Consider the following 138,211-nt stretch of genomic DNA (forward strand, 5'->3'; position numbering starts at 1 on the left):
ACTTAAAATTTATAAATTATTTTTTTAATTTAATTAATTCGATTAATTCAGTTTATTCGGTTTAACCGAATAAGAAATTTTAAAATCAAAACCGAACCGAATTAATCGATTTTTTTTTAAAAAAAAATAACCAAACTTCCGAAATAACCGAACCGAATTTTTAATTCGGTTTGATCGGTTTATTCGGTTTAAACAAACTTTTGCTCACCCCTACTATCATGAACTGGGTCAGACATGATCACTCTCTAAGTTCTTTTTGTACCTTATTAGATATAGCAACACTCTTGAACTATGTATTCCAATGGTGTCCGCGATATGTATCGTAGATTGAGATACATACAAAATCAATTTCTATGGAAATGTTAGTCGATCGTGTGAAGTCGTTGGGACGATGGATTTTATTTTATTTTTTGCTGAAGTTAGTCATTTTTTTTTTATCTTCTCCTCTCAATTTGATGTAGAGAATTTTGAGTGTTAGAATTAATGAGTATTTTTTACACTTTCAAGGGTTAAGCGTGTAAGAAATACGAAGTAGCTCTTGAGATTAATAGAACTTCAAGGAGTATTTTGAAAAGGACGATAAATCTTGGGCGTATTAATTAAAATCGCATCGAGTCCTTTAGTACAGTTCGTCCAACATTTGCTTGACGAGTTTTCGTTCAAAATGCGCCTCCATTTCCGGGGCGCGATGACCGTGCGATCGACGGCGGCGGTCGGCTTCTCCTCCAAATCCAGATCTTGCAAACAGCTTCCCTTGCTCAACCTTAACCCTACCGGCGGCCTCCACACCGCACCTTCCCCTATCGACGCTCCCCTCTCCTCCGATCACCTCGTCCACCACCTACTCGACCTATTCTCCAAGCAGCCCGGCCTCGGCGATGCCGAGAAACTCCACTCCCTCGGCCGCCACCTCTTCCCATCCGCCGCCGAGGCCGTCATCAAGGGCCTCGCGTGCTGGCGCTCGGCGCATGAGTTCTTTCGGTGGGCTTCGACGCAGCATGGGTTCCGCCACACCTGCTACACCTACAACGCTATGGCCTCTGTCCTCTGCCGCGCCCGCAGGTTCGGCCAGCTTAAGGAGCTGGTCGCCCAGGTATTCGATGAGCGGTGTCCCATGACGCCGGGTGCGTTAGGGTTCTTGATTCGCTGCCTTGGTAGCCAAGGTTTGGTTGATGAGGCCTTACTTGTGTTTGATCGCGCCAGTGTGCTTCATTGCGTCCCCAATTCTTACACCTACAACTGCTTGCTCGAGGTGTTGGTCAATTCACGCTCAGTGGACGAAGTGGAATCGAAATTTGAGGAGATGGTGGTTGCTCGGAAACTGGAGCCGGACAAGTACACATTTACGGCCATTTTGCAGTCTTACTGCCGTGCTGGTAAGTTGGAAGAAGTGTGGGACATCTTCAATAAGATGAAGGCTAGAGGCTGGGTAGACAGGTACGTTCTCACGGTCCTCATTACCACTTTTTGCAAGTGGGGAATGGTCGATCAAGTCTCTGAAATGGCCGAACACATGGAACGCATGCAGATGGCACTGAATGAGAAAACCTTTTGTGTATTGATACATGGACTTTCAAAGCAAGGGAGTGCAAATAAGGCACTTGAGATGTTTGACAAGATGAAACGTTCGGGTTATAATGGGGATCTTGCGCTCTATAGTTCTTTGATTGAGGGGCTTCTCAAGGAGAGGAATCTCGCAATGGCTCGAAATGTGTATGTGGAGATGAAGGAGAATGGAATCTCGCCAGACATTCAATTACTCAAATTGATGGTCTCGGGTTTGCTTAGAGAAAAAGAGTTTTCCTCTGCATGCCAGTTATTGGAAGAAGGTGAAGATTTAAACTTGTGTAATCTGGTCGTTCTCTATAACACTGTTCTTGATGAGCTCATTAAACATGGTGAGATAAACAGAGCATGTAAGCTACTCTGTATGATGCTGAGATCTAAAGGACTGCCTGTCCCAGAGTTGGACGCCAATGGCGAAGTCAACTGCTCTACTGAAACTGTTAGTGATCAATTGTTTAGAATAAACCAACCTGTTTGCCCAAATGCTGATTCCTACAGCATCGTGGTTTGTGGTTTATGCGAAGCCAAAAATTTCGATACGGCCTTGATTCTTTTAAACAATATGATAGGAATCGGGTGCAAAGGAACACTTTTAATGTATAATAATCTTATACATGAGCTATGTAATGTGGACAGATTGGAGGAGAGCTATGAACTTTTGGAAAGAATGGAGGAGAGTGACTTTTTGCCCACAGAATTCACGTATAACTCAATATTGTATTGCATTTGTAAGAGGGGGGATTTGCCTCCTGCACTTGACTTACTAAGGGTGATGCGGCAGTATCATCATGTACCATGGATAAAACATTCTACATTAATGGTGCAGCAACTTTGTGAAAATGGAAAAGTATCAGAAGCAGCTGGGTTTTTGGATGAGATGACTGCTCTAGGTTATATTCCTGATTTGGTGTCTTATTCTGCAGTTATTGATGGATTGTGTAAATCTGGAGAGGTCGACAAAGCTTTGCAGCTCTTCCGTGATATATCATCAAAGTGGTATCTTCCAGATGTGGTTGCACATAATATTCTAATCAGTGGTTTTTTCAAAGCAGGTAGATGGCGCGAGGCATTAGAGATATATGAAGAGATGTTCAAGAAGGAACTTGTTCCTTCTCATGTCACATTCAACCTTCTAATCGATGGTTGGTGCAAGGCCAAGGATATCGACAAGGCTCTTGCTTGCTTCAGAAAAATGATAGCTCAAGATAGGCCGCCTACTGTAGTTACTTACACAAGCTTAGTTGATGGGTTGTGCAGTGAGGGAAGATACGAAGATGCTCTTATGTTGTGGAATGAAATGCGAGAAAAGGGATGTGCTCCAAATCAGATCATTTACACTGCTCTTATACATGGTCTTTGCAAGTGTGGTAGGCCAGATGTTGCTATTGTCTATTTTAATGACATGAAGGAGGAGTTTGAGCTAGACCACTTTGTTTATTTGTTGCTGATAAATTCTTTAATTGCCAAAGGCAATTCAGTCAAGGCTTTTGAGCTTTTAAAGGAAGTTCTTGAAAAGGATAACTTTCCTAGTAATAGTCCTAAGGCCTTGGGTCTAATGAAGAAAGCTGTAAGCAAGCTGCTCGAGGATGAATCTACTTCTTTGGATGTAAAGTTACTTTTTGAGGGCAAGCCTATGCCATCATGAGTCGCTTACTATCTCCATTGCTTGGGGTGATATAATTCACATTTCTAGTTGACTTAACAGACAGAATTTTGCATTTGCTGGTAGGTTTCATTGTTTGTTCTTGGTCATAGGTCAGCTGCACCCTATCAGCAGGAATTTATTTAATCCAGATGTACTATGGATTTTCGGTATACTATATAGGAGGAACATATTTTTTGCTGAAGTTCGAAATGCCTTTTTCCTCTAATTGTCAATATTATGAGACATCAGTTCATCCTGATAAATTTCATGAAGTTTGATGATCACATTCCCTTCTTTATATAATGTTCAATCGGCATGTTTCTCTTCACTTGAAAATGAACCATCCAGTTAAGGTACCACAGGTAATGTTGCCTTACTGCTGCAAAACCTTTTTTATATTGATCATTTATTCTTTAGGCATGTAGCAGCTTTCATTGTTTTCATTTGAATTAAGTCATTGATTTGCAAGTATTTGCTCTGCCTTCTACCTTTATTCTTTCTCAAGAAGTTCAAATGAAATGTCAATGTATCATTCACCCTGTACCTATGTGCTTACCAGAACGGGCATACAAATTTTACAGTCGGTAGTTCAATGAGGTCCTTGGTCTTTATTTCTTACTAAAGATATTGTTGATCTGATCCCTTTCAATTACAGATTTTACAGTTTAAAATACTCTCACATACAAATCATGTAGGATTTGGCTCGAGATGTATAACCTAAATAGAAGATGAATTCAGTGAGTTTCTCTGTATACTCTGATTTAGTGTGCTAGAATTACTAGTGCTTACTATACATTGACTGAGGCTGATGGACTCCTCGTTATGTGCTTCTTGAGTCAGATTCTTCCTAGCTATTTTTGAATCTTTTCACTTTTTTGCAACTTCTATCGTTATATATCATATAGACTTGGATGCTCGATTCATGTTGGGTTTTTTTGCGCAACTTCTTTTATGGTTATTTATGTTTGTGTATTCACTATAATCCAATATTTTTTTAGGTCTACATGAGTACACTCCATAACAAAACTAAGTGCCCACAATTTGATCTAATTATCTAATTTCTCGTAATATTGTGAAAATTATTTGAATCTTCCATGAAACAACATTGGGTTGAGGGGAAAAACATAACTGAGAACTAGGATGAGATTCAACAAGGCATCTAAAATGTATACCTTCAGTAGGTGGCCTGAAAATTGATACTCCAATGTAATCACTGTTACTATCATTGCATTTCACAAGTTAAACTATGCCAAAAGGGATGTCAACAGTCAAGTTCTAGACAAAGGCGAGCATTGCCCAAACAAGACGGCCGAACTCAAGAAATGGTCGAACCAAAGTCGATAAATTACTGACTACAAAGGTTTTACAGGATGGTCAGCAAAGTTCATGAAATACAGGAGATTAGCACTGCAAGATAGTTTGCCAACACAGCATTAGATTACACCTAGCTAGCATCAAACATTCTCCAAGACACTAATTCTATCTAGAACTTGGATGCATACTGAACGCAGTCGGCTCAGTAGAGATATTATTAGTAGAGGTGATAAAATATTCCTGAACCCTATCAGTATCCTCAAAAACTGGAATGTCACTTGTAAGCATCTTGAATGCAAACTCGAGACACGGGTCTGACCAAGGGCTGGAAAATGTTGATCCATAAGGTTTTTCATTACCACTTCTTCTGAACTGAATCTGTTGCACAGTAGATGTGTCGCCTATATGTGCGTTTCTTTCAAGCTCATTTGCTGCCGCAAGGTCTTCAAATCGCATCTTCTTTTGTTGGTAGAGGCTCGAATTGGATTGAGGTGGTCGATCCAAAATAGTAGCTGTTTTTTCCTGTGGCTGAGAGAAAGTATCTGCTTTAGCCTTGTGAGACTTTCCAGCTGCACTAGAATTTGTAATTTGATTGCCCCTAAGCGCAGCCAATCGTTTAGATGCTCGGAGTGGTTTTTTGATAGGTTTATTGGATGCTTGGAGTGGTTTCTTGATTGGTTTGACGGACTTTGAGATCGCGACCTGCGGCTCGTTAGCTCTTCTATGCTTTTTAGGGTGAGATTGCCTTCGTTTCTTCAGATCCGATCTTACTGAAACAGGCAAGTTTTCATTCCATTGTTCGAGAGAAGGTGAATGCTCTAACTTTGAATCATCTTCATCCGATTGTTTGAGATATGCTAAACATGTGTTGTTAGTAGAGTCTACTACTGCACCTGCAACAAGAAGATCAAAAGAGAAGAAAACTCAATAGTTAACAAAGTTGCCATATAGAGTTCAACCTGCTGTAACAATTTAGAAAATCATCAACCAATTGACATCAGTATATAGAGCTCTCTCCATCAAATCAAACTAAATAAGTGCAAAGCTTTACAGTGAGTCAATACGACGATAACTGTTGAGCTTGGTCATCTCTAATTTTGTCTTGTACATTTCTATTAAACTATTCCCTATAAGCAGCATGTTTTACCATCACCAAGTAGGAGAAGAGGAAGTGCTATTCTGGAGCTGGTGTCAGTGTTTTTTTTTTTTTTTTTTGAGTTCTACATTCCACCCAACTGATATATTTTGGCCATGCTGATCAGTACCACATGGTGCTTTGAAGCATAAATATCACACAAATTTATCAAAATATTCACTATTAATTTTAAGGAAGAATTCCTCTCCTACAAATGCTAGGGCAACCAACTTTAATTTATAGGTGCAAACACAATCCCTAAGATGAAGAGGGGATACCTGATATATGGAGCGATTCACCTATATTTGCATTTATCTTCACACCTGAGTCAGGACCTTTATCTGAAAAGAGACTTCTTTTTGTACCATTGCTTTGCCATTCTAATCTCTTGGATGTAGGAAACTGCAAAGAATAAAGATTGAACCATGATACACAACAAAACTAACTCCAAATGGATGGATCTAGTAATACCTTAATCATCAGGTTAAAGATTGCAGTCTTAAAAGAATGTCAGGTAGATGGTTAACCATTTTTGTAGGCTGTTTAACGCTAGTTGAAAATTAAAAGGTGTAGCATCCTTCATGGACTTACATTTACATCCCTTTCTACAGTGTGTGGTTCGTTTGAATTTCTTTTTTGTGGTTTAAGGAAACATTTTCTAATATCTCCAGTTAGTATATATCGATGAGCATCCTTCATGGACCGAAACTCATATCCACTGTCTGGATCAATGTGAACCTGTAAAGGTACAACATAGAAACAAAGATATAAATGAGATGGTAGTAATACGACAACCATACCAACTGATTTAATATAATAAAAACATAACAAAACTATACTGCCTAAACTATCTATAAATATAAAGAGACAAATAATGTCCAAACATTAACAAGGTAGGAACAAAAATGGAACTACATCACCTCAGGAAGTCCTTTGACTTCTAATTAGAAAATATGAGACAGGGAAAAGCAATTGGAGAAGCAAATATCACAGTACAAAAACTAGCTCAATAATGGTACAGTGAAAAGAAGTCTTCAGCATTTTCAACTAAATATTATTGACTGTTAATCCAAGTAGGAAATATATTTGATTGAACACATCAGACATTCACTTCAATTTAGTACCTTGTATTCCAAATTACCAAGTCTTGGCTTTCTGATCTCAGTAATCCATCCTTTAGGCAAGCTTTTTGCGTCACATTTAGTTAGAACCTACAACATAATGCAAGTTAAATTTTTGCTATGTAACTATGAAAATTCAGCTTCCGTGCAAACATATTGGCTATTATAGAAGTTTAAAAAGGAGCAAACATTGTCAAAGGTGCCATCTTTAATGATACTCTCCTGATTGGTTGGAGAGCTAGCTTTCTTGTTGTAGCTTGAAGTGGTACTCCTTGTCTCTCTGGTAGGAATTAAAATCTTTGAAGCGCCAATGTGCTGCAATAACTTTTTTTTTGAATAAAATCTCGACCCAGTGGATGGATTGTAATAGCTCTACAAGAGGAATGAGAAATGTGATTAAGTTACTGTAAAAAAGCATTTTCTAACCACAAAACAATTCAACCTATTTTCTGTACAATATAAATTTATCCTACCTGCTATTCCTACTATCACATTAAAGTACTGGAAGCACAACAGAGATAGGTGAAATCTTTCTTGTGCAAATTACTCCTATTCTTCAGCAAGTAGAGTTAGAGTTATATAGTGAACTGCCCACATCTTCAATAGATATTCTATATCACACTAGCATATTCGCAAATTGGGCATTCATAGACACCTAGATTCTGTTAAAAGAAAATTTTAAAAACATCAAAGTTTAGCTTTTAGTTTTTAAGTATGTTTCATTTTTCAATATGTTATAGTTGAGAAAACAACAGTTTAATTAACAAATAAAAATATTAGCATACCATCTAAATTTCTATAGATAAATGCACAATATTAATGGAATAATTGAGCTTGAAAGTATCAGTTAACAATAAATCACATTGAATTAGTCAGAAAGCAAAAGGATGTTTACTGTTTATACGAACCTAAAGACCTGCTCCTGTACAAGGCAAATCTATGGCATTGACAAAAGTATCTTACATCAGAAAATAAGACATTGCACTACTCCCATAATGTGAGAAATAAAAACATATTTCATTCTCTGATTAACAGAATATAGTTTTTTTTTCTCTTTGTTAATAACATGAACTCTAGTATAAAAATAGAATGAACGAATGCTACACAAATTCTCTTCATTTCTATTCATTTGATAAACTTCCTCACAAAAATATTGGATCAGTACAAGTTTACTTAGCTTTAGAGAATCGTCAATCAACACAACCTTTCATGTCCCAATTACCTTCCATTCTTCTAATCCTATTGTCTTCGGCTAAGAGGGACAACCATGTGAAAAGAACAAATAAAATATTTCCATGTGTTAACTTGTTACATTATATAAGACCTCAATAGGTGCTTTTGCCAAAGTGAACTGTACTCAAGAACTAATTGTGATACATGCAACAAGCAATATCTTTCAATAGTGATTAGAAATCAAATACCTTTATCTGCTTTCCATTGTATTTTCCACCATTTTGAATTTTGATCTCCAGAACCCATCCCGAAGGCAGCAATTCAGGATTATCTTTTCCCTCATTTTCATTTGGACTCTGTATATGGGTAAAGCATGTTAGAATATATCTTATAATTGAAATTATAAATCTCATCTAAAGCTTTGCATTTCTGTCTGAAAAAAAAAAGAAAAATAAACTGTAGATTCACTGATAATAATGGGAAATTGCTTGGCATCTAAAGTTCACAATCACACTTCATTTTGGAACCTTATGTGATATAGTTGTAACAAGTGGGAAATTGTATAACTGGATAAGTACAAAAATTAAGGAAAAAATGGATGCCTGAACAAAAATTACCTCAGATGTATATTAGGCTATGTGAGATCAGATTGCTTATTTTGCAGAAGCACTAACCTAAGAGAACTCAAATTTAATGGGATAGACATTTTTATGCTCAGAGTTGGGCTCTTTCATTTTTTTAGAGCTTGGTTGAACCAAGGCTAACACTAGAATCATTTCGGGATAGAAATCTACTACATTGGAGAGTCCTCGTACCACAAGCATAAAAATAAGGCAGGGACAGGGACAACTTGGAGAAATCTACAAGAACCTTTCAACTAGCAAATCTCCATAAAACCCTAAATCTCCCTTCCTTACTCTTCCCTGAATGCTAGCAAAATCTATTCTTTTTCGTGCCTTTGACAAGAAAGAAGAGTCCTCGTACCAAATAAAGAAACAAAATCCGAAACTAAAATGCAAAAAATAATACTAGGGCAAGCAAAGAGATCCACAAGCTTTGCAATCCACATTGGCGGCCAGGAGAACCGAGCAAGCAACAATCGTTCTCGGGAATCAATTAACTCCAGGAAGAATCGGAAAGAAAAGAGATCGAAATGGGGAGGGAGAGAAAGACGAACTTGATCTGCCGAGTCCTTTTCTCCTTCTTCCTCCGCCGTCTCCGCCTGCGACATCCCTCCATTTCCCGGCGCGAGCTCCGGGGGCTCTTCTGTCTCCATTCCCTAAACAAATACCTCTTTCAGGAAGCTGCACACCGCCGTCCTATCCTCCTCCCTCTCGATCGCTTCTCTTCCTCTCTCTCCTCCTGGCGGTGCGAGGTGGGACACTGAAGTGTGAGGGAAAAGCAGAAGCACCTCAAGATAGTCATGGTCGCCTAGTCTCCACCTGCCAGCTTAGCGATTTCCTTTAGATTCGTTCCAGCGGGAGATCGAACGGGCGAAAAACCGTCGCTTTTCCTTCTCGAGGAAGAGGATCTGATCTCCCGATCTCCTCCTCGTCTTCAATGCGGCGCCGCACTATTTGGACGTTGGTTAGGGCGTGAAATGACGGTTTTGCCCCTACTAAAACAAACTTTGTCGGAAACACGTGGCGATTTATATTAATATTAATAATATTATTATTATTATATATTTAAATATTTTCCTAAAATACTTCCAAATTATAATTTTATTAAAAAATATATATTTTATTATGAATATATATCGATTTAAAAGAGAGATTAAATGCAAACGTTTTACTTTACATTGAAGAAATGGAAGACTTACATCAACCACTGTTTAACTACACACACCACCACGTTATTTAGTTTCTTTCCTTCTACCGACACCGATCGAAGACGATCTCCGTTCAGACAAATCACATGCACGTACGGCGAGCTCCGGTCACGGCTTCGGGTGGCGCCCGCCCTTCCGGTCGCACAATGTCGCTCCGAGGGTGTTGTAGTTGGTATACCGGCTGGGGGCCGACGGCGGCAGCAGGAATCCCCGCGGCTTGCAGCCCTTCAGGTCCCTGCTACTACTGAAAGAGGGCCGCCGAGCAGTCGCCGGGAAGTCGACGAGCCGGGGGTGAAGGTCGGGGCGGTGCCGCCCCGACGCCGCCGGCTGGGAAAGCAGGAGGAAGAATAGCATCAGCAGCAGCAGAAGCACGGCGGTGAGGGAAGGAGCCATGGTCGTCGATCGATGCTGGCTGAGGGAGAGCTGAGACCAGAGGTGCTGCGGCCGGTGATCGGAAATGGAACACGAGAAGGTGCGAGCTTTATAGAGAGGAGCAGAAGAAGAAGAGGGAGGAGGAGGAGGATCGTAAATGAGCTCGTGAAGGCAGGTGACGGGGCAGATCGCACAGCTCGACGAGGGACAGCGAGGAGTGAGACTTTGGCGTGAACGCCTGGTCGCCTCTGCCTTCCGGAAGGATGCTCGTGCACTGCATTTAATTTTAATATTTTTTATAACTTTTTTTAAAAAAGAAATCTGTAGAAATTCATAAATAATAATAATTTTTTTAATGCCACGTCAGCACTCGTCGGATCGACATGGATAATCTTTGTAAAGTCAACTCGCCGGGTGATCTAGCGAGATACGCTGTTGGATTAATGCCAACTAACAGTTTGACTTTGCAACAGTTTGACTGTGGGAAGGCAACCGTTTCATTATTAGCCAGGTGGAAAGTTGGCTGCCGATGGTTATAGACGTTGAGATGAACGTGAGGAAAATGAGCGAAAGTCAAAATGAATTTATAGAAAAGTTATTTTTTTTCGTGGAATTTATTGATTTAATAAAAATTTAAATTCCTATTATTAATGGCGAAGTTAGAACGATCGATCTACCCAGGCTGATTCCGACCTCAAAGTCTCTCGTCAACTCTCTCAAACTGTCTTTCTTTTTCTCGTTGTCGATTCACTCGACATTTATTTTAACATGGTTATCCATCAATATTTCTTGAATTAAAACTCTGATTAATTAAAGAGGGGTTCCATCCTTACAATAAATACATTTAAGAACAAGAACGGATCACCCTTGAGGCATAATCAAATTGGTTATGACGAAACAGACTTATTAAAATAGACAAAGATCGAAAATCGATAAAATCAAAATAATATTCTCTTTCGTCGTAATCAACTACAATTTCTCAATTTAACTTCTTAAGATAGTCGTGAGATGAATCATGTGGAATCACTGGAATGTTAGATTCCATCTTTTGCTGATGAGAATAAAAATGGATTAGATTTGAAAATAATTAATCTTTTTTTTATTTTCAGAACTAAATAGAATATTTGTTAAATATATTGAAACTTAAATAATTTCACAGGGATGTTTTTTGGGCGAATTAATTCAAAATGTTTTTTTGCTCATCATTAAATATTTTTGACAAGTTTTAAATTTATTAAATGACTATTATTGTGATCCTTTTGTTTCGTCAAATTTGTTCATCATCAAATATTTTAGATAAAAATGTTATAATTATCAATTAGCTACTAATAATAATGGTTAAAATAATCATATCTTTTTTAATTTTGGTACTACATCGATTCAAAATTAGAAAAATAAATTTTAGAAATATTTAATTATTTTCTAATCCACTTAATAAGTCTTTATTTATTATCTAAAAAATAGAAATAAAAAATAAATAGTTCGTGCAATTTCTATATATATATATATTTATTTATTTATTATACATAATATTTAATTTATTTATTTATTTATTACACAAAAAGATCCGGAGCACCAAATTCGCATCCGAGGGGAGTGAGCTCGCTCCCTCCCTCCGCTTCGCTCTCCACCATGAGCTTGGAGCCCTTCAGCAGGTCACTTCTTCCTCCCATGGCTGATTAGGGCTTCTCTCTGCTCTTCATACCGCTTCTTGATCTCTCCTCTCATAGTTGAGTTCGTCGTCGTCGGGACGTTTTTCCTTTTTTGACGTGGTGTCGTTGTGGGTTAAGGTTGGTGAAGCTCGCGGCGAGGGCGTTCTATGACGACGTCTCGCTCAAGGGAGACAACCAGCCCAAGAACGGTAGGGGAGACAACCGAGGCATGGCCGTTATAGTCCTCGACGCTCTTACCAGGTATGAGCACATCGTTGACCTGACCTCCAAAATTGTATCTTTTTCGTTTATTGGCTTTGGACATGTGAGTTGGAACATGAATTTGAAGAATTAATTCGCCGGCTAAGCGTATTAGAATGTGTTTGCCAACTTCCAATTAGTTTCTTGTACTGGCTATTAACACCGGTTAGGACGGTTTCCATCTCACTTGTCCACGAACCCTTTGATAGTTACATTGATTTCCTTTATGGATTAATAGTTCCTTAATCCTTAATGTGTTTACCAGACGTCAGTGGGTGAGGGAGGAAGATTTGGCAAAAACCTTGAAGCTTCATGCGAAGCAGCTTCGACGTATTTTACGATATTTTGAAGAGGAGAAGCTGGTCATGAGAGATCACCGGAGAGAGGTTTGAATTTGTTATATAATTTGATTGACTAGGTTTATTGTCATGATGTTCTGCTTGATCTATGTTATTTTGTTGTCGTTTTGGTTCTGTTTACCAGTCCTTTTGAGATAGCTCACCATCTTGTACACTGTTCTGCTATGTATAAACTGAGTTAATTTCCACTACGAATGGCCATAGATTCAAGGAGCACTTATAAATGAATGGTTCACGCTACCATCTAATTTTCTGTTGCTACGAAATCCTGATTAATGCTCTCATTAATTTTTTGGTTATATGTTGCTGAGCCACACTGGTACTAGTTGTACTTGCTCATTCTTAGTAAGCACCATTTGCACTTGCTTTTTTTTATTATGGAAAATCTGTCTTAATATCTAGTTGTGGGTTGTTATAAATATTTCCATATTGATGTGGTAGAGATAACGGTAACATGTGGCACAAACCCTGACCTGGTCAACGTAGCTCTCAAACTGTCCACTTAGGGTAGAGCTTGGGTTAGGACGACCAACACAAGGGAGAATCCGAGTTAGACCGGGCCGATTGGGGTGAAAACTCAGGTCAAACTAGTCAACTTATGCCTGAACTCAGGTCAGGTCTACTGACTCCCGTTCAACTCCACTCGAGTCACGCTCTACCTGCCAAAGTCTGGGTGTAGTGGGGTCACCAGCAACCCCAAAGGATGCGGCCATTATGCGGGCCGCCAACAACCCCAAGGTGCGCGATCATTATTCAGGTCGCCAATGGCTCTAAGGGATGCAACAATTATGCAAGTGTCGGTTACAAAAGATCGTGCCTTTTGAGGGAGAGGAAAGAGGTTCATCCTTTAAGAATCGAAGTCACCTCTTTACCCCTATATAAGGTAATGGTGAGGGCAACAAAGGAAGGATGTAAATGGGATATCAGATTTTACCTTTTTTCACTTTGTCGCTGTCTTTTCTCTCCAACTCTCTCTTTTTGAGTTTGACTTGAGTGTTGGAGGGGTCAAGCCAAGGTGCGTCTTAGCCCACCTTCTAACCTCGCTTTCAGTGTTCAGCATCGGAGATCTTCACCCAAGTCCTTATGATTACTTGACATAGCACTAGTCAACCCAACAACTGCCAACCTGACAGGAGCCGAGTGAGGAACCAACTTGACACATATCTGACCTACTGAAAGAGCTTGGCTGCGGACACATTGAGGAGTTAACCCGTCCCCTGATCTCAGACCGGATCACATACTTTCTACCTCCATTCAAAAGGGGGTACATTCTATTGGTATGTACCTTATGAATGTCAAGTAGTTTACACCTGGCCTTTTCTGCTAAATCCTCCTTGATTTCTCTCAATTCTAATTTTTTATCTTCATAGGTTGCCATATTAGCATTGTAGTTTCCTACTTTATAGGGTGAGTCCTTACTATTAATGCTACTAAGCAACCTGCATAAAAGCGGGCCTTTATCTGAATGCTTGTGGAAACTTGGAGTTGTATTTTGTTTCCTATACTGAACTTTTAAGTGTGCTGGAGCCACTGTTCTCCTGCCATTTAACAATTTTTTTCATTTTCTCAATATGATTCCCAATAATACTATTGTCTTTGTCTAGACATCTTCTTTGTGGGTTTGACATCTTCAACCACTGAAACTACTGGTTGGATTAGTTTCTGTGCCTTCAATACAACATTCTTAAGCACCAAGCCTCAAACCAAGCTTGTGGTGCTCTGCTCCCATGCAATCAAACAAATGGTAAGATGGGCTGTTGCCTGTTGCAGTCCCCCAGAGAACAACAGTAACTGCACCGAAATGAGAGGCTGCTACTTTTTCTCTGTTTGTCTCAGGCAGTCCTCACCAACAATGGCTCTTCCTCTTTCTTTACATTCTCTCCACTTATTGTTTCATGCACAATGACCATAAGATACTTTCCCTAGATGTCACTTTTGATCCTGATCTTGACAGTGTAGGGTACCAACCAGAGTCTCACACACTTGTGTAGATCTGGTGCTTGCCTCAACTTGTTGTTGATGCATCAAGTGATAAGGATGCCACCAATAGCAACGCCTACATCCTCACCACTCCAAAATAAGGGTTTGAATCCAACATGATTTGGGAATCTCTATCTCATGCAATAGTGGACCCCACGACTTTTTTCTGCTAGCATAGAAAAAAAAATCCTTCCGGACAGCCTTTGGTGGAGACAATTTTGTCATCAAAGGTTGTTTTTGCACTAGGGGTTAGAGCTTCATTGATTTCTCATCCACCCGTGTAGTATAACTCTCTCTATTCTTTCCATGAATTTCTTACCAGTGCTTCATCCATTAGTGATCAAAGTGCTTTTCATGATCTCTATTCTTTGGTTGATGTGCTGCTTGCATCACTTGCTATCATTAGATGCCTGTGTGCATTTTTGTTTAGATCAAACCGTGTTCACCATCTGGGAAAATCCAACAAGTTGCAATCTTGTAAGAGCTTGTAAATCATTGTTAGGTCTAGGTCTTGTTTGATCCTGTTTATAGGCAATAATTCTAAACCTTTTTTATTAATTGACAATCTGAAAATCTGTGTAATCTGGGTCACGTATCTTTTATAACTCCTCGATAGTATGAAGGTGTTGATGAAGGAGATTATACCCCTAGCATGTTTTTTCCCTCAATTTTAGCTTACTTTACCTTTATGGTGTACTTGATTATCATTGCTTTATCTAGTGATTCCCTCACCATTTTTTCTATATATTGTTGTGTCAGCATGATGAAACTATGTTAGCCGATATGTATAAAATAGGCTCATTAGTTGAATGTTTAAGGAATCATTAATTGTATCCAGTATCAATTGTTATTCTCCTCCATAAATGTTTACTATGGAAACCTTTAAAATAAATGTTTCAATATAAGATCAAGGTTTTATGGATAAGATTTGACATCGCTACTCACTTGCTAGTTTCTTTTTGAGTATCAGCAATGATAATTTTGACATATGGGATTAATGCATTGCAAAAGGTTCGGAGCACCTATGTACTTTGATATATGTGGCATATGTAAGCCAATCCAAATTATTAATGATAACTATGTTTCAGTGATAGGATCTGAAATGGTTAGTCTGTGAAATGATTTTTTAACTAATTCCACCCCGCTATGATTGAATGTAGAGTTATTTTAGCAGCTTTAACAACAATAAGTATCATTTTGGCATAAGATTCTTTGCTTTGTAGAAAAAATATAAAATTTACAATATTAGTGATACTTTTTGACTCTGTATTTTATTTAACTTGGCTTACATCATTCAAATTCTGCAGTCAGTTAAAGGGGCAAAAATATTTAGTACAGCTGTAGCTGCCACAGGCGATGGCCAACAGATAGTTAAAGATGCTGAAGAGAAGACAAAGTTGCACACTCATTCGTACTGTTGTTTGGACTATGCACAGGTTGTTTGTGATATCTATGGTGCTTCTTGTATCAATTATTGTTTCGTTTTGTCTAGCAATTTCTTTACTAGTCAAAGATTGTAGGTTTGTGAGATCCTAGTCCAAGTCATATTGTTTACTTTAGTTTGGACTGTAAGAATTAAGATTCTAAGATCCAGATTGCAATCTTAACTACCTTGATTGTGATACCAAAGTTTAATTTCACTTGAGTTAATATACTAAGTTGGACGGTATCATTAATTTGGATGGATTAATGATATTTCAACATTAATCTCGGCTTGTTTTTTTTTTCTTTTCTCTCAATTGAAATTCCATAGTTTATACTCCATAGAGTAATTGGATTTAGCCCTTGTATCCCAAATCCTAAAAGATGTCCATTATTTTTTTTTCCAAATATGCACACATGAATTCCCTATGCACCTATTGGTGCCCAAACCAGTGTTGTTATGGTCTGTCAAATGCAAAATCTTCCCTTTTTCAACATATTTTCGTCTAGTTGCAACACAGCAAGATAGTCTTGGAAAATGATCTGAATTAAAAAACCACGATATACTTGTTTTTGGTGCTGGTTGTGCACACAAGGTCCAAACATACATATTTGATGGATTGAAGGGTTGGGTCCATTTGGGTTTTAGGGTTGTAAGGACAAAATTGGATGACTTTTTTTATTAACTATGAGGTCAGTTTGAATTTTTTTTTTTTGTATGTCAAATTGAGATAAAGTAAAACCTTTAGGGACCAAGATGAAATTAATCCTTATTTTTGCAGCTGGTATGAGATTAACTACATGTGTCTCCAAGTCAAATTGAGGGTTCCGGTAAAGAAGATTGCATTGAATATAATATTAGATTTTGTTAGATAAATTATTTCCTATAAATGATCAATGACACAGTACACAAATGCATATGAAGATCTTGTATAAAGAATCTATAATTCAGTGATATAAACATTAAACACAGTGATGAGTCATGACCATTAAAAAGACATATCATTATATCTGTTTTTTATATGTTATCTGTTAGGCATAAAATTTTCTCCCGTATTATTTGGTTGATAAATCTCCTAAGTTATGTGATAGATGTAAAATTTTTATTCAGATATATTGGATAAGAATCAATGATTCAATATGTTAACTGGCAGATTTAAAGCTTTTTCTATGCGTTACTTTGTATATATAATAGATGCCAACCTAAATATTCTGTTGTACTTGTTTTGGAGTATTTTTTTTTGTCAATAGCATTATTTTAATTTCTAACTCCACCCATGATGAATAAACTCCACCATGATTGATACCAAACACGGATAAAGGAGGAGGATTGCATTAGGATGTCAACCAACGTAAAACATAGGAAAATGTTATGTATGGATCCATCAAACTATTACGTTACATATGAAACATTATTTAATTTCTTTTTAATATGGATAGGAGACTATTTGACTAAGTGTCTGTGCTGCACATGCACTTTGCAGTAGCTTGACCTCGATCTCCTATAGCTGTATATAATTTTTAAAATTTTCATGATTTGTTGATGTTACTTTTAATTGTAACTTCTGTTTCTGTATGTGAAGGTGAATTTTACGTGTTTTAAATCTGTATCTTGTACTTCTGTGAAATGTAGATCTATGACGTTGTAAGATATCGAATGCATCGGATGAAGAAAAAGATAAAGGATGAATTAGACAGCAGGAATACCATTCAAGAATACATATGCCCCAATTGCGGGAGAAGGTAACTAGATAATAATTATCTCTGTAAAGAACATTCGAAATCAATCTGTTTTTCAGTGCTCAACTGTGGGGATTGCCGATTTTCTACTCAGATATTCAGCTTTTGATGCACTACAACTTGTAAGCCTCCGTGATGAGTATTTTCACTGTGAAAACTGCAATGGTGAACTTGTTGCTGAGAGCGATAAGCTTGCTGCAGAGGAAATGGGAGATGGTGATGACAATGCTAGAAAACGGAGACGCGAAAAATTGAAAGACATGCTTCAAAAGATGGAGGTTTGATTAAACACCACTTAGTTCCCTCTTCTATGTATTTGCTGGGATCAAACTTATATTCTACGTGAAACAAATCTGGGTATGTGACAGACTATTTGCTAAGATGTTGTGTAAGATATCATATACTGTCTCATATTTATTAAGCTTGATGTATATAGAACTACTCGGAGACCAGAATCTGTCCGACGTTCCAGGGATACCTGCTTAACATACTGCAATGTTGTGTGCATGTGGTTTCATCAAATTGACTTTGGGGACTTAAGTTCTATACAGGTCATAATATTGATAGTGGTTAGAAGTGCTGGAGTGAATCAATGGAAATTATGGTCTCAGCAGAAATAAAACATACTAATGGAACTAGGGAAGATTCTAGAATTAATAAACATACTAAAATGATAACTACATAGATTTTAGTTCATCTCCTGAAGTTGTTTGATAGAACTCATTTGAGATTTTGTAAATTTAGGAGAATGAAACAATGGTTGTTATTTAAAGCATAATACTCATGAGACATGTCTAGCAGTTTAATGCTATTTGTAGCATTAACTTTATTTGCTACATTTTATCTTTATATGATATAATTATATTTGTCCACTATGTCAACTTATTCTAGCTGTTCTAAAAGTGACGTATCGCTCCTTTAACATGTTTTATCGCTTATACCTTTGTCACACAAGTTTTCTGTCTCCTGATTTCTCATTCAATCATTCCTGTAGCGCAAAAGTTAGGCTTTTGACAACTATATAGAAAGGAGTTCATGAGCTAGCATCTTACTACATATACTTTATTCATATTACAAATGAAAAAAATTGTTCCTACTTAAAAGGCAATGGCTATAGAAGAATATCTTCGTCACATGATCTGTACCTGTTTTCTAAAGCCGTTGCATCAACATTGTTTCACTGACTTAGATCTCGCATGAGCTGTTGCTCCGAGTCTGAGATCGTGGAGAATTCTTCTAATCAACTCAATTTTTATGAGAACTGGCAATTTGCCTCACTTTGACTAGAAAAAGTGTGAGCCAAAATTTTATATTAGATCAGCTTGCAGATATTTCAACTTTGCAACTCCATTGTCTAGTCAAAACTAAATTTATTGTGCCGTAAATTTTGAAGCCTAGTGTCAGATGGCTATATTAAAATCTGGTTTGTATTCTCATATTTCTTGAAACTGATTCAAATGCAGGAGCAGCTTAAACCATTGGCTGTTCAGATTGCAAGAGTGAAGGACTTACCTGTTCCAGAGTTTGGAAGTCTGAATGCATGGGAAGCTAGGGCAAATGCAGCTGCTCGCGCAAATGGTGATGTGAATGCACTGGATCCAACCAAATCCTCTCAAGGACAAGGATATAGCGGAACACCAATGCCATTTCTTGGGGAGACAAAAGTAATAAAACTTCCTATTCTTTTTCTCCATAATTTATCGGTTACTTTAAATTTTTTACTTCATGTATGCCATGTTAAGGTTTCAACAGATTTATTATCCTAATTTTGCTTACAATTATTCTTGTAAGCTTCTGATTAAAGTTTGAAATAGAAAACTATTTCTAAAATTTTTCTTGCTATCAGTATGTATGTAGATTTTCTAAGGACTATATTTCTTCCATAGAGATGTCGAAAATCAAATTGCATATTATCTGTATGCTCATTTAGTATAAGAAATTTGGAGATGAGAAGTTTGTCTGCCCTTTTTGATGTCAACATGGTGAAACTGCTATGAGCTTATTTGCAAGTATAGTTATTCATGCATAGACAGTGATGAAGTCATCTTAAAAGCTATGATGGGAAGAGAAAGATGATGCAAAGAACATGAGTGTACCAATTTACAAAGGAGTAAACAAGAAGCACCTTAATGTTGATGGTTTCATCTAGTGTGCTGTGAAATAGCTGTTATTATTTCAATTATTTTTATTATTTTTAAACTGATGTGCATTTAATCAAATCAGTAGATTTAAAAATTTAGTACTGCTATAAGGAACTGCTACAAAGAGTCTACTTGATATTTCTTGAGATGCAGCACTAGCCAACCCAAGATAATTTAGCACATTTTAGCTGATTATGGTTGTCCTTGCCATTATGCATTCACAGTAAATAGTTGTTTGTACAACATTTAATAAAACCTTTATTGGGTGTTGCTAATTTGTCGAACTTCTAACAATATTCTGTTAAATTAAATTTACAGGTTGAAGTTGCTTTATCTGGTGTAGAAGTAAAGGGTGAAGACGGCGAGTCTGACAAAAAGACTGCCTCTATGAAGGTTATACCTCCATGGATGATTAAAGAAGGAATGAGTCTGACAAAGGAACAAAGAGGAGATACGGTAAATGTGGATAAAAGTTCAGAACTTGGCGATGACAAACAATCAAAAGATGCAAAAGAAGATGAGAAGAGTATACAGGCTAGTATTGAAATCACAATCATTTGGTCTCAATGTCTGATCTGCTTTTATACAATATGTATGTTTCTTTTAGGATGAGTATCTCAAGGCATATTACGAAGCTATATTAAAGAGGCAGAAAGAACAGGAAGAAGCTTTAAGAATGCAAGATGATGGTGTTTCTGAAACAGATCGCCAAGTGGGGAAGAAAGCTAAACGACAAGTTTATGAAGAAGATCTTGTGGAGTGGGAAGATGCTCCAACTGCCGGTTTGTCCATTCTCATTCAGTTCTTTCAAACTCATTACATATTTGACACACGAGCGCGCGCGCACACACACACATACGAATGATTGTGTCTAACATTGAAACTCGACGCTATTGTCTCACCATGTTTCGTTGAAAGGTTCAGGTGAAAAGTATGTGCTTGCGGCGGACTTGAACATGGAGGCGACTGAATCCGGTGACGAGGAGGATGACATCGACTGGGAGGAAGGCTGAGGTACAGAGCTCAAAATGAAGGAAACTAAATCTTGTTTGTTCTAACATCTCTTATCCCAACACTGTGTCTTGTGTGGCATTTCTTCAAGTTTGTGTTAGATTGTGTGCCTTTTGACTAGTTGTCTAATTGTAAATGTAATGTTAGCAAGTCTATTGTCAAACTACGTTGACTTTGAACTCTAGTTGAAAAGAGATTTGAGGGTTGACAAATTTGTTCTTCAACAGTGACTTTTTTGTATAGATTTTGACAATCTTGGCTTAATATATATTTTTATTAATCAACATAGTATTTGTTAACTTAAACTATCAAAATTAATTTAGTAGATGGATATGTAATCAGTGCAAATCATTAACTAGGGATTTAAGTCATTTTTTATATTGTTTTCGTAATCATCAAATTTTTGTTATTTTTTATTTTTTAAAAATATAGTTTTTTTCATGAAATATAATTTAACTGAAATAAAACATTTACACGAACCAAATAAAACTATTTAATCCGACCAAAAAATAAAAATAAAAGAATTGATTACGATTCCCATCGAACCGGATGCACGCAGAGGTAAACCGGGTCTAGAAACTGGACCGGCTTAACTCGTTAATATCTCGCATGCCTCTCCCTTCCGATCGAATTCCCTCCCTCTTCCGGCCTGCGGCGGCGTGCGATACAAGACGGCGACCACCGAGATCGAGCGAGACGCTCCGGCGCATCCTCTTCCCTGATCGGTAACATCTCTATGCCATTGCGTCTTATTCCGTTGCTTCTCCTGTTCGATGGCCGCGCTTGTCTCATTGCCTGACATGGGGTGGACCAATTGGGAAGTCCTAGGTTTTGGATTTTGGTGGCCCTTTTCCGCTTCCCTCCTTTTCTGGGTTTCTTGTTTCACGTTCGATTGAGTTTGATTGCTCCTAGGGTTTTCCAATGGTACTGAATTTGAAATCGATCTGTGATTACCCTTTTTATGTTAGATAGATTTGTCTTCTATTCTGAAATGTGGAGAATTTTGGCTTCTTATACTCTTTTGAGATATGATATATTATTGCCGCTTAGACTTGAATACAATCAAAATTTTGAAAATTCTGGGTGAAATTTGTTGTGGTGCCATGGTTTTTTTTTTAAAAAAAAAAACCCCCTTCTAGGCGGATTTTGACGGGAAGGATATAACGTATGGCTGCATATATGTCATTTGCGGTCAACATGTGTAATTTAAAATTCTTATTTGGTTAATTTATACCAATTTAAACTTAACCATATTCACTTTAAAGTCTGTCCTATTTACTTAAATACTTTCTGTGCAACTGATAAATACTTTATATGCCAAAAATATGTTTGATTTTTTTATATTGACTATATGTGCTCTCGTATATGCTCCTGTATACCACATGCGCTAGACAATGGATTGCTGACATAGTGTTTTGCATACTCTTTCAAACCTTCCATGGTAGTACATTAGCTGATAAAGGAGGTCCTGAAAACTAAACAGAAGTGTGTGGAGATCTTGGATTCGGTAAAAAAAAAATGAAAAAAGGTTACTGAATTTTTGGAATTTTCTCTATCTTATATGTATTGAAGTGGGAACAATCCTGGCAAACAATTTGTTCTTACTAGAAAATTACTGGAAAGGTTGATAGCATCATCTAAAACTCAATTAATATTGAATCATTGATCCAGATCTGCCTTTTCCAGAAAGACAAGACTATATACTCACCTATAGTATATTGACAAAATCATGTTATTTCTAGTTATATTCCTAGTTGTGGTAGCAACTTTGATATGGACTCTAACAGAATTCACAAAGTTATGCAAACAAGTTAAGTTTAGCAGCTAGTAAAGGTTATCTCATTAGCATTTAAATTGCCATGCTACAGTGTAGTCATTAGTTATGTTAAACAAAATTAAACATATGATATCATGTAATTTGAAAGATAATCATCACTATACTGACTTACAAATTTAGTAATTTATAATTAGTACATTTGTCACCTCTCTTTATTAGTACTATTTTGAAATGCAAGTGGTCAGGAAAATCTACTTCGTTGAAATAGTTAATTAACACTTGAAACTTTTACAACTAAATCTCAAATCAAGCTCAGTTCAAATATTAACTTCTTTTGTAATAAAATGCCAAATAATTAATCCTTTAAACTTATTGCATATTTTTCAAACAAGGGATCATTTTCATGCTGTCAGTTGTTTATCAAAATAGAAAAGGATTAATTCAACCGTGGTTGCTGACCTCCTGTTAGAATTTCTAAATTCTAATAAACATGTCTTGAATGATGTTCACATACAAGATGTAGGATCTTAAAGGATATACACATGTTTTACTAGTTATATATTGCATTGACAAATGAGCCTGGTTTCCTATATGCTATTAAGTACCTATGACAATGCAGACTACATTCCACCATAATCTCAGCTTGTTTCTTGGTGGCTGCTGTGAAAGATAATTGGAAATAACATGATTTTGCCAAACATATTATTGGCTGAGTATATTCAATCTGTTTTATACTCTATCTTTATTCAAAAGTGCTGACTTGCATCAATGTTACTTGAATTTTAGTGATATTGTATACCTTTCTGGCAATTTTCTGGTAAGGAAACATTGTTTGTTATGATTATACTTATATAAGAGATAACAAACGATTGCTTTTTTTTTTTTTTTGAAAACGAGTATTAATATGTATAGTAGAGCTATGATGTCCCATTCCTTTGGTGGTCTCACAAAGATGAAATACTTGGTTGAGATGTTGGTTCATTCTTGTTACACTTCTTAATCATATGAATGTATAGACTTATCCAAGGTTATTATTCACCCACTTTGGTTTTGAAATCTATGGAAATATAGGAAAGAAAACTATTGTATTGTGTTATGAAACAATTGGTCCTTGGGTTTATATAGGTTCATGATAAAATCCTGAATCCAGAAATACTAATATGAGAATAGTACCTAATAAACCCAATACCTCTTTAGCACTCTACCTCAAGCAGAGTAGACACACTACCTTTATCTAGCTTGTGCTAGAAAATGTAGGACAAACATAATATTCACACGTAGATGAAACAAAAGTTAAGGAGTTAAATGGGGCATGCAGTCAACAATCCCTTCAAGTTTAGATGACCACAGTGCCAACTATATTTTGGCCTCAAATCAATACATCGACAAAGAGAGAAAGGATACATAGAGATTAAAAGAATTGATCTCTTGGTTGGATTTCTCCTTGAAGTGAGTGCATACAACCACACATGCAATGACACGTAATAGACTAAGGGAACAAACCATTCGGGATCTTGGAGGAAAGATGCATAGCTCTAGCCTTTACTGGATGTAATGAAATGAGAACAAGAAATTTTCTTTGTTCTAATCTTCAGATGAGATGGATAGTATAGCTTGATATTTTTCTAGATGTAGCAAAATGAGAACAAAAGACATTTTATCTATCTAGGTCTTCACTAGAGATGACAAAAATAAGAAAGAAAAGGGAGCAAATACATTGTCTAAAAGTGTTGGTAGCAGCCTGAGGAGGTATAGGAAGAAGAGGTCAGACCACTGAAGCATGAGGAGCAACTAAAGGAAGATGCTGCTAAGGACTCCCCTGCAAGGTAGTTGGAAGAGGGCGAATGCAGAGAAGACTCTGTTGAGAACAAATAGGAGATCAAGTTTTCTAACATCAAGAGTCTTCCACATGTAGGAGTCATCAGCAAATAGAGGGAGAAGCAACACATTGACGAAGAAAATAAAAGAGAGAGCAATTGACAAAAGGGAAGAGAAGGTAGAGAGGAGGAACGATTAAGATGAGCCGGAGTCTTGGGATCTCTGCGAAGCTTCTCCATAGGTATTTGGAGGTAGTGCATGCTCCACTAAGAGGGAGAAGGATGCTCTTGAGGTAAATTTGGAAGTGGCAAAAGTGGCTGCAAGCGTCCAGCAAAGGTTGAAGTAGGACCTCAATGGAGGCAAATGTGGAGAAATGCCAACTCGAACAACAACAAATGATCTAATGTGAAAGAGTTCGGTAGATGGGCTTTAGCTTCAAAGATATATTGTGTGAAGAAGTCGCACAGAAGAAGAGGTGATGAGCTTGTGAATACTGTGAGCCAGATCTGTTGATCATTTGATCTGCTCTTGTACTAGTTGGATGAGCTGTGTCATATTGAGATCATTCACAAGACCGAGAGCAGAGACATTGTTCCTGGCCTCTGTGCGCAATAGGAATTAGTGATTGTGCATATTAGAGAGAGAGAGAGAGAGAGAGGAAGACTGGAGAGATCAGCAGTGCTGATTTGGAGGATTTGTATTTTCAAATAGGAGTTGTATGAGAGCCCTCCTGAACAATCTGAACAACCCCTATGGGGATTGATTGACAAAATTTGACTGCAAAGAGCACCTAATTGTATGCAGCACTGGAGAGGAGATGGATTGCACATGCTTGGTGTCAATAAAGAGGGCAGAGAGGATTCAGCATAGCATAATGAGAAAGATAGAAGAGGTGGATCAGGGGAGGAGAGAACAGGTCAAGAGATGATGGGAGGTCATTGCCAGTGGTAGTGGCCTCCCCTAATGGAAATATCTCTTTGGAAACTCTACCATAAAAGGGTGATACCATGTAGAAATTGGAGAAAAAATATAGTATCCGTTAATGAGAATCATTACATGAGAATATATAGACTATACTGATGTTCAATCCTAAATCTAGAAGTTCTAATGTGAGGCTAAACCCACTGCATGTAATTCGTAATAAACCAAATACCTTTAACAAGATTGTTAGATCTTTTCTTGCATGGGCATTTCCAAAAATACTCATACTAAACTTTCATGCATAAGGAGTATCCTTTGATTATTGGGGTGGAGCAGCAACCCGGGTTGACTGACTAGAGTCCTTGTGTTTTGATGTACATCTTGCCTTATGATAAGTAGTAACAGAGTGAGCACATTTAATCTAAAGGTCACCAAAACCAAGCACATAAGGTAGCAGAATGCTGACTATCGTCCCATTTTGAGATAAGAAAAGGTATGATTTCATAACTTAGGGAACTGGAGAAGCTATATTCAATTGGCTATTCATTGTTGAGACTGTGATCAAGTGTTCATGACATGGCCTTGATAGCAGTAGAAGAACTGGAGTTTTTAAGAATTATCCATAGGTGCAGCATTTCAAACATGTGTAGGTGTGAGGATTTGATTTCTGTGTTGTTTTGTTGTGTCGACCTTAATACTTTAAATTTTCCTCAAGATTCTAAATATTTTTTTGAAGGATATTGCATTAATTTGGGGAAAATTGAGCCCATCATGTGCCTGTAATTATATGGACTGCTGAAATGGTTGTTGGTACATTGGTTGCTCAATATCATGCAGGTACAGTAAGTGGGGTTCTGCAACAAGTCATGGAGCTAGATATGATACAGGATGCTTTCGATCGAGTTTCTAAGAAACAGAAGCTTTCGTCTTCCAAGACGCAGGAACTACTCAACCAAATTGAGCAAGAGATTGAACAGGCAATAAGGAAGATGCAGTCAATTGAGAACGCTACTAGTTACTCTGACCCAAAACAAATACTGGCGGATCTGAAGAATAAACTCAATGAGATTGCCCCAGCGAACCAACTGGAAGCTCTCCAAAAGGATCTGAACATTGCACTTGGTAAATATGTCAAAGTGATTGAGAAGAGTTTCAATCCAGACATATCAAAAGCATATCGAAATGTTAACTTTGATCTGCATATAATGAATCAGATTATTGCAAGCCACTTCTATAGGCAGGGATTATTTGATCTGGGAGACTGCTTTATAAGCGAGGCAAACGAGCCAGAAGCTGCAGACCTGAAAACTCCTTTCCTTGAAATGTATGGAATACTGGAGGCTATGAAGTGCAGAAACCTTGAACCTGCACTTAATTGGGCTTCCAGCCACAGCGAATGGCTAATGCAGAATGGCTCAAATCTTGAACTGAAGCTCCACCAGCTGCAATTTGTGGAAATACTGCAGAATGACTGTGTACAGAATGCACTACGTTATGTCCGGAAATATTTGGCTCCTAATGCGTCGGCGCACAAAGTTGAGATTCCAAAGCTGATGGGTTGCCTATTATGGTCTGGGAAACTCCACAAATCCCCTTATGCAGATCTTTTGTCCCCAAACCACTGGGAGAAACTGGCCGACGAATTCATGCAGCAATTCTGTAGTCATGTGGGTCAGTCATACCAAAGCCCGCTCAGTGTGGCGATCGCCGCAGGTGTCCAAGGACTTCCAACGCTTCTGAAGCTCGAAAGTGTGATGGCAGTCAAGAAACAGGAGTGGCAGGCAATGAAGCAGCTCCCAGTTCCTATCGACCTTGGCAAAGAATTTCAGTTCCACTCCATCTTCGTCTGTCCAGTGCTAAGGGAGCAAGGGAGCGACGAAAACCCTCCAATGCTGATGCCTTGCGGCCATGTTCTCTCCAAGCAATCGATAGTGAAGCTCTCCAAGAGCAGCACACGGGCATTCAAATGCCCTTACTGCCCACTGGAAGCGAGTGTAGCTCAATGTAAGCAACTCCACTTCTAGTGCTGCAGCTGCATGATCGCATCGCCAGCATAGCCTGTTGTACCATCATCCTCGGTCGTTCGTTTCAGTCATCGGTGTTTTGTTAATCTTTTCTACTTTCTCATGCTCAGATGTGCTACCAAGTATTTCCGAGATTGAAACATGGAACTTTATCTTTGGCTGAATCTTAATGTGTATTCGATTGTTTCGGAACCCAGGATGCCATCACTGTCCTGTGCTTCTGGTTCTTGGTATGTACACGCACATCATGTTCATCTTGTATAGTTTGATTCACTTCAGTTGCCTTCGCGTTCCAATTCCTCGGTTTTAAGTTTTTATAAAAAAATTATAATTATTTTTGTAAAAAATTTAAATTCTGAGGAGTTTTTTTGAAAAAAAAAGGACTTGTCAATTTCGATTGGCCTGGAATCCTACCGGTTCGATTGAAATTCACGAAATTAACCGGGTCTACAAATTCCAGTAACTGAAACCCGCACCGACTCTACTGTGTATCTCCTTGCCCTTCCGGTCGAATCCCCTCCCTCTCCTGCGTGTATCTCCTTGCCCTTCCGGTCGAATCCCCTCCCTTTCCGGCGGTTATTTCAGAAATTCGGTTATTTTTTTTTATAAAAATCGATTACTTCGGTTAATTTAGTTCGATTTCGATTTTAAAATTTCTTATTCGTTTAAACCAAATAAATCGAATAAACCGAATTATTAAAATAAAAAAAATAATTTATAAATTTTAAGTAAATAAATTTATAAATCCCTAATTAATTAATAAAATTTTCATGATATTTAAAAATTTTGATTAATTCAGTTAATTCGGTTAAAAATCGAATTAACCGATAAAATATTGTTTCAGTTTATTCGATTTTTATTAGAAAATTTGGTCGGTTTGATTGGTTCAAAAAAAATCGATTTATTCGATTTTTAATTTATTCGATTTGATTCAATTTTAACAAATGCTCAGTCCTAGTCGTGTGAATGTGAAAAGAAATCACGAATGAAGTAATTAGTTGAAATCGAAATCTAATGCACTTTTGAGAAAAACAAAACTTTTATGCACCTTTTAGCGATTCTCAAAATTAAAATGCACTATGTGAGAAATTCGGTCCTCTTTGGAAAAACTGAAAATGGGAAAAGTGCAACTGGAAATAGTATTCTTGGTAGAGAGGCATTCGAGTCAAAGGCCTTTATGTTTTCTGTAACGAGTACATGTAAATTGGAAAGCATTACATTGAGGGATGGTCGTCGTGTGTATAGGGGTGAGCAGCAATTCGGTTAAACTGAATAAATTGATCGAACCGACCGAACAAAAAAAATTCGATTCGGTTATTTCGAAAATTCAGTTATTTTTTCTATAAAAATTGGTTACTTCGGTTAATTCGGTTCGGTTTCAGTTTTAAAATTTTTTATTCGGTTAAACCGAATAAATCGAATTATTAAAATTAAAAAAAATAATTTATAAATTTTAAGTAAATAAATTTATAAATTCCTAATTAATTAATAAAATTTTCATGATATTTAAAAAATTCAGTTAATTCGGTTAAAAACCGAATTAACCAATAAAATATCGGTTCGATTTATTCGATTTTTATTAGAAAATTTGATCGATTTGGTTGATTTAAAAAAAATCAATTTATTCAGTTTTTGATTTATTTAGTTCGGTTCAATTCGATTTTAACCCAATGCGCAGTCCTAGACGTCGCCTATCAAGATCCGGCGTGATGCTCCGACACTTCCACTGCCCTGATCGGTAACATCTCCGCATCTTCTCGTCTTTACCCCTTTTTTTGTTTATCTCCATTCGATGTTCGCACTTGTCTGATCGCCCAAGACAGGGCGGACCAATCGAAAAAAAATCCTAGGTTTTCGACTTCGGTCCTTCTTTATCCCTTTCTTTCTCATGGTGACTTTACATTCAGTTTGATTAGTCCTAGGGTTTCCAATCGAACTGACTTTGTAAAAAATTTAAATTCTGAAGAGTTTTTTTTTTTTAAAAAAAGAGAGACTTGTCAATTTCGATACGCCTGGAATCCTACCGGTTCGATTGAAATTGACGAACCGGAGGAAATTAACCGGGTCTACAAATTCCAGTAACTGAAACCCCGCACCGACTCTACTGTATATCTCCTTGCCCTTCCGGTCGAATCCCCTCCCTCTCCGGCCTGTGGCAGCGTGCGAGGGAAGACGCCGCCTATCGAGATCCGGCGTGATGCTCCGACACTTCCGCTGCCCTGATCGGTAACATCTCCGCATCTTCTCGTCTTTCCCCTTTTTTGTTTATCTCCATTCGATGTTCGCACTTGTCTGATCGCCCAAGACGGGGCGGACCAATCGAAAAAAAAATCCTAGGTTTTCGACTTCGGTCGTTCTTTAGCCCTTTTCTCTCTCCCTTGCTTTCTCAAGGATACTTTACATTTAGTTTGATTAGTCCTAGGGTTTCCAATCGAACTGACTTTGCCCTTTTCTGATGGATCGCTTTCTCAATTGTGGTTTTCTGTAGGTTTGTTGGAAGAACTCGATAGGCTTTCATATTGGATTTGAGAAAGGCCTTTGGGGACATCGTCCTTGGTTCGTGGTTGTTTTTTCCAAGTTATCTTTTCTTGCATGAATGGCTAGAGTATAGGTCTTGTTGTTACACAATAAAAGGCATTTCTTTCAGCTTTTTTTGTCACCTCCAATACTTGTTTGCAGCAGGTCTCTATCTGTGAGTCATTTGCCATTGTACCGGGTTATATAAAAGTAAGGTGGCAAATGGAAGGGTCTGAATCCAACAGGATTCGAAGCAAAAGAGATGTTGAAGAAAATGTAGAGGCTAGGAGCAAGGAAGATTATGATGACCGGGAAGGTGCGGATAAGAAGAAGCACAAATCTAGCAAGTCAAGGAAACATGCGGATGTAGAGGAAGTTGATGAACAAGACAGTGGCCGGAGGAAGGCTTCTGATGACAGGAATGAATCCAAGAAGAGGTCTGGTGCCTCGAGTGGATTCGGAAGTGGTGATGAGGATGATTATTCAGTTAGAAAGGAGCCCCGCTCAAAGATCCCACGGAAAGATGTGGATGAGAGAATTGATAGGCGACCTAGTGACAGTTACAGAGACAGGGAACCGGACAGCAGCAGAAAGAGGAGAGATGATGGATATGAGTGGGATTCCTCGAGGAAACCTAGTTCCAAAGCTTCTGCACATGATAACTCTGATAATAAAAGCAGAAACAAAGCAGAAAGTTTATATGATGATGAAAATGAGAAGTTGCATGAAAGAGACTCCAGATATCCTGAGAGGAAGGACAGCGATAAGGAAAAAAAAGATCAAGTTCAGAATGAACATGAAAAAAGCACCTATCGTAGGAGATGGGATGAAGTAGAGGTGGTCACAAAGAGAGCAGATGAAGGCAGTCATACTGACAGATCTGATTCAAGACTCAGGAAAGCTTCAGATTCTAATAAGCATGATCTTCAAGTGGACATAGAGACAGACTTCAGAAATGATTCAGGTGAGGGTAAAAGCAAGGTTCTGGATTCAAGTGGTGACCAGGGTCTTAGGTCAAGCAACAGAGATGACAGGAAGGATGGTAGTGAAAGGGGCAGGAGTTGGAACAGATTGGAAGGGCAAGATGAGGAAAATAGGGTGACTGGTGGCCCTCATGAAAGTAGATCAAATGCAGTCAGAGATGATAGGCAAATAAAGGTAAGTGACAGAGCTACTGGTCCAACAGAAGATGTTGAACAAGGTTCCCATAGATACAGTTCAAAGCAGCATAGTGAGAAAGGCGACAAGCAAAGGCAAGAAAGAGATTTTGATCATGGTAATCGTGATGAAGTTGTAACCTGGGAGAAATCGACCAACATGGATGAAGATAATCGTTCTCAGATGCGGGGTACAAGTACAAGGAATACTGACCGTTATAAACAGTCTCGCAGTCCTGAGAGAACAGGAAGACACTATAGAGAGTATGAAGAGCATGACCGAGGATTTTCAGATTCAGACAATGAAAAGAGCATTAGCATTAAAGGATCCTTGACTGATAGGAATAGGGAGAGGGAAGTTTTCAAGGATCACTGGAAGAGAGTTCAGGGCAGGCAAGATTCAGTAGATGGTGATGATTTTGGTCAGGTGAAGGAATGGGAAATCCATAGCCATGAACAGGAAAGGTTTGGTAGTGAAAGCATTCAAATTAGATCTGGTTACAGAAAAGATAATCGGACTAGGTCTGAAGGTGCAAGAGGTTCATTGACATTTAGCAATAGAAATGAAAACTCTGATTCAATTGAAATCAGGCCAAATAGGAATTTAGATTTTGGAAAGGATGATTCACTTTCAACCTTTCCTGGAAGGAAAGCTGAAGTGGGCTCACAGCAGGATTTTGCTTCAGGAGGTAGTGATGAGGAATGGGGTTATCTAGCTGAGGATAAAGGAAAAACTGCATCAGCTTATGGGGATGATTCACAGGAAAGATTCCTGGATGATGGCTCACCTGTAGAACAAAGTTCTGGAAGAAATTCTTTTGATTCACAGACTGGAAAAGGATGGAACCATAAAGCATCTATGAACACCAGTCGAGCAGGTGCAGGTAGTTCTAGTGATAATATTCAATCTTATGGGAACAGCCAGGTAACAGGCCCTTTTAATAGAGGTCTTCAACAAGGACCTAAAGGTGGTAAATCAGCAAGAGGAGGAAGAGGAAGATTAAATGGGAGGGATTCTCAACGTGTTGGACCTCCATCTTCTATGATGGGTCCTCCCTTTGCTCCCCTTGGCATGCCACCTGGTCCAATGCAGCCAATTGGACCGAACATGACTGCGCCTCCACCCATCGGACCTGGTGTTATCATCCCTCCATTTCCTTCACCATTTGTTTGGCCAGGAGCTAGAGGTGTTGATATGAATATGTTGGCTCCTCCACCCAACCTTCCTCCTATACCTCCCCTTGGCCCAGCACGGCCTAGGTTTCCTCCCAACATGGGAATTGGTCCTGGTCACTCAATGTACTTCAACCAACCTGGCACTGTAAGGGGTGTTCCACCTAATATATCGGCTCCAGGATTCAATACAGCTGGACCAGCTAGTCATGATATGCAACATGATAAAGCTCCAGGAGGTTGGGCACCTCCTAGAACTAGTGGACCATCTGGTAAAGCTCCCTCAAGAGGGGAACAAAATGACTACTCTCAGAATTTTGTTGACACTGGTATGAGACCCCAGAATTTCATCAGGGAGCTCGAGCTTACTAGTGTTGTTGAGGACTATCCAAAGTTGAGAGAACTTATTCAGCGAAAAGATGAGATTGTCACTAAGTCAGCTTCGCCACCCATGTATTATAAGTGTGATTTACGTGAACATGTACTTTCTCCTGAATTCTTTGGGACCAAATTTGATGTTATTCTTGTGGATCCTCCTTGGGAGGAGTATGTTCATCGAGCTCCTGGTATTACTGATCACCTGGAGTACTGGACTTTTGAGCAGATACGTGATCTCAAGATCGAGGTATGTCTAGGTCTTCTACTTTCAATTGTTTTTGAGATGCTATGCTGCAAGTTGGCCATTCTTTGAGTGAACGATGGGTCTGCCATTTAAGCACATTTTACTGTCTTATGCAGGCAATAGCTGACACACCATCATTTATCTTCTTGTGGGTTGGTGATGGTGTGGGGCTGGAACAGGGTCGTCAATGTCTAAAAAAGGTATGTTATGCCTCTTATGTTTCAGTTTATTTATCTTCTCTTAATTTAGTTTGTCTTTCCCACATGCTTTGCATGTAATATTCTCTGAGCATCATAGGTAGCTCCTCCTCACCTTCTGTTTCTATTTTTTATGTTTTTTTGCTATTGTATCAGTTATCCCTGTTCTTAGACTTGTATACCTTTACTATACCTGTTTTATAGTGGGGTTTTAGAAGGTGTGAGGACATTTGTTGGGTGAAGACAAACAAAAAGAATGCAACTCCAGGTCTGAGGCATGATTCTCACACACTGTTCCAGCATTCAAAGGTTGGTTCCTTTCCTTCCCCATTATATTCCTATTCTTCTTCATGCTTGCTTGTCTATCTTTTTGTTTTACTTTTCTGTTTATTTAACATTTACAGGAACACTGCTTGATGGGCATAAAAGGAACTGTTCGACGTAGCACTGATGGACATATCATCCATGCCAATATTGACACAGATGTTATAATCGCTGAGGAACCAAGTGATGGTTAGTTTAGTGTGCTGTACAATATTTTTATCTCCATTAACTGAATGTGCCACTTTTTTTACATGACGTCCTTATAAAGAGGATCGTTATCTACTCTATAGTATTAAAATGCCTCTTAGCTCTTAGTGCCTTTTTGCACCGACCACCAGGACCTTATGTAGCTTTTATATTATATTCATTGTCACTAAACTTGTAAAATAAATTTTTTTTCCCAGTGGCTAAATGTGTTTCATTTGGGTGTTTCTTATTTATTTTTAGATAAACCTCCAGCACCATAATCAACCTGCCATTCTTTAGTTCCCTTAGTTATTTGCAGAAGGCGTGATGGCTTTTGCACTTTTCCCCATCAATTTAATACAATTAAAAAAATTATTTGGTGTGTTTGATTTACAGTTAGCTTGTCCACTTGCACTAAATCTTCTTCTTCTTCTCCTTCTTTTGTCACCTTCAGCTGGATCTACCAAAAAGCCAGAAGATATGTATAGAATTATTGAGCATTTTGCACTTGGACGAAGGAGGCTTGAACTCTTTGGTGAGGACCACAATATTCGTTCTGGCTGGCTAACCGTAGGGAAAGGATTATCTTCCTCTAATTTCAATGCTGAGGTACACGTTCCTTGCGATATGTTGGAATGTTTTTCAAAGATTCTCTATATTAATAACATTGGATTCTTACTCTTTGTGACTGTCCTAATTGCTTGTTGATTGGCAGACCTATGTTCGGAATTTCAATGACAAGGATGGGAAGGTTTGGCAGGGTGGTGGAGGGCGAAACCCACCACCTGATGCTCCTCATCTTGTGTTGACTACGCCTGAGATTGAAAGTTTGAGGCCAAAATCCCCACCTCAGAAGAATCAACAACAATCAGCACCGATAGTAAGTTCTGGCAACAGGAGGCCTTCAGGAAACTCTCCACAGAACCCCATGAATCCATCTTTTCATGGGATGATGAATGCCGATCTGCCTGGCTCTGAACCTGCAACTCCAGCTCCTTGGTCTTCCTCCCCAATGGTTGGATTCAGAGGACCTGATGGTGAACTTATGGGCATGGATGGTTATGATGGATATGGGTTCAATGCCTCTTTTCCTCAACCATTTGGAGATCATATGGACATTGATCCTCGTCGATCGATTAATTTTTTGTAACAAGGAACATAAGCTGTGGAGAACTCCCTTATTTTCGTTTATTTCATATGCATGAGCGGAATTGTTAAGTGGCCTTTTGTCTGCTATCATCATTCTTTATTGCAATTGTTTCCTTGCTGATGCAGTCTTGCAAGGGCATCTTTGTTGCATCTATTTAATTTAATTTTGTTGACTGTATTTGTATTTCGTCCAGGTGATTTTTTCCCAAGTGCCTTGAAAAAAGATCATGCGCCATTGAAGAAAAGATTGATCAATTTGACAAGTTGGGATGTTTTACATATGACAATTGTAGTTGTGCCTCTATTTAAGTGCAGGACTATGACTTGTTTGCAATTGTGGAGCAGTAATTAATTAATCATGGATATTATTTCATGCTTTCTTCTAAATCTTTGTACTTATTTGCAGTTTCTACCATAGTAGTAGAATCCTCTTGCTACTAGTGACTAAACTTTTCACCTTGGTGGATTTAAAAGATAGGTTGGCAGGCGAATTATGCAGGGAGGTGCTTGAGTATGGCTGGTATCATCAGTAAGCAAAGCTCGTCTGGTACTCAAGTGGAAGCTTCCTTTCCTGGTGAGCATTAATTATTCTTTGGTATGAAAAAGAGACCTCATTTATATATATGCTCTTTAAGTAGGCGTTTTCGTCCAATATAGTGGTTCAATTGTCAGGCGGCTAATTTGAAACGTTTTTATAATTTCTTTGACAATTCAGCTATGCAACTCATCAAGATAGGCAAGACATTTTGCTTTTTGTAAGTGAATCGAAGTTCTTCTCTATTTCCTTGTAAGCAACTGAAGCTTCATTTTCCCCTCTCTTTTATCTGTATGCTCTTTTTAGCTTTGAAAGTATGTATGGCCTATTTGCGCGCAGGAAGGAAATGGTAGGGCTAGAGCTTAATTTGTTCAAGGTACGTGATGTTTCTGCCAATCTTTAAATATATAAATTTCATTTCTGTGCACAAATCATTGCATTTTCAGTTTATTTTGAATTTGGATATCTACAGTTTGTCTTTCTTAATTAATTAATGTTGTTCTCTGGCTTGTTGATAGTAAGTAGTATCTTAGATGGCAATGATTTACTCAAGTGGGTCGTTAATCTGTGATTTGTAATTAGTTATATAGGGGATGGAGAGATGTTCCTCCATCATCAAGTAACGGTGTTGGCAAGATTAGCTAGGTTTTCACTCATAAGTTGATTGAGTTGCATGTGTTGCTCCTGGACATAGTTGAGTTAGTTACGATGGAATAGATTTGTTGAAGTGAGTAAGAGTTGAATCTCGGTGAAGTCGAGATAATATCCTCTTCTGTTATAATCAATTGTAACTTCCCAATTTACTTTCTCATAGATGGTCATAGGACTGATTGTGTAAGCTGCTGGGATAATGGATTTCATCTTTTGTTAAAGAAGAATTGTATGTGTAGCTAGCTGAGTGTCGAGCTGAAGCAAGATCATGGTAGATAGGTCGATCATCTTCTCGATCGAGTTTTAAGCAGCGATGATGAGGCAGATATTTATTGGATTGAACTAGACGTACTGTGGGAGGTGTGATGCAAATCTTAGTGTGTATATTGAGTCCAAGTAGCTTGAAGAGAGGTTAATTATCTAACTCCCATCAAAGTAAGTTGAGAGGTAGGTTAATTAGTCCAAGACGAATTCTTTGATTTTAATTTGCATTGTATTGTAGCCATCTATCGCCATCACTTTTGATCGACAAACAATTCAATGTTAGAGCGATCTCCATCTTGAATTCCATTTCAAATTTCATCTCGACTTTTATAAGCTCATTATTCATTTTGCGCATCTATTTCTTTATAATAAAATGCTTCCAGATGGCAAATGGTGTACTAGAATAGACTCATGAATAAAATAAATAAAAAAGAGGAGCAAAAGGAGCTAATTTATTTAGGGTAAAAGTCAAAAAAAAATCTTTTTTATCGAATCTTCGAAGAAGGATATCCTATTTTGATTTTTTTATCAAAAAGTATCACATCTCTTTGTAAAATAATATAAATATCCTTTATTATTATTTATCTCCTTTTTAAAATCTTGAATTGATCCGGTACATTATAGCAGCTAAAATATAATTTTTTTTAAACTAAAATTATTCAGAGCATTTGAAAATTTTTAAATGATATTTTTTTGAATTTAAAATTTAGCCATTACGAGATTCATCTCGTAACTAGTTATAAATCTCCAAATTTTCAATTTAATATATTATACGTTTTGTGATTCAATTTGCATTAAAAATTATTACCTTTTAAAATTTATAATTTAATATTCATGTTGTAGCATTTATAAAATTGTAGCTATTACATAGTTATAGCAGTTAAGATTTTATAGCTACACAACATGAATATTAAATCTTAAATTTTAAAAGGTCATAATTTTTTATTCGGATTAAATCACGAGACGTATAATATATCAAATTGAAACTTGTTTAGAAATCTGTAATTGATTATGGAGTGAAACTTGTAATGGCTGGGTTTCAAACTTAAAAAAATCATTTAAATTTTTTTTCAAAGCTTCAAATAATTTTACTCAAAAGATGCCCCTTTTGATTTTTGTTTAAATTTTTTTCTATGTTGTAGCAATTATAAAACTATAGCTGCTACAACTGTGTAACAGCTATGAAATCATAGTTGTTACAATTGTGTAACAGTTCAGTTGTAGTTGTTATGAAATTGTAACTGCTACATATATTATAGTAGTTATGATTTTGTAGCTGCTATATCTGTGTAGCAACTATGGTTTTGTAGGTATTATAACTCATTGATCAATTAAAAATTTAGATAGAAGAGTATTAAAGAATATTTGTATCATTTTTATAAAGGGATGGGATGCCCTTTTATTAAAAAAAATCAACATGCATTATTGCCGATTCGCTAAAAAATTGACACCTTTTATACTTTTGTCCATTTATTTATGAGTTAGCAACAAGTAGTTAAAACTAAAAATCAAAGGAAGCCCACAATCTTCCATTTCTCATGAAAATTGTGCCTTTAGTATAAAACAATTAATGCACACCGTATAAAAAGAATAAGATGTATATTGTTGCTGTTGAGATTGTCTTCGGGATGAGTCGTTAGCCATCGGGTTTAGAAGTGGACAGTCAAGGCAGGATCATGACCAGAGAAGGAAGATGCTGGAGATATTCTGAAGTGCTACTAAGGCCTACACAGTAAGAGAGGAGTGGATGAGAATGGAGATCAGGATGTTTTGGCTCAACCATTTTGACGTTCAAATCAATTCTTTCATCGGAGAGGAGAGGGAGATGCGAGAGAAGGAAACTAGGTCTATTAGTGGTCATGTGTGAGCATGCATACCTATCTTCACGAGATGGAAGGGAGATATATAGAGGTTAGTGAGAGAATAATGAGAATATGTCCTATCTCAAATTAAGGAGAATATTTTTGAATGGAAATTCTGTCAGAGAAGATATCTCATTTGGATAAGGAGAACATCCTGTCACCACTGTAGTAACGAAAAGTCATCTCATTCATCTTAATATGACATCATCATTCTGCATTAATAGGGGACTGAGTTAACCACCATGCCACGTGAATGCTTGTGTCCTTCTGACGACGGCCTGCTCGAGCTGAGGTCAACTAGGGTCGAATGGAATATAGTTGAGAGAAGTAGCTTGGCATCGAAACTCAGAGTCAGTATAGGACCGGAGTTAAATCCTGAGAGAGGTCAGGTGTGAGATTCTGAGCTGGGCCTAACACCGAGTCTGGTCTTTGATCCCGACTTTAGCTGCCTCCCAAGTTGAGCTCAGGCACTTGAGTTGAGTGGAATATTGGGCTAGGATAGCCGAGTCAAGCCATAGGATGAAGCCAATCAACCCGAGATGGCCAAGTCTAAGTGTAAGACTAAACTAGTCAGCCCTGAAATTATGTTTTTTGTGTCTGATATATCATTTTATTAGATCAGATCTTGACTTTTTGGGTCAGATCATACCAACCCATAACATACACACATGATATGAAAGGATTTTTCAATGTTCTAGTTTTGTTCTACTAACAAATATTAATTTGTTTCATAAAATATATATATAGAATGAAATTAAAATGCACACAGAATATAAAAATTTAGTATAGTTGACATGTGTCATTTGAGAATTTTTCTAGGAGGGCCCTACACCTTAGATTTATTACATGTGGCTCCCATAATACCTATTTATAGCAATCCCCCACCATCTTATCCTTCCTTACAAGATCACACTCCTCCAACGTCACCACCCCCATAACTTAATTCCTCTGCCCTAATTCCTTTTCCTTCTCCTTCTCCTTCTCCTTCTTCAAATTCCTTTTACATATATAAATAAATAATCTCTCCATATTTTGTAATTAGCTAGCTATACGATCATGGAAGAACAGTACTGCGACGGCCAATTCCTGTCGTCGCCGTCATGCACGTGGGTTAACGGACCGATCATCGTCGGCGCGGGCCCCTCAGGGCTCGCCGTGGCTGCAGGACTCCGGCAGCAGGGCGTCCCCTTCGTCGTCCTCGAGCGCTCCGACTGCATTGCCTCCCTCTGGAGGCGGTGCACCTACGACCGCTTGAAGCTCCACCTCCCCAAGCGCTTCTGCCAGCTGCCCTACCTAGCCTTCCCCGGCGACTTCCCGGAGTACCTCTCCAAGTCCCAGTTCATCGACTACTTGGACTCCTATGCTGCTCGCTTCGCCATCCGACCCCGCTTCCGCCACTCCGTCCGCTCCGCCAGGTACGACGCCGCCACCGGGCTCTGGCGGGTCGTCTCCGCCGAGGCGGAGCACATCGCGCGGTGGCTGGTGGTGGCCAGCGGCGAGAACGCGGAGAAGGTCGTGCCGGAGCTGGAGGGCCTCCTCGATCAGTTCGGCGGCGAGGTGATCCACGTCTGCGACTACAAGTCCGGCGAGCGGTACCGCGGCACGCGCGTGCTCGTCGTCGGTTGCGGCAACTCTGGCATGGAGATCTCCCTCGACCTCTGCGACCACGGCGCCTCCCCGACCATGGTGGTGCGCGATTCGGTTCATGTTCTTCCGAGGGAAGTGCTGGGGAAGTCGACGTTCGAGCTGGCGGTTCTGCTGCTCAAGTGGCTTCCGGTGAGGATGGCGGACAAGATCCTGCTGGCGGTGGCGTGGGCGGCGCTGGGGAACGTCTCCAAGTTGGGGCTGAAGCGGCCTTCCGCCGGCCCTCTGGAGCTCAAGAACACTCAGGGAAGGACGCCGGTGCTGGACAACGGCACGCTGGCTAAAATAAAGTCCGGCGATATCAAAGTAGTCCCCGGAATCAAGAGATTTCTCCCCGGAAAGGTGGAGATCGTCGACGGCCAAATCCTCGACGTCGATTCCGTGATCCTGGCCACGGGATACCGCAGCAACGTTCCTCAATGGCTTCAGGTACGTACGTACTTCGTTCATTACAGACAGCTGGTCTTCTTCAACTAACATTAAAGTGAATGAATCGATCGATCGATCGATCATACATGCATGTGGTGTTGCAGGGATACGATGAGGGTTTGTTCTTGAAGCATGAAGGGAGCATGTTTGGATTATACGGTGTTGGTTTTGGAGGGAGAGGGCTCTCTGGTGCTGCCTCCGATGCAGTGAGAGTAGCCAGTGAGATTGGCAAGGCATGGCGAGCTCAGACAAAGCTACCAAAGAAGAGATCCTGCATGTAATTAACCTAATTTTCCTGTAAGATTAATATTAAACACCACTCTTCACTCTACTCTTCACTCATCTCTCCTCTCTTCTCAGAGATTTGTTCTGAGAACCATGGATATTATTATTCCATTAATTCCATATATAACTGAAAAGAATTAATTTATGTAAGATATAGGATGGGAATTGAGTTGAGTGTACATGTGGGAAGAAGGGATATTAATTAAGGTCCCATGATGGATCATTTGCGTTGCGTTGCGTTGCCCAACAAGAAGCATGCACTTAGCTGCATACCTTAAGCCCCACCAAATCGTTGCCTCATAGGCCTGTAGTATATATCTTATGAATATAATTAATTAATTCTCAAGATAATTAAGCTCATATTAATTATCTCATTTCTGTAAAAATTGGAATCTGCCACCTCAGCGGCCTCACACGGTCAACCCCACAATCATCTGTGAAGAGGTAAATCGAGAAGCTACATGCAGTTGACTACGACAGAAGAAGACATTGTCTTGACTTTATCGAGATTCGACCTTTGCCTACTTCAGCAAGTCTGATCCATCTCAACCAACTCAACTATGCCCTGGAGCTAGGCGTATTAATTATCTCATGATTAATATGATGATGTTGTATATCTCTAATGATTAGAGTGGAAAGATAGATAGCAATCAATTGCTCCTTTAAATTACAATTATAAATACTCATCAATATTTAATTAGTGAAGGTTGGTTGGTTGCTCTATGTGCACTAATGATCCAATCATTTGCTTGAAGAAAAATTAAAGGAATATACATATACCTCCTCCTTGGACTCTGATGTTGAAGTTTGCTAAGTTGGAAGGGGATTATTATTATTATTCACACTGGGACCAGGCTCAAGTCTATTTGAAGCCCTAGGCAAAAAAAAAAAAAAAAAAAACTTAGACATTATTTTAAAATAATTCTTTCACTCTTTTTCATTTGGACTTGATCGATTGATAATGATGGATTTAAATTCTTATCATTTACACATATACAAAATGATAAAACTCAATATAATCTATAGAAAAATGGAAATTACAGGGAAATCAAACCAACTTATTATCATTTATCAAAAACTAAATGATCTTTAAGGCATAAGGAAATATAAATAAATTATATTTTTCATTACCTAAATTAGAACAGTTGTAGATGATAGAATGGAGATAAAGGAGGAATAGAAAAAATTTATGATTGTAACATATAAATAAAGGTTAAACTTAATGTCTATTAAGGAAGTGAAATGATAAAGGTATATATATATATATATAACTCGCTATTGCTAAAAAATAATAAAATTCTCCGTTTTTATCGGACACAATAATATGGATGAATATATCAACATTTAAATTTAATTACGCAATCTCAATGAGAAATTAATTAAACACAGAGGGGGAGTTGTAAAAGGATAAAAGGAGGAACTTGAAAAAAAAATATTTTTATTTTACATTAGATGGATAAAAAAATTCTAATTCATGTTCTTACATAAAAAATATCACCAACAAAGGAGAAACACAATGAGAAAAGATTAGGGTTGAGAGATATTGAAGAGTAATAATTAGAAACAACATACATAATTAAAAATAGATTTAAAATGTTAAAAAACTCCTTTATAGTTCTTTTGTTGGAATAAATAACAAGATCTTTATGAAATCTAAAACTTTGACTAGAGAAATCATGCAAATTTCTCATCACGTGCATCTTATTCTTTTTTCATTCTCTTGAAAAAAAAAATATACATAATAATATATTTAATAGATTAAAAATAATAGATCCTAATAAAAATTAAAGACCTAGGCATGGGCCTTAGCCTGGCTAAAGCCGGGCCCGGCTGACATGTATCTTAGCGGGATGAGAGGGACGTAGGGGCCCACGTGAGCATGGGCCATAACACACTGTATATGGCTCTTCCAAGTGGGGCCCAAATAACGACTTCCGCCATCAACAAAAAGTTCCAATCATGCATGCGATCCATATGTCGGGGCCCACTGCCACATGGCAGGATGGGGGTGCTTCTTCAATGGACCATATTTTAATAAATGACATACGATAACAGTCAGAGACCTTATTTTAATAATAACAAAAATAAATAAAGGTATTTTTTTTCATGATTTTAATAATAAAATAACGTCTTCTAATTTTCTTCCAATTTTTTTGATTTTTATTTTGAATGAAAATCCAATAATATTCTAAAGATCTCAGTTCAGCAACAGTGTCAGTCAGCATCCACCCACGTGATGGTCTTGTGGGTTTGCATGATTTTTTATTATGTTTTTTTTAAAATAAAATTAAATTAAATTAAAATAGCACCCCAACATATTAATCATATATTTTGTCCCATTATATCAGCTAATTGGAAACATTAGCACACATAATCCAGAAAATTAAACATTAAACAACTCGAAAGAACCATACATACATTCAGAATTTAGATACAGATAGTGAACTTAATGTTGCATTAATTGCTCTCAAAAGGGAACCATAATTAAAGAGCTTGCTCATCTTGCAATTTACAAAGATTCTGAAGAAAAGTAAAAGGATAGCAAGCTCACAGATTGAAACATAAACTAAGTTGTCTTTGAACGATTCCGATAAGTTATCATTCGTGACCTCGAGATGTTTCGGTGTAACGAAAAGTAGCCGATGCAGTTGGAACAATAGCATTTTCCCTTGGGATGCTCTTGGAGATCAACACACTCAAAATGGAACCATTCTATCTTGCACTTCAGTAAAAGAATTTGCAGGGGAGAATTTTAGTTAACCACCTCGCCGAATTTCTTCAATCTTTCGCAAATATTGATCGAATTGTTGGATGTGAGCATCCACCTAGAGTGGGAATGAGATCAGAACAGACAATGATATTAATTGCCTGGTCAATGTTAGGGAAAGAATCAAGAATATTCAGTTAAACTGCAAAAATAGGGCAAAAACATAAACAATGTAGAACTTACTGTAGCTAATGTATCAGCACTGCCTTAGCTAGCCAACAAAAAAGATGAATTAATGAGAATCCTTGATGGATTCTTCAACCAAAAATGTTATACTGCATTAGACTTATTAGGATGCAGAGACCAATCATTAACTTGACAAAATTAATTAAAGAGCAACATAAGAAAATGGTCTGACAATCAGTAATATCTATGTACTAAAATATATGGATTTATTTTAACATATAAAAGAAAAGGCATGCTTAGCTGAGAACATGCTCATGTCTTGTTCAAGAGTACTGGTGAACGGTGATACTTATGAACAAGACAAAAATCTTGCAATTATTAATGATATTCAGAAAAGACCACAAATTATGGCTTATATGGTTTGTGTGAAACAGAGCGCCTGAATCCCATCCAATGAATCATTGATCATACAGTGCCTCCAGCCCCTTGTAACAAAAGCCTTGGTGCTTCTCTAAAATTTAGAGCATAATTGCGTTGAAGCCTAGAAGGTACAGACTCAACACTTGCAGAGAAAAAAGAAACACTAAACAAAAGGTACGCAAACTATAAAAAAAAACAAAAAACAAGGAAATCGCAAAGGTTAGCAAAGCACTAAAAATATCCAAATGAGGATTCTGATTTTTGAATGCATCCAATCTTCCAATCAACACTGAGTAAAGGTAATAAATAATTGAGTAAGAAAGACCATTGCCATTAAAAGTAAGCTATAGGGAACAGGAGAAAAAATTAGCTTCTGGTTTTACTGAAACCAGATAGTAGAATTCAAAGGTAATCTACAATGACTTTGTCTTGATACAGGCTTTGCCCATCTAATTCTGGAGGTAGATGGCTTTCCTCTGGTTTGTCTACCGAGTAAATCTGAAATACAACTTATGTGCACTTGGAAACCACCCTCCAAAATATTATTTCCATTTGGGATTGGAATTCTGATCCTCTTATTGCTCCTCAAGTGCTTTTACCACTCCACCACATACAATGATTTTGTAGAAGTATGAAAAGGAGAGAGAGAGAGAGAGAGAGTATTTAGTACATAAATATAGACATCTTTTTAATGTTATATAGAGATTAATACATTTTTATCAAAGATAGTTTAGTGGTGTAATTTCAGTTAGAAATATGTGATAACTTATATAGTCAATTATGTACTATAAAGGGAAAAGGAGAATACAGAATTAGTAAAGACAAGAAAAAGAAGTGCATAAACTTGGGTTACAAAATGAAGAAAAAACATCTTGTAGATAATAAGAGATTAAGCCAAAATAAAGCAATAAGATCAACAACAATAAAGGTAAGCTAAAAAGAGAACCAAGGTAGGCAAGAATGGGAAAAATTAAAATAACCATAGAAATCCAGCCCTATTAAGACTGATGTGGTGCAACAGAAGACTTTAGAAATTAGTTTCAAACAGTGGCCAATCAACTCATTGAAGAGTGTCAAGTCACCCCATTAGACAGCAGTTAGGGTCCAAGCTATTGGTAATAAAATAATATCAAAACTAATATATATGTAACAAAGTGTATAAATCAATGGAAACAAGTTTACAATCACAAGTAAACAAATGATAATTGATAAGGAAACACATAGGAACAACAAAACACATCGTATTTCACAGTAATGACAAAACACAAACAAACATATGAATACATAACACATATTGGCACATTGCAAGAAAGATCACGTAGTAATAACACTCTCATCCTGAAATTTCCAAATTTCAGCTTTGCTCCAAGTATCCACTGAGTTGGACAGTCCAGTCCAGTCTAGGCTGGTACATAAATAGGAGTTTAATCCATCTTCATACCATTTTGTTCTTTTATGTACTCTTCGTGAACAAAAATTGTACATTATAAAGAAACAGAAACTTATTAGCTAATTTTTCATCCAGCAAACATATGAAGCTACTCTTCGATAACAATGTGCGTCTTAATTGTGAAGAAAATAGATAATAACGGTGAGAGTGCACAAAAGAATGCATGAAACGGCGGCAAATCGAGGAGGAACAGAAAGATAAAGGAAAGAATTCAATCGAGCAGAAATTTAAAGAGACAAGGGAAGAACGAGGGGATCAGTTGCAAGGTCAGGGGTTCAGCTTACTTACTGCCTTGGAAATCTTCGAGGAAACCCATCCCGGAGGACGATCGGAAAGCTGGAGCTCTCATCTCGCCGGAATCGCCCCTCTTCCGACTGTCGAACGGAACAGTAATCGGTCGGACGCCGATCGGATTGCGTACGTTCGGAGGGACGAAACCGCCCGCTAAGCCGCTAGCGGATCGGACTTTTTATAGATTAGATTATATGAAAATCCATTTGCGCTCGTTTAATAATAATAATAATAATAATATATGTATATAATAAATAAGTTTAATACTAGTGAATTCAAATTTTAAAAAATAAATAATAAAAAAGTTATATATTAGATTTGCTTGATATTTCCAAATTATAAAACAAAAACAAACTATTTATATAAATCTATAAAATAAATTAAAACACTTAGATTGTTTACACAAACTCTCAAAGACTAAGCTCCCCTTGCACAAATAACTTAACGAGAACAAAGAGCAACAACACAAACAATACGATCTCTAACCCGTAGCCTTCTTCTTCGTCTTCGTGTCTATCTCTTCGCACCGAAAATGACCACGACTCATTGAAATAGTAAATTCCAATGAGGACAAGGAGTAGGATGATGAGCAACAAGCTAAAGCTTACACCTTCCTTCCCGTCTTCCTCGTTTTCTTCTTTTTCTTTGTTTGTTGCGATTGAGGAGACGAACTCCGTGATGAGGGACACTATCTTGAGCAAGATCGCGAGGGGGCTCCTGACCAAGCTTATAGCTAGGATCATTATAAGCGGTATCAATGGCGATGGACCATCACCTCCTCCATCGTTAGAGCTCGCCATGGATGAAACAAATTGATCACTTGCGATGGTGGAATAGACTTATATAAGTTTAGAAGAGAGGGAATTATTTAGTGAAGATTAGATATGGATGATATTAGTTAGGTTAACTAATCGATGACCATTAAGTGGGTTAATTATGCTTATGGAAGCACTTAGGTAATATATATAATAGTTATAATTGCATTTTTAATTAAATTATAATCATACATAGTTTTTTTTTTTTTTCGTTTGGGAAGAATTCTTTTAAATATTTAAGCGCACGTGAGCGCTGCAGCAGCCTCCTGGACGAGCGGCACGGTGGCGTGGACCGAGCGCTCCGCCTCCCTCTCCACCATCTCACGGCAGTGCTCCGGCGACCCTCCGCCGCTCTCCTCCATTCTCTTCACGAACGCCACGAACCTCCGCCAGTTGTCCGGTTCGAACAGATCCGGCCCCATTCGAAGGTACGTGAAAGCCGCCATCTTCGCCTGCGCGCCGGCCGCGGCCCTCACTATCTGCTCGTGCGCCGTCTCGTCGTACCGCGGCAGCGCGTTCTCCCCCGCAAGCTCCACGCCGGCTTCCCGCGCCGCCGCGGCCACCTGCCCGACGAGCTCCTCCGGCTTGCACCCCGCGTCGCCGGGCTGCTCGCCGTCGCGCATCTCCACGCACGTGAAGTTGAACACGGCGCCGTGCCGGCCCAGCATGCGGGCGATGGGGAGGTAGCCGTCGCGGTACCGGGTGTTGTAGTAGCCTGCGGTGAGCTCGGGGGCGTGGGATCGGGAGCCGTAGTGCCAGTGGATGCCGGCCACCTTGACGGAGATCTTGACGCCGGCGAGGTTGTCGAAGATGGAAGTAGCAGAGGAGACGATGCGCTCGCCGTGATCGAGGAGCATTTGGGAGTACCACGAGAGGAAGAACTCGCCGTAAGGTCCATTCCACCCGCCTTCCCGGCGGAAGAAGGCGGTGTCTTCCGGCCAATTGTTGTAGCCACCAGCGTCCGAGGGACCGCCGTTGCCCCACTCCGACTTCCCTACCTTCTCTGCCGCCGCCTTCAGATCGCTCAACATGTACTGCAATAATTTTGAGAAGAAAAGAAAAAAATCCTCAAAATCTGAACTTTTTAAGATCAATCAAATCGAAATGAAGAAAAAAATATCAGTTTTGGTTCAAATTGCTACCTTATCGTAGCATTGGAATGCTCCGATGCCGGGGAACTTCCAGGTGCCGTCGCCCTCAGGGTACGACGGGTACCTCAGCTCGCCGGCAGGACCCATTCCCACTTGAATCTCCTGCATAATAAATTCGAATCGAATCAAAAAAGAGGAAAAGATTAAATTGATCGATCGATCGATCGATTGAGTCTTTGGTGCATGGGCTTACGACGATGGTGGAGCCGAGGAGGTCGGAGAAGCGGTGGCGGAAGGCGCGCATGAAGTCGGCGTAGCACTGGACGGGGGTGCGCCCCTTGAGGACGGGGAGGGCGTCGCAGCCGAGGGAGAGGTACTCGGGATTCCGGCGACCCCACTGGTCGGTGTAAGCCAGGTCTGGATCCTTCGCCATTTCCTCCAGAACCCATCGCGGCAGCGGTATCCTGCATTTTTCCCCCCAATTTTTTCTTAGAAATCCAAAGAAAATTTCAGTTGCATTTCGATTCTGCTTACGATTTGCGTCAGAGAAATGAAAGATCAGAACAAAAGGGAAGAATTGTAAGGAAGAAGATGGATCGGAGAAAGGGGGGAGAAGACGTACGTGACGGAGTCGCCGACGTTGCCGCCGCACTGGTGGAAGGACATGACGGCCTGGACCTTGAGCCCGATCCGGGCGGCCATCTCCATGAATTCGTCGTAGCCTCGCCAGTCGTACTCCCCGGGCCGCTCATTCTCCACCATCCCCCACCACACGTCCACCATCACCCCCTCCACCCCGGCGTTCTTCAGCGCCATCAGGCTCGCGTTCATCGCCTTCTTCCGGTTCAGCCCCCCGCCGGGCCGCACCGTGTCCAGCGGCATCATCACGAACACCGGCACCCCCTTCACCGCGCCTCCTCGTCCCCCGCCGAGGTGCTCCCTCACTTCCGCCTCCGGCCTCGGCCCCTGATGCGCTGCCGGCGCATCGCACGCGGCCGACAGATCCGGCAGAGCTTGGGATCGACCCTGGCACATCTGCGGCGCCGTCTCCATCTCCACCTGCCCGGCACCGATCTGGAACCGGATGCGTCGGTCCACCCCCTGGGGCTTCCAGACCGCCGCCGGCGCCGCTTGGGGATCCCCCCGGACCGCCGATCCAGGCTCCACCATCCCCATCGGCGCTCCGCACAGAGTCCCAACCTGATGAGCCAAATTTAACGCCATTTTTTATTCAATCCCGTCTATCGAATTCGATCCACAACGATGAAGAACGCTGACGAACGCCGGTGGAATTTATAGCCGCAGACGACCGCTCCGTCTCGCCACGTGTCGATCTGGGACCGTTGACAAAATCTACAACCACAATCGCCCGCACGTGAGGATTTATACAGAGTCAACCGAACTGTCGCAGTCAATATCTTTTCTTTTTTAAAATAATTGTTAATATCTCAATTTAGATTTTTGTTAAATATAGAATTATTTGTTTTAAAAGGCACTTGAATGCTACTTTAAGACGAGCGATTACTTTATATTAGTTGATAATTAAAAATCTAATTTAAGCCATTATTCTTTCAAGTTCGATTGTTACTAATTACTAACTAAATATAGAAAACAATTGAAGGCCAACATCTTTTTTCCTATTTTTGGAGGCACCTTAAAATCTGTTAATTGTGATAAGAGGATCCTATTTTTTAAGGTGTCTAATGTGGAGTAATTAAGTGATGACGTGGTTTTTTTAATCAAAATTAACTTATTATTTAGGACATCAATTTAAATGTTAAATATATATCACCTCTTCAAATATAAGACCTATACATATTATATTAACATATCTATATTTATTTTAATATAGTCTATTTTATATTAAATAAATAAATATATTTTCAATTTTATTATTATAATTCCATATTATTATTTTAAAATATATTTATTACTTAAAATTATTTTGTAGAATTATTTATTTACAAATAAAATTTATTAAAAAATTCAAATGAAGGAGTATAATATATACCCTTGTGTAAAATTAAAAACAACATATAAATTAAACGTTTTGAAATATATAAAATACTAATTCAGTTGAGTAGAAAATGGAATCTGTCCCTAGCGGCTTCACACGATCGGTTTTACGATCATATAGAAGGTAAATCAAGAAATTGTAGTTGGTTACGACGGGGGAGGACATTGCCTCGGCTTCATCGAGATTCAACACTTCCCCACTTCAGCAAGTATGTTCCGTCGTAATCAACTCAACTATATTTCGGGGCTATTAAATACTAATTCACTTCAGCAAAAGGTGAAATCCACCACCTCAACGATCTCACACGGTCGGTCTCACAACCATATGTGAGAAGGTAAATCGAGAAGTTGCAGTTGACTACAATGGAGTAGGACACTTCAGCAAGTCTACTCCAACTAATTTAACTATGCCCCAGGACTATAAAATACTAATTCACGGATTATCATTTTGGGGGTATTACCTGACTTCACTAGGATTTGAACTCTTGCCCTCTTCTGCTGTAATTCTGCTGCGTCATAACTAACTCATCTATACCCGAGATATGTCCAAATATGTTCAACTATATATATATATATATATATATATATATTTAAAATTTTCGTTATTAAAATAAAAGTAGAGATAATTTATCTCTCATACAATTCCAATAACAAAGCAGGTAAATGTTTGGGTGAACTCAATGAAGTATAAATTTATAAGTAATTTATTTTGGCGCTTAGCGGTCAATTAGAAGACCAGACCGGTCAACTAGAAGACCCAGTCAATTGCTATGACGACAGCGTTTGGCCGCCCAATGATCATCTCTTCGTAACGAAGCAAAGGCCGAGCTACTATTCACCGTCAGATCCTCATCCAACGGATTTCGTTGATTCTCCGTACGAAACGCGTTCTTCCCGCGCTTTCTGGAAGTTTCTCTCCGACCAATTAAATTACCGAAAACACCCTTCATTTGCACGTTGAAATCAACGAAGGACATGGGTATAATGGTCATATCGATACGAGTGTCTACACCTGTGTAGTACAAGTGAGCTGCTATAAGACGCGGGGGCAAAAGGCGGGAAGGTTGCGTGTGTTCTTCGCCGGGGACTTTTGTTAGGGTTTCAGATTGCGCTGCATTGTGCGTATCGCGATCGCCTCCGCAGTCAGTCTGCAGCGCGATCGATCTGGTGTAGGAGGAGATAGAACGGCTGGATGATGAGGAGGGAGATGGCGGTTTTCTCCGTCGATTCGTTGCCGCTGGGATTCCGATTCCGTCCGACGGATGTGGAGCTGGTGAATCATTACCTCAAGGGAAAGATCAGAGGACGGATCATGTCCGAGGTCGAGGTCATCCCGGTGATAGATGTCTGCAAGTGCGATCCGTGGGATCTTCCCGGTGATCATTCCGCGTCTTCATTTCTTGCTTATTGCTTCTCCTCCTTTGTTTATGTTCAGGTTCTTCTTCTCTCGAAAGATTGTTTTTTGTTTGTGATTTTTTCCCCACTGTTTGATTTCCCCAATTTTACTGTGGCGATAATCGAGCTTCGACGGCCGTTTTTTAATGAGATTTTGTAATTTGTAATGCGGCATTTTGATGGAATTTATACATCTGTTGTCTGTCAAAATTCGTTAATGCAAACCTAACATTGCTTACTGTTGTGGTTCCTTTGTTGAATATCCAGCTAAAGCGTTGATAAAATCAAGCGACGAGTGGTTCTTCTTCTCTCCGAAGGACCGTAAATATCCCAATAGCGGTCGTTCTAACCGAACTACACTAACTGGATACTGGAAAGCTACTGGAAAGGATCGAATGATCAAGGCAAGGGCGCGGGATACTGCAATTATAGGCACGAAGAAAACTCTTGTTTTCTACCAAGGCCGTGCCCCTAAAGGCGTTCGAACGAATTGGATTGTGCACGAGTATCGAACCACTGAGCCCGAACTTGATTCAGGGGAGCAGGTGAATTATTATTTTGACGTGCGCTAAAAATAGTCATTTCCTTCTGTTATAGCTTTCTAATGACAGGCATCCTTGAGCTAGTAAAAGCTATGCTGTTCATTTGCGAACTAGTTGGATTGATTCCTTCAATTGATGCCAATAGGACGCGCCTCAATTGTAGTGGCTTCCTCTTGTTCTATCTTTCACTGTGGCTGCTGCTCGTTTAACCCTTACTTCTATAGATAAGGCACTACTTAGATGATATTAGATGGACATGGCTAATGTAATTATGTAAAGAAGAATTTATTTAAAAAGGGAACTGCATGGAGTATCATTTCAAATAGCTTGATGGCTCGTGAAGGATGTATCATGCTTTAAGTTCATGTTGTTGGATCCTTAATATCTTTATGCTTTTGGTCCGTTTTCTAATTTTTATTCAATCTTTTTAGGGTGGCTTTGTTCTTTATCGTTTGTTCAAGAAGATGGAAGAGAAGGTTGGAGAGAAGACCCCAGTTTCTGAAGTTGATGATTGCTTGGAGAGAAATATTGATGATACACACAGTAGTGCTTTGTCTTCTTCTTCAACCATGCTTTCACCAGATGGAATGCGTAATGGAGAAGATGCTACTGGGGAACCTGTGATGCCATTGGATCAGAAGCCTCTGCTGTGTGGTTGGCAAGAGAACATAGAACTTTTACCTCTACACTCAGATGAGCAATTATCAGCTGCTGGCGAATTGTTTGCGGATAAAAACAATTTCACAAGAAATAATCTTCCAATTCAAGAGGAGAGCCTTTTTACTGGTGCTGTGGAATCACCAATAGCTGGGGTAAGAAGTTATTGCGTACATATGAATTTGTTTTACCTAAGCCTTGAAATTTTGTTTTCTTAGTAATTTTTGTCCATAAATGGGATCCAATAAATTTTGTACACAAAACTGCAGGTTGATTTTTCATTGGATAATTTAGCACAATTTGATGTCCGAGAGTTCGAAGATGGTTTTCGTTTTGATTCCTTCATGCTCTCTCAAATGGAACACGAGTTTTATGATGGTGATGAGAAGTTTGCGGCAGAGTCTAAACCATGTCAAAATCTTGAAGATTATTATGTCACTGAATTCTTGGATGGAATTCTTCGTGATCCTGAGGAATGTTCCCCTGATGTATCAAATGCCTGTGGCACTCTTTTCCCATGTTATTCTTATAATCCCTCAGAAGCATTTTTTATCAGGGACAACACGACAGGTATTGGGTGGTGATAATACAGACGTAAGATCTTCATTGTTAAATCCATTCAATTCGTTGGCGCATGTTTATAGTGCTTGTTTTTTTTAAAATAAAAAATAAAGACAAGAAACTTATACATGCTCTTCAGATTTGCTGATTTGTATGCAATTGTTATAAAGACAGCAAATTTTGTAAAGAGTCCTGATATCTTTCCTGATTTCTGCCTCACCAGGTAATTGAAGTTTTTCGTCAACAGTGCAGTCCACCCATTTGTTCAAGCAGCATTAGGCTGAGAGTTGTTACACAGCTCCATTGAGACAAGGCACAAGTCAGTTCCTTTGTTTCCAAATCATAATTTTGGCTATAATGTTTCCTTCATGGAGACTGCTGCAAGTATGCATCAAGAATCAATTAACGTTGAGAACTTAGATAACGCCAGAATCCATATTAGAACACAGAGGAATTTGTTGGAGTCTCATTCCCTGAGTGAAGAAAAAGTCTTACCAATAAGCCGGATACGCTTGCAAAAGTCCATTCATAATGCATCTGTCCCCAAAACTGATCATATAAGCAATATAAAAGATGATATAGTCCAGTCGGTTGTCAATGAGGTCTGAAAATTTACTAATTGTTATGATTAGTTCATCATGATTGTTGTTTTCCTAAAAAAAAAAAAAGTTATCCCTGACATTGAGAGAATACCTACAGGTACCAGAAATTCTGGAGCATAATGAAGAAAACACAGAATCCAGTCTTGACAGCAGTATCAATGCAAAAAAGGACCCTTCTCATGGTACTAAAATATGCCGAAACTAGAATATTTTGATCTCCACGAATTTATTCCACTGCAAAGCTCAACCAAGTTGGATTTACATGGATGTCTCAATTTTAACCTAACTTGATTTCTTGACTTTAAATTTTATCATCGGAGGAGGCACATATGATGTTTTGTAACTTTTCTTGTTTTTTTTAGGGCGGGTATGAATTGGCAGACCAAACCCGACATGTCCTATAGCTTATTACTATTCGTATGTTGTTTAAAATTTCTCCCTGCAAAACTTGAAGATTGCATAATGGATGTTAAAATAATTTAGGTCCCTTGGAAATCAAAAAACCTTCCATCATGTTCTCATGTGTCTAACTGTTATTGGAACCCTAAGAAGATTCAAATTGAAATTTGCGGAACTATGGAGGGTGCAAAATTCATGTGAACATTTCAAGGGTTGATATCAGAGCTATATATCTCTATATGAGACTTTTTTATGTATTATTCTCCGTAGATTTTACACCTTGCTCAAATCTGATCCAACCCCAAATGAGGCCTTGCGTTACCCTTGATGATAATAGTTTCAGGATTTATTATTTGTGTTGGCAAACATGACTGATTATTTAGATTGATTGTGGCACACATTAACTTTGTTGAACTCCATGGTTTTGTCAGGTAATGCAATTTCCACAGTGGAAACATCCTCTCCCCTTGAGTTTGGTGACGCTGAGAAATCTGCTGGATTGAGATCCAGACGGGCACATAAGGATGAAATTGAGAAGAAGACTAGTGATCAATCTTTGGATGCTGTAGCAATTTCATCTGGTTCATACTCTGTTATTAGAACCATTTTGATTCTTTCAGCCCTACTCTTCCTCTGATGTTTTGGATTAAGTTGGTGCCTTAGCTGTTGATGTACATTTATGATCATAGAATTTGACAATCAATTTGAGTGTGTAAATTTTGTAGCTTTATTACAGTTAATCTTCCACTTTTGCTTTTTTACATGTACAGTCTACTGATGAGACAAGGTGTTCTGAATAATACATAGCAATTCTGCGAACTATCTTACTGTGCTTGTTTGTTCCTTTTCTTTTTCTTCTGCACATTCTTTTTTACTTGAATCTTAGCATTTATGATCATAGAATTTGACAAAATCAATTTGAGTTTGTAAATTTTGTAATTTTGTTATAGTTAATCTTCCACTTTTACTTTTTTACATGTACAGTCTACTGATGAGACAAGGTGTTCTGAATAATACATTAGCAATTCTGTGAACTTACTGTGCTTGTTTGTTCCTTTTCTTTTTCTTCTGCACATTCTTTTTTACTTGAATCTTAGCATGCTTGTGTTTTTCTATATCACTTGTGGGATCTGTCCAAACTATTTAGTCACTTATTGAACGCACACCTTGTTTCTCTCTATGATGACAGAAACAGTACTATGTTTTTGTTGAGATAAAAACATATGAAGAACAGATTAGCAATGCGTTTGCCAGTCATTTCTCCTATTGGATGAGTAGCCTAAACTCATTGAAAAGAAGCCTTACTTTGTACCTTTTCCAACGACTATTGCTCACAACCATGATTTGGCTGATTTTATCATTGTAACTAAATTTTGTATCAAGTTAGATGAGCATGAATAGTTTCACATTCAATCTTTCAGCACTATCCCATATTTGTGATACCTTACTCTAGTGGCTTTCTTCTTTGCATGTAGGAAAACTGTATTCCACATCTGCTTCATTACTTGTGCTATTTCTGTAAAAACCTGCATATTTGTTCTTCCATGATAACTATGATGCAGGAAGATTTGAGCCCTTCTTGCCTGTGCAGAATCTTTTCTAATGGAGTTGGAGTTCTTACATTGCAACCAAGCAGATATCTGTTCCTTACAGAGGCATAGTGTACCCTGATCTCATGGGAAGTTGGAGTTGGAAGGCCAATGTGACACAATGAATGATCAATCCAGGTATGGACACCCACTCACTGTAATTGCTCACATCTGCACCTATTTTTCCACATGCAATGCATTAAGCTTTTCTGTATTGTTCTCATAATTTATTCATCATATTTTGTTCGTCAAATTGTCAGTTATAATCTTTACGTTACGCCCAAAAGCTGAATCTTATGATCTTAGTATCAAAGTTTTAGTTGGTTTTGTTGCTGACATTGCCTAGTATGCTACAACTCAAACGTTCATTTTGATTCTGAAATAGTTATATTAATCAAGCCTTTGTGTCGTGATCTTATTATAGATGAATTACAATTCATAGATAACGATAACCATCAAGAAAGAACCAATCCACAAGGATTAGGTTTGCCATGATGTGGCATCCCATATAATGGAGATTGCTACAGTTTACTAGCTCCCGCATTACTTTCAGATCTTGTTTTGAGTTTCATGTGATGCAACAAGCATTGGGGTTTTCGTCGCTGAAGAGCTGAGGTGGTGGTGGTGGTGGTGGTGGTGGATACTGGCATCCAATGCATCATTGTCCTCTGCGCCATCTCTTCTTCCCTGATGAAGTTGCCATGCCAATACATCATTTGCCTCATCATGTCTTCTTGGGCAACAATTGTGGTGGTGTCGATCTCTTCGCTTTCTTTTGTCTTCTCTTTCTCAGCATCACTGTTCATATCATCGCCCGTGCCTTGTGTTTCAGGTGCCTTCTCTTTGCCCTTTTTCTCGTCTTTATTTTCTTCCTCAGGTTTCTTGTCCTGTTTCTTCTCCTCTTCCCTGGGGGGCTGTGGTGGTGGAGGGACAGCAGTAGCTAGTTTCCCAGTTCGCCGGTGTATGTACTCGACTAGCTTTTCAATGGTTATTGTTCCAATTACAGTCACCTTACCAGCACTCGTATCAGTCTCAGCTGTTTGCACTCCTAGTTTCAATAATCATAGAAAAACTTTCAAATTATCGCTCGTTCCACATGATGCATTCATGCAGTTTCACTCACTCACCTTTCATCTTTAGTATCTTCCTCTTCAGTAGCTCTGCACATGCCTCACAGTGCATGTAGACAAGGAGCTCAACTGTTGCCATGCTACTCTCCTGTCACAAACACAAGTTACATTCTCCAACCAATTCGAAACTTATTGTTTCATCTCAACCTTGAATCTTATCTACCTGAGGTGGAACAACTTCCAGCTTGGAGTCCCCTTCGGTCTCTGTGGTCGGCTGAGAGACTACTTGCACCTTCCTCTGTGTTCTGTTGTGGATTCTGGAGCACAAAGATTGAGAATCCACAACCCCCTTCACTGTGACCTGGTTCTTCACCATGTCCACCTCAACACTCTCAACCCCTGATGCGAAGAAACCATTAACTCAACACCGCATGTCACATAAAACTCAGAATTAGGTGGAACCTTTACCTCTGCACTTGAGCATGCACTTCTCAATCTTCTTTGCACATCCAACACAGTGCAAGTCCAGAGACAACACGACTGAAGGAGCAGCCCCTGGCTTTGTTTCCTCTGCCTTTCTTTCTTTCTTTTCTTCTTGTTTCGCCTCCGCTTCCTGCCAAAAAGAAGGAAGACAGATTTTAACTGCATTTTAGAAGCAAACAATCACATAGAACTCGTTACCTGCTTTGCTTCTTCCCCCATCACAAACAACCTCACTGCCTCAGAGTATGTTTTATGCAAGCAGTAAGAAAGGTAGCTAAAGGGTAGAAGGAGATTAGGATTTGTTGAGATTGTTGTAGTAGTAACTTTTGAACTAGTTCTTGCTATCTAGCAAAAGGTGAATGGAAGAGGAGAGGGGATTGAGGATAGGAAGATGTAGAGAGTTTATGGTGAGACTAGGTGGGTGGCAAAAGTAGGAGCAAAACTAGGACATTTGGTAATGCATCACTTTAGTACTGCCTTTTCTTGAATTCAAAGGAGGATGAGGATTTTGGTAGGCAGGGAAGAAGACATATATCTAAAGAGGAGAGAAAGAAGAGAGAATATTTTCAAGTGTTTGGTCCATTGTGATTTTTGCCATTTTGATATATATTTTTCTCTTTAAATGAAAGATTTAAAATTTTATATTGTTTTCTCTGTTCTACTATAATTATAGGTGGAGAGATGGACATCGTTTGGATTCAAGCCTATTTTAGGACGTAATTGTGCCATGAAGATTTGTACAATAAAGTAAAAAACAAGCAGTTTGTCATGTGCATATGGTTTGACTCCACCAATTGATTAGATGATTATAGAGTATAATCACTTCTTCCCCTTCTTTCTTCAGCAAAAGGTGGAATCTGCCACTCTAGCGGTCCCATATGGTCGGCCTCACGATCATCTGTGAGGAAATAAATCGGAAAACTACAGTTGACTACTACGGGAGGGTATTGTACTTCTTTTCCTTCTCATTTCAAGACAAAGTGGGCATTTGAATGATGATACACAAACAAAGTATATGATTTCAATTTCTTGATCCAAATGAACTTTTGGCAAAGGAGGATGTCTATCAGAGCCGAACCAACATAAATCTCTCGAGCAAAGAGGGTTGGAAAGCAACTTGCGGTTTCTTCCACACCTTTGCCAAAGATTTAATGGAGGAACAACAAGGAGAAAGCAGCCCACATGGTTTCCAAGCCAAGAACCACTTTCCACATCCTCTTCCACTGCCCTTATCTGTCAGCAAAGCACCTAACAATTCTCTTCGCCATCAGCAACCCCAAAAAGCAGCACACGAGCCTCCATTTGCACTTACTTTCTTCTTCAAAGCATGGAATATATCCATTGATTAATCATTCTGATTAGTTTGATCAATAAGTAACTGGTCCTTGAAGCTAACTGCTTGTTAATCCCCTATATATAGATCAGAGACGTGCCTGTTGTTTCTGTCTTAGCAGGGCTTGGACATTAAGCAATTCAAGGTTAATCTCAGGGTTTGCATTGCATGCAGACACTGAATCCATGGCTCACTTGCAGATTGTGCCAGCAGGGAGCAAGCCTGTGGAGGCTCAGTTTGTGGAGATGAAGGTGCCCCTCTACTCTTACGGCTGCGAGAAGAAGGTCAAGAAGGCACTGTCTCATCTTAGAGGTTGTAATACCCGAGTTATTTTCTCTATTTTTAGGATTTTTATTAGATTTAAAATTATAATAAAGACCCTTTAGTTAAATGATAGAAGGGAGGTTGATCAAATACAATAGAAAGAAAAGATTCGTCTCGCAAAGACGAATCCAACGAGACCAAGTTTGACCAAATCGGAGGTCGTTTGATGGCCGAACCAAGTGAACCAAAAGTGAATCTGGTTCGCTACAGTAACCGGTTCACAGATTGGATTTCTGAACCGGTTTAATCAAACCCTATTCATCGGTTAATAATCCCGACTGTTTCCCTGTTCGCCGCGTGCGCCGCGCCGCGCGCTCCGGTTTCCTCGCAACCGACCCCGTCCGACAGCAAGAAAGGTTCCGCGGCCGCAGCTATAAGAAGGAGGGAAGTATCGGAGGCAGGGAAAACCCTACTCTTCTCCTCTCCGCCGCCGCCTCCGCCTACTCCTCTGCTCCGCCTTTCGCCGCCGCCGCGTGAGGAGACGCCCGACGCCACTGCCACCGCTGTTCCTCGCCGGAGAAGAAGGAAGCCACAGACCAGCGCCGCTACCCGCGCCGCCTCCGTTCGCGACGCCCTCTGCCCTACCGCCGCTGCGCCGCCGCCCTCTGCAGTGCCGCCCCTGTTCTGGACGGTCCGCGCGGAAACGAGGCCAAAGCAGCCGCCGTCTTCACCTGCACGCGCCGCCTGCGTCCTCGTCCAGTCGACGCTGGAGCTGACGCCGCCGCTCGCCGGTGCCCAGCCGCGCCACCGCCCGTAGCTGCCCTGTTTCACGCCGTGGAGAAGACGAAGCGGCTTCGGATTAATTAACCAGATTAATTAATTAAGGTAGTTGATTAATTAAAGATTTAAATTAATTAATAGTTAATCAGTTATGTCATGAAAGATTAATTAATTAGTTAATTAACCTAATATAAGGTGGATTAATCTAGTAGTTGCTTAATTAAGCTTGTTTAATTAATTAAGCTAATCTAATCAAGTTAATTGCATTTATCATCAGAATTGGTATTTGATTAACTAGTTTGATAATTAGTTAAATAGCTAATAGTTAGTAACTAATTGTCTTAATAAGTTTAGCAAGCAATTAGTAATTAGATAATTAATTAGTTTAATTAATTGATTAATTGATGTTAATCAGGTGACTAATTGAGTTAATGGGATGAGTTGATTAATTAAGATTATTAGATGATCAATTGATTAGCTTATCAATTTCGGTTAATTAGATAAATTGAAAAGGGTTAGTTGGATTGAGATAGGATGAACCCCTTACCCGGTTGAGTAATGAAGCTAGGATAATTTTATCAGCATGGTTAAGTTATAGTTATGATTGTTGCTAGGTCACGAGGAGAAAACACTAAGAACATCTCGGAGGAAGAGCTCCGATTTCACAAACCTTAACGTTAAGACCCTAGCAAGCGGACAAGGTAAGTACATTCTCTCACCTGCAGTATGAGTAGTTCCGTTGTTTTCGTATTGTTCTTAAACATGATTTTGTTAAGCTTTCCATGACATGATTTGTGTTAAACATGAATGTATTTATATGTATGCTCTTTCTATGACGTGATTTATGTTAGACGTGAATGTATTTATGTGTTCTTCCTCTAGTATGATTCATGTTAAAATAAGAATATATATATGTTCTTTCCATAGTATGATTTAGGATTTAACCATGAATATGTAAATTATTCTTCCTATTTAGGATGTAAGTAAAGCATGATAAATGATTGATGAAAGGACAAAGATATAGAAAGTAAAAGAGTAACGACACGGTCGACGAGCCGACGGTCGACGGTCGACGACCACAAGGGTCGCCAAATGGGCCGCCGAATGGACCGCCAAATGGGCTGGGCCGGGTCGTTACAATTCAAACGTATGACTTTCAATTATAAAGAAACTAAGAAATTTCCTATGCCGACGGTCGACGGTCGACGACCACAAGGGTCGCCAAATGGGCCGCCGAATGGACCGCCAAATGGGCTAGGCCGGATGAGTAACGACACGGTCGACGAGCCGACGGTCGACGGTCGACGACCACAAGGGTCGCCAAATGGGCCGCCGAATGGACCGCCAAATGGGCTGGGCCGGGTCGTTACCATTCAAACGTATGACTTTCAATTATAAAGAAGCTAAGAAATTTTCTATGCAATACAAATATTTCCATGTTCAGGTAGTTTCTGCTTAAGTACATGACTTCATAACTATAAGTTATTTCCTGTTTAATTACTAAGAAAGCATGCAATGATTTCCGTTGTTTTGTGAGATTAGGTATGTACTTACTAAGCTTTGCTTATAGTTGCATTCCTTATACTGCAGATAGAGGTAAAGAAAAGTTTTAAGCAACAGGAGGCAGCAGGAGCAGTGTTCGATGTGTGTGGCGGCGGAACCGCGGATTAGAATAAATAAATGAATAAACACCTTATATCAATTATGTATTTTATATCAATGGCTTCCGCATCTTAAATTGAACAGTTGTTTTATTCCGTTATAAGAATATTCCTTTTGATAGAATTTATCTATTGGATTTTCTACCAATAATTTAATAATGATAAGATATACGTAACATCCCCCTATTAGAAAGGAGGAGGGTCGTTACAGAGGTATCGACTCGACTCAAATGCTTCTTTTGAAGTTGTTAGAACTATTTTGATTGAAAATACTCGTCGATCCAGGAATACATTCGGTGCACGTGGATTACGAGTTGCAGAAGGTGACGGTTTGGGGAATTTGCAACAAGGATGATGTTCTTGCCACCATCAAGAAGAAGAGGAGGGAGGCACGATTCTGGGAAAAATTGTCGGAGTGCGATCAGGCAGTACCATCGGAGGAGAAGGTGGAGGAAGAAGATGAAGAGATTCATGTTTCATCGCATCTTCCCGCCATAAAAAGCTTCAAATTCAAAAGATCATGGAAGAAGTTTTTCCCTCTACTCGTATGACTATCTAAAGCTTCATGCTTCATGTGTGTTCATTCAATAAAAGTGGCCTACTTGCCATCTTGTACATATAACTAATCAAAATTTACACGAGTACTTATCTTCATTATCTTCTATGGACGAATAATAATTTTGATGCAACGATAAAATTTTTATTATATGATTTAGAGGTCATTGAGTTTTTGTCTGTTTTTTTTATAATGTTAAATTATTTTTTAAAATTTTATATTGATGAGAGTTTTGTATATTAGATCATCTTAATTTACATGTTTATTAAGCACATTTTATGTCTCTTTTTTTTTTTTATTTTTGAGATATGGTTGAGTTAATTAGTATGGAATAGATTTGTTGAAATAGACGAAGTTGAGGTAATGTTTTCCTTCAATTATAATTTTTTAACATCACATATATGATCGTGGATTAATCGTGTGGAATTGTTGGAATGATATATTTCATTTTTAGTGAAGTATATCTATCCTTTCTGCACATTGACTTTCCTCCCCCTCCTCCCTCCCCCTCCAAGTAAACGAACCTTAGTACCTTACTTTTTCACCCTTTCGTTTGCCACCAAATTTTAACCGAACCAAAAATTGGGAGATTCCCCTCTGTTTCTATCCTGACCGTTCATTCCGGTTCGATCGTGTGGCGGAGAATGGAATAAGCATAGACCAGGGGAAATGCAATCCCTAGTTAAAAGCTCGCCTCCGCCGCCCGCGCGTCTCCGATGGCTTCCTCTCTCCTCCGTTCACGCCTCCTCCTTCGCCGACGCCTTCGCCTCCCTCTCCGCCTCGCTTCCTTCTCTCCCTCCTCCGCTTCCGATTCTCGCCCAGAATCACCGGCGGGGCTTCCACCACCGTCCTTCCCTTTTCCCTTCCCCTCCTCCTCCTCCTCCTTACCGCACCATCACTTTTTCTGCTCCTCCACTGCCTCGATTCCTGCGGTTGCCCTCTCCGTCGACGCCGAGTCCCCGCCCGATGCTGCCGCCGTCTACCGGGAGCTCCGCGCCGCGGAGGACGGCTCCTCCAATCTCGGCAAAAGCGACTGGGAGGCCCTTTCCGGGGTTCTCCGCTCCTTCGCCAAGTCTCCATGGGTTTCTGATCAAGCCCTCGCCCTCTACATCCCTTCCTCTTTCTTCCTCACCGCCGTTCGCCGGTTTCGCCTCTTCTTCCTCCAGCGCTGCCCCCCTGCTGCCTTCCGCCACCTCACCGCTCTCGGTCCTTCACCTGCTGCCGATCGCTTTCTGTTCCCCATCTTTGCCGATTTTTGCCTTGAAGAGTTCCCCGACAAGCTCCGGGGCTTTCGCACCCTCATGGAGTCCGCTGATCTCACCCGGCCGCATACCTGGTTCCCGTTTGCCCGTGCCATGCGCCGCCGCATCATCTACCACTGCGGCCCTACCAACAGTGGCAAAACGTACAATGCCCTTGTCCGCTTTATGGAGGCTCGTAGCGGCATCTATTGCAGCCCCCTACGGCTCCTTGCCATGGAGGTGTTTGATCGGGTGAATGCGGCTGGTATCTACTGCAGCCTTCACACTGGTCAAGAGAAAAAGACGCTGCCTTTCTCTAACCACGTCGCCTGCACCATCGAGATGGTGTCCACCGAAGAGTGCTATGATGTTGCCGTAATCGACGAGGTGCAGATGATGGCCGATTCCACTCGGGGCTATGCTTGGACGCGTGCATTGCTCGGCCTCAAGGTCGATGAGATTCATCTATGTGGAGATCCCAGCGTGCTAAAAATTGTCAAGAATATTTGCAAGGAAACGGGTGATGACCTGCAGGTGAACCAATATGAGCGATTCAAGCCCCTGGTTGTAGAGGCGAAGACATTGCTAGGCAGCATGAATAATGTGCGCTCTGGTGACTGCATTGTTGCCTTCTCGAGAAGGGAGATCTTCGAGGTGAAGTTGGCAATTGAGAAGTTCACCAAGCACAAGTGCTGTGTTATATACGGTGCATTGCCACCGGAGACCAGGCGACAGCAGGCAAGCTTGTTCAATCAACAGGACAATGAATATGATGTCTTGGTGGCTAGTGATGCTGTGGGAATGGGCCTGAATCTGAACATAAGGCGGGTGGTATTTTATTCTCTATCCAAGTATAACGGTGATAAAATGATGCCAGTTCCCGCATCCCAGGTGAAGCAAATAGCCGGGAGAGCTGGCCGGAGAGGAAGTGTATACCCTGATGGGCTTGCCACCACCTTTGTTAAGGATGATTTGGACTATCTGATTGAGTGCTTGCAGCAACCATTTGAGCAGGTGCAGAAAGTTGGTCTTTTTCCGTTCTATGAGCAGGTGGAGTTGTTTGCGGCACAGTTTGCAAAATCCACCTTGTGTGAACTGTTGGAGAAGTTCCGTGATAACTGTCGCCTTGATGGAAATTATTTTCTGTGTCAACATGATGGCATTAGAAAAGTTGCAAACATGTTGGAGAAGGTACAAAACCTGTCTCTTGAAGATCGCTTCAACTTCTGTTTTGCACCTGTCAACATTAGAGACCCCAAGGCAATGTATCATCTCTTGAGATTTGCCTCGCATTATAGTGAAGATCGCCCAGTTACCATAGCAATGGGGATGCCAAAATCTTCTGCCCAAAACGATGCTGAGCTGTTGGACCTTGAAACTAAACATCAGGTTGTCTCAATGTACTTATGGTTGTCAAACCATTTCAAGCAGGATACTTTTCCTTATGTGCAGAAAGCCGAGACAATGGCCACAGAAATAGCTGATTTGCTTAGCAAGTCTCTAGCCAAAGCTTGCTGGAAACCAGAATCAAGGCAAAAGGGAAAACCAGTAGCTCCAGAGAAGGATGGCCATGATAAGGCAATATCTTGTGCCAAAACTGGTTCTGAAAGTCCAAAATCACTTGCGCAAGCATTCATGATGTAAGCCCTTCCTTTACCTCCAATTTTTTTGTGGCTGAGTACATGATTTAGCTTATTCAGTTTCTCCAATCTCTCTTGTGATCATCATTACCTATAATTAACGTATCACTTGATGATTTAATTTAAACCATGTGAGCTGTTAACTTTATGTTAGTGAATTATAAGATTTTTGATTGGTGACTAGTGAAACATCCCATTCCAACAGTTTGCTTGTAGCTATTGTTTCCCCTCACTGTTGTTTTCTTTTGTTCCAACCTTATGAATTTTGATTCAGTGCAAGCTTTATACTCTCCATGTACTTATTCAATTTATGGATTTTTCTCTGAATTAAAGTCTTGACCAGAGACAATTCCTTATGTACTTGATTGGTGTTCAAGGTGCTTTATTTTTTTTCCAGAAAAAATATCATATGTTTTGTTGGATCAACATCTTATTTTAACTGAACATATCATAGCATTACTCCTCTTTGGTCTTGGCCAGACAAAGCAGAAGAGATTACTTTCTTCATATCCTTCATATGTTTTTTTGTTTCAAGATATTGGATGTTTTCAATTTAGAATGGCAAATCTAGGAGGAATGCTTCATGCTAAAATGTTCAATTTATTTTTATTACAAGGAGCATTTTAAATTTTATTCATCATATATTGCAATTGGTGATTGAAAAATAAATTGTCTTTGATATTTTAGGTAGAAGACATCAAACACTTGAATACTTTGGTGACAGACTCCGGATGTATACTCAAATTTTGCAGATACTCTGCCAGGAAGGCATCCATCATCAAATTTTAACTTAGGTTATTGTTATTAAAACAAAATTCTATGATGCAACTCTCTGATTCTTCAGTTGTTATATGTACTGTCTTTTTTTGTGGTGTTGTTGAAGTTGTACATATTATCTGCCTGTTAGGTAGAAATTGAGTGCAATTTAAAGCCAGGGTTTCCATGATTCAATAGAGAATAACTGGAAGATGCTTTTGGAAGGTGATGAACATCTCAGCAGTGTGTTGTCAAGAAGTAAGTCGATGGGCCGACTGTATTGGGCCGATGGGGTAGCGGATTCCACCGTTTGCTGAAATGAAGAAGGGAAGTCGACAACTATACTTGGAAAAATGAGGTTATTCTTAGGTCTTTATTTCATGGTTTTGTGGTATAAGAGAGATGCTGCTCGTGATTGATTACTTCAGGATGGTGTAACAATGTTTTAACATTATCTGATCAGAAGTACTTAATGTTTCATTATCTTATCTCTTCCTTTTAGTTCGGTTTGATTGGCTAACTTTTAAAGTACCCCCATTGATGTGTCGAAACGCCTATCAGCATTGTTAGTTTGTTATTAGAATGCTCTCTTTTCACTGAAAAAATGAGTGATTTGGATGATAATTTACAAGTGAGATGTTTCAGTTTTAGCGAGGGGGCATTTGGGCAGTGAAATAGAAATGTCGAGGAGAGGTGGAGTTTGGCAATAATAAAACTTGGAAGAGCATTTTAAACAATTGTTAAACTTCAAGGGGAAATCTAAAAATTATTTTTAATTAAAATTAGAGATGTAAATAAATAAATAAAATTAAATAATATAAAAATATTGATATTTAAATTTAAATTAAAAATATATATAATATTTTAATTTGATTTGAAATTCTAAAATATAAATAATTTTGAAATTGTTTGAATAAAATTCAAACTCTAATTTGATTCAAATTGTTTGAGTTTGATGCAACAAAATAAAATTATAATTTAAAATAATTTAAATTTAAAATTATATAAAAATAATGAAAATTTGATTAAGTTTCAATTCATAAGTAATTTATAAATATAAATTTAATTAAATAAAATATTATGAATATGAATTTAATTCAAAAAAATTATTGAACAGGTTTCAATTCAACTAGAATTTGATAATTTTAAATATGAATCAAATATTTTTTAAATAACTTTAAAAAAAATTTTGAACAAACAAGATTCTTTTATATCCTAAATTTAAAATAGACACTCTACAATAAAAGTTAAAATCCATTATTCTAACAATCTCACACACAGTCATCTCAAACATATATAAAAAAGTAAATCGAAAAATTATAATTGACTATTATGAAAAAAGATATTATCTCAATTTCATTAATTCAAATCTACTATGCAAATGTATTGTACATTAACTAATTCAATTATGTCCGAAACTAAAATAAAATAGACACTCAGAATTGGAGGAGGCAGAAGCTTTATTTCTCTAGGAAAAGTATACACATACCCGTATATTTATTCTTGCATCACACTGCTTAATTATATCCATACAGCATCTCTATATAATTATATATTTAAGTCTTTCAACTATAAATATTAATTGCGATATTATAATACTGGATGCGATTCCATCTATCTCAGCTAGCTAGTAATGGAAACTGGCATACCTGGTCACCGTGCTGCGACTTCACTGTCGCCGACGACGGCGAGGCCATCGCCGGAATAGTCGGAGAAGTGCTCGTCGGCCTTGGACAGCAAGTAGGTGGCCTCCACCATGGTCGGCCTCTTCGCCGGGTCCCTGTGCAGGCACGCCCTCGCCACCTGTATCACGCTCATCACGCTCTCCACAGGGCACGACTGCTGCACCAGCGCCGTGTCCATCCACTCCAGCAGCAGCGCCTCCGCCTCCGCCTTGTCAATGGTCACTCGCCGGAACAGGAGGCGCTCGGCCTCCGACCAGAGGGCCTCGCCGGTGCGCTCGTCAAAGGCGGGGCGGCCGGAGACCAGCTCGAGGAGGACGACGCCGAAGGCGAAGACGTCCATCTTGATGGAGACGATGCCGTCGGCGAGGTACTCGGGGGCGACGTACCCCTGCGTGCCGACGATGTGGGTGGTGACGGCGTTGAGGCCGGTGCGGGCGAGGCCGAAGTTGGCGATCTTGGCGTGGAAGGAGGCGTCGAGGAGGACGTTGCTGGACTTGATGTCCTTGTGCACGACGCGAGGCCACGTGTGCTCGTGGATGTACTGCAGGCCGTTGGCCACGTCCAGGGCGATGCGCAGGCGGGAGCGCCAGTCCAGTCGCCGGCCGCCGTCGCTGACTCCGGCGTCGGCGGGGGAGTGGAGCCAGGTGTCGAGGGAGCCGTTCACGACGTACTCGTACACCAGGTAGGTCGTGCCCTCCTTGCCATCGATGCAGAAGCCTTCCAGCTTCACCAGGTTGCTGTGATTCACCTGCGCCATCACAATCTCAATTCTTTCACTCTTCAATTCATTGAGAAAAAGAATTTTAAAACTGAAAAGAAAAGAATTTTAACTTTTCTACAGAATTCTAATTTATTGTTCCTGCAGATTGATCGTAGACACTTGGTAGTCAACCGAAAAACATTATTCAAAGATCTTGCTTCCATTTCCGAATCTAACGCAACTTATAACCGATGTTATAGAAACTAATGTATAGAAAAAAGTTAGTCAATCTTTGTATTAGTAACTCTATCAGCAATACTCAGGGTAACATTGCAATAATTTTAATCAGACCAATCATGTAAACCCTAAAAGAAGTATAATTTCAGAGAAACCAAGGGTCAAGGAAGAAAGGTCAACCAGCGATCATGAAGTTGGTGGCAGGTAAAGTTTTCCACGGTTGCATCTTTATCATCAACCAAAATGGAGACTTTTAGAGAAGTTGCCTTATCAATCAACCCATAAAACTCCTTTTTCTTCCACTTTCCATTGGTCTTCCCTTTGTCTAAAACCAAAGGAGAAGCTCTTTGACTGATTCCATTCACTTGTTATCATCTAAAACCAATCTCTATGACTAATTCGTCTGTCCAGCAAACTGCTCACGTGAAGTGGTAGGAAGGATAACAAAAAGGGTTCTTTAAAATGGTGGAATCCCGTGGGCTACCTTGCTGTAGGTTCTTTCAGGCTCTGTTTGCTCGAGATTAGGATAAGTTAAGGAAAAGGGAAGCAAAGAAAGAAGAGGGAAAGATCGAATTGAGAAGTTGCTACCCTATTCCTTGCATTCTCCCCTTCCATTTACATTTGGAGGGTGCATTGAAAAGGCTAGTCAAACTTGAGGTGCAAAATGAAACAAGCAAATGAGGAAGAAGAAACGGACGAAGAGAGGTGTTGAGTGAGACTTGTCTGACCTTTTGGAGAATCTTGAGCTCATCGTAGGCGTTCCACTTCATCTTCTTCACCGCGAACAGCTCGCCGTCGATCGTCCCCTTGTACACTGATCCCTGGATCAGCTGGCTCCGGTCGAACCCTCCCGTCGCCTCTCTCAGCGTCGCGACGTCGAACACCTTGTACTTGTCCAGCCACTCCGATATGTCCGCGATCAGCTTATCATCCGCGGAGGATATGCTGCCGAACCGCCCTTCTCCACCGCCCTTGCCGCTCCTCTCCAAGCTGCTTTGCCGGCCGTTCTTCCCCACTGCTTCCCCCTTTCGATTCCATCTCCTCCGGCACCAGGCCAGAAGCAGCAATAACAGCGCGCAGAGCACCACCACGACGGCCAACGCGGCGGCCAGCCCGGCTATGACTCCCCTGTTCTCGTTTCTCTCCACCACGGGAGTGGGAGCCGTCGGAGGCGAAGCCGGCGCCTCCGATACGACGCTGTCACGGATCACCGGAGGCGGGATCTGTAACAGGGGAACGAAGACGACGGAGTAGGTGCCATTGAAAGGGCCATTTATCGTGGTCAGGGTTTCGGCCTCGACGCCGAAGCTGGACGCGACGGAGGCGTAGGTGTCGGAGGGCTGGAGAACGTAGGAAACCAGGCCGAGGACGCGGCGGCCACCGATAGTGTTGTTGGGGAGGCACTGGCAGAAAATCGGGAAGGTGGCGATGACCCCGATCGCGAGATCTTCAGGGACGAGGGTAGGGTTGACTAGCTCGACGGCGGGGTAGGCGGTGAGGTTGGCGTATTCGACGGTGGAGACGAGGTAGAAGGTGTTTCCGGCGATGATCTCGTAGGCGGCAGGGTAGTAGGAGCGGTTGCGGTCGCAGCCGCAAGTGATGGGGACAAGGAGGGGCTGGTCCTGGCGGAGAGGGAGGACGGATCGAGCGACGGTGAGGTTGGTGGTGCGGGCGATGAGCGCGCGGCTGGTGCCGAAGAGGTCGCCGACGGAGGCTAGGTCGGCGGAGAGGGGAACGGCGAGGTTGGCTCGGTAGAAGGCGTAGGCCTGGCAAGGGTAGACGGAGCGGTTGGCGAGGCAGCGGACGCCGTCGGAGAGATCCGGCTGGGCGGCCGACGGCGGAAAAAGGAAGAGAGGGAGGAGGAAGAGGAGGAGGAGGAGGAGGGGAGGAGCAGATCCGGTCTCGCTCCTCATCGTGGAATCGATCGAGTTGGTTGAGGAGAGATCGATGAGGAAGACGGGAGTGAGGGCTCGCTATAATGCGCGGTGGGGAAGACGAGCAAGTTGACCCCCTCATTGACCGCGACCTGAGTGTGTCCTAAGTCGTGACTAGGCAATTTTTTCCGAACCGATCGTCAATTCGAAATCCGACCCATATAAGTGGGCCCTACTGGGCTCCGGCCCAACTCGACCCAAGAAGCACTGAGCCGTGCCCAGATGTGAAGTCAATGGTGACTATTGGTATCATACCATCATTTAGATTATAATTTTAATATGATATTGTGTGAATCAAATTTCACACAGTTTCAGAAGCTAAAATAATCTATTAAAAATATTTTTAATCTATTAAAATGAATCTGTTTCAGAAGCTAAAAAATTAATTTTTAAATTAAAAGTTGATGTATTAGAAATTAAGGAAAGAACTGGATGAACTCACAGTGATGGGCAGACCTCTTGCACTCAGTACTTGAATGATTCTTCTCTACAAACTTGAAAGCCAGAACCTGCAAAACCAATGGAAGGAAGGTCTTAGCGCATGCTCGCGCAAAGATGAGTGATTTGATGATAGTCGTCGAGATAGTCGTTGCGAAAATATTCGCAGTAAAACTACATTAGTTGGGAAGGCAGCCTTACAAACTTAGCCTACAAATTGCATGTATAAACACATTCAGAATTGCTTCCAAGTTCAAATAAACAACGCGAACCGAATAGAAGGATCGACAGCTTCGTGTTGAACATATCCCGGTCACTGATGGTTTAATCCAGCCACCTAGTGCCAATTGTGTATTGATAAGGAATTATCAGATCGAGCATCTTGTTGTTCATGACACTAAGTATCTTTAGAGAATGCCCAATTATATATATCTTATCCATCTTCTAAAACATACACAAGTATCTCAACAGAATTAACTCGACAAAAATTATTATAAATATTTAAACTTTAAAGCTTCTAGTCGAGTGTGAATTAACTCTCATTTTTTGAAGAAGAGAAGCACATACCAAAGGGTTCCTACAATTGACAAGCTTGCATTTCGAGAAGAACCTTCCAACATCCAACTCTCCTACTCATCAAAACTATGACTTGCAAATATAAATTCCATCTGTTGATCTAATAACACAAGCAACGTAAATAGGAATTAATGCTAGAAAGGAGTGTAATAGAAATCAAAATACATTTGATATGATGCCAATAAAAAAGAAAAACATGGTTCCGCATTTCACAAAATTCTGCTACATGAGATCATATCAAACTCTATGAATGTCTATATCAGTAGTGATACTGAAATTTTTTAGAAAATTCTAAAATTATTCTTAAGTAGAGTTTCTGACATTGCTAGCAGACATAATTTATTCAATTTTTTTTATCTGTGTAAATCTGGGCATCCATCTCAACCATAGCATACAAAATTGCTACTATTACTGAGACAGGCAAGGAATAGGGAACACAAAATTCAAGAAATTATAGATCAAGATTTCTCTAAACAAAGAAAACTTCTGTGTAGTAAAAAAATGAACACTGTGTGTATATATATGGCTATTGAAACAGACTACTGAACATAGTCACCATCAAAGCAGTTGTTTGTAGCTAAAGACCTGAACCTTGATTGGTTCTTACATAAGATATCAGTTATAGATGTTGAGTTAGAGTTGAGATAGGCCTTCATGTACCAGAGGTAGTGAATTCCAAAATGGCAATGTCTTAGCTGTTAATTCTAGGTCATGACAAGCCACTGCTAAGTAAGAGAACTAATACATCATAATTTAGGCTCAAAATGATGGTAAGGGCATTAGCAGAAGTTCCTGGACCTGGAGTCCCTAAAATATAAAAACAACAATATATATTTGAGTTTAAATGGTGTAACAGCTAAAAGTTTTACTCAATGGCAGGTTAAGAGAGCCAGCAAAGAGAAAATTACATTCTCAATACTTAACCACTAAAGAAACAGCAATCATCAAAGCAAAAAAAAAAAAAAAGAATCTTTTTTGTGTGTGTGTGTGGGAGATAAGAAAAAAGGCAGCTTTGCGAGAAAAAAATAAGTGTCCATGCCCAGCAGAAACAGTGGATACCTCATGATGTAAATCAAAGTAGAGAACGCTCATCTTGAATGCGAGGCTTCGGGTGGCCAAACACCTGGCGGAGGCTGACCTCCCAACGATCCCCAGAACGAGGCCACGGCAACGGCGCATCCCACGGCAGAGTGGCTGCACGGATCCGAGCCACCCGGAAGCAGCCGAAGACGAGGAGTGACGGGAGAGAAGGTGGGTCCTGCGCAGAAGGCCGAGGTCGGCTGCGAGCGCGGAGTCGATGGCGCCGGTCTTGAGCGCGGATCCGATGGCGCAGAGGATGAGCTGCTCGGGATGGAGGTGGCGCTGGGCAGCTCGGGGGAGGAGCGCGAGGGAGTCGAGGAGGACGGTCGACGCGGACTCGATCCGGCCGCGGGAGAGGTCATGCAGGCCGACGTGCTCGACGGCCGCCGCGCCGGCGAGGGCCTCTCGCTCCAGGGACGGGTCCTCGAGGCAGTCGAGGGACACCACCAGAGGGAGTCGCCGTTCGATACGATTTGGATCCGACGGCGATCGCCCGATCATTCCACGACGCTGTAAAACCCTCTCCCTCTCCTCTCGAAATCGACCTCCAAATCGATCTTTCTCCGCTCTTCGCTTCCCTCCAATAAAAGTTGAAACAAAGATCTCGTTAGATCCGGTCCGCTGATTCTTCATCTTGTTTGTGAGAAAATTTCACTTTGCCTCCAAAAGTTCGTTAATTTGTTAACACACCAACTATTTATCATGTGTGTTATTATGTGTAATCTTACAATATTAGAAAATGAAAGGGGCTTTTCAGTGAATAGTGCCTAATAAAAGAAAGAATCCTGTTACCTTCCTTCGAGGACATGGCGAGTCCTGGCGACAACGAGCAGCAGTCGAAGAAGCGGAAAAAGAAGGCGGCGATCGGGAAGGAAATCGGCGGGAGGTGGCCGCTTATCAAGCCGAAGAAGGATCTCCAGATCAACCGCCTCAAGGGCACCAATTTGTTCACGGTTTTATTTCTCAGACCGCCCCCTTTTACCATCTCCTGTTCTTCGCTTTTGCTTTTCTTCTTGAAATTTTCAGTTTTTAAATCCCAGCTGATTTTTCTTGCAAAATTCTGAATTGAAGATGCATGTTCGAGTGTTATTTAGCCAAAAAAAAGGAAGAAGAACAAAAGAATACTGTGTTTTTCCCAAACCTAATCGCGAGAAACAACGAGTTGCTTGGAGTTTGTATTAATAATGAGATGCGCAGGTTACGGGTCATGAAAGTCATGCAATAAATTGGAAAGATACCCCATAATCGTGTATTATTATGAACTTCTCAGGATCCAGTGCCAAATTTTTTGTTATCCACCTTCGTGCGGCTAATTGGCTATTTTTGTACTTTGATTTTACATTCCACCCTGTTTTCCGAAGAAATGTAATTAGGATACTAGGTAGAAGAATATAGCCTGATCTAGAGAAGGAAAACAACAAGCATTTATTGACGGGTTGTTAGGGCATTGAAATTAATTATTTTACCTGAACTTTGTGGGTGGATAAGAATCCTTGCATGTCAAATTGGATATGCATTTGGTTCTTCCATTGTTATTTAGAGTGCCAAACATTTTGTTTTGTGGCATGGGTGAGGTTTGAGCATACAACTACTTTAGCAAGATTCCCTGTATTACTGTACAGTTATTTGTTGCTCTTTCTTTTGGAATGCAACTGTTACACTGTTGGCTGTTCTAAGTTCATTGCATATCTTAATTTCACATATCAATTTTCAAGAATATTATGATTCTAAGTAAATGGGTAGGAGACATCATGCAAAGAGTACTCATTCTTCTCACAGCCTTTTCATGTTAGCACAAATAGCATGTTAGCACAAATAGATCTGTGAAAACAAAAAGTGATTGGATAGGAGATGACACTAATTAGACTCATGTTCCAATTTTTTAAACACCTACTGCATAACCTGGTCATGTGGACGGACTGAGCTTCTAAAATAGTTTGTGTTGGTGGAATTCTCACAATCAACAGTGTCACATTTTGTGCAATTCATGAATGTATAATAGACTTGGGAGTTTGTGTAGTATATTCTAACTTGCATCCTGTCTCGGATTTAATGTACATGTGATACTTTTTTTATTGCAAAACGTCAGTCATGTTGCATTGATATCTCAAATATAGTAGAACAGCTGAAACTTTGTTTAGATTAAATCTACCGACATTATGACTTTCATGTCAACCTTGTATCCAAACCTCTTCTGCTGATGCTAACTTGTTATGATCTTTAGTTCAATGTGTTATGCTATAGCCTTCAATTTAGCTTCCACCAATTCTAGTATTGTATTTCTCAAGCTACTATAGTCTTTTATTTCATTGCATTACTGATTCTATGTCTTGTTGATGTTTGGAAATGGGACTTCATTGTTCATTCCTACTATCTTTTTTCATTCGTTTTTCTAGTTACCTACAATGTGTCAATGATCTATGAATGTGACTATCAAACTACTGGGAGCACAATCATCAGATTTATCCATTAGGATGAAAATTAGTATTGTTATCCCATGAATTTTCATTATACATTATATGTGAAAATTTTACTAGCTGAGAACTATCACTGAAAGCTTAGGCTAGTAGGAATGGAGCTGCATGAAATAGCTCAGTTTGACTAGAGATAAGTTATGGACAATAGATAAATGACAAACAAGTTAACTATATGAAAACTATGTAATTAACTTTACCTAGTTTATATATTTACATTTTACTCAAATAGTCGATCAATTTTTCTTCTTAATGAACTAATACTCTTAATTGAAGGGAGTTTTGGCGCAACGGTAAAGTTGTTGCGATGTGACCTTAAGGTCACGGGTTCGAGTCGCAGAAACAACTTCTTACAAAATGCAAGAATCAAGATAAGACTGTGTATAATAGATTCAATATGATCCAATCCTTTCCCAGGACCCTACACTAGTAGGGTTGCCCTTAACTAATACTCTTAATTATTTATAAAATTATTGTTTTAATTAATTTAAATTTCATTCTAAATCAAGTTATCTTTGATTTAACTGTAAATGAAGTAAAGTTTGCTTATAGTTTATAATTAGCAATAACAATATTGTTTAAAGTTTATATTACTATATGAATTTTTTTGATATTTAAATTAAATTAATATTTATTGTATATACTAATAACTTATTAGGGTTATAACTGTTTAGAAAGGAACCAAGTTAGACATTCATATCCTTATAAGTAAATTGGGTGTTGCAAGCTTCTTCAATCATGCTCTTATTTATTGTTTATAAAGGGAACAAGATGATAATATGTATGGTTGAATAAAAACGAAACAGGGATTAAGAAATCTTTTAATCTTGTTACACTTTATATTTATGGTTATATTCTGCATGTTAATCTGTAGTTGTATGCTCAAAGGTGCTCAAAAGCTGTGGAAGGTAGTATAGTTGATGAAATTGGGTTACAAAATTAAGGACAAGCAAAGAATATATCATGTTTGGTTAAGAAGCAAGGAAACAAGAAAGATGCTATATGTCTAGGCCAGGATGTGTACATGGGTGCTTAAGACACTAGCTAGCATGTGATTTATTTAAAAGTCAAACTCTTATACTATATATAGTATGACTTGTATACCTTTATATTTTCCTATAACATGGGCTCAAGTGTTGATTGGTATCACTTAGCACAACCAGAATACTTATATTGTGCCAATACAGATAATGTTGAGATAGTTACTGCCTATTTCAGCCGGTATTGTTGAGAACCAAGACAAGACAATTCTCTCCTACAATGAGAGGAGTGTAAGAGGGGATAATCCAACCACAGCAATACTAACAGAAAAGGAGTGATATTAGAGTCGGAAAAAAACAGCGTATATGGTGCTTGTGCTTGTTTGTGTTTTGGCTCCTACTATGTCAATTTAATTCAAAGTCTATGGTTAACTGAGATATATTTTAAATATGTGATGGAACTATCCAACTGTAGATGTTGTAGGGGCATTTTTAATCTGAGATATATTTTAAATATGTGATGGAACTATGCAACTGTAGATGTTGTAGGGGCATTTTTAATCTTGTTCTTGAAAATTTATGAGGTGGATGTTACAAGAACCAATGTTCTCATCCAATCCGATGCATGACAATCGTTTCTGCATCAGTAAGTATCATCATCAATTGTTGTTTGGGATTTTTTGTAACTTGTTGCGCTAAAGATTAAAGGACTGAAACTCATTTGAGTTGATTGTGTGTGTCCTAAACTATGTTAGGTGTTAGCATGACACAGTACTGAATGACATACTGAAAACTCTTGCATGAAATGACACTTTAAAGCTTTTTATCTCGATAGAAATTTTTGCTGCTAAAAAGAAGTCTGAAATGAACCTCAAGCATAATTACGACTGATTCATGTTGCAAGTACTTTTGCAGATAGCAAACTTCTTCAGTAGCATTGAGTCAAAGGCCTACGTGGAAGCTGCAGAATCTATTGGCTTTATTCACCAAGGAAGCCAGGGTCCAGCCAAAGGCGAAGCCTTTAGGGATAATGATCGCATATCAGTTACTGATCCCTTACTTGCTGAAATCATATGGCAATCAGGCTTGAAAAGAGTGTTTGATGATATCAAGCTCCAGGGGAAGGTTGCTATTGGTCTGAATCCAAATATACGTTTTTACAGGTGATAACATATTTACTGTTTCTTTTATTTTTTTAGTTTATTACTTTTCATGCTTTTGGTAGATATATTAGTCTTACTCTTTGTTATATAAGATACTTATAGTAGTTGAATAGCAAAATTTTGCCTTAATTGAAATCATTTTTAAAACACTTTAGAATGCATTTTTTTTAGTGGCTTTGCCAAATACAACCTGACTTAAGCACTAGGTTAATAATGATGATTCCATGGTTTGAAATTTCAATCCCACCTTGGCTAAAATGTAGATATGTGCAATGGAACATAGCCTGAGAAAGCCTTGACCTATGCAATGTGAGTTTCACATGTTGTTTAATAGGCAGAACAATAAAGTTCACTCATACTGATTGGACTAAAATTTTGATTTACTACAATATTAGATGATGCATCATAGACCTGATTATCATTGTAAAAATCTGTAACTTGTTTTATATCTATCAGATATACCGTGGGCCAAAGGTTTGGTCGGCATATCGACGAGAGTGTTGATCTTGGAGGAGGGCAAACAACCCAATATACCCTACTAATATATCTTACCGGAAAGAGCAGCAATAAGGATAAATCCCTGCAATCTTTGGTTGGAGGTGAAACTGTCTTCTATGATCAAGGAAGAGGGATTGTTGCAGAGGTAAATTTCACTAATAGCAACTAGATTTCATCGAAATGTTTTGGTTCACTCGTTATAACGACGGTCTTTACGCAGGTTGCTCCAGTAGAAGGAACGGCACTTCTCCACATCCACGGGCACAAGTGTATGCTCCACGAAGCCCGCACCGTAACGAAGAACACAAAATATGTATTGCGCTCGGATGTGGTCTTCGCTTGACGAGTTTGAGTTGCCTTTCTTCCTCCACCGCAACAAATCCATGTCATGTTTTCATTGTAGAATCAGATTAGGTAACCCAGTGGTCTTCTACCGAGTGCTCGACTTCCCGATCAACTGAGCCGATGAAACTTGCCGAGCTGTTGGGTTGCTGAGTTGGAAGGAGGGATTCCCCTTGTCCAGTCGAGTTTTATTAATTGGATTCAATATGACACAAGAAGACATGGGGCATAATATCCACTTTCATGTTCACTTTCTCATGATTTCTTCTCCACTTCTCCATTCATTCGGGTATCTCACCCTTATAAAAGGGAAAGTACATGCTCCACATAAAAGGAGTTCTCTATCTAATTCAACCTCTTAGATTACTTTTTATCCTTTTCAATCTGCTATTTTAATGATTTTCATAATTGATTTCATGATCATCTGTGAGAAAGTAAATTGAAAAATTACAATGGATCACGAAGGATATGTCATCCAATGTTTCCCCTTTCTGTTTCATGTCGAACTTAAAAGCTTGGAACTCAATTAATCTCAATCAAATATCATAAGGAAAACCTTTAAATGTTGTGTTTCAAATTTATTTAATAAGTAAATCAGAAAAAAAGACTATTAATCGAATGAAATTTAAATATTTAAATTATTAAAAAAAAATAAAGAAGGAAGGAATCATGAGAACAAGAAAGATAGGTATATCAATAACGAAACCTTAGCCTTCACAGAAACCTCCGTCACTCGTGAAAGCGACTTTATTATCTAATAATATTTCTTATATATATATATATAAAAGAGAAAAATATAAAATGTTTTTATTAATTAAGCATTATTATTGCTATATAGTCGAACTGCTCGCCTTTTGACCACAGTGAACCCTCTCTCTTCCTCACCGCTACAAACCCTACCGATAGAAGAAGCCAAGACGACCGATAAGGGAACCCTACCCGATTCGATCTCCGTGAAGCAGCGGCCATGGCGGATGGATTCGCGGACAAATTGGGCTACTTCCAGGCCATCACCGGCATCGAGGACGCCGATCTCTGCACCGAGATCCTCTCCGCCCATAATTGGGATCTGGAGCTCGCCATCGCCTCTATCACATCCAATGCCCCCTCCTCCTCCGCCGCCGCCGATCTTTCTCCCGCCGCCTCCGATCCTTCCCGCCGCCGCCGCCGCTTCCTCCTCCGCCCCTACCCCAGCCGTGGTCGCCGCCCCGGCTCCCGGCCTTGCCTGGCGGATCGTCACCCTCCCCTTCTACGTCGTCACCGGCGCCGTCGGCCTCGGCTTCTGGATCGCGGGAGGTGTCCTCTCCCGCACCATCGGCATCCTCGGCTACCTTGCCGCGCCACGCGGCGCCGAGGGCGACCGCCTGATACCCGTCTCGGCCTCCACGGCCGAGGCGGGGGACTTCGTCGCCGCCTTTGAGAGGGATTACCATGCCGACACCAGGCCTCGCTTCGCTGCCGAGGGGTTCATGGACGCTCTACTGCGCGCACAGAGGGAATTCAAGCTGATGTTCGTGTACCTGCACTCTCCTGAGCACCCGGATGTGCCGGCCTTCTGCGAGGGAACCCTGTGCTCGCCCCCAGTGGTAGATTTTCTAACTGAAAATTTTGTGGTTTGGGGCGGGAGCATTAGGAGAGAGGAAGGATTTAAGATGAGTAATAGCCTCAAGGCTTCCCGCTTTCCATTCTGTGCCATAGTCGTGGCCACGGACAACCAAAGGATTGCCCTCCTTCATCAGGTACATCACTCTTTGTGGTCTTCAATATATATACTCTAATTAATTCTCTTGGCCTTTATATATTGACGGCAAAGAAATCTTCTAAAAATACATTCTCGTTGTCATCAGAGGAGAAGCTTTTAGCAATAGCTACTAGACTGTTGTCCTTCTCCTTTTGGAATTATGTAAAGCAATACGCACATATGATAGTTTGGGCCATTTATTATCTTGGTTTATGCCCATGATTTTATATATTCGCAAATATTATATATATATTTTTTTAAAAAAGATTCTAGTTAATGTAACTAAAAAGAATTTTGTATTATCTGAATGTCACTGGTGATAGATATCATGTTGCTTAGTTCAACAAAGGGATTAGATCTATGTAACCGACACAAAAAAACAATTTGCACTAACACTGCTTGGATGATGAAGATGAAATATATGTTCAGCTTCTGATAGTTGACATAAGTATTTATACTTTTTGAAATTGTTTTTAGTCTTCAAACTCAAAGAAAACCTGACTGGTCCTTACTTCTTACACGTGGTTCTCTCCAGGTTGATGTGTTAAAAGTTGTCTACTTATCTGTGTTTATAGCATGCACTCCCTTTCATCTTCTTCTGTTAGATGTTTAGGTGGCACAATGTAACACTATTTCTTGTCCATAATTATATACTATTTTCTTTTTTCATGATTCATATGTTATTTTCTTGTCCATATGCTTTTGAGTGGTGTCACATTCTCTTAATGGCTTTCTAGTGGTTATATCTTATATATTATGCAGATTGAGGGCCCCAAGCCACCTGAAGAAATGCTTACATTGCTTCAACGTGTATTTGAAGAATGTGCCCCATCATTAATTACTGCAAGAATAGAATCTGAAGAGCGACGAAACAATCAGCGTTTACGAGAAGAACAAGATGCTGCATATAGAGCAGCACTTGAAGCTGATCAAGTATGTCATCGTTTTTTATTAAGTTGGGTTTTGGTTTATTGATGGTGCATAGACATGTGATAATGTACCATATTACTGCAAGTTCTATGCATACCATGTCAGCATCTAAAACCTATGCAACTTGTAACAAATCAGGCAAGAGAGCGTCAACGGAAAGAAGAGGAAGAGAGGTTGAAGAGAGAAGCTGAAGAGGCTGAAAGGAAGCGTAAGGAAGAAGAAGAGGCTTTGGCAAGAGCAGCTCATGAAGCTGCTGAAAAAGAAGCTGCTCTTACTAGAAGACGGCAAGAGAAAGCAATGGCATTGGGTGCTGAACCTGACAAGGGGCCTGACGTTACACGAGTAAGTGTCACAAAGCTCTTTATTTCTGAATAGAGTATTCCAGAGTTTATACTCCCTGAAGCCATCTATTGAAGATAATACTGTTATGAAGAGACCATGATAAGAGGTTCTTTCAAGCTAACAATACTTTGACTTTTTATAGTAACTATTATATGGAACATGTATTTTTCTAGATAACGATATTATTGGATTACCAGTATATTTTTCTGTATGTTTATAAAAAATTAAAATACCTTTTTTGTTTCAAAAAAGCTATCTATTTATACCTAAAATTTTATTCTTGTGGCATTAATACATTGTCCATGGACACTAACGTCATCAATTCAAGTTGAACCAGAATGAATTTCTGGTGGTTCTCATGCATTGAGTTTGGTTCAATGATTGGAAACTAGAGAAGCTAAGCTAGTAGGATAAGAAAAAAATCATGATCTTTGCTTACGTACAGTGAATGTATCAATTTTGTGCAGAAATTGCAATATCTTTCTGCTTATTGCTTTTGCTAGTAATATAAATTGTGTATAGATTGTGGCATCATTGAGTATTTTCTGCTGCTTATTACTATAAAGTGTTCAATGATGCCATATCTACTTTTTATGTACAGTAGATTCCTTAAATAAGTATTATCGTCCTCTGTTTCGATCACAATCCTTGGTCTGTAGCTACGTTGCATATCTTGAAACTAATCATGATTTGAACTAGTTTTTATCTCCTAATGTTCAGTTGGAAAAGTTGACTTGAGATGTTGGATTGACATCTTAAATCTGTTGACAATATAGCAGATTTTTCATATTTGTGCCATCAATTGTTTGGTCACGCTTTACATTATTTTTAGTTTGCATTTCTTGTTTGCTTAGTTTTATGAAGATTATTCATTTTGGTACAAATTTTTGTCTAGTGTTTCTGGTCTCATAGACAACAAGATCTCAACTGCAATTTAATGAGTGTATATTTGTATCCAATTAAGAGCATGTGTATTATCAATTGAAATCAGCTGCTAGAAGCATTTTTATACGTGTAATTTGTGGCCTCAGATTGATAGCATTGGGTTAGAGAATTAAGAGAAAATATAACGAAAGAGTAAGGGAAAGTTATGACTGAAATCCTTATGTTGTTTATGATATGTTATATATATGAATGTATGTATGGAAGATGATTAAAAATAATTTAAGCATTATCTTGAGTAACAGAACTGATGCAAACATTATGATCACTTTCAGGTGCTTGTTCGATTCCCAACTGGAGAGCGCAAGGAAAGGAGGTTTCATAGTACCACAACAATCAGCTCTCTATATGACTATGTTGATTCCTTGGGAGGCTTGGAAGCAGAAAACTACACCCTAGTTTCAAACTTTCCCCGTGTGACCTATGGCTCTGAAAAGCATTCGTTGACGCTAAAGGAAGCCGGCTTGCACCCACAGGCGAGCCTCTTCGTCGAGATTGACTCATGAGAAATGTTGGCGAATCTTGTTTCTATCAACTCAATCCTTGAAACTTTCACACTGCTTGTAGATTCACTTTTTTTTTTTTTTGCTTGAAGCGGGAAAAAAAACTAGGATAAAGGATTTCATGAACTTAGCTGAATGGAAGGTCAAATGCTCATGGTATGATCCGACTTTGCTGTTAGAAAAATAAGCTTTAGTGCAAGTTTAACTGTCCTGGCAAAGATATTTGACCACATCTGATTCTTTGTAGCGATTGTAACTTGCTTTTATAGGTGTCCTGCTATCTGTTTCTGTTTGTGAACATTTCATTCCCAACTGATGCTACAGTCTATTGCTTACAAATTGCAACTTTTATTTCTATGGCAAATGTAAAAATTCATGCACTCAACTCAGCTACCTCTATCAATCAAACAATCTATTAGCTCTATGTGGAGCTTGTAAACAAGTGTTCATGCTTGTTTATTAGGGATAATAGGGAAAATACATGATGAGCTCAAAACTCTCAGTGTTTACTCTGTTGCTCACAACTGCTTCTACATGTTTCAGTATTCCTCTTGACTCATTTACATTTATTTTATTTTTTCCAATATTCAACCTTTGTGCACACATCCAACAACCTTATCATAGCACAAGAGGCTCGCTGGCACAAGTTTTAATTATTTTTTATAAAAATTTTACATTGTCCTTTTAATCCATTGTAAAGATAATAAAATTTTTAAAACTTACTAATTTATCAACACAGTTTTTAAAATAAATATACAAAATTTTATTTTTAATTATTTTTCATATTATAAATTAGTTTTTTAAAATGATTTTTTGCATTAAATTTATAGCTCGATTGGCCAACCCAAACGGGCCCAAGCTCAAAGACTATGAAATCTTTATTTGTTTATATTAAGTAAAAAAAAATCATTTTCATTAAAAAAAACCAATTATTTAACTCCTCGCCGACTTGTGTTATTGCTTTTGGGCCGTCCAATTAACCTCAAGCCCGGCCCAGATTTACATCCCTATTTAAAGCGACCTCCAAAGAACTTTTCGCTACTTTTGGATCGGGACCTGGGCCAACACTCCGCCTCGAAGCAACGTGCTTCTCGCTAGGGTTTCCACTTTCCAGTGCTGCTTCGGGCTAATCTTTCTCCTTCGGTTAGGGTTCCTTCCTTTAGCTTGTTCGATCTGCAGCCTCGCTCTCTGTTAACTCTTTCTGAGTTTTGCCTCCTGCTCGCCTGCAGATTTGCTTTGGATTTGGCTGGGGAGGATGAGGCCTGTGTTCTGTGGAAATCTCGACAACGATACTCGCCATACGGATCTTGACCGACTCTTCTCTAAGTATGGAAAGGTAGATCGCATCGACATGAAGTCTGGTATGTTGCTCTCCATTCCTTGCTATTTACATTTGTTTTCGGCTTACGTAACACCTTTGGAGGAATGGTAGTGAGTTATCGATGTTACCGTCTCCATGAAGACTGTTTTTAGGCAATGGTATACCCATGTTTTTATTTTTATATTCTCGTTCCTGATGTTCTCCTTTAGATCTTGTAACAATTGTTGACTTACTAGTTTTTCTCCATATAGGGCTAATCAAGGAGATGTGTGTGTTTGTCTGGGTGAAATAACATTGAGTTGGATTTATAGGTTTTGGTAAATGATTGAGCCCAAGTTAGCGAGTTAGGTCCCCAATCTAGATGATTTAATCTCAAGGCATATTTTGTTTGTGCAATGACACAGTGCTATCTGAGTAAGAGAGATTTTAACTTAGAAGTTGGACTGTGAGCCTTGATGAGGTCGTGAAGTTTTAAACTGGCATTCTAGTTTGTTCGTAGAGGATTGTGGTTTCATGGAGATATATTGGTGAAGAATTCTATTAGCTTGAGTATAAGCAGCAGAGAACAGGGATTAATCTTAACAAAATTAAATAATATTTTAATAATATAATTAAATTATATACATCAATATTAATATTAGTATTTGAAGTGTATTTTTAAATGAGTAACTATTTTGATTAATTTCTATTCTGAAATAAATATGTATATCACATTTCTTATATTATATCTTAATACTCTACTTAATAACCAAGTCGCCATTGGTATCTTATGTGAAAGCACAATGTATTTGCAATCTATGCTTTTGTTCATGATATGTTCTCATGATGTCTCATTCTGAAGTAGCATAATGCACCTTCTTTTGTAAATAAGAGTGTAGAACTTAGCATTTCTCATGGTTAGGTTATATTTTCTCTACGGAAACTAGGGTTGGGCCATGGGAAATCCCCCCCCTGTTTTTTCATTGGTAATGCTTTGTATGATGAGCTTCCCAAAATGTTGCTTTGGAGGAAGTACTGTGTGCTGGTCACTTCGTTAATCTTACATATGTAAGAGCATTCAAATATTGCTTTAATTGGAAATCTTGTTTTACAATAAGTAATATTATGGGACATATGATGAACAATTAATACGTACAACTTTTAAGTCACACAATTATATCAGTTTGGTTTTAAAACTATTGGTGACTTAATCATGTCAGCATGTCACTATAAATTAACTGGATCTCTTTAAGTTTGTAGTTTTTTTTTTCCATAGCAAGCTATCTCAAAAATATTCAGGCTTAAGATGTTTCATAAATTAACAAACAATTCTTAAGCATTATTGACTGGGAACATGATTTGTTCAATATTCATGTGTTCAATCACGATGAGAGTGAATTCTCTTGCAAGGATCAAGAATTGTAATAACTTGGTGAAGAATGCCTATTTTAAAAGTTTGCTTTTACGCAGGAACTACTAAGGAAGCAGAGCTTTTTCTAGGCTCTCCAGGTTCTATTTGAAAACCATCCATGTCAAAGGAAATCTTTCTCTCAGAACTCAGAACATCAACTCCATCAATAGGCAACTGACTTTCATCATATACATCAAACAAACACATGATAAGATTTGCATTGCCCAAAGTTGTTGCCCAAGCTTGATAGTTGAGGATCTGTACCATCATGCCATGCCATCAGATAATACCATCATTACCTGTCTACAGAATGTATCATCATGCCATGTCCTCAGATGTCATCATTTCATGCCAGCTGAACACTTGCTCTACTCACAGGGAAGCATGTTCAGTGATGACTTCTATCTGGGTTTGAATTGTATGACTTTATGTCTTATTTCGCATTATAGAACTTTTTGTTTAGATTTATTATGTTCTTAAGGCCTACATATAATTTGCAGGTATAATTTTATGTTTCTATTTTGCACAAAGTACTATCAAGAAGAAAAATTGGAAATATCAAACTATTCTTGTATCTTTCCTCATTGGATTTTATAATTTATTGTGGCAGGATATGCGTTTGTTTATTTTGATGATGAACGTGATGCAGAAGATGCCATACACAGACTTGATGGTATACCTTTTGGTTATAGTCGACGCAGGCTGTCAGTTGAGTGGTCAAGGGTAATGTAACTTTTCTTCTTATTTTACTATGGTAGAATTTGTTTTATGTACAGGTGGAAAATATTATCTAACAAATTTGATCATCATAATTTTTTTGAGTGTTCAATGAGATCCTAGGTTTATGTCTATATAAATATTTGTTGGATAATGAAAACATGGAAGAAAAATTCAACTGTGTTTTTTTTTTAAATTCTGAGATTCCATTAGACAAATAAATGAAAAGTAATTTTAACTTATGCAATATTTCATTGGGTCTTTTATCACATACCTCTTCACCAAACCTCTGCTATTGTTTAAAAATATCGCCAAGATTCAGCTGAGTTTCCATTTCTGCTTTGAGTAAGACATACTTGAATAAATGCCATTATGAATCAATTTGTAGGGAGATGTTTCTGCTAAAATGTTTCTGATCCATAGGTGTAATATTAACCTAAAAATGATCTTAACATAGTAGAAATTATTATATTAATTTCTAAGGTTGTCTAGGATACAGATTGTAGAACCTTTTTTCAGAAAAATAAAATAAAAGCAACTCCAGTCTCCAGCCAGTGTAAATCTGACTTCTCCAGCAAACGAAGATCTAAAATAATATTGCATCAATGACCTTGACTTTCTGCAATGACTTTAAAAATTGACAGCCCTCATCTGTCTATTTGTTTGTCCTGCCTTGATAACGAAGGCAAGAATCTTACAGGTACCTCCTATTATCAGAAGATCATAGGATCCATCTGTCCAAAGTTTTGGATTAATCACCTCAACTCAACCCTATGACCCAAATTGGAACCGTAGATATTGATTCAGAATGTGCAATTGATATAGTGATACTAACCACATTAATTTGTAGATATTCAAATTCAATTAACATTTTTGCATATTTTCTGCTATTCATGTTTCACTGGCATAATTTTTCAGCAAGGAGAACGTGGGCGAGATCGTGACAGTTCTAGACCAGCAGCAAATACAAAACCTACTAGAACCTTGTTTGTTATCAATTTTGACCCAATTCGTACAAGAGTTAGAGATCTTGAAAGGCATTTTGAACCCTATGGGACGATTACTAATGTTCGGATCAGAAGGAACTTTGCATTTATTCAGTTTAAGACCCAGGAGGAAGCAACCAAAGCCCTTGATAACACCAACATGAGGTCAGTTGTTTCATCGTTACTTGAAAATTTCTATTTGCTAAGTTTGACATAATGTTTGTGCTTGCATTTGCTTAAATAAGTTATCTTTATATTGAATGAGTTTCATGGGTCGCTGCAGTTTATATGTTTGATCTTTGTAGTTCTAATTCCTTCTTTATAGTTCATAGTTTTATTTGTTTATTCTTAATGTTTCATAATTCATCTACAGCTGTTGTTGCTTGGTTGTGTATTAGACCATCTTATTAGTTTACTTATAATCTACAACACAATATTTACAACATCAAATATTGAGTCTTCTAACAACAACACAGGAACCTGGGACAAAAATTAATGAAGGGGTAACTATCTCAACATGTGTACGATGGATTATCAAAGAAAAGATTCATTAATCAATATTACACCAATTGAGAGACGCAATAATTCTAATAATATTTTACCAAATGAAAGAACCTATATCATCTAAAAGATGCTAAACTCTAGCTAAATTAAAATTATTTCTATTAAAGTAAAGAGTATTGAACCTTGACATCTTACTAGGACAATTAAAGAAAAATAACTAGGACATTTGTTAAAATTAATTAAAATTACTTTGCAAATTGCATCTCTTACCCATTGCTTATTTCCTTTGAAAAATTCATTTTCCAATTCCTTACAAATCTCAAAACAAGTATTTTTGCACTATGTTTATTTTACTATGTTTCGGTTTCTAATTTCTGTTTGATGTAATTCACTTAATACCCGTTTGCCTGAATTTTTCTATCGCAATAAATTGTTTTAAGCTAAAACCTACCTTTCCGTTGATTAGTGCTTACTCTCTGTATATTTTCCTATTGGTTATGCAGCAAGATTTTAGACAGGATGGTGACAGTCGAGTATGCCTTCAGAGATGATGACGATGGTGGCGACCGTGACCGCGAACCACGTGATAGCCCGAGAAGAGGAAGAGGTGGTGGGCACGATAGGCACGATGGTGGCTATGGACGTTCAGACAGCCCTGCCTACCGAAGGGGTCGCCCGAGCCCAGACTACGGTCGAGCTAGGAGTCCTCTATATGACCGGTATGATGCTCCCTCATATGGTAGGAGCAGGAGTCCCGAGTACGGTCGTAGTCGGAGGTGAGGACAGCAAAACTTTTTGTAATCAGGTGCTTGTGCGTCACATGCCCCATCCAGCAGTTTATGATTTGTTTTTAAAAATATTTTTGCTTCTGTTACTTTCTACTGATGTCCTTTGGAACTGATCTGCTGCTGCTTCTCGTTTGCAGCCGTTCTCCTCGACGTCGGTAAAATAGACTTGAAGAAGCATTTTGCAACGCGGCCATCAAATGAATGTCAGGACGATCTTTATTGATGGTATTTCAATTTCCTAGAACATCCTCAATAGTAGTTGTAGTAGTAGTAGTAGTAGTAGTTAGTAGTTTTTGCAAGACATGGACATGATCTTGTGGCTGGTTGATGTTATCTTCATTCCTTTGTCGACGGTCGTTTGCTTATCTTGTTTGAAGTGTACTTCGTCTGTTAAAATATTTCGTTGACCCAAATGAAATATATTAATTACTTCGGTAGATGAAATACCTCTTACAATTTTAAATTACAGACAGGCTTATTTCTCAACCCGCTTTAAAATGGTTGCCAGAGACATCATTGATTGCAGACAGATGAAATGAGCTTGTCCTGCCATGGAATCTAGCACTGTAATTATTTTTCTCCAATATTACTTCGATACTTCTGTGATATGCTTGTTTTCTGTTCACGCCTGTTTCAAAATGTTTTTAAATTTGTCTTTACGAAGACAAGAATTCATTGCGATCGGGGGATAGGCCTCAAGATTCCTTCCGGGGATTTTCTGAAAAAAAAATCCGACAACTTGGAAAATTTCTGCCAAAGCAGAGGTTATTGGTGACATGGTATTTAATTAAATTAAAATTTTCTATTACTAATTTCAACATTTGGCATAACCTTTGAGTGATTCCAAATATTAACAATACCAAACATTGGTAATAGATACTTATCCTAGTTTTTTTTTCTGTATTTATTTTTATTTTGAAAAATATCCTCAGCTACTTTAGTTTCCCAATGTTCTGGATGCATAAACTAAAAAAGAATACTCATGATATATATAAACTATAAAAGTAAACTTATTTACCTAAACGGAGTACTTGTTTAGGCAAATGAAAAAAAAAAAAGAAAAGAATTCGAGCTCCTAACTTTTTATTGGGATTCTCAGTGACGAATAAGAAACAAACATCATAAAACCTCACAATTCAAAGCCATCGGATCATAATAAAATGCGACCTTCAATTAAATAGACAAACAAGAAAAGAAATCAAGCTTCCACCGTGATCCCATACCTGAAAAAGAACATGCTAAAACTTTCCGTTCAATGCAAACACGAACAACATCATATGAGATCTTATCTAAATGATTATATCAGGTATAAAGCACGAAATGCCTTGTTTGAAGCGTGAAGCAACAATTCAATTCGAGCCTCTGAAAGCCGATAGACGACGTGGAGATAATAATCGATAGAAATAGAACCAGAACCGACTAAAACTAAATAGACACTACAAGTCAGCATGGAGGAGGAACGATGACCTAGCTAGCACTCATTCAATCTTATCGTGAAGGCTCACCACCAAGTCATGTGCATCACCCAAAAGCTTCCAGATATCGAGCTGCCCCGCCATGCTGTTGCACTCTCTGAGAATCTCATCCATGCTACTGTACTTCTCGATGATCAGCTTCCTCCTCTGCAAGACTGATGCCGCAATCGCATAGAGCAACAAATCATCAGTGGGCGGAGCTCGTAGTCTGATTCTTCCCCACATGGATTTCCCAATCCCTGCTCGAATTGCCGCCTGATCTGCCCACATAACCTCCCACAAGCAGAGAGTCTGCTCGAAGGTTAGCTCTCTGCGGAAGATGATAACCACCATTCGATACACGAAGAAGCAATCCTCAGCTTGGAGCTTCTCCAGGTGCCTATAGAGGTGAGCATCCTTTGACTTGATGATCTTAGAGACGATGCTTAGTTGTCTCCTGATGCCTACCTCATCGAGTCGGAAGTTATGCCTAGCTTTCCGCATGAATCCAACAAAACACCAAAAAGCCTCATGATCTTCCTCTATGACAGCGAGTACGGGAGATAGAAGGTCACTCATTCCCTGGCAATAGCCAATTTCAGGGTCGTAGAGCGCGTAGGCTTCCAGTATCGCAACTAGACGTGCAGCATGGTAAATTCGGCATGGCTCCAAGTGCTCATAGTCTTTCAAGCTGATGCAGGTAGCAAACTTAATAGCCTTGTCTCTGGAAACATTGACTTGGGACGGATTATAAATTTTCCACTCATCATTGGCTCGAACAGCATCCAGTCGCATGATGCGTTGCCATGTTGTGAAATTCTCAGCTCTTTGGCTACCTTTGGGGATTTCTCCGATTGAAGAAGCAATCTTGGCAAGTTTAGGATCAGCTTCACTGAGTCGTATAGCGGGGGACATTAGAGTGCTGCTAGGTTCTTCATCACTAGAGGATTCACTGTAAGAAGATTCTGTATCATCAGCATCGGCATCTGCATCTACATCTGCACAAGTGATCCCACTATTTTCATCTTCTTCCACGATAACATGGCCAGGTGTACCTGTTTCCTCATGGGCCACATGATCCAAAGTGCCACTGAATGAGCTTACTTGTCCAATTGAAAGGGATTCCCTGACACTCGAGCAAACAGATTCACACACTCTAGGACTGTCTCTGTATTTGGTTTCACTCATTTCATTTAGCTCATTGCCACTATCATCGCCTGGATTTAACAATTGCCAACATCGTCTTCTAAGTTTTTCATATACCTTCCTGTAATAAGAACATAGCAATTAAATCTGGTAGGAAGCATAATAAAGGAACTTTTTCCATCGAAAAAACCATATTCATAAACTGTAACGAGAAGAAAATGCAAGTCATGACAGATATTTGCTTAGCAGAGTGGAACATGTACCTCCTATGTGCTCGAACAACATTTCTTTCAGCCTTTGAACTCCTCAGGTCATAGCTACACGTCAAAGAAACATAGATCAGTACTTGTCCATGTAATTCTTTAAATCTTCAAATAAATTCACATAATGGATTACTGAAAAGAGCATATATGACATTTTTTTTTCTACTTTCTGAAACAGAATGTCATCTAGACACAATGTGGGCAATCAGCCCACAGACCAAGGTTGTATTAATAGCAGACTCATAGTGACAATAACTTTGGGTGAGGGATTCTATAGATGAATTATTTCACAATGCGATTCCCACAAACAATGTAAAGTGTATATATATATATATACCTTTGCATATTTAATTAAATCTGTTTCATCAAGAACAAAACTGTTTTTTTATTTGTTTGTTTCTGGAAGCAAATTAGACCTTATAGAATTGGACAAAGGAATTTGAGGATGCCCCAGGTTGGGAAGCACAAGCATATTGGTGGCAATTTGTAATGTAAGGTCAACACAAAATAGTCGAAATCTTATCAAGTATTGGAACAGCATTCAAAATGCCATAACCTATTTTGTGCAAATCCTGAATTATCTTTCTTATCATTCAAGATATTGTTTACCAAGAAGGTCTATAAAATTTACAGGACGAATTCATCAAAAGATAAACTGTTCAATATCTATCTTAATGTTGCTGATGATGTACGTTTCTTATATGAATGTTATTCTACCATTGAGCTCTAATCAATATCATGTGGTTAGTAATGTCTGAACCGTGTAAATCTTGTAATCATTTTCCCTTTGTCTCCCTCTGGCCTCTTTGCACACCTTAAGCTTTATATTGTTCCAACTCTAATCATAGGCCTTAAAATTAGTATGTCCATTATGAAGCTGCACAGTTGTATTACGATCAACTTTGGCAGATCATAAATCCGTTTGGGAAATCAGACATCTCCTTGAATCAAGAGTAAGAATGAGAAATCAGCATATAGGTGAAGAATAACAGATTTCTTTTCTAAGTTCTTTTTTCTAAAAACATAAAAAAAATCCCATCGTTTTCCTCCACTGTTGAAATTTCTGAGGCTTTTGTTTAAGCAATTCTGAAAGGAAAAGCTGCATGAGAAAATGTAAAATTAGGTTCACAAAACACCGGAAGCAACAGCATCAGATCAGTGATAGATAGATCATGTCCCACAGATAAACTTTATATAATCCTATGTTGCAACTTGAAATACCATTCACAACTTTTAAATTATCTTTAATTGTGTTAACTATATTCATTTTTGTCTACCTCTACCGCTCACATCTTTAACTTTATTGATTGAACCTATCAATGGTATTTTTCAATACAAACACACAAGATTTGTCAATATAACGTTAAGTAAAACATTAATAACAATTAAAAAATTGGTAGTGTATGTTACAAGGACGAGAACAAACATGTAGCATATGTCAGCAGGTAATAGAATAGGCAGCAACCATGAAAATGAAGGCCTTTCTGGCAAAAAAGAGTACTGACTCCTTGGATAAAGAAAAGGAATTTTGGAGGAAGAAGACAGATGTATAACATATAATTAATATGTAGAGGTAAAGTAATTAACAAGATATTAAGATATAGTATGTACTCAATAATATCTACCATACTAGTGTATTATTGATCATAAATTTACAACTACTTGAATAAGTTTCTTTGGCAGGTTAAAAGCACGAAATCTAAATTTAGAGACAATACATAGCACATTAACATTTCTATTAAATAATACATCAATATATACATAAAGGAGAAACTAAATTTATAGACAAAAAAAATTATGATCAAATCCCTAGACAATTATAATGACATATTTAAGAAAAAAATATTTATATTGATATTACAAAGGATATATATGATAATGCAGTTACTATTGTTTGGACTTCAGATCACATACAGTCCACCAAATGATATAACTGTAGATTAACATTTAAGGGAGGAAAGGTCAGCTTTTTACCTATCTTTTCACATTATTGCTAGATCAACTTATGAATTATCTTAAAGAAAAATTTATTTACCGCATACAATTTAAAAATGATATTAGCTAATTGATGAGTGTGTAAAGAAAATAAGCATGAAGCTTGTATTGCAGAAAAGAGTCTTTAGAAACTGAGGACTATAAATGACTATTTAAATCTGGTTTCAACAATAAGAAAGTGAGATAATAATTAACATATATGAACAAATGTTCAAGTTAATAGAAGCTTTACATATGTTAGAACTACTTATAAAACAGCAATAATTATTTTTCTAGTTTTTGTTACATTCCATTTTGTTCCCTATAAGCAACTTTGTTCCTAAGGACCAACAATTTGTATAGCTCTTGGATATCCACTATGTGCTAATATATTGGTTAGCTCTTAGAAACTTATTTGCATTTCGTTATTTGTCATTGACGTAAGCTATGTTTTACAGATGGATTTGATTAAATCCTCAAGACATACTTAAACTATTGTTTTACTGATATTAAAAGCCAACTATTAATGGTGGGGGCATACTTTGTATTTGCACCTATCAGCATAATGTATATGTCCTAAATGATGCAAATGCTTTGTGAAACAGGATACAAGCTTAAAATAAGAACTAAATGCAAAAGAAAAATGAATTAGATAATTAACATGAAATAAAACCCTAACAAAGCTAGTAGTCAAAAGAAAAAAAAAATTGTTCCGAATTAAGAAAAAAAGACAATGCAAATTAAACTTTGCAACCTACTTTAAGGCAAAACAAGGTATAAAACTGATCAGAAAATATGGCTTAGATTCTTACACTCCAAGAAGGAAAGGCCAGACTTCAGGCCTGATGCTTGGGTCAATTCCCTGAATCACAAGTAATTGCTTCAATTTTTTTTGTCAAAATATATCATACAACTAATATGAGTATTGAAAAGTGACATTATAGTAGAGGCAATTCTTACTACAATACGAGCTTTCTTTAAGAACTTAATCCCACCATCACGAAGCTTTCCATCAGAGGTGAAGAAATTGTTCCACTGGTGCCTAGCAAGGGGATTCTTCCTTTTTCTTCGAGACCATGGTGACCGAAGGCTGCCTCTGAAAAACTATGGCAATGTTATGAAAGGACTAAATGGTGAAGAGGGTAAACAAGTTAATATTTAAAAAAGGATGATACATTCATTCCCAAACAATAAAAGTTGAATAAATGAACTTGCAAAAACATCCAACATTTTTTTCTTACATGCAACTTTGGCCAACTAATTCTCAGATTGGCTACTACCTATCGGCCTTCTTTTGTTAACATATCTGGCATGGGCAGGAAATGCATTCCAGGTTTATCTCCCACTGATAACTAATATTTATTCTGTATATTCAAATGTCATTTCAATTTCAGCTAGTAACTATAGTCTGGTGAAAGGAGCACCCATATCATCATACATGAAAAATGCTATCAGCTAGATGGGTGATTACTAGATAAAGCATGTACTTGAATGAAAGTTCTTAGATTTGAGTAGTGGGTATGAGGAACGTCAACAATGACACAAGTGAAAACCTTGGTAAACATACTGGTCCTATAAATTTAGGAGAGTAGGACCTGATACAAATGCCCATGGGTTCTTAAATTAACACAATAGTTACAAAGACATTCAGTCACACCAATCCTATTTGTTATTATAATCATTACCACTTAGTGCAGGATTTTAGACTATAGATATACCGCATGGAACCATACAGCATCAATCAAATCTGTAACCAAGAATATCTCAATAAGATTGCACAGGCTAAAGATGGCATACAAAAGCTGTAGCTGTTTCAATGTTTTGATAGGAAATTTCACTCTTATATTCAATCTGATGTTCACTTGCTGAAAATTTTGCATCCTACTACACAAGAAGATAATAAAACTTTTTCCACATCCAAAGATACAGTAAAATAAGGTGCAATCACTAACTAGAAGAAATTGATTTTGAGTACTCGCATCTACCATGTATCTCATACACAGGCAGCACATAGGATACAAGGGAAGCACAAAAAGTGGCTCTTTAGCTGAAAGTTATAATATTCATTTCATGCATGGTATACCCCTTTCCTCCTATCTAACTTGTTCAGTGCTTTCATTGTGCGATCCAAACTTACAAATGGAAAAGAGAAGCTTTGTCTCAAACTCTTGGCAAATATAATAACATCAAAGCCTTGCTAAGCTATGAAATTGGGACTGCTGATAGTTTGTTGGTTAAATTTTAGAGATTTAAGTTTAGTAATATGAACATGAGTAGAAAGATCAAAGAAATAAGGGACAAGGAATAGTTGAAACCAAAAGGATTGCTACTATTTGATAATGGTTGATGACATCATCACAAAGTTATGGGCAAACAAGTTATTCAAGCTGTTTTCCATACACTATACTACTTGAATTCAATAGTACTTAGCGCAATGATTCTATTCAGAAAAAAAAAAAAGAGAGAAAGCGTCAATATCTGAAGGGACAATATAGACAAGTATACAAGAGCTCAAAGAGAACAGAAAGAAAAAGTGCTGGTAGCTGAGGGGACCAAATAGACAAGTGAACAAGAGTTTAATATCAACCAAAAGTGACCAGAAGGCAATTCAACACTCAAAATTATGGTATTGTGTAGGTGATCTAACGCTAAACAGGTAAAAATTCCAAACACAAAATTGACATAGGCATAATATAACAAGATCCATTATAGAGGTAGAGCTGACATAGTAGAATGTTAATTGACATCTGGGCCCTTTCTGATAAAATTGAGGAAGCACTAGTTGTAATGAACTCCTTGAAGAAGTTAACAGTTATTACTCCGATAGATGAAGATAATTTTTGTTCATCTCAATCTCTCATATAATAAATAGTATGCCCTAAATATCTCGTTCAACGAGGCTAGCGTCACTTTTCCTACTATTTTTAAGAACAATAACAGCCATCAATCATAATCAATTTCTAGCAAACCCTAGAGGAAGAACATGACAGTGAGAAGATAATGAAGGAACGAAAGACATTTAACTATTATCTTCTGGTGTTCTCTAGGTGTATGCGGAGAATGAAGATTTATATTGGAATCCAACCGATGCTTCAGAGAAAAATAAGAAGGAACTGAAAAGGCATTGAAGAGAAGGGGAGAAGGGGACTCACCGATCAGGAACAGGTGAGGAGGCAACAATGAGGAGCGATCTCAAATAGATCCAGGACGACTTAGGCGACGACGAAGATGGTGAATACGAAGAAGTATGGGCTCGTCGGAGGGCGCTCATCTACGGCATCCCTCTCTCTATCCCCCTCAAATAATCGATTTCTTTCTAACCTGCTACTCGTCGGGACGATAAGGAACGAAAAAGTAAGCGCCTTCTGGCTTTGCTTCTTTTCTTTTACCTCCGCGTCGAGATGACGAGTGTGGCGGCCAGGGCGAGTCCGGCCATGGCCGTCACGCCGACGACGACTACGCCCTCATGCCACCGCCCGGCTACCCCCTCTGCGCTGATCCAGATCCACCCCCCTTCGCCGCCCGCCGCACTGCCGATGAAGCTCCCGATCCCACGTCCCACCCAATTCCAAACCCACATCGATCGATCGATCGCCCGTCCCCCCGCCCACCCGCCCCGCAGTCTCTTCCCGAGGACCCCCACTCCCACCTCCTCCGCCTCCCGATTTCACTCCGAAATCAAGAACAAGGCAGGTCGTGTGATGATGGCAGCGCCATGGCATCGGGAGTGGAGTCTTTAGAGATTCTAGACCAGGGCAACACCTTTCCATATTTGCATTTCAACCCCCGTAAATCATCTTATTATCAAAACTTTTCCTGAATAATTAAATTCGTTGCTTTATAAATAGAATAATACGTTGTTCGTCAATTTATAAAATAAAAATAATTTTTATAGGTTTTTTAAAATTAATAAAATATTAAAAAGATATTTTTAAAATTATTTATTCCAAAAAAGTTGGACATTTTGCATTCTGCCACTTCGGACGAGTCAGAGAGTTGAAAATTCACAGTATTTTGAACCGGTTTGACGGATTAAATTTGAACCGGACAATTGATCGGGTCTAATCAAATTCTTTGACCAGGTCAAAATTTGAGATCTGAATTGAATTCAAATGTGGATTAGTCAATTTTGTCTCATCCGTTATTTTAATGCATCAACTTGAATCATTATGAGAGTTGAACCTGTTTTTGTCCTCTCTCTCTCTCTCTCTCTTTTTTAAATAAATAAATAAATATACACGTTTTAAGCATTTTACAATTACATTAGGTGTTTTTAAAATAAATAAATAAATAAAAAGTGAAGACAGAAATAAAATATTTAACAAAATTAAATATAACAGTAAACTTGATTATGAAAATGTAATATATCAAAAACCTTTTATATATAAGATAACAAAGGGTGATTTATTCTATGAAGCTGAATAGTCCACTTTCAGAATTAATTAAATCGTAAAAATTAAATACCTAAATTAATAAAAAAAAAAACTGTAATATGATATTTGGGTACTAGATTTGGAATACAGAAGTGTACATACAACAACAATAACAAAAACTAAAAATTAAAAAAAGAACTCAATGTTCAATCTGGTAGACTATTCGAGGGAGACAAAATCGTATATGGGAAGGGATAGAAGAATGAAGTGGTCATGGACGATAGATAGTGTGGATTCATTCACTGTGATGCCAAAAAACACTTAAATATACAGGAGTGCTGTAGCCAAGGACGGTAGATGCTTTGATCGGCGTAAAAGTGCTCAGCTTTAAGCTTGTTCCTTGGCACGACGACCAATTAGTTTGCACTGCTCTGGGAGCAAGGAACACAGAGCTTGCCCATCTACACGAAGAAGTTCCCCGTCGATGCCGCACCGGTTGTTAGTGTTTGCAGCAGGCTTAATCTTCACGGACTTAACCTGCAATACCAGGAACAAGATTGGCAGATATAAAAGTGCAGAACTAGAAAAGGGAAAAGAGAATTGTCATTTCTTTGAGGGATCTTTTGTTTGTTGATCATGTTCAGTATTCCTGGGAATGAAAACTTTTGTTTCTAGAATAGCAACTTCATTCTCACTGAATCATTAGCGAAAAAATAGAAAAACAAAGGTATGACAGTGTTACCATACCTTGACGTAGTCAACATATGGGAGAGAAAGATGCCGACCAAACTGAAGATACAGAAAGAATCTCAACAACCTCAGCCTTCCACTTCCATTGATTAATAGCAAATCCAAACACTTATCATCATGCTCTGCTTTTGGAGCAACCACCTGCGAACTTAGGCTCTGAACGGTCTTGCAAGAAAGATTGCATACCAGGACAGCAAGAAACCGACCCTTTTTAACAACCCATTTCTCCTCTAAGCTTGGAACTAGCTCCTCTTTCATCCCTAATTCAATATCGTCAAGTGGTGGCCCAGGCAGCTCAATGTGTTTCTCAGTTTCCCAGTTCGGCTCAGCGTCCCACTTTGGCTGAGTGTCCCACTTTGGCTCAGAGTCCCAGATTGGTCCTGGATCGGAAACAGTTGAGGAAATGTCTTCTTTGTCATACAAAGAGGTAGGTGCCCAAGAGCTTTTGGCATCAGTTGTGACAGTTAGACCTGCCCAAGTTCTATCCGTTCTTGATTTTGATCTGGTCCTTGGCCCGTTTGGATTTGAAGATAGGTGAGGCTGGGGATGAAGGACTTCATCTGGTTCAGTCATTAAATTTCTCCCCAAGGATAAACGCTTTGACTTCGGATCAAGTGCTCGGACGAACTCGGATGGCTCACTGCTTGCAGTAGTGCTACCAGTAGTTTCCAGGTCACCTCCAGGAGTCCTAATTGAATCAATACTAGATAAACTAGAAGCTCTTGTAAGGCCTTCTTTTCTTGATCTCCGCATTATATCCAGATAGAGGTCTGACATGTCAATTTTATGTTGTTCTACCGAACTTTCTGCTTCCGGACTTGCCACCTTAGTATTTGGGAGATATTCCACATCAAAACTGTACTTTGGTAAGCAAAGAAATTTAAGAAACCCAGCCACAAAATAGCGCAAGGGACCATAGCGTTTCTGGTACTTCTCAGAGAGTTCCAGGACTGCAGATGATTTGAACTCTAAAGTAAGCACAAACAGACATCTCAAAAATAAATTCAAACTTAATTTATACATCAATTGGTCTTAGTTTGATTCAGTCTGTATACGAATGAAAATGACAATGCATATTAACTAATGGAGATGCTAGCAGCTGATCCCTCCACAAAAGTTCTGGCTTCATACTAGAATGTTCTCAAGTGATCTATGATTATTATAGCTGAACGATCCTTCCGCACAATATATTGGACAAATGCTTTTCAATGTATTATGTTGAAGACTAGGCAGTAGCTATAAGCCATATATCTAATTTTGGTTTGAATATTTAAGGTTCAGTTGCAGTCCCAGACAAAGATTGTGGACTTAAATACATAGAGTGATTCAAAGAAATTTAACAGGTAAGATAAGGAGGATCTCCAGAATACAAATAGAATAGCACATTCCAAGAGAGGTCAATTTTGCTACTACCAACTTCGTTATGTCACTACTGAATGCATAAGGATTGTCTCTGCATGGAAGCATAGTGTATAGATTACCCAAAGGACAAGAACTAATGGAGCATGATCAATTGTACAAGAATGTTAGGAAATAAAATATAGAAAGCAAACCAAATTTATGAAGTTACCATCACTCAGGAAGCCAAAGTATGAAACAGTTGTTCCAAAATGAGTGATGCCATTCTGGATCCATTTAACAACAAGAACATCAGTGGCAGTGAGTCCACCCTGTAATCATGGCAATTAATGGTATAAGTTGATAAGATAAAGAAACCAATTTCAACAATAGTTGAACAATAAAATAATAATAACCTAGAATATTATAACTTGAATCAATTGGTATATTTCTCATAATTTTTTTGTACCATTAACCTTGGTTGAATCAAAATATTAAACTCACTGTTGAAAATTATGCTAAAACTACTTCAAAGGAACAGTTAACTAACAAACCACACAGCCTTCGGTAATTCCTGAAAATAATATTTCGATGAAGTACCAAAAGTCTTCACTATAAAAAATAATTTGTGGAGCTGTACTACTACAATGCGTGATATAGTGCCAATTTTGGTCAACCAACAGAACAAGATGTTTCACCATGCAGACTGAAACAACACAATATTTGAGTCCTTGAGTAAAACTACCTGTACAACTTTTTCTTAATAAAATTTTCATAATCTTCTGGGCACTGCATGCTAACAGAGTTGATAAAAGCCAACACAATCTTTGCTTCCATTTTTGTTATTACCATAATAACTATCAGCAGTACCTTGACAATAGCCATTGCAGCTGAGATGGGATCTCTCACTCCCAAAACAGTCCAAATAAATGAATTGTCAGAACCGGCAGGAATCACACCTATTGGCATGGAAATTGCTTCCTGTTGATTTTCTCTAGTTAGAAGCCCATTGAGAACCTGTGCCATCACAAAACTATGCATTTACAAAGAATCAATGCTTGGTGAAATATCTACTTGCAGCAAGTTATCTAATTGCAACTTATGCATCGTGTAGAGAAAATGGCTCTGCAAAATTTTTAAGCAAAAAAAGGCAGTATTACAAAGGGGAAAACTAACGGTATTCATATGTGATCTAAGAGTAACTGAAAGATAGTTTAGGCATAGATCATTCAGATGAGAGTACCATGTCTATATCCAATGCTTATGCTAAATACATACATGAAAAGGAAGAAGGCAGAATGCTTTAAGCATCAATGTTTTGTGTCATGGACCTAGACTCTCAAATGTAAAAATCACCTAATACAAAGTGATGAACAATATAGATAGGCAAAGGTACCACCTAGCATCATGATCTGTAAAAGTTTCCCATTAATGTTAACATGATACGAAAGCAATCCCCATCACGTTTGTACTAGATCTTTCCCTTCCCTCATCTTCATGTGCTGCCTTCCTTGATTACAGCATGTTGTCCTCGTGTGTGTGAGATAATTTCAGGCACCAAGAACCAAATCATCATCTCCTCTCCCTTCCTTTGCAAAGGGGTAGCAAGCTGCTCAGACCATGTCCCACGTCTGTCATCTCCGCAATTCCAAAATTCAGCCACAAGGAGAGCAAAGGACCAAACTCATACACATCCTTGAGCGCACTATCTCCTACAGTATTGTCCACCACCATATCACTACGCTGAACATCTCATTCCTCCTTGCAATAATTGTTCACCGCTCGGTTGCCAACGAAACTCCACATCAGCCCTGCACATCCTTGAGTTCACTGACTCCTCTAATAAGTGAGTGTGGGTGCCCAGAAAATGTAAATGCATCACAAGTCACGAACAGTTGGACCAATTCCTTGTCATCTCCATCATTCGATTTCTATAGTTGGTGACTAATCATACCTAAGTTATCATCAAGCGGTGATCGATCTATTGGGTTGGATTACTACAGAAACCTGCAACCAAATCCTTCAATGAATTTCCTATGTTTTTTAAAAAAAAAAAAAAAGAAATAGTTGTCACAATGTCATCATCTTGTTTGGTGAAACTCTAGAGCTCCACTCGATTCAAAATGTTCAATGCCTCAACTAACAATTCAATACACCATGACCACCACTTCGATACATCCTAACACTATTTTTCAAGCCTTTTTAGCACCATGTTGATTATAATGGAGTAGAAGATAAAAAATCTCATTTGCAGTTAATGTAAAACCCTATGCATGATCACTGAGATGCAAACCTAAGAATTCTAAGGTATCATAACAATGCTCCAAAGAAAGTTTCTTATTTTCATGAGATCATCTCCAAACTGTGGGATACACTAATATTGATTGGTAGGATGACAATATTGGATATGACCTAATAACACAACGTAACCCAATTAGATAAAAACATGGTCAACAAAGACAAAATCAGAAATGACAAGTATGACCCAGACATATAAATAAGAAAAAAATTAATTCATTTACAAAATTAAATTAATTTTAATAACTTTAATGACTTTTTTGTTAAATCTTTTATTGTATTAGAAGGTTTTATTAATATTAGATCATGTAAAATTATTTTTTATATTATTTTATACACTTTTATATTGACATGGTTAAAACAACACAACCTCAATTTTCACCCCTATTGATTGGGAAAACTCCCCTACAAAGAAATGATCACATGTTCTTCTGAGAAGTAATCCTGTAGAAGAGTAAGAAGCACATTTTGTAGCTAGATCAAGTGCAAGGACAAAATATATGATTATGGCACTAACATGTGAGCTCATTTGGATGAAATAAGTTAAAATGAGTTGAAACAAGCTCCCAAAAATTGTATTGTAATAATCAAGTTGCCATGCTTATAGCCTATAGTCCTACAGTCTAGTTTCTATAAGAAGACAACATATATAGAGATTGATTGACTCTTCATTTTAAAGAGTGAAATCCAATAAAATTGTCAATTGTTTCTTAAGATCCAATAGCTAGCATATTTACAAACCAAGCCCTTAAGGAGTTCTAGATGTGAGAATATTTGTAAAAAGATGAGTTTCAATAAGATATTTGAATTAGTCTGAGGGGAGTATTATGGACTTAGGAACTCAAATGTAAAAAACACTTAATACCAAGGACAAGCTTTTAATTTTTATATTGATGAACAACATACATTGGTAGAGGGAAGTACCTAGGGTCATGAACCCTAATAATTTCCATTAATGTTAACATTCTACAACTTACAAAGTAAGTAGATTTGATCATTTGAGAAGCATGCAAATATTAGAGAAAGAATATTGGTTGGAAAATAAAGTAAAGCTTACAATCAAAACATTGTGAAACAATTAGAAGGCATAATGGTTAATGCATCAAACCTCTATACATGTAAATTTAGTTAACTTACAACATTAGTAGCTTTGTTACAAGAAATGCCTAGATAATAAGATAGTAATGTTGTCTTTGCTTAATTGACTTCTTTTTCTGAAATCATGGAAACATACTAGGAAATTATCAAACACAAGAACATTTCTTGGGAGAGCTAAGTTTCAGATTAATTATCTTTAGAGGTGGGTAAAGTGATGCCAAAAGGCTGAAAATTTCTCAATTCATTTGCATATGACTTTATCCTGAGAAATCTGGTAAAATATGCAGAAGAATATTAAAATGTAATTAGTGGTTCTCCAGTACAATAGGAACAGATATGCTGATTTGGTTCCTCATAATGAATCTAGTATACTGATTTAATTTATTCATCTTCTCAATCACTAAATGATTGTTTTTCATGAAAATCTTCTTTCTTTATTTTGGTATTAAACTTGGAATTGGGCATTAGCAGAACTTCCAGAAAGTCTTTTAACACCATTTTTTATTATCCTAAACCACAGACACTCATTTGTAGACAAATTATGCACTATAGAATTAGCTCGCACCCTAGACAATTGCACTGTAAAACAGCCATTCAAATATGAAAAATTCTCTAAGCTAACAAGCATAAACGTGCATTCATTTCCCTGAACTCAGTTGAAGCAGTGGCCTCCAGTTTGACTCATTTCTAATCGAACATGACCCCAATTTCTACATCCAGCCCATTCACCATCACAAAACAGTAGTGCAAGTCAAGAAATAATCATGAGAAAACATTTATTTGGATTCCATATCTTGCACATCTGAAAAGAGACCACATGCATGTGTATCGATTACAAGACTAGCGAAGTTGTTCTCGATTTTTAGTTTACCAAAGATGCATTCTCTTTATTCATCTAGTTCTTTTAGTAGGCTATTGTTGTTTCTCTCATAACTTATATAAACATAAATTCAAGTAGGAATATATAAGAAAACACAGGATGTGAAACAAATAACTGACCTCATTGACAATTCCATCACCACCAACGCAAACAATTCCTAGAAGAAGATTTTAAACACAATAAGGAGCAAGGAGGCTGGAAGAAAGATCAGGTTGAATGAACTTAGCAACATACCATCAGGACATGTGCTGAAGTCGACTGTGGAAGCAAGGTTTCTTGCATGACCAGCATATGTGGTCTTAACTACTTCCATCTTGAAGCCTGCAAGCTGGTACCAGTTTTTGATAGATGAGAAATTTCAAGTTATACCCTTCATCAAGTACATGCTTTGATAGTTTGATGATTTGTAAATGTAACATTTTTTGCCATGATATGGTAATATATTTTATATAGAAAGAAATTCTCACTATAGTTTAATAGTGAGAATCTTGCATGCTGAATTCTAATTCTATATAAAAAATATATATGTGAAGCTTAAACTTTCATTATGTTAACATTTCAACAGTTAATATAGATCATTCTTTTGTCTTACAATTCTGACCAACTATTTTTGGTTAGCTATGTAGATCTCATCCCTCCATTGAACTCTTCATGTAGAATCACACCTAATTGTTATCATATTGTAGTATATTTTATCTTATACTTTCTACTACTCTCATACATACACATTAGCATTCACATCTTAAACCCTAATTGTTATCATATTGTAGTATGTTTTATCTTATACTTTCTATTACTCTCGTACATACACCTTAGCATTCATATCTCTACTGTATTAACCTATATGAATTATTTTCTAATTATCAAACACTCTAATTCATAAGTCTAGAGGAACACTCCACAATTGTATAATATGTGCCATTTAGCATATGAAGCACATGACAATCATACAATACTCTCTCTAATTAAACCACTCATTCTTTATCTAATTAATGGTATTCCCTTCTCTATACCAAAGTTAAAGCAAGCTCAGATACTACTAGTACAGTGTGAAGACGACAAATAGTTTGCATCATGCTTACATAGCTTTAATCCAAAGAAATATAACAAATTTTAAATAAAGAATAAATAAAATACATTAACAAGAGAAACTCGTCAAGGACATAGGTATGAGATCATAAACAGAGCAGATTAAATCTTACAGTCCCAGAAATAGAATAAATGATCATGGTATTGCACACACCTTAAAAATTGGTTCAACTTTTGAATGAAAAACTTTACTTGATCGGCCATGCCCAGAACGAGGATTCAGTATTACAAGAATGCTTGATGGACTACTACATCTTATGTATGGTAGATCAAACAGAGGCTCGCCAGAAACAATGTCAGGTTCCTGCTTTTTAGAAGTCATGGGATGAGGTAAACTATTAATTGAACATTGCTGATCTGCAAAACCTTGTACCCATTGCAAAGCTTCTTGTGAACTAGAAGCTAAGAAGCGGAAATCCTTTTGAACTCTTTGTGGTTTCAGAAAAAGCCCACATGATCTCCTTTTAGTGGGATATGCGTGGATAGTGAAATATCTTACACCAGCATGGTAAGATACCTAAAGAATTACAACTAAATATAAGGGGATTTTTTAATTAAAAATGAGTAAGAGTAACCTAATAGAGCAACTGACTTACGGAAACAACTTCATTGATGCTAAGAATACTAGAACCCCATATCAGGGCTTTGCTTGTGAGTTTTGCTTCAAATACATTTGAGATTGAAGTTCCTGACTCCTGTTGCTCATCAACACTGGAACTTTTAGCCTTCTTATCCAAAGTAAGCTTCCCGCTAAAAACTACATATCCTAACAAATCAGATTTTTCATCCCCAATATCGATCCTGTGTTCATGCGGCTTTGCTTTCTCAGAATCTTCAATAGCGATACTGGCATCAGTCTTCTTCAATGATTTTGCCTTGCCTCTTTTTTCAGGAAACACAGTTGGAGATGAAAGCTGACCCTTTACTGTCGGGGACTTCTTGCCACTCAAACGGCGAAGAGATTGCTGCAGTGTTCCTCTTGGCGAGTCTCCAACTTGATGTTGATCAGTAGAATCCTGCATATCTCCTTTTCAAGAAAGCATATGTGTACATGCGTTCGACTCACAACCACAGTCCAAATAAAGTGATGACAAATTTCACTTTGCTAAGTAGCTCAAATGTCCTATCAAAATCAATATTTCTCAGTAAGTGATAGATTCCGTTTTTTGTTCAAACGTATTTCAAATCAACACACAAACAGAAAGTTCCCGAACAAAGAAGAAAGATAGATTCTTCATCTACTCCATCCCCCTTACAAAAATCTAGATTTCAAAGAGCTCGAACAGACGGATTCCCAACAATTGGACAAGATCAAGATCAAAAACCAAGGCCATTGCAAAACAAAATAGCACGATACCGTTCCATCCGAGCAGATCAACCGACGCTCGTCTGATCCGAGGAATGATCCCCTGGCGCCGATGCCACAATTCCGAAACAGATCACGAAAAAGGATCCCCGATCGCGGCGACACTGCGACTGGAAGGAGAAGAAGAGGAGCCCTGGGAAACCAGCAAGCGGGCGAGGCTCGCACCAGGGGAAGGCCGATCGGATTTGGAGAATGCCATTTTAGGAGAAAAAGCGTTGATACGTTATGTGACATATATCAGAGTTTCCGACATGAAGCGGCGTTACAGGCGGGAATATCTTTCCGGTTAGGTCGTAAATGAACTAACGTTAGTTTTGTGAATAAATTTGATGTTTAATTGGGTAAGAATTTATTTATATTTATTTAATATATAAATCAGATTAATTAAATATATAAATTTAAATAATTTATTAATTTAAATAAATAAATTTAAATATATATGTATTTAATTTATTAATATTCATAAATAATATTTATTAATAAATTTTTGTCAATGTGTTAAAAAATATCAAAATGAATAAATAAATTTATATTATCAAATTTAATAATTAAATAAATAAATTTTAAATATAAAAATTTTAAATAATTAAATAAGTTTTTGAATTGAGAACTTAATAATATCAAGCTCAAGCTCATAAATGTATCAAACTCAAATTTATAAAAAAGAAATCAATATAAATTTAAACAATCATTTCAAAAATTTAATTCATTTTAGACTCTATTTGAAGTTTGAATATTGTAAAATTTGACTCAGTTTGTCTTATTTATCACCCTAATTTCAACCGTCCCCACCCACATAATTTAGTATTTTTCTTATCTCGTACCCATAGTTTGAAAATTTGCATTTGTATCATGCAAACTTTGTCAAATACTATCAAACCGTAGTTTTTATTTTCCATCAAACTTTTTTCTTAAAATGAACAAATAGCTACTAGGGTCTCAACCCCTAGTATTTGAATGAAAACTTTCAAAACATGATTAAGTTGACTACTGTGGGATAGATTTGTTGTAGTAGATAAAAATTAAATCTCAATAAAATACCTTCTCCCATAGTCGTCAATGAAAATAACTTTCGTACCTAAGAAACGAATTTAATGGTTCATAGGCAACAATCATACTGTAAATACGATCACGCTCTATTATTAAATTATAATTACAAATCTTATGATCTTATCATTGGGCTCAAGACAGATGAGGAAGGAGGGGACCATGAGCAATTTAGTATTATCTCGGTTTATGATGGTTTTAGAGCAATTTTACGATGTTAAAATTTATTTAATAAAATAATCAAATTAAATTTAAAATGAATTAAATTGTTAAAATAAATACTTAAAGTTGATTTTTTTTTTATGAGTTTAAATTTGATTGTGTTAGATATTATCTAACTCCGAGTTTGTTTAAAATGTTTACACTTTAAATTTATTTAATTAATTATTAAATTTAATAATATAAATTTATTTATTTATTTTTTAAATATAACCTTCCTAATTTTAACAAAAATTTAATATAAACACTTTATTATAAAAGAGTATTAAATTTAAAATACATAAAAATTTATCTAAAGATTGGCAGGGGCCGCGCAAGCGCGTACCCCCTCTATCACAAATTATGACGTCCACTCTCCCACTTGGGGAGATGGTAAACCAACGCGCCACCTGCGTGCAATGGAGGCCGTTGATCTAGGCCACGGACCTTCTTGTTCGTCCGTCGACCCCGTCCAGGTAAGTATGGTTCACCGCTCGACCACGCCTCGCTCTTATACAAATCCGATCGCTTTCGCTACCCGCAGCTCGCAGATGTGGGACTAAAAAGGGCCTTCCGCCATCGCCAGCCGTCCATCGACTGGATCCCCATCTCTGTATTCCACCGCCAAGGCCTCCTCCTTCCTCGATGCTTCTGCGGCGATGGCGAAGCGCTCGAGGTCGACGATTGCGCCATGGATCACATCGCTCTGGTGGGTTGAAAAATGACGAAGTATCTAAATATCTTAATGCAACATCTTTTTATTTGCAGCGATTTTCCGACCAAAAGATGTCAACGGAAAAGCCTCCAAGAAAACCTACTACTGATTACTATCTTAGTCAGGTGCTACCAATACTCTTGCAGAGACGTTTAAGTATGGCATTTTTTTCCTGGTTACTCGATCAAATTCTACATTTCCATTGTGTTATGTAATCTTAATCATCTACACCATTGTTTGATTTTACATGTTATTTCATGGTGAACATTCTCACTATGTGACCCTTGTGTGCAATGCTACAACAACGAGGCAATGGGGTCAGTTAGGTGGATCTTATTCCATCATATATTTTTCTTTGCTTGGATTAAATTCCAGTCAAAGCACAAGGTGCGATGCAATTTACATGTCCCAATAAATGCTGCCAGTGAAGCAGGTACCACAGTGTTGTTTTGATACAGTGAAATGAAATTAGCATATCTCTCATGTTAGCGTGCTCTTGTTCAACTTCCACCTCCATCATCATCTTTCCTTATCTCGTGTGACTTACACATTCTACTACAAATTGTTCATTGAATCTCTCAGTAGTTTGCCAACAGTGGGAACAAGTAGTGTGGAGTTACTCAAAGAGCCTAGGCACATTTTTCTCTGCAATTGCATGAAGTAGCCTGATATCACACTTTTTATTCCCTTGTTATTTAACTTGATGTAGAGCTTAGATAGTTATGTGAAAAAGTCACGATATGAAAACACATCATAAAAAATGTGTGGAAATATACACCATTTGTACACCTAATAGGAAAAATTGCAAAAATCCTTAAATTTCCATAAATTTAGACGCAAAACCTATACCAAGGATTGCTTTCTTGGATGAAAAGAAACTAATGTGTTGAAACAGGGAAAAGTCTAGTTCAAGAATGAATACTTCTAAATAAAAAAGCAAACTTCTGTTCTATTGTCAAGTTGTGTAGTTAATCACATGAATCTTGACTGTCAAAAAAAAAAAAATTCTGAGTGTCGAAGTATTGGGGGAATTCTTGCCATATGTTTTCAAGTGGTCCATAATATAGAAGTAAATCAAAATAAGGTTATTGGGAAAAAGTGGAACATAAAAATGGTTTAAATGTAACTGAACCGAGGATGAACAATGAATGCTTGTTTTTTAACTAACGACTACCTTAAGATTTACATCTTCAAGCACTAAACTAAATTTAAAGTGTCTTTTATCATGTTTATGTGTTCTCATGTATACCCTTATATTATTCGCGATGGTCTGCATTGTCCTTGGCCCAAATACAAGGCAAGGCTATAACTAAAGATGAACTGCAGTTCCAATATTTTACCACGCAATTAGTTATTATCAATGGAAGAAATGACATATCATATTATATTTTTTACTTGAAATGAATAGTTTCTTGATTACACATGTAAAGATACTTAAGATTAAAATGCAGTTTAATCAAATGGGGATCTCCTTTGTCCTTCTCATAATGATTTTTGAACTTTTGAGTTTTATTTTGTTTACCAAAATGCCATAAGTCATGCAGCCTATGTGTGTTGTGATGCCAGAATTCTCCCTGTGATCCTTGTTTGGCTCATTGCTGCATGCATTGGTGTGCCATCTGCCAGGAACACTGACAAGTGAAAGTTAGGTTGTCCAATGATATTGCCATGCCAATGGCTGTCATCAACCCACCACTCTTGCAGGAATGAGTTATTTGGCAGTCTCTCAGATCAACTCCTGGCAGAGTCAACATGCTGAATTGGAGATTACAAGCGTCATAATTTGGTTGAATGCTTGCATTTAAGAATCCTGCACATGAAACATCATCATGGACTTGATATTATAAGTGATGTGACTCTCTAAACATTGCCTTGACTTGTAAAAGAGTATGAGCGTTCCATGTTGCAGTCCTAAAACGCATGCCATAAACAAAAAACTACTTGTTTCTTTCTAGCCATTTCTTGTTTGCATGGATTATTATTTTCTTCTCAAGCACTATAATCCATTTAACATTTTATGTGCTGTGCCTGCCTTTAACATTTATTCTCTTGGAACTGCCACAGGAAATAAATTAACATCTTCACAATGGATCCCCATCAAGAGTGCCAAAATAAGAGGTAAATTGTTCTCTTTTTATTTCTGTCAACTGCTAATTATTGAAGCTTCTGTCCCTTTCACTTTTGTTATTTCTCACACTCATTTCTATTTGGAATTTCATTTTGCCACATATAATTTACTTTGAATCTGTATGCTTGGTTAAAATAATGCAAAAGAGAGAGATTGTTACATGTTTATGAGTTAGAAACTGTTTATAAACCAATTTGAGATATAAGCCTTGTATTATGAAAACAGTTCAATGTTGCGAGTCCAGTGAAGCATCTTTAGTATAGAAAAGAAATATTATCATACTATAATGTCAAAAGAAAAGTTGATGATATATTTTTATATTTAAAAAATAATAATTTATTTTCCTATTTGCAACTGTAGATTCATGCTTCCTTTTCACACTTTCCACCATAAAACAAAAGTTAAAGCAGGGTGTAGATTTATGCTTTACTAAACCACATCAACAACATTGAGAAAACAAGAATCAACTTAAAAGACTTTATGCTTTTTTGTGTCTGTGTGTCCCTTATCCATCTTTCTTCACAGACACCACGACATCAAAGTCAAGACAAAAATGATGCATCTTTTGTATGCCTGAAAAATGTGATGAAATCCTCATTCTTTTTTTCGTTTGAACTTGAATTGGATTCACCAAATTGCAAAGTCACACTAAATAATGGTAGTGAGTGATGAAACTATGCATTTCATGTGCTCAAACAGTTCTAATGTTGGCTGGTTGACTGTCAAAATCTAGCCTAATCTCTGTTGAGTTTCATCTGAACTTGCATTAGATTTGCAAAATAGAGGAGAGATCAACTGAGGGTGCATTCGTGAAGGGGAATGAGTGATGACCTAATAGTTCATTATAAAACTATGCATCTATTCTTTGCTTAGACATCTTTTTACATCACTTGCATTAGATTCGCTAAACTGTTATGAGATTGATCATGGATGCATTCATGAAAAGCAACGGATTGTCATATTGCGATGAGACAGATCACAAATGCATAATGCATTCATAAAGAGCAATCTTTCGGATGCCTAGACATTGCTAATGCTATTGAATTCACATTTGCATTAGATCCACCAACCAATCAAAGGATGCATTCATGAAGAGCAGCATTCACAAAGGGCCTGATAATCCATAAGACAACTATTCATCTTTCATATGTTCATTCTTTTTCACTTTAACCTGCATTGAATACTCGAAGTTGCTAGGAGGTCGATCGAGGATGCATCCGCGAAGGACAATGAGTGATGGCCTAATAATTCGTAATCATGGTGCAACCAAGAGATCTAGCAACTGATTTCCGGCCCCCATTGATAAGCTTATTTATTGTTACCACTTGGCTGTCCACTTTATACATCAAGATGCTAACTTGGGAGCATCTTTCTGTTTAACAAGAGTGTGCTTGCCTACTCTTCTCTTTCTATTTCTTTCTCTGCCAACTTGTACTTTGTTACCTTGATTACTTCACATGCTTCTCACTTGCTCTTGTTATCTTATTATTATTATTCAAAAATATATTAATTTCTCCTATCAATTTAGCTAAATAAACAGTTCTCAGAAAAAAAAAGGTAGATGAGCAAAGAGTACACAATTCATGCATTCAAATGTTTACGCCTTAATTATTGTTGTTATTTATTAAATAATGTGGGCAATTGTCTTAGAATTTTGGTAGCATTTAATTCACAGGTGTCTTAGAAATAATAGGTTTTAACTATTCATTTATGAAAGAAGAGTCCATAGACCCAACTAATCCTGGAGGTGGGTGGTCTTCTCCCAGTTCATCCACTGAGTAAATCTGAAAGTACAAGACCTATCTTGGAGGTGGGTGATCTTTCCCCCGGATTCTTCCTCCAGGTAAATACGAAAGCGCAGAAACCCAACCTTTCCCCGGTTCATCCACCGGGTAAATCCGAAAGCGTAGAGATCCAACTTGGAGATGGGCAATCATCCCCCGGTTCATCCACCACATAAATCCGAAAGCGCTTGAGGTAATTTGCCCTGCAACCGACCTCCATAGCCAAAAATCCACTATAAAACTCATTCTTACCCGAGCTAAGTTTCAAATCGTGGTACTTTATGAATCCATCAAACGTCTTACCGCTGCACAATATCTAGGCTTCTATATATAAAAAAATTATGTTTAAAGTTTTTAACTCAATGGTTTATATATAAATTTGGTAAAAATATGCCCATTTAATTTATATGGTTTAATTGTGTTGCATTGAATTATTATTATTATTATTATTATTATTATTATTATACTTGAATATTTAATTAATTATAAAATTATTTTACCGTTATATCGTAGCCCGAGGCATTTGAATTTTGAGTGTATATATATTAAAGGTGGCGACAGTTAAAATCTCATGGGGATATGTTAATAATTTTGGAAGAGTAAGGGAGCACTTCCGAAAAAAGTAAAGGGGCAACATGGAAATTTCTCGACGATACATTTATATATTTAATTTAGTATTCCCATAAGAATGGTTCCTCGTACTCCGTCAACTCCGTATGGCCGCCGGTGATGGCGGCTGACGGCGCCGGCAGACACGTCGACCACGAGTCGTAGCAGAACTCGTGCCTTAGATCGAGAAAGAGGTCGGGGAGATCGAAGAGTCCGCTGTCGCTGTCGCCCTCGCCGTCGCCGCTGCCGTCGAGCTTATTGCTGTGATCGCCGCCGGGTTCGGGATAGTCATCGTGGCCGGGGTAGAGGGCGGCGAGGGCGGCGGCGGTCCGTACGTCGTCGGGGTGCGCGGTGGCGGGGCGGGGGAGGCGGGGGGCGAGGTCGGGGAAGTTGAGGACGGCGGCGGCGGGGCCCTTGACGGCGAGCTCGGCGGCGTCGTGCGCGCGAGCGGCCATCTCGGCGGTGGCGAAGGTGCCGAGCCAGATGCGGGACTTCTTCCTGGGCTCCCGGATCTCCGAAACCCACTTGCCCCAGCTCCGCATCCGCACCCCCCGGTAGGAGCACGCCCCCTTGCTCTGTCCGTCGCCATTGACGTCCTCCTCTGCAGCTGACGCAGATTCCCTCTTCTTCTTCTTCCTCTTGGCGGCCGTGACTGCTACTGAAGCTGCGCCGCCGCCGCCGCCGCCGCCGCAGCTTGGTGGAGCAGCCGTAATGGAGGAGGAGCGCTTAGAGCGGCGGTGTTCCATGGAGAACAGAGGAGACGTGGTTGCAGAGCATGGAGTGGAGTGGCTGGGGGTTTGGGTTTTAAATTAATGTAGAAGGGTTTTTTTTTAAATGGCCCCTAATGTTTATTAGTTTTTAAATGGGGCTTTAAGGTTTAGCGGTGTTTTTGCTTTGATATTTAAATTTTGGAGCGCATTTTTGAAATTCTAGTAAATATTGAGAGCATTTTAGAAATTTGCTAAAAATATATATAAGTTATATTTAATGAGAAATGATATACTGCGCGATCCGAACTGCACGACCCCGTGAGCGACACAGCCGATCCATTGCTGCTGCCGCCGCCCGCCGCGCCGTCCGACCACCGCCGACCCGGGCGCGATCGACGCGCCGCTCGTCGGCGCTTCGGCCGACGTCGGATTCCGACCGAATTGTGATTGAAATTTGGCGCAATTTGGTCGGAACGTGATCGGCAATGGCGCGCGCCGGATTCCGATCGAATTCCGGCCAAATCGCGATCGACGCATCAGCGAGTGGCGCATCGATCGCGCCCGGGGCGACGGCCGAGCAGTGGCCAGATGGCGCGGTGAGGGCGGCAGCAGCGGTGGGGGGTCGGGGCGCGGTGAGGGCGACAGTAGTGGTGGGGGTTCGGGGGGAGGAACACTCTATATTTCCACATTTGGATGATCAGATCTGGCATGCGATCACGTAATGGATGTTGGATTCCGTGTCACTCACAAGCGCGCAGGAAATCGGCGTGCAGTATATCAAATCTATATATTTAATTTGTTTGGAGAACAATAAAATCCAAATTTTTCTCTCCTTCCCTACTTTTTTGCAATCGATCGATGATCGATCCCGACACGATCGATCTTCTCCATTTCCCCTACAAATCGTCTCCGAAATGCCGAAGCTTCTTGTGGATAGATCGGATTTGGGTAGCCTAAACAACGTGGTGAAGAGCTTCGCGACCAGGCTCCTCCTAGGTTTGCTTTGCGCGTCCGTTCTACTCTTCCTCTTGATGGCATTGTGGCTTGGCGTTCGAAGTGCATCGAACTGGAAAAGTCCGGCGGTAAGGAAGAGGAGGCGGGGGGAACTCGTGAAGTTCATGACGGTGCACGACAGATTGGAAGCGCCGGGGGAGGTGGTGCCGAAATCGAGCTGCAGAACGCTGTGCGGCTGGGTGGTGCTGCTCCGCTTCCCGCGGCCGGCCTGCTTAACCGTACCGAGGAGTTGCCTCCGGCGGTGCTGGGAGCGATCCGGCAGCCTAACGTGGTGCCGCTTACGTCACTGAAGCAGTTCTTAAGAGGTAAGTTAGCTGTTCGCTTAAAAATGGCATTTTTTTTCTTGATCTGGTGTGGACGATTGAACAACATTTTTGTCTAAATTGTCTGTTTTGTCTTCATTTCTCAATTCAAAATTTACTGTCTGGAATCTGCTTTTTCCTTGTCGCATTGCATGTTTGTCATTGGCAATCTGGTTCGCTGTTCATAAGAAAGATACAAAACTGTGATCGACAACAGTAAACATTTGGGAATCATATCAAGGAAAGTCTTTACCTTTCTTTCAATTGATCTTAACAAATTACTCTTACAATTTTGGTGATTTGTCTTTAATGCTTAGATCGAACAACAATAAATAATTCAACTGCTAACTTAATTGTATAATCTTCAGCTGCGGTTGCAGAAGCACACAGCTGGGATTTCGCCCACAAGCTCTCTCTTGGTATTGCCAAAGGTTTGGATCATCTCCACAAGGGGCCGGGGAAGCCGATTGTGCATGGCAATCTGAAGAGTAATAACATTCTAATCAATGCAGAATTCCTCCCTCAGCTTTTCAGATTTCGGTTTGCGCCTCGTCTTGAGTTCTGCAGTGGTTCAGGACATGCTTGAAGCCTTCCTTGCTTCAGGGCTACAAAACTTCTGAGCTAGTCGAGATGCGAATTGTCAGCAAAGTGAGTGACATTTACAGTTTGAGATTGATCCTACTGAAGATGTGTATGATTGGCAACATCAGCTCCTTGCAATCCAAAGGGTTTCCACCTGCAGTTCTCAAGCACAAAGTCTCCAACATCTTTAACTCCGAGCTCCTAAACCACAGCATAGGTCAAAATTCTACCGATGAGCAAGGCCTACTTGCATTGTTCCCAATTCTTTGAGGCTGGATATCAAGCATGTCATCATGCATCTCGAAGACACTTCCTGCGTTGTTACCGGTTATTGCCAACAGTTGTCAATGTGGAAAAAAAATGTGAATGGAACAAAATGACGGATAGAAATAGACTCCGATGTGAACGAGATATTAGTTCCACATTGGGAGTTAAGTGACATTAAGACTGGGACATAGTTGTGGATGTGCAAATTCAGAATCCAAATTGCATAAACCCCTTGTGAGTACTGCTGTGAACCCCTTGTGAGTTGTGGATATGCAAATTCAGAATCCAAATTCAGAAAGCTTGTTGCTCAAATTTCATTGTTTATTGCTCAAGCGAAGGTTTTGGTTTTTTGTTGAACAAGATTGGTGATAAAGAGGGGATGGTGAGGAAGTAGAGATTTGTAGGAGAGTTGTTCTTAAGCAAGGAGAGATTTCAAAGAGAATAGATCTAGATTCTTCTCTTTTGAAATGGGAGGATCTCTTCTCTTTGAAATCTCTCATTGTCAAGAACAACTCTTCTTGAACAACACTCCTACAAATCTCTATTTCCTTAAGAACCATCTCCTCCTTACATGGAGCACCAATCTGGTTCAACAAGAAACCTTTCTTGAATAATAAGAAATCTTCACTTGAGCAATAAGCAGCGAAAACTTGAGCAATAAGTGTTCTTACTTTCTTGAGCAACAAACTTTCTCCTTTTATTGAGCAACAAATTTTATCATTTTCTTGAGCAACAAGGCCTGCTCAGTGGCTGCTGCAACAACAACAACACACACAAGCAATGCAGAATTTCCCATTTCTTTCCTTGTTTTCGCCTTCTCGAAACCTGAATGAATCAAGCAAAGGCAAGCAGTGGTGTTGCAGGGATTTTCTATACAGATTTGAGTTGGCCACTCTTGATACTGTCATCTTCAAGCATCAACTCTGCTTCCATGGCCCTTTTGTTTCCGAATTGCAGGTTAGTAATTGCGACTGAACCTGTTTCGATATTGGTTAAATCATAATGCTATTTGCCTTGTACTCATCTTGTTCGTTCAGCTAGAGTTCTATGTTTTCCTTCTTTATATTTAATTTATTCTAAATTATCTCACCTTGAATAAATTGTACCTAATTCATTCTAACTTGGGTGTGAGATAATTTGTGAGATAAGAAAATAGCAAACTCTTGGGGTGTAAAGTGAAATTTTGATCAAATAAAAAAATCTGTATTTATTCGGCCTGGACCCTATAAATACAGAATAAACCGGCCGCGGCCCTGGCTTCCCTTCGCTTCTGAAACCCTAACGCGGTATCGTGATCGATCATGGCGACGATTAGCCTTCGCAAGGCGAACACCCGCCTCCCGCCGGAAGTGAACCGGGTGCTGTACGTGCGCAACCTCCCTTTCAACATCTCCAGCGAGGAGATGTACGACATCTTCGGCAAGTACGGCGCGATCCGCCAGATCCGCATCGGCACTAACAAGGACACCCGGGGGACCGCCTTCGTCGTCTACGAGGACATCTACGACGCCAAGACCGCCGTCGACCACCTCTCCGGCTTCAACGTCGCCAATCGCTACCTCATCGTCCTCTACTACCAGCAGGCCAAGATGGCCAAGAAGTCCGACTCGAAGAAGAAGGAGGAGGAGATCACGCGTCTTCAGGAGAAGTACGGCATCTCCACTTCTAAAGATAAGTAATAATTCACCAAGGCGTAAGTTTTATCCGATTAGGGTTTGTTGAATTAGGGATTTCTTGAAAAGTAACTGATTTGTATGTTATATCTGTTCTGAACTGAATCCTTTTTGCTAAATATGTATGAACTAATTTCCTTCTACCTGAAAAATCAGACATTGAGCTCTTGTATACTAGATTTACCTGTCTTAATTGATACAATTTCCACTTTTTCGATTATAGTTCTAGATAAACACTGTGAATTGATTTCATGGAACTGAAACAGACAAGTGATCAAGTTGATATACTCTTTAATCTGTGTTTGTAGCCTGCCTGAATCTTTGTGAGGCTGGAGATTATTCTCAACTGATACTGTTTCCAATTTATTCAATTCTGGCTCTTGAAATCTAAACAAGTATGTTCATAGACAGTGTTACTCCAAGTTCATGGAAATCAAACTTGATTGAGTGATCAGGTTGAAATTTTGCTCTGTGTTCGAGTTTTGATTAAGTGGATATCTTGGTCATTTGTCTGTGTTCATAGCATGCCTGTTTATTTGAGTAGAGTCAAGGGTAGATAGTTTTGTTCATTATATGCTTTGATGAATTGCATATTAAGATAAGTTCAGCCGAGCCGGACCTGCAAGATTATAGAGGGGTAATTGCCACCTTCCCCAAGCGAGGTCACGGGAAACTCCTCCGACGAAGACGACGGTGGACGGTGGAGCCGAAGGGCGCCCTTTTCCCTCCAGAATGAACCCCTAAACCTTCAATGTGATTCCAGCTGAATTTGCCATATCGACTGCGGATCCCTAGCCGCTGCTCCACCTGCAAGCGCCTGCTGTCGTCTCTGGCGGAGGCGGTTGCCGCCGAGGAGGAGCAAGAGCTCGTCTCCGCTTCTTCGACCTCAGATTCCCAGAGTTCTCTGAGAAAGTTCGTATCTTTGTTTCAAACCAGAGGCTGAAAGCATCGTTCCGTGCCAATTCCGCTTTACTTAACCTTCTTATACCTTTTCTTTTTCGTATTCTCTGTCGATATCTGTCGTAAATTTTCACTGCAAAAGTTGCATGTTTTTCTGGCAAGAGTTGATATGGAGTTCCAAAACCTCTCCATTCGTCATGATCATCTTCTTCCTTAGTTTTAGATTGCGATATAACTATTGATGACAAGATAACTAGTTAAGGTCTTAGAGAGCCTCCATTTATGTTGCATATGCAGCTTCAAAGGCAGGTTCTTGTTCATGTAAGCCCATTTAATCTCTACCAAATTTACATAGAACCCTAAGCTACCTTATATAGTAGCTTGTAACTTATAAATCTTGTGGAAAAATGGTGCCGTGGTAGGACCTTTTCCAGGTTGTCATCCAAGCATCTGTGGTTCGAACTTCTCAACTACAGCATATTTGCAGCTAACTGAGATTTATCATTTTTTTTTTTTAAACTACAAATCTTCACTTTTAAATGGTGATAAATGCTTTGTATATCAATATAAATATTTTTTGAAAATATAAAGATAAAAAATAAAAATATTATTAAAAAATCAAAATATATATCGATTGAAAATTTTTTTAAAAAATATATTTAAAATAATATAAAATATATTTAAACGATCAATAAATATTTTAATATAGATATATATTTCAATTAAATAATATAAATATGACAAATATGTAAATAATTAATTAATAATAATATAATAAAATAAAATTTATTTAAATATAAATAATAATATAATAGAATTTAAATCTATATAGTTAATCCCACCTAGTTGAATAAAATTTGATTATTATTATCGTTATAGTTGTAAACAAAAATTTAATGCATTCCATTAGATCACATCAGCCGTTTGGTATATAGGAAAAGCTACTTTATTCTCTATGGATTTGCATGAAATAAATATTCTTATTTATGCTAGAAAGGAACTTAGATTTATCTTAATGATCTTAAGTTTAGAAAGAAAGATTATTTTTGTTACTTACTGTTAAATTACACTATAAGTTAATACTCTTCAGAATAATGAATTTTATAATAAATTTCCATAGAAAAAAAGAGCAAAACCAAGTTTGAAATAACACCATAAGTTTATTGGTAATAACACTGGGGATGTCACTTATATATTCAAAAATCTCTTTCCAAAAAAAAAAAAAGCTCAGATCGACTTGGTCAGCCAGAATTTCTCGTATTCTAGTTCAACAAGCGAACCAGATCATTCAAGTTAAGGCTCATAGGTTTCGAGTCCAGTTTGAAGTCACAGAAACACTTTCATGTAACGAAGGTTTTCTACGTGTAGAGCTGATACTAATAACCAGAAGGCAATATAATAAGTAGCCTCACCTTCCATACAGAACTGATATGCGATCAATTTTCTAGGAAGTAATCACTTGGCGAATCAAATAAAGACTTACCATGGCCTTCTTGCAATCTCCAGCGGTAGCAATGATTTTAGTAGCAAAATGTCAATGTCGAAAATCTGAACCAAGATGCTTCTGTGGTAGGTTTGAGAGTAGCAAAAGGCCGAATGATAAGCCACATCAAAGCTTAGGAGCCGATGAAAGAAGCCCCATCTGCTCTGTAATATGATTCATGTGTTCAGTGTTGTTCCACACATTGTCTGCACTTGGCTGAACCTCCATCTGCTCCTGGGTGGTGGATTCGACCTCCTCTGTGTCTACTGCGACAGGGCTAGCCATCAGGAATTGCTCCCAGAAATCATCGATAATGCCAGGGAGCTTCTCCTCGGTGTTGAACAGGTTGATGTCAGTATCTGCTGAAAAATCATCAATATCTAAAGGTCCAGCTTCTTGCAAGGCCAAGGCATTCAAGTCCTGTGGCTTGGGCATTTCCAGAGTTTCAACTGGAATATCAGCAACATTATCTTCAGGATCTATTCCGAGTAACTCAGGGAGCTCTGGGATGTCAATGTTAGTTGGAGATGGAGCAATCTCCTCTGGAACTACAGATAACACTCCTATGCCATCTGGTCCCATCATTTCATTAGATACTGCAGAAGACTGATCAGATAGCGCAGAGGTTGAAGGGACAAATGCAAAGCCAGAATTTGAAGGGATCTCTGACAGAGTAACACAAGAGTTCTGACTTGCTGTGCTTTCAAATGCTTCAGATGGAATTTGGAAGTTATCTAGGTGGAGATTATCAGAATTTCCAGAAGATTCCAACCTAGCAGATGCATTCATCTTTATAATTTGTCTTAGCATTGCTTTGGCTGCTTCATTGATCAGTGGTTGATACTTCACTATTTGACCTTCGAGCATCTCATCATCATGACTGCCTCCCTGTTTTGGCAGCCTCCGCTTCTTGTTAACTCCAGTAATGCGTCTGTTGCTATCATTTTGCTGCACAAATTGCGCAAAGAAACCAGGGCTCTGCATGGCCTTTGCGAGGAATGCCATCATCTGTTGTTGACGTTGTTCCATTCCCTGGAGGCGTTTCATCAATGTCTGTAACTGATGGTCTGAGGTTTGCTGCTGCTGGCGCAACCTAATAAGCTCTTGCATGAGTACATTCTTATCTCTCTTCAGCTGCTCGACCTCTGCTTCCAACCCAAACTTGCCCAACTCGACACAAGCAGTAGCTGGAGCACTCTGCGGTTGTGGTTGTGGTTGTGGTTGTGGTTGTTGTTGTGGTTGCTCTTTCTGGCTTTGCCCATGTCCATGAGAGGGTTTCCTCCTGTTGATAGTTTTAAGCAGGTGCTTTTGCCCTCTTAAAAATCCCTCGTTCGCAAATTCCCAGCGATCAGGATCAACTTTCCGAAAACCCTGTCCAATACTATCATGAACGACCAAGTATATACGTAACAGCCTTAAATAAACAACTTAGGAAAAAGGGCAGTTGTAAAGGAAGATTTGATCCTCAGCAACCAACATTAGCTTTAGATTTTCGATGAAAAAATACACCACAAATGCAACATGAACTTTGCAAACACAAGGGGTGCGGTGCAAAGTATTTTGCAAGAAGGCTAGTCCCCATTAGTTCAACTCCACATCTTGAGCACCTCTATAGAACTTCAGTACATCAACCGAACCATTAAGATCCTTAGGATCCAATTACTTGGATAGAAGATACAAGGGAAAGTGACCAAAAACTTACATAATGATGAAGCCCCTTATGTAACTTTCTGATCCTTTTTCTCATATCTTCCATCTAAGTATTCTGATTAAAGCTAAACAATGATGAATCAGTTCCCTTCCTATTGTGAAACTCTACACCCATTAAGGAAGATTAATAAGATCAGGCTATATTTTGGAACATCATGACAATCCAATGCTGTTTCTACATATCTTTGTTAGGAACTAACATAATTATCGTACCAAAAAAGGACCAGCTCAGAGGAGTCAAGGATGAGAAAATGAATCATGTAAAACAATCATGTTCAAGTCAGAAACAATCATGGTAAATAGATCAAGTGATGTATAATTTTGTTTTTTCAGAAACCATGTAAATATCCCATTTGTCCTACTTCTAAGTCAACAATCTAGACCAAGAAATCAAAAACAACATGATATAGAGTTTCATCAGCCTTACTATTAGATAAAGCAGCTGATGAACCAGTCAGCCACCTTAAATTTAAACAATTACATAGTTGTAGAAGATTATAGCTTGGAATTCTAGGAAGTGGGTTGCACACATTGTATATCTGAACAGTAAAATTGACTTCAGTAGCATTATGAAACTCATAAATTAATGAACTTACTTTCTTAAGCTTATGGTACCAATATCATGCCTCAAGGAATCAATGTATCATTCAATCGAGTGATGAACATCTGCCATTACCTATCATCAATAAACTTGATGTCTATACTTGAAAATAACTCAATTTTGCATCCTGAATTCATTATATTCATGTAATTTGGTGCAGCTGACTAGTAGACAGTACTAAAGCAATATTGTTTTGGATTGATCATCATTCATCAGTTATAATCTTTAAAGTGATCATATAATTGATGTTATAAGTTATAAATTGTGTTAGCCTTGTAAGATCAAGTAGTACATACTGGACAACTTATTGGTAGTTCACCCACGATCAAAACCTCAAAAATTTGTGTTGATATGAGTTCCAAGAAACAGCCACTTCTATGAATAGATTCCTTATAAAAAAAATTGCTTTGGACTGAGAGCAATGAAGGATCTGTTTTAAATAAGGGTTCAAATTTGGAAGCAGAAGAGAATAGTATGCAGGAAATCTTCTTAACCAGTGTTCCTCTCGGTTGAGAGATCAACATTTTATCACAATATAGTTAATCAGCAACAGTTGTGAGATAATAAGGCGCCAGGATTTGTGAATTAATTGGACGAGTTAGCTTCAATGAATCGGAATTCGCATCAAGAGCACCCAATTGAAGAGGATCACGAAAACCATTCAATGATTCACGACAACGATAGAATCGAACAGGAAACCGATAGATGAAGCAAACCAAAAGGGAAGGCGGAGGTCTTACATAAGTATTGAGCTGCCGAACAAAGCTAGAGAAATTATTGTGCTTGAAGTACTTGGGCAGGAGATCCCTGGCGAACTCCGGCGGATCCCTCACGACGAAGCTGTTATTCCCGGTGCCCCACGACACGATCGCGTCGGTCGCCGGGTCATCCACCATATCGTAAGTCTTGCTGAGGAAAGGGGGCGGCGCATTCCCGTTCAGTCCGGGGTTCGCCCCCGCCGCCGTCTCCTTCTCCCCGATCGCCGCCTGCCCTCCGCCTCCCCTACCGCCGCTGCTATCCTCCATTCCGCCCCCGACCATTACGCCGTCCGACGACGAGATCGGCGGCTAGGGTTCACAGAGGGCGTGCGATCGCGCATGAAGGCGAAGACACGACTTCCCCTTCGGAATGCGGCCGGCGCAAGCGCAACGTAATTGGTAGGGTACAAGGAGCGGAGTGGGAGGATCCTCTCCAAGACATCTTCTAAATATCCGACGGGCTCGATTTCGCATAATCTCCAGGTGGCATTACAGCTGTCCGCATGACGGTTGCGATAAGGATAGTAAGATTACACTATTACTGCATCATTGGAGGTTATCCTCCTCGCTCAAATTTAATTTCTATTGGATGAGATGAAAATAATAATAATAGCCAATAGCTTGTTTAGTTAATTATTCTGTTAGTGCAGTAATAAAATAAATGAGATAGGTATTAAATCATTAAGTAACATACTTTAGTTTTTCAAATATATACCTCTGTATTTATTTTTAAAGAATTTCAAATTATATATTCCTTAATTTAATTATTTAAAGAATTTAAGTGTGTAGTAAAAATCATACACGTATATAGTTATAGAAATCTGTTTGAATAAAAAAAATTCAAAAATTTAAATTATGCTTATAAAATTAAGGAGGGGCTTGGTAGACGGGTTTAGGAGAGGTGTATTCTTAATGCTTGGTGGGAATGAAAATCAAAATAAGGATTTGATATCCCTGATTTCATAATTAACCTACCCCTCCCCCGGATATCACTAAACTCATTCCCATCGCGGCGCAGCTTTTTTCCCTGGGATTTATTCCCCGCCGCGATTCTTCCTTTCTTCTTCCCCATCCGCGAGCCGCCCGCCCCCCTTTTTCTTCTCCCCCGTTCATCTAAGCTCCCCCCATCTTCCTCCTCTTCTTATTTTCTCTGCCAGCCGAGCTCCTCCACCCCCTTCCCCTTTTCTTCCTCCTCCTCTTCTTCTTCCTTTCTCCTCATTTCTCTTAGTCTACTTGTAATCGATTGCTTGATCGATTATGGACAAATGTAATCGATTCCTTGATCGATTACACGACTTTCTGAGAAAAACATTCGCGACATTTAATCGAGCACACGGTCGATTATATCGACTAGAATTAAATCCAGTCGACTGGAGTTAAATCCAGTCGCCATTCCAGTATCTATACCAAGCACAAAAAATCTGATAATCATTCCCATTGTCATTAACCCTTCAATCAAAATCATTACCATTCTCATTACTGAATGTATACCAGCACCCCTAAAATGTCTTTCGAAACTTATTTTTAAAAAGAATGAATTGTCCTTCCAAAAAAATAATAAATAAATTTATTTTGAAAGCAATATTATTATTAAAACAATAAAAATTTATCCGGGTAAAAGAGAATTAATTAGTTTTAAAAGATAACTAATTAATAAAAATTTATTATTAGAATTAAATTTTTTTTTATAATATGTTAATTGATAATTTCTTTATTAATCTGTAACACTTTAATATCTCTATAGAAAAAAATTTTAACATGTATCTTATTCGAATTGTAAAGAAAATTGGACTTCTAAATGGGGGAAAGCAGCAGCAGATGTTTCTATTCATGCTCATCTTGATTCGGAAGCAGACGACGGTGTGGAAGAACTCGTAGCTTGTCCCTTCTTGTCACGAACAAGGTCGCAGAGAAAGTCGGTTAAAACCTTTTCGTAAGACGGCATCTTAGCGTACCCGGGAAAGTAATTGATGTCCACTATGAGGAAATGATTACTCGATTTGGAATCCCTAATCATGTCGAAATTGAAGAGGCGCAATCCCATCGCCTGCCTCAGACCCATTGCTACCTTCTCGAGAAAGTGCGGCGGTGGCACCTCTGCTTCTTCCAGGTGTTCGTAATATTCGACCTCTTCGGGTCTCTGCGTCGTTATGTTGGAGACTTGAGAGAAGGTGACAGAGCCCACGGGATGATCCAACTTCTCCGGGGACACGTCGGGGAGGGATTTCCTTCTGACGCACTGCACGTAGTTCCCCACCACGTAGACCTTGAAGATGACGCCGCCGTGATTGACGAACTCCTGCAGCACCAGGGGAGGTTTGAGTTTGAGAAGAGCCTCGCGGTGGTAGACGAGGGACATCTTGTGGGATTTGGCGCTGCCGTCGGCGACCAGCGGCTTGGCGATGATAGGGAACCGGAGGTCGGTGGTGCCGGAGAGAGCGCTGGAGTCGTAGATCACAACCTGGTTAGGGATTCCGAAGGTCTCCCTCCCCTGAGGAATTTCGAGCTCGGACACGAACTGAAGCATGGTGATGCGATTGTGAAGGCGTTCGATGTGGAGAGGCTGGTCGACAATAGGGACGCCGGGGTTATTGGAGGAGAAATCCGCGAGCTGCGACTTCCATTCTTCGCCGTAAAATTTGTGGATCAAGCAATCAAAGGGACCCTGCTCGGCGACGCTACGCGATGGGTCGATGGCGACGAGATCGACGCCGCGGTCGCGCGCGAGGTCGACGAGCGACGGCCGGACGAAACTCTGCTGCTTCTTAGGCGCGAGGGCATAGCCCACCACGAATCGACGAGGAACGGAGGCGTCTTCCATGGAGAGATCAAGATCCAGAAGCAGCGCAGCGAAATCCACCCTCGATCGTCCCTCGACCACAAGCGTAGCAAACTGCATTGCCGAACAAAAAACAACCGTCGATCGATCCAATGTAGTCGGCAGAAATCGAAGATCAACACGATTAAATCAAGAACGGATTAGGGTTCTTACCTTTTCCTTCCGATCGCCTTCCAAAAACGCAGAGAAGAGAAGGAAAAGATCGCCGAACGAGCGTTTGAGAACGGCGAGACACGATGCGAGGGGAGGCCAGAAAGGCATGCGGCTGGACAATTTATACCCGGAGTGGCTCGGGCGTGATGTCACCGCGGTGAGCTCACCCGTCGATGCGTCTAGCGATCAATGGAACGAAACTAAGGAAACTAAGGTATGTATTAGGTTAAAATCGAAACAAAACTTAAATAAATTAATTTTTTTTAACATCCGATCAAATTTTTCAATAAAAATTGGGAGCTTGGAATTAATCAAATTTTTTTAAATATTATAAAATTTTTACTAAGTGGTGATTAGAACCGAATAAAAAATTTTAAAAGTAGCCACGGACCGTCGGACCGAACTTCGACGGAAGAGATCGGGACACGTTTCGTCGATGAACCTTAGTGGGGTCCAGGGATCAGGGAGATTCCATTGGTTTGTTTATTGCGCCGTTTCTTACTGTTCACAGCGAATCAAGAACAGTTGATGATTTTGACGAAAATAGATGGAAAATGCGAATGTTTATGCAAATCGTGTTCAAGAATAAATAACTAAAGAAAGAAATGAACACCATAAATATTATATATATATATATATAAAAGAATTACTAATTTAACATCAATTAGATTCTAATATTCTAAGTATAATTTATTATTATTTATTGATAAATTTGAATAAAGGAAACAAATATGAAAATCAAATTCATATCATAATCAATCGATCCTAAATTAGCTACGTGACCTACCAAAGATATATTAAAAAATAAATTAGTATGTCTACTCCAACCAAGCTATCCACTTGGAAAGCAATGTTGGGCTAACGACCAGACAAAATAGGTGGTACGAACCAACAACTATTGCTTCCGCACAAAAGTCCGTTCGTGCAACTGGTTGATGGGCGGTGCCTCACTTATATGATTGTCCACGTAACCTACACAGGACTGGTGTGGTAGTTACGAGGAACTTTATCCTCTACAGCTATATAATTTCGATGAAGGTTAAAAATATAAGTTTCTTTTTACACATGAAGGTTAATTTTCTCTGTCTTCCTTTTTCGAGGTGAAATATGCACGCAAATCATCCACTTGATTATCAAAGGAGTCATCGACTCCAATAAATTAGCCACATTTGCATAGAATAACGTAGATGGTACAAACCAACAACTATTTATATCAAAAGTTTATATACAAAGTCATGGTTACTTTCAATCGATTGGATGCATAATTTAATCATTAAGTGGCAACTCAAAGGTTGATTTGCAACATAAGCAACCATTAGAGCTCACTCTTAGGATATAACTGAGTTGATTACGATGAAATAAAGTTGTAGAAGAGGATAAGAATTTAAATTTTAGACAATATCTTATCGAGATTACAATTATTATATTATTCTTTAATAATTTATTTATCATAATATAATCATCTTGTTTTCGTGATATTATTAGAAGTTTGAATTATATTTTTGAAAAGTTTGAATATCAATTTTGCTATTCTGAGCGAATAAAAATTATATAAAATAAAATTATAAATGAATTAATTTACATATTTAATTTATATTATGTAGTTTTGTGTAATATTGTTATTGTTAGGTGGGAAATAAAATGAAATTTACTAAAAAGAGGGGGGCAGAGAGAATAATCGTTGGAGGCATCTTTTTCTATCACACACACAACAGGCGAAGCAGAGCTTTGGTGTGTCCATGGAGAATCTGCGCCCGTGTCGGCTTTGGCAGTTTGCAATGGCGTTTTGCGTGTCCGATTGCAGCATTGTGGTTTGTGTTTTGCCCTTTTGCGAGGCGGAGGAGGACGGTGCGGCCAAATGCGACTTTGCCAGGCACCCAGGAAGACACACCTCCCTTGTCTCCCCTGCTGCTGTCCTCGTCCCTCGACCACTCCCTCCTGCGTTGCTGCTGCTGCCAAAGCGAGTGCAGCAACAGCGACCTCGCTGCTGCTCCTTTGACGAAGAGAAGAGGAGAGGCTCCTCCTCTCCACGGATCTGGCGGTGGCAGGCATTTGCGTGCTGTCAATTCCATTCTTGAGGAGGAAAGGTGGTTCTTTGGGGATTTGGGAGAAGAAATTAAGGAGATTTGGTGCGATTCAAGAAGGAAAGGAGTGCCTTTCTGCCTCCAGGATTCAAGAAACTAAGGAAGGTTTGACTGCTGGGGGCATGGTGGATACGCTTAATTGATTGTCTTTGTGAAGTACTCAAGGAAGTGAAGCTGGCAGGAGCGAAACAGCATGGCTACAAGAAATCTTCTCTTTCGGGCGTTCTGCTTGGTGCTGATTGGCTTCCTATATTCGTCGTCGTCCGCCACACTGACCCCGTCTGGCATAAACTATGAAGGTCTGTAGCACTGTCATGCTCTTTTCTTTTGTTTAATCTCCAACTCATGGACAGAACCTTCCAATTCTACGTGCACTTAGCATGTGGTGTTTTCCTTGTGCTTTGGCATAGTGAATCATTCCCTAACAATCCATGAATTTACCAAATTGAAGGAATTTTATAGAGTCAATATCACAGAAAGATACCCTTTCAAATCCCTGCTCTAGTCCTAACATTGCTGTTGTGCTACTAAGGTCCAATCACTTCCCTTAGCAGTTATGTAAAAGGAAAATGGAGATATGAAATGCAATTGAAGAAATGCTCAACTTAAATGATGGTTCTCACTGCACTCTATGCCACCTGCTGGCAGTTTGGAATGTCACTGTCTTCTAGACCTGCCCTGACTGTCTCATTTGAGTATCATGCATCAGAAATTGAATGATTCACACAGATGCAGCTACTTAATCTTCTTCCCTATTCTTTGTTTATGAATCTTCTAAAGATGAGTTATTGCTATTTGTCAAGTAGATAATATGAAATATATGTTCTTTCTAACAATCCTCAGAGCAGGTCTTGCTTTTGATACTTGGCTTTTTCTCTTAAATTTTCAGTGGTAGCATTGATGGCCATAAAAATGGAATTGAATGACCCTTACAATGTTTTGGAAAATTGGGATGCCAACTCTGTGGATCCATGTAGTTGGAGGATGGTCACCTGCTCAGCCGATGGACACGTGTCTGCTCTGTAAGGCCAAATGCCAGTTTTGCAGGGTCAAATTTATTTTCTTTCTGTTAATTACCTACTTAAGTAAATCCTTCATTTTTTTTTGCATCATTTTGATAGGGGACTACCCAGCCAAAGCTTGTCTGGCATACTATCACCTTGTATAGGAAATCTTACAAATCTTCAATCTGTGTAAGCTGGAAATCGTTCCTTGCATTACTGGTTTACAAGTCACATTGATGTTGTTAAATTCATTAGAAGATTTATTATGGTAATTGTTTCTGTAGGCTGCTCCAAAACAATGCTTTATCTGGATCACTTCCTTCTGAGTTAGGCAAACTGGAGAAACTTCAGACACTAGACTTGTCCAACAATCAATTCCGTGGCACTATTCCTAGTTCACTTGGAGACCTTAACAACTTGAATTACCTGTATGATATATTCATAATCAAAGAATTGAGTTATTCTTAAGTGATTATTATGTATCAATTCTCTGGACCTGATTTTCTTTTTCCTATCTTCCAGGCGATTGAACAACAACAATCTGTCCGGGCCTTGCCCAGATTCATTGTCCAACATCAGAGGCCTCACTCTTGTGTATGTTTTTGTTCTATTATTCTCTTCAATTTCAGCTCTAGGGAGTCTCCAGTATACACTATCAGCAGCATTTTGTCTTAACTGAAGTCGTTATTCAGGGATCTTTCTTACAACAATTTAAGTGGTTCCTTGCCTAATATATCTGCAAGAACATTTAAGTAAGCTATTGTTTTTTCACTTCTTTTGTTTCCTCTGAAGAGTTACTTTCCCATTCAACCAATGGGCTCTGATTTGTAGTTCCTTTTTGTATTTTTCAATCAGCATTATTGGAAACCCCTTAATATGTGGATCAGATTTAGACATTAATTGCTCTTCTGGATCAGTAGCTCCACTTTCATATCCACCAGAAGATCTAAAGAGTAAGTAATTTAAAAAAAAATAGTTTTACATATTGGATAGTTCCTTCTTTCATGGTTTAAGAATGTATCAAAAGCAATGAAGTAATCCTTTTGTGGCCAATCTAATTCAGATAGGTCACAACTCGGAGGGACTAGAAGCCGGCCTATTGCTGTTGTATTTGGTGCCTGTGTTGGTTCTCTTACTCTTCTAGTAATTGTTGTTGGCTTACTACTTTGGTGGCGACACAGACATAATCAACATATATTTTATGATGTAAATGGTATCGACCAAACTCTCATCATATGCTTATGCTATTTTATAATCAACAGATATTTCTTGCAGCATTTGACTTTGGTATAGACCAAACTCTCATCATATGCTTATGCTATTTTGGCAAATGGGAACTTAGTGAACTATTACGACACTATTCTACTAAACAATGTTATTATATGAAAAAAATATTTCTTCAATTACAATTCTTTAGACTTTGCTTGGAAATTTCAATATACTGGATGCGCTTGGAAGGAAAAAAGAGAGAGGAAGGAAGGAAAGAAGAGGGGATGATAATTAGGATACATGGAAGCAGAATCAAAAGGACATAAAGTGATTATTGAAAAGTAAGAGAGGTTTGATTTACTTAGACAAAGTGAGTAGGAGTGTACAGAAAAAGTGAGGGAGTCATGATCATTACTTCCCTTAGAACTAATCCTACCAAAAGTAGGCAAAAACTGAACAGAAAGAAAAACTATCCATTTATATTAAGTAAGTAATTCTTCACTTTGTCTCTGTAATAAACAGTAAAGATGAGAATTAACTGTTGAATAATAAACTTAATTTTTGTTCATTAACTATAGAGAATATTCCTAGAGCATATTCTTAGCTTTTAGTCATGAAGAGTTACATAAGTGTCTCTTAAAGAGTTTTGTATGTGTCCCATAAAGAGTTACTTATGTGTCCCTTAAAGAGTCCCTTTTATGTGTATAAATATGCCCTTGTAGTTGACATTTGACAATACAATCAAGTAGATTAATAACAATTGTTATTGAGTTCTCCTCCATCCTCTCTCTCTCTACAAAGATCTTTATCTTCATTCTCTCCAACAAAGTAGTATTAGAGCAAGGTTCGAAGTGCTCAAGTGATGGCCAACAATGGAGTTTCTTCTTTTCATTTTCCCCATCTCACAAAGGAGAATTATGAGACATGGTATCTAAGGATGAAAGCATTGCTTGGTTCTCAAGATGTTTGGGAGATTGTAGAGAAAGGCTATGAGAAGCCTCAAAATGAAGATAATTTATCTCAAGCAGAGAAGGATTCTTTGTCAAAGACAAAGAAGAAGGATCAACAAGCCCTCACCCTCATCCATCAATGTTTGGATGATTCCATGTTCGAGAAGGTGGCCGATGCTACTACTTCAAAAGAAGCTTGGGAGATATTGGCAAAGGCTCTTCAAGGTGTTGACAAAGTAAAAAAGGTCAAACTTCAATCACTAAGGTGTGATTTTGAAGCATTACAAATGAAAGAGTCAAAATCAATCATGGATTATTGTTCGCGGGTGAAGGCAATTGTCAATCAATTGAAGAGATATGGAGACAAGATAGAAGATGTACGCATAGTGGAAAAGGTGCTTCGCTCTTTAATTCCTAAATTTGACTATATAGTGTGTGTCATTGAAGAAACAAAAGATTTAGATTCAATGACTATTGAAGAATTGGAGGGCTCATTACAAGCCCATGAAGAAAAGATGAAAAGAAGACAAGAAGAGTCTTTGGAGCAAGTTCTCAAAGTCAAGGCTACACTAAAAAATGATGAAAGTGGCCACAATTATTTTCGAGGTCGTGGTCGAGGAAGAGGCCATGGACGAGGAAGAAGACATGGACATGGCCAAAATGGACCAAGTGAGGGAAAAAGAGACAACTTTAATCAAGAAAGAAGTCAATCATCACCTAGATACTATGGAAGAGCAAGAGGGAAAGGACAAGGCTATTATCCAACTTCAAATGGAAGGAGGTATGACAAGTCTAAAGTTGAATGTTACACTTGCCATAAAATGGGTCATTATGCTTGGGAATGTCATAATTCTACTAATGATATTAAAGAAGAGGCTCATCTTGTTGCTAACAATCAAGAATTTGAAGAGTCAACTCTATTGCTACAAATCAAGGAAGAATAAAAAGGTGATAACAATTTATGGTATTTGGATAATGGTGCAAGCAATCATATGTGTGGGTACAAAGATAAATTTGTAGAGCTTAATGAGAAAGTAAAAGGCGTTGTTTCTTTTGGAGACTCCTCAAAAATTCATATTGAAGAGAAAGGTACAATTCTCATCTACTCTAAGGATGGCAGTCATAAAATAATATCAGATGTTTACTTTGTGCCAAAATTAAGAAATAACATTATAAGCTTGGGTCAACTACTTGAAAAAGGTTGTGAGATTCTTATGAAGAATAACTATCTTTGGCTTAGAGATCAAAATGCTAATTTGCTTGCTAAGGTTGCTATGTCAAAGAACAGGATGTTTACTTTGAATATTAAGACAATTGAAGCAAAGTCTTTGAAGGCTAATGTGCAAGATGAAGCATGACAATGGCACATGAGATTCGGTCATTTGAACTTTGGAGCATTAAAGGGCATGGGAGAAAAGAATATGGTGAAAGGTATGTCTTTGATCAACCATCCAAATCATTTATGTGAAGCCTGTCTTCTTGGGAAACATGCTAGGAAGAGTTTTCCAAAAGAAGCAACATTCAGAGCGACAATGCAACTAGAACTTGTGCATGCAGATGTCTGTGGATCGATCAATCCTCCTTCATTTGGTAAGAGTAAATATTTTTGCTCTTTATTGATGATTTTAGCAGAAAAACTTGGGTTTATTTTCTTAAGCAAAAATCAGAAGCTTTTAATGCTTTCAAAAGTTTCAAGACTCTTGTTGAAAAAGTGAGTGGAAAAAATATCAAAGCTTTGAGGTCTGATCGAGGAGGCGAATTCACGTCCAAAGAGTTCAATAACTTTTGTGAAACTTCTGGAATTCGACGTCCTTTGACAGTTCCTAGATCACCACAACAAAATGGAGTAGCCAAGAGGAAGAATAGAACTATTCTTAACATGGCAAGATGCATGCTAAAAGCCAAAAATATGCCAAAGGAGTTTTGGGCTGAAGCTATTTCTTGTGCAGTTTACTTATCTAATCACTCTCCAACATTGAATATCAAAGAGCAAACTCCTCAAGAAGCATGAAATGGAAGAAAGCCAAATGTCAAACATTTGTGAGTTTTTGGGAGCATTGCATATGCTCAAGTACCGCAACAAGAGAGGTCCAAGCTTGATGATCGAAGTGCCAAATATGTCTTTATTGGATATGATTTACATTCCAAAGGCTACAAGTTATACAACCCGAGCAATAATAAAGTGGTGATAAGTCGAGATGTTGAATTTGCTGAAGAAGCATCTTGGAATTGGGAAGTTCAAGAAGAGAAAACTTATAATTTTCTTCCATACTTTGGAGAAGAAGAGGATGCTATAGTGCCAATACAAAATACAACTCAACCACCTACTTTCCATGAAGACCATCCAACTGAAACACCTCAAAAGATGAGAAGTTTGGAAGATATTTATGCTGAAACTCATGAAATTAATGCTTCTATGTGTTTTTTTGTAGATTCAGAACCCCTGACCTTTGAAGAAGCAGTGAAAAATGAACAATGGAGGCTTGCAATGGATGAAGAAATAAATGCAATTCATAAGAATGATACATGGGAATTGACGACACTTCCAAAAGAAAAGCAAACTATTGGTGTGAAATGGATCTACAAGATAAAGAAGAATGCAAAAGTAGAAGTTCAAAAATACAAAGCTCGTCTTGTTGCAAGAGGGTTTAGTCAGCAACCAGGTATCGATTATAATGAAGTTTTTGCTCCAGTTGCTCGTTTAGAAACTATTCGATTGATTATTGCATTGGCTGCACAAAGACAATGGAATATTTTTCAGTTAGATGTTAAGTCAGCTTTCTTGAATGGCAAGTTGGAGGAAGATGTTTATATAGAACAACCATTAGGGTATATTGCCAAAGGACAAGAAAACAATGTTCTGAAGTTGAAGAAGGCTTTGTATGGATTAAAACAAGCCCCCAGAGCTTGGTACAACAGAATTGATCAATATTTCAAATTTAAAGGCTTCATAAAGTGTCCACATGAATATGGTCTCTATGTTAAAGAAAAGGAGAATGGTGATCTGATAATTGTTTGTTTATATGTTGATGATCTAATTTTTACAGGGAGCAATTCAATAATGTTTGATGAATTAAAGAAAGATATGACTGCTGAATTTTACATGACAGATATTGGGATAATGTCACATTATCTTGGCATTGAGGTAAAACAAATTGAAAATAGTATCTTTATTTTTCAAAAGGGTTATGCAAATAAAATCTTGCAGGAATTTGGTATGGAAGATTGTCAAGTCAAGTTATCCAGATTCGATGATGGTAAAAAGGTCAATCCAACATTATATAGAAAGCTTGTTGGAAATTTGAGGTATTTGACATTTCTAGACCTAATATTCTTTATGGAGTTGGACTTATCAGTCGTTATATGGAGTCCCCAACTCAATCTCATATAAAGGCTGCTAAAAGAATATTGAGATATGTTAAGGGAACTTTGGATTATGGTTTAGTTTATTCATTTTATGAGAATTGCAAGTTAGTTGGATACAGTGATAGTGATTGGGGAGGAGATATTGATGATAGAAAAAACACTTCTGATTTTCTATTTTGCATTGGCAATATTGCATTCACTTGGAGTTCAAAGAAACAACCGATTGTGACGTTGTCAACTTGTGAAGCAGAATATATAGCTGCTGCTGCTTGTGTCATGCTATATGGTTGAGAAAATTATTGAAGATAATGCATTTTCCACAAGAAGAAGCTACTGAAATTTTCATTGATAATAAGTCAGCTATTGCTTTGGGAAAGAATCCTATTTTTCATGATAGGAGCAAGCATATAGATACAAGATATCATTTTATTAGAGAAAATATCATTGGAAATGAAGTTCAACTAAAGTATGTGAAAACACAAGATCAAGTTGATATTTTCACCAAAGCATTAAAGTTTGAAGATTTTGCAAGATTAAGAGCAAAACTTGGAGTGACAAAAGTTAAGTTTAAAGGGGGATGTTGAATAATAAACTTAATTTTTGTTCATTAACTCTAGAGAATATTCCTAGAGCGTATTCTTAGCTTTTAGTCATGAAGAGTTACATAAGTGTCTCTTAAAGAGTTTTGTATGTATCCCTTAAAGAGTTACTTATGTGTCCCTTAAAGAGTCTCTTTTATGTGTATAAATATGCCCTTGTAGATGACATTTGACAATACAATCAAGTAGATTAATAACAATTATTATTGAGTTCTCCTCCATTCTCTCTCTCTCTACAAAGATCTTTATCTTCATTCTCTCCAACATTAACTTCCCTCCCATTTTCTATCCTTTCAAGAACACAAGAGGGAATTGTATAATCTTATTTATGTTCCTCCACTCACAGTAACTAATTCTTTCCTTTCCTTTCACTTTTCCATTAGTTTGATAAACACAAGGTCAACTTTTGCGATGGCATGTCTGAAATTGCTCACAATTATTCATGACCAACAAATAGAGGTTTGGCAAGCAATGCCAAACCTCTACGAGTGCATGATGAGAATTTTGTTTTATATTAGTGATGACATTTTTTATTTTGCTTGTCATTTAATTCATTCTGTTGATGAAACATAGAATTCACATTCCCCCCCCCCCCCCCCCCCCCCCCCTAAAATCTACTGATGGTAATTGGTTTTGTTGCTTCAGTTAAGATGAATCTGTTTGATTGTAGAGCAATATGATCCAGAAGTTTGCTTGGGACACTTGAAGCTGTATTCATTCAAGGAGCTACGAGCAGCCACCAACAATTTCAATGCAAAAAATATTCTAGGTAAAGGAGGTTATGGAATTGTTTACAAAGGTTGTTTGTGCGATGGAACCATAGTGGCTGTCAAACGTTTGAGAGACTATAACAGCATTGGAGGCCTTCAATTTCAAACTGAGGTTGAAATGATAAGCTTGGCAGTTCATCGACATTTACTTAAGCTATGCGGATTCTGCACAACAGAGAATGAGAGGCTCCTTGTCTATCCTTACATGCCTAATGGGAGTGTAGCTTCTCAACTTAGAGGTGAATCCCCTCCCTATGCTCCTTAATTAAACCATGATTTGTGAAATTACCTAAGAAAACACTATCAAGGTAGGTTATGCATATCATGATTACTTATCCCCTACCAACATATAACTAACTACACATCTTTCGATATGTTGGGAAAAAAAAAGAAGTATGGATGTCTGGCAATATCTCATAGCATTTTCTTTTCACTGAGATTAGTGCTGATGATAATTCCTATCAATGAAATTGTTATTAGCTATCTGCCTTTCGATTATAAGCAATAACAATTATACATTGCTTTGCTCTGTAAACTCTTGGCTTCTCTAATGATGTTGTTAAGTACCCATGCATTCCTTTCTTACTACCTTGAACATGTAGACCCATTCGCTTGCTTGCTTTCCAAGTCCTAGTAAAAGTTGTTGGTGAACATAAATGATACAGAAGGTGCAGAAAAACTTTGTTTCTTGTTATTGTTAGAAGTTCACATAAGATATATTTAGCATGTTGGCTATGAGCACTCTAAATTCTTGAAGCTTATTGTTTCTTCGGTTTTCCGGCAGAGAACGTTCGCGGAAGGCCAGCTTTAGATTGGTCAAGACGAAAGAGGATAGCCTTGGGGACAGCCAGGGGGTTGCTGTACCTGCACGAGCAGTGTGATCCAAAAATTATCCACCGTGATGTAAAAGCCGCAAATATTCTTCTCGACGAAGAATTCGAAGCAGTGGTTGGAGATTTCGGGCTGGCAAAGCTTTTGGATCACGAGGAGTCGCATGTCACAACAGCAGTTCGTGGGACAGTGGGGCACATTGCTCCTGAGTATCTTTCGACCGGACAGTCATCAGAAAAGACTGATGTTTTTGGTTTTGGTATACTATTACTCGAACTGGTTACTGGCCAGAAAGCATTGGATTTCGGAAGACCTGCAAACCAGAAAGGTGTCATGCTGGACTGGGTAAGTTAATCTTCAACTTATGCCTGTCATAATTTCCAAAACTGTGTAGTAGTACTCTTAGAATTCTCTAGTGGAACATGCAACCCCAGTTAGATCCTTAGATATACGGATAGAATAATATGATTCTTTCAGTAGATGTCCACCATTGATAAGTTCAATCGATTGAAGTTAAATGAGTGAGATCAAAGAAAATTAGAGAAAGTGGAACTAATTGTGATTTAAGTTACTGTGTTATATAGAGCTTAATGGCAGGCTGATACATGTGTAACAGATCTCAGAGGCGAGGCGATAGACAAATATTTGTATTTCATAAGTTTTAGATGTTAGAACAAATGAAATCCTTATATATCTTCAAAATGGTATGATATTGTCCACTTTGAAGCCCACGTTCTCATGATTTTGTTTTTGGACTTTACCTCAAAAGGCCTCATATCAATATAGATATGTCTATCTTATAACCCAGGATATCATGTAAATAGATATCCCAATAATCTATCCCTCAAACGACCCCAACAAACTCTTTACGGAGGACAGTCCCAACAAATTCCCTCCAATCATTCTTTTGTGAGGGTTCCCACATGACACCATATAGATCATGCTCTGGTACTACTATTAGATCTAATGAAATTCATATATATCTCCAAAACGGTATGATATTGTCCACTTTAATCCACACCTTCATGGTTTTGTTTTTGAACTTTACCCAAAAGGTCTCGTACCGATATAGATATATCCATCTTATAACTCAGGATTTTGTTTCATGTATTTTCAATGTGAAAGTTTGATTGTATCCCAACATTAGAGTGATCATAAGGCTGTGTTCATTGGTTTATACACCCTCACTTCTTACTCCCTTTAACAAATCTGATTCTTATCATGGTTCATGTCGATTATGCGAATGAGAGAGAGAGAGAGAGAGAGAGTTTCATCCTTGGCTGGCTTTTGCAGGTCAAAAGACTTCATCAAGAGAACAAGCTGTACATGGTGGTGGACAAAGACCTGAGAAACAACTACGACAGAGTGGAGCTCAAGGAGATGGTTCAAGTGGCTTTTCTTTGCACACAATTCCATCCATCGCAACGCCCCAAGATGTCAGAGGTCGTCCGAATGCTACAAGGCGATGGGCTCGCTGAGAAGTGGGAAGCCACGCAGAAGGTCGATAGGCCTCAATCTCAATCCTTGGAGGAGCAACGGCCGACGCACCAATATGTTGACTCGATGGAGGAGGACTCGTCGACGGTATTGGAAGCGATTGAACTTTCAGGCCCTCGGTGACCGATCGATACACATGCATGCGTGAACCATTGTACAAAGCGAATGCAATTCTTTTGAAGATCTATATTTGTCCGAATAACGTAGCACCATTCGTGTAGTTGAGTTGTAGCAGCTTCGACTTGGTGGTCTCACAGCTGGTGCTCCAACGCACGTTGTATCGACTATGGTCGGTCTATGGAGAGAAGAGGGGTAGAAGTAAGTACAAAGAAAGGTAAAGAATTTAAAATGTTTCATGTTTCATGTTGAAGATAAGGTGTTATCAAATCGAGTCGAGTTGAACAGTAAGAGGCTCGAGTGAGGCTTGATTTGTTTTTCCCTCCCTAAGCTCGAGCTCGGTTTGAATTTGATTTGAACTTTACTTCTTAAGCTCAAGTTTGGTTCGTAAAGAAATTAAATAGTTCGCGAACGACTTAAACGTGGTTCAAAAATAGTTCGTTTAAAAGGTAAATGAGTTTAATTTAATTTCGACTTGTGTTGATATATATATATATAGAGAGAGAATACATGTCTTTTCATGTGTGCAACGTTCGTATCTGAGTATGCATGGGAGCATTTGGAAGTGATGGAGCAAGTTGGGTGTCCAAAAGTGATTTGAGCATCCCGCGCACTTAGTCGCAGACGAGCGTCGTACACGGGAAGTCACATAGGATATCAAAATCAAATATATATATATATATATATGAACATGTTCACAAGTCTCTAAACGAGTACGTTCGCAAGCTTACAAATCAAAATCAAATATTGTTAAATTTGAACTCAACTCGATAATGTTTTTGAGTTTGAAATTAGATTCGAACTTAGTTCATTAACTTAATTGAATAAACTCGAACTAATTTTTTTCAAATCAAGACCAAGGACGAAACTAGAAATTTCATATTAGGGGACGAAAGATATATGTTCATGTTGAGAAGCGATGATCGTGTCGTTACTCTATATTCGCTCTTTATTTCTATACCCCTACACCTCTTATATGAAAAAAATTAAGAGGAGGGGGGATGCCCCCCCCCCCCCCCCATCACCCCCTTTTAACTCTATTCGGCGATTAGAACAACTTGAATAATTTATTAGCAACTTAATTCGTTTACACTCGTAATTGAGGATCCTTGTGTGAACATTTTAAATTTAAATTAAAATTTTAATTTGATTCTTTTTTCTTTAATAAAAATATTAAATTAAGTCGAATTAAAACTGAATTTCCGTTTTACTTCGTTCAATTTGTTTATGAATTAAAATTTAAATAAA

At 38.6% G+C, this 138,211-nt stretch overlaps 20 protein-coding genes, 2 long non-coding RNA genes, 1 other non-coding gene and 3 pseudogenes across 29 annotated transcripts; 16 read left to right on the plus strand and 10 right to left on the minus strand.

The window, feature by feature from the left end:
* Positions 1–664: 664 nt before the first annotated feature.
* LOC141822526 (uncharacterized) lies at positions 665–3,389 on the plus strand. Its single transcript, XM_074709971.1, has one exon. It carries the CDS (start codon positions 665–667, stop codon positions 3,209–3,211), a length of 2,547 nt encoding a protein of 848 aa, XP_074566072.1. The 3' UTR covers positions 3,212–3,389.
* Positions 3,390–4,529: 1,140 nt separating this feature from the next.
* On the minus strand, positions 4,530–9,369 carry LOC141822295 (uncharacterized). Its single transcript, XM_074709737.1, has 7 exons — positions 9,132–9,369; positions 8,203–8,310; positions 6,971–7,153; positions 6,785–6,871; positions 6,252–6,398; positions 5,939–6,062; positions 4,530–5,418 (listed from the first exon to the last, which is right to left on the minus strand). Exons 1-7 carry the CDS (start codon positions 9,228–9,230, stop codon positions 4,691–4,693), a joined length of 1,476 nt encoding a protein of 491 aa, XP_074565838.1. The 5' UTR covers positions 9,231–9,369; the 3' UTR covers positions 4,530–4,690.
* A 2,355-nt stretch (positions 9,370–11,724) lies between these two features.
* On the plus strand, positions 11,725–20,944 carry LOC141821210 (uncharacterized). Of its 2 annotated transcripts, none has more exons than XM_074708606.1 (10): positions 11,725–11,812; positions 11,948–12,070; positions 12,336–12,456; positions 15,717–15,845; positions 17,465–17,574; positions 17,666–17,849; positions 19,035–19,235; positions 20,031–20,246; positions 20,320–20,494; positions 20,637–20,944. In XM_074708606.1, the coding sequence occupies exons 1-10, from the start codon at positions 11,790–11,792 to the stop codon at positions 20,723–20,725; spliced, it is 1,371 nt and encodes a 456-aa protein (XP_074564707.1). In that variant the 5' UTR covers positions 11,725–11,789; the 3' UTR covers positions 20,726–20,944. The 2 variants fall into 2 exon arrangements, with proteins under 2 accessions (XP_074564707.1, XP_074564708.1); XM_074708607.1 differs by having other exon boundaries at positions 19,041–19,235.
* Positions 20,945–21,373: 429 nt separating this feature from the next.
* On the plus strand, positions 21,374–27,351 carry LOC141821417 (protein RMD5 homolog). The gene is made up of 2 exons (XM_074708850.1): positions 21,374–21,448; positions 26,077–27,351. The coding sequence occupies exon 2, from the start codon at positions 26,106–26,108 to the stop codon at positions 27,261–27,263; it is 1,158 nt and encodes a 385-aa protein (XP_074564951.1). The 5' UTR covers positions 21,374–21,448; positions 26,077–26,105; the 3' UTR covers positions 27,264–27,351.
* A 2,043-nt stretch (positions 27,352–29,394) lies between these two features.
* LOC141821851 (uncharacterized) lies at positions 29,395–34,738 on the plus strand. Its single transcript, XM_074709223.1, has 7 exons — positions 29,395–29,489; positions 29,752–32,735; positions 32,849–32,932; positions 33,134–33,238; positions 33,334–33,442; positions 33,894–34,048; positions 34,155–34,738. Exons 2-7 carry the CDS (start codon positions 30,003–30,005, stop codon positions 34,587–34,589), a joined length of 3,621 nt encoding a protein of 1,206 aa, XP_074565324.1. The 5' UTR covers positions 29,395–29,489; positions 29,752–30,002; the 3' UTR covers positions 34,590–34,738.
* A 408-nt stretch (positions 34,739–35,146) lies between these two features.
* On the plus strand, positions 35,147–35,548 carry LOC141820112 (uncharacterized). The gene is made up of 3 exons (XR_012601114.1): positions 35,147–35,162; positions 35,304–35,375; positions 35,467–35,548. It is a non-coding gene; the product is annotated as an uncharacterized LOC141820112 (long non-coding RNA).
* A 3,376-nt stretch (positions 35,549–38,924) lies between these two features.
* LOC141821575 (putative indole-3-pyruvate monooxygenase YUCCA7) lies at positions 38,925–40,254 on the plus strand. Its single transcript, XM_074708959.1, has 2 exons — positions 38,925–39,973; positions 40,078–40,254. Exons 1-2 carry the CDS (start codon positions 38,957–38,959, stop codon positions 40,252–40,254), a joined length of 1,194 nt encoding a protein of 397 aa, XP_074565060.1. The 5' UTR covers positions 38,925–38,956.
* A 6,109-nt stretch (positions 40,255–46,363) lies between these two features.
* LOC141822085 (beta-amylase 1, chloroplastic-like) lies at positions 46,364–48,442 on the minus strand. Its single transcript, XM_074709510.1, has 4 exons — positions 47,841–48,442; positions 47,472–47,682; positions 47,270–47,380; positions 46,364–47,161 (listed from the first exon to the last, which is right to left on the minus strand). Exons 1-4 carry the CDS (start codon positions 48,440–48,442, stop codon positions 46,364–46,366), a joined length of 1,722 nt encoding a protein of 573 aa, XP_074565611.1.
* A 1,873-nt stretch (positions 48,443–50,315) lies between these two features.
* Positions 50,316–54,153, plus strand: LOC141822355 (uncharacterized; annotated as a pseudogene).
* A 240-nt stretch (positions 54,154–54,393) lies between these two features.
* LOC141821076 (copper transport protein ATX1) lies at positions 54,394–61,179 on the plus strand. 2 transcript variants are annotated; one of them, XM_074708442.1, is made up of 3 exons: positions 54,394–55,117; positions 57,206–58,177; positions 60,856–61,179. In XM_074708442.1, exons 2-3 carry the CDS (start codon positions 58,051–58,053, stop codon positions 61,119–61,121), a joined length of 393 nt encoding a protein of 130 aa, XP_074564543.1. In that variant the 5' UTR covers positions 54,394–55,117; positions 57,206–58,050; the 3' UTR covers positions 61,122–61,179. The 2 variants fall into 2 exon arrangements, with proteins under 2 accessions (XP_074564543.1, XP_074564542.1); XM_074708441.1 differs by having other exon boundaries at positions 57,987–58,177.
* LOC141821075 (heavy metal-associated isoprenylated plant protein 9-like) lies at positions 55,143–57,208 on the minus strand (annotated as a pseudogene).
* A 663-nt stretch (positions 61,180–61,842) lies between the features above and the next one.
* LOC141821074 (ATP-dependent RNA helicase SUV3L, mitochondrial-like) lies at positions 61,843–64,011 on the plus strand. Its single transcript, XM_074708439.1, has one exon. It carries the CDS (start codon positions 61,843–61,845, stop codon positions 64,009–64,011), a length of 2,169 nt encoding a protein of 722 aa, XP_074564540.1.
* Positions 64,012–66,241: 2,230 nt separating this feature from the next.
* LOC141821771 (serine/threonine receptor-like kinase NFP) lies at positions 66,242–69,330 on the minus strand. Its single transcript, XM_074709131.1, has 2 exons — positions 68,114–69,330; positions 66,242–67,196 (listed from the first exon to the last, which is right to left on the minus strand). The coding sequence occupies exons 1-2, from the start codon at positions 69,296–69,298 to the stop codon at positions 66,417–66,419; spliced, it is 1,965 nt and encodes a 654-aa protein (XP_074565232.1). The 5' UTR covers positions 69,299–69,330; the 3' UTR covers positions 66,242–66,416.
* Positions 69,331–72,219: 2,889 nt separating this feature from the next.
* Positions 72,220–77,219, plus strand: LOC141821772 (uncharacterized). Its single transcript, XM_074709132.1, has 4 exons — positions 72,220–72,366; positions 75,783–76,030; positions 76,487–76,673; positions 76,749–77,219. Exons 1-4 carry the CDS (start codon positions 72,220–72,222, stop codon positions 76,869–76,871), a joined length of 705 nt encoding a protein of 234 aa, XP_074565233.1. The 3' UTR covers positions 76,872–77,219.
* A 526-nt stretch (positions 77,220–77,745) lies between these two features.
* LOC141816013 (plant UBX domain-containing protein 10) lies at positions 77,746–81,539 on the plus strand. The gene is given in 5 exon segments (XM_074703853.1): positions 77,746–78,082; positions 78,084–78,609; positions 79,374–79,544; positions 79,680–79,883; positions 81,101–81,539. Coding segments are annotated over 5 exon segments (1,377 nt in total). The 5' UTR covers positions 77,746–77,837; the 3' UTR covers positions 81,332–81,539.
* An 849-nt stretch (positions 81,540–82,388) lies between these two features.
* Positions 82,389–87,473, plus strand: LOC141822152 (serine/arginine-rich splicing factor RS31-like). Of its 3 annotated transcripts, none has more exons than XM_074709586.1 (6): positions 82,389–82,471; positions 82,558–82,689; positions 84,650–84,762; positions 85,675–85,907; positions 86,750–87,057; positions 87,172–87,473. In XM_074709586.1, exons 2-5 carry the CDS (start codon positions 82,584–82,586, stop codon positions 87,024–87,026), a joined length of 729 nt encoding a protein of 242 aa, XP_074565687.1. In that variant the 5' UTR covers positions 82,389–82,471; positions 82,558–82,583; the 3' UTR covers positions 87,027–87,057; positions 87,172–87,473. The 3 variants fall into 3 exon arrangements, with proteins under 3 accessions (XP_074565687.1, XP_074565686.1, XP_074565685.1); XM_074709585.1 differs by having other exon boundaries at positions 86,750–87,051; XM_074709584.1 differs by having other exon boundaries at positions 86,750–87,022.
* Positions 87,474–88,312: 839 nt separating this feature from the next.
* LOC141816384 (rab GTPase-activating protein 22-like) lies at positions 88,313–95,451 on the minus strand. 2 transcript variants are annotated; one of them, XM_074704173.1, is made up of 5 exons: positions 95,261–95,451; positions 92,832–92,967; positions 92,684–92,733; positions 89,898–89,951; positions 88,313–89,755 (listed from the first exon to the last, which is right to left on the minus strand). In XM_074704173.1, the coding sequence occupies exons 1-5, from the start codon at positions 95,449–95,451 to the stop codon at positions 88,513–88,515; spliced, it is 1,674 nt and encodes a 557-aa protein (XP_074560274.1). In that variant the 3' UTR covers positions 88,313–88,512. The 2 variants fall into 2 exon arrangements, with proteins under 2 accessions (XP_074560274.1, XP_074560278.1); XM_074704177.1 differs by having other exon boundaries at positions 95,024–95,385.
* Positions 95,452–96,340: 889 nt separating this feature from the next.
* On the minus strand, positions 96,341–105,222 carry LOC141816372 (sphingoid long-chain bases kinase 1-like). Of its 2 annotated transcripts, none has more exons than XM_074704167.1 (9): positions 105,055–105,222; positions 104,294–104,820; positions 103,852–104,214; positions 102,843–102,936; positions 102,728–102,765; positions 99,203–99,313; positions 98,565–98,664; positions 96,992–97,944; positions 96,341–96,781 (listed from the first exon to the last, which is right to left on the minus strand). In XM_074704167.1, the coding sequence occupies exons 2-9, from the start codon at positions 104,717–104,719 to the stop codon at positions 96,632–96,634; spliced, it is 2,235 nt and encodes a 744-aa protein (XP_074560268.1). In that variant the 5' UTR covers positions 104,720–104,820; positions 105,055–105,222; the 3' UTR covers positions 96,341–96,631. The 2 variants fall into 2 exon arrangements, with proteins under 2 accessions (XP_074560268.1, XP_074560262.1); XM_074704161.1 differs by having other exon boundaries at positions 99,203–99,349.
* Positions 105,223–106,632: 1,410 nt separating this feature from the next.
* LOC141822584 (U1 spliceosomal RNA) lies at positions 106,633–106,792 on the minus strand. The gene has a single exon (XR_012601313.1). It is a non-coding gene; the product is annotated as a U1 spliceosomal RNA (small nuclear RNA).
* A 122-nt stretch (positions 106,793–106,914) lies between these two features.
* Positions 106,915–108,783, plus strand: LOC141816272 (uncharacterized). The gene is made up of 3 exons (XR_012600673.1): positions 106,915–106,984; positions 107,077–107,349; positions 108,590–108,783. It is a non-coding gene; the product is annotated as an uncharacterized LOC141816272 (long non-coding RNA).
* Positions 108,784–111,606: 2,823 nt separating this feature from the next.
* LOC141821576 (ethylene-responsive transcription factor ERF039-like) lies at positions 111,607–112,290 on the minus strand. The gene has a single exon (XM_074708960.1). It carries the CDS (start codon positions 112,288–112,290, stop codon positions 111,607–111,609), a length of 684 nt encoding a protein of 227 aa, XP_074565061.1.
* Positions 112,291–113,168: 878 nt separating this feature from the next.
* LOC141821577 (putative kinase-like protein TMKL1) lies at positions 113,169–114,422 on the plus strand (annotated as a pseudogene).
* A 1,252-nt stretch (positions 114,423–115,674) lies between these two features.
* On the plus strand, positions 115,675–116,269 carry LOC141819447 (splicing factor 3B subunit 6-like protein). Its single transcript, XM_074706747.1, has one exon. It carries the CDS (start codon positions 115,721–115,723, stop codon positions 116,096–116,098), a length of 378 nt encoding a protein of 125 aa, XP_074562848.1. The 5' UTR covers positions 115,675–115,720; the 3' UTR covers positions 116,099–116,269.
* A 1,883-nt stretch (positions 116,270–118,152) lies between these two features.
* LOC141819437 (heat stress transcription factor A-1-like) lies at positions 118,153–121,926 on the minus strand. The gene is made up of 2 exons (XM_074706738.1): positions 121,527–121,926; positions 118,153–119,846 (listed from the first exon to the last, which is right to left on the minus strand). The coding sequence occupies exons 1-2, from the start codon at positions 121,824–121,826 to the stop codon at positions 118,602–118,604; spliced, it is 1,545 nt and encodes a 514-aa protein (XP_074562839.1). The 5' UTR covers positions 121,827–121,926; the 3' UTR covers positions 118,153–118,601.
* A 1,452-nt stretch (positions 121,927–123,378) lies between these two features.
* LOC141821578 (inositol-tetrakisphosphate 1-kinase 1-like) lies at positions 123,379–124,365 on the minus strand. The gene has a single exon (XM_074708961.1). The coding sequence runs from the start codon at positions 124,363–124,365 to the stop codon at positions 123,379–123,381; it is 987 nt and encodes a 328-aa protein (XP_074565062.1).
* Positions 124,366–126,803: 2,438 nt separating this feature from the next.
* On the plus strand, positions 126,804–137,125 carry LOC141822011 (protein NSP-INTERACTING KINASE 3-like). The gene is made up of 11 exons (XM_074709419.1): positions 126,804–126,919; positions 127,510–127,642; positions 127,742–127,813; positions 127,909–128,052; positions 128,147–128,218; positions 128,317–128,376; positions 128,480–128,577; positions 128,688–128,837; positions 134,419–134,757; positions 135,303–135,694; positions 136,643–137,125. The coding sequence occupies exons 1-11, from the start codon at positions 126,814–126,816 to the stop codon at positions 136,967–136,969; spliced, it is 1,893 nt and encodes a 630-aa protein (XP_074565520.1). The 5' UTR covers positions 126,804–126,813; the 3' UTR covers positions 136,970–137,125.
* Positions 137,126–138,211: the final 1,086 nt, after the last annotated feature.

Source organism: Curcuma longa, chromosome 2, assembly GCF_044706935.1.
Source record: "Curcuma longa cultivar G26 ecotype Majalengka, Jawa Barat chromosome 2, ITB_CL_G26_1.1, whole genome shotgun sequence".
NCBI classification, from domain to species: Eukaryota; Viridiplantae; Streptophyta; class Magnoliopsida; order Zingiberales; family Zingiberaceae; genus Curcuma; species Curcuma longa.

Bases quoted from the DNA above. Each gene is read 5' to 3' on its own strand.
- LOC141822526 (XM_074709971.1), top strand. From the start codon at position 665: ATGCGCCTCCATTTCCGGGGCGCGATGACCGTGCGATCGACGGCGGCG.
- LOC141822295 (XM_074709737.1), bottom strand. From the start codon at position 9,230: ATGGAGACAGAAGAGCCCCCGGAGCTCGCGCCGGGAAATGGAGGGATG. The intron at 8,311-9,131 runs GTTCGTCTTTCT...ACCCATATACAG, and splicing joins AAAAGGACTCGGCAGATCAA to AGTCCAAATGAAAATGAGGG. The intron at 7,154-8,202 runs GTATTTGATTTC...TTCCTCTTGTAG, and splicing joins ACAATGGAAAGCAGATAAAG to AGCTATTACAATCCATCCAC.
- LOC141821210 (XM_074708606.1), top strand. From the start codon at position 11,790: ATGAGCTTGGAGCCCTTCAGCAG. The intron at 12,457-15,716 runs GTTTGAATTTGT...CAAATTCTGCAG, and splicing joins TGAGAGATCACCGGAGAGAG to TCAGTTAAAGGGGCAAAAAT. The intron at 17,850-19,034 runs GTTTGATTAAAC...ATTCAAATGCAG, and splicing joins ACATGCTTCAAAAGATGGAG to GAGCAGCTTAAACCATTGGC.
- LOC141821417 (XM_074708850.1), top strand. From the start codon at position 26,106: ATGGAGCTAGATATGATACAGGATGCTTTCGATCGAGTTTCTAAGAAA.
- LOC141821851 (XM_074709223.1), top strand. From the start codon at position 30,003: ATGGAAGGGTCTGAATCCAACAGGATTCGAAGCAAAAGAGATGTTGAA. The intron at 32,933-33,133 runs GTATGTTATGCC...CCTGTTTTATAG, and splicing joins GTCGTCAATGTCTAAAAAAG to TGGGGTTTTAGAAGGTGTGA. The intron at 33,239-33,333 runs GTTGGTTCCTTT...TAACATTTACAG, and splicing joins CACTGTTCCAGCATTCAAAG to GAACACTGCTTGATGGGCAT.
- LOC141821575 (XM_074708959.1), top strand. From the start codon at position 38,957: ATGGAAGAACAGTACTGCGACGGCCAATTCCTGTCGTCGCCGTCATGC. The intron at 39,974-40,077 runs GTACGTACGTAC...GTGGTGTTGCAG, and splicing joins ACGTTCCTCAATGGCTTCAG to GGATACGATGAGGGTTTGTT.
- LOC141822085 (XM_074709510.1), bottom strand. From the start codon at position 48,442: ATGGCGTTAAATTTGGCTCATCAGGTTGGGACTCTGTGCGGAGCGCCG. The intron at 47,381-47,471 runs GTAAGCCCATGC...TTTATTATGCAG, and splicing joins TCCTCGGCTCCACCATCGTC to GAGATTCAAGTGGGAATGGG. The intron at 47,162-47,269 runs GTAGCAATTTGA...AAATTATTGCAG, and splicing joins CATTCCAATGCTACGATAAG to TACATGTTGAGCGATCTGAA.
- LOC141821076 (XM_074708441.1), top strand. The intron at 58,178-60,855 runs GTTGTAATACCC...TCGTCGATCCAG, and splicing joins GGCACTGTCTCATCTTAGAG to GAATACATTCGGTGCACGTG.
- LOC141821074 (XM_074708439.1), top strand. From the start codon at position 61,843: ATGGCTTCCTCTCTCCTCCGTTCACGCCTCCTCCTTCGCCGACGCCTT.
- LOC141821771 (XM_074709131.1), bottom strand. From the start codon at position 69,298: ATGAGGAGCGAGACCGGATCTGCTCCTCCCCTCCTCCTCCTCCTCCTC. The intron at 67,197-68,113 runs GTCAGACAAGTC...GTGATGGCGCAG, and splicing joins AGCTCAAGATTCTCCAAAAG to GTGAATCACAGCAACCTGGT.
- LOC141821772 (XM_074709132.1), top strand. From the start codon at position 72,220: ATGGCGAGTCCTGGCGACAACGAGCAGCAGTCGAAGAAGCGGAAAAAG. The intron at 72,367-75,782 runs GTTTTATTTCTC...GTACTTTTGCAG, and splicing joins AGGGCACCAATTTGTTCACG to ATAGCAAACTTCTTCAGTAG. The intron at 76,674-76,748 runs GTAAATTTCACT...GTCTTTACGCAG, and splicing joins GAAGAGGGATTGTTGCAGAG to GTTGCTCCAGTAGAAGGAAC.
- LOC141822152 (XM_074709584.1), top strand. From the start codon at position 82,584: ATGAGGCCTGTGTTCTGTGGAAATCTCGACAACGATACTCGCCATACG. The intron at 82,690-84,649 runs GTATGTTGCTCT...TTATTGTGGCAG, and splicing joins TCGCATCGACATGAAGTCTG to GATATGCGTTTGTTTATTTT. The intron at 84,763-85,674 runs GTAATGTAACTT...ATAATTTTTCAG, and splicing joins TGTCAGTTGAGTGGTCAAGG to CAAGGAGAACGTGGGCGAGA.
- LOC141816384 (XM_074704173.1), bottom strand. From the start codon at position 95,451: ATGTGGGTTTGGAATTGGGTGGGACGTGGGATCGGGAGCTTCATCGGC. The intron at 92,734-92,831 runs GTAAGAATTGCC...CTTGTGATTCAG, and splicing joins TAAAGAAAGCTCGTATTGTA to GGAATTGACCCAAGCATCAG. The intron at 89,756-89,897 runs GTACATGTTCCA...TTCTTATTACAG, and splicing joins GTTGTTCGAGCACATAGGAG to GAAGGTATATGAAAAACTTA.
- LOC141816372 (XM_074704161.1), bottom strand. From the start codon at position 104,719: ATGCAGGATTCTACTGATCAACATCAAGTTGGAGACTCGCCAAGAGGA. The intron at 102,766-102,842 runs GTATGTTGCTAA...ATCTTCTTCTAG, and splicing joins CTTCAGCACATGTCCTGATG to GAATTGTTTGCGTTGGTGGT. The intron at 99,350-102,727 runs GTCAGTTATTTG...GTGATGGCACAG, and splicing joins GTGATGGAATTGTCAATGAG to GTTCTCAATGGGCTTCTAAC.
- LOC141821576 (XM_074708960.1), bottom strand. From the start codon at position 112,290: ATGGAACACCGCCGCTCTAAGCGCTCCTCCTCCATTACGGCTGCTCCA.
- LOC141819447 (XM_074706747.1), top strand. From the start codon at position 115,721: ATGGCGACGATTAGCCTTCGCAAGGCGAACACCCGCCTCCCGCCGGAA.
- LOC141819437 (XM_074706738.1), bottom strand. From the start codon at position 121,826: ATGGTCGGGGGCGGAATGGAGGATAGCAGCGGCGGTAGGGGAGGCGGA. The intron at 119,847-121,526 runs GTAAGACCTCCG...AGTATTGGACAG, and splicing joins TTCGGCAGCTCAATACTTAT to GGTTTTCGGAAAGTTGATCC.
- LOC141821578 (XM_074708961.1), bottom strand. From the start codon at position 124,365: ATGGAAGACGCCTCCGTTCCTCGTCGATTCGTGGTGGGCTATGCCCTC.
- LOC141822011 (XM_074709419.1), top strand. From the start codon at position 126,814: ATGGCTACAAGAAATCTTCTCTTTCGGGCGTTCTGCTTGGTGCTGATT. The intron at 128,219-128,316 runs GTATGTTTTTGT...GTCGTTATTCAG, and splicing joins ATCAGAGGCCTCACTCTTGT to GGATCTTTCTTACAACAATT. The intron at 128,377-128,479 runs GTAAGCTATTGT...TTTTTCAATCAG, and splicing joins ATATCTGCAAGAACATTTAA to CATTATTGGAAACCCCTTAA.